This window comes from Tachypleus tridentatus, chromosome 13 (genome assembly GCF_004210375.1).
Source record: "Tachypleus tridentatus isolate NWPU-2018 chromosome 13, ASM421037v1, whole genome shotgun sequence".
NCBI classification, from domain to species: Eukaryota; Metazoa; Arthropoda; class Merostomata; order Xiphosura; family Limulidae; genus Tachypleus; species Tachypleus tridentatus.
In genome coordinates this window covers 116,101,561-116,222,988 of record NC_134837.1, presented here as the reverse complement: position 1 = coordinate 116,222,988, position 121,428 = coordinate 116,101,561, and the positions used below count along the sequence as shown (strand labels likewise).

The following is a 121,428-nucleotide window of genomic DNA, read 5'->3' as shown; positions in this document are numbered from 1 at the left end:
TTCGATGGTTGCCCCTGGTTTGGCTTAGGCGATCAACGTGGCGACTTGAAGCGGCGTGAGTTTCAGCGGTGGACCGTCGACAATTACCGTTGATACTGGCGGCCTGACTGGCGTAGATGAACGTTTCGTCTTTAAAAGCATGTTGGCAGAGATAACAGCACGCCTGACTTGCTCTGTGACTAGCGTGGAACCAAAAAACCCTCTAAAACGACTGGGAAGTAGGAAAAGGAAAATACTGGATAGGTATTTAGGTTAATTTATAATTTCGTTCCCCAAAGGTGAACGAAAAATAACCAGGGATGGTCAGAAACTATTGTTTCTCTTCACCCCACACGAGGCAAGAATAAATTAGTCACCTGATCACGAAAATAATTAATTGAATTGGAGTGGCATGTTGGTTGTTAATCACGAGCGATGGTCACTAATGACCTTGAAGTTGACAGATTTATGTATCTGAGTGAGGAGCGTCGGGAAACAGCTGAGAAGTGGCACGACGAGCCGGAGAGAAAACGGAGAATGAATGGAAAAGGTTCAGCACAACATCCACAAGCATCCGAAGAATTACGTGGGTTAAATGTTGTCGAAGTGAAGGGAGCAGAGAGATGCAAACACAGTACGCCCGACATAATTAAGACTCATGACTTGGATTGACTGGACTTTAAACACTTAAAATTTAGGAACTAAAGTGGCTGACCTCTTTTCAGGGCTGGGATCAATAGATCCTATGAAATGGAACTTTTGCTGTGGGAGGAAACGTGAGTACCCCGAGAAAACCTACTTTCACGGCCTGGGCACCAAATAAAGGACCTGACCATGTCTGAAGAAGAGCTATAAGGAAAGAAAAATACAAGGGTTAATTACAAGAGACATACAGTAGCACTTACAATAACAAAGAGATGTGCAAATGATAAACATAGATTGCAACTAGGGTGCGTTTAAAACAAAGAAGGCGAATGTTCTAAAGGACATGACGGATCATCTGTGCTACATAGGTCTGCTTTCAGCTTGGGCAAAGGAGAAAAGACAAAGAAGCTCTTTTTTTCTAGGCAGAAAGTGTATATTCTGGGTTTCTTCCTGTACTAACTTGCTGGATGCTCTCGTGAGTTGCATGTTTCCAGGAAATTGGGTTTCTTCATGAATCATGGTTATGTTTGTTTGAGAAACAGCGTCTGCTGTTTGGACATTATCAGTCGAAGCAGAGGCTTCACAAGTTTTAGTCTCTTCAGTGGTGGTTTGGGTGCTCTGACTTGTTTTCTTACCGAAATCTGTTTGGGTACACTTGTCGGATGATTGATTTATAACTTGTGGAGGGTCGATGGGTGGAGTAGATACTGCGTTAGGTAGCAAGACAGGTTCAGGTTGCTTAGGTGTCCTTGGTTTGGTTGGGTGGCGTCGGGAGCGTTCAGCACTAAAATGAAAGATGTGATAGTAGCAGCCATTCCGTAGAATGGTATCGGTAATATGTTTACTGGGTGTTACAATTTTCATGAAGTTGGTAGCTTGCTGGGAGGATTTCGAGTATATCAGGTGCATGGCGTATATCACGGACTTGGTTTGGTTTTCAATGGTGCATTTGATTTCACTTGGTTGAATGAAGTGGTGTACTCCTCTCAGGAACACACTGAACAGGTTAGTAGGGCTCTTGGTGGGTGAACATCTGAATTTAATAGGGGTATTCCATGGCTCACAAAAGTAAGATAAGTCTTCAGGCATTGACGGCTGGAGGAGAATTCCCCCTCTGCGAAGAATTCGCGTTCTGGAAGGGTCTAAGGAGGCGCCAGACTTAGCCTGCGCGATAAACGTGGCAATTTGAAGAGGCGAAAGGTGAGGCGGTAGGCCGTCGACAATTACCGGCGGGACCGTTGGCGAGATTGGCACAGCAGGACCAGATAATGAGAACGTCATTCTGGTATAGCAGGAGGAGAAAAACACGTCTGACTAGCTCGGTGTCAAAGCTCTCAGTCGAAAGCTGGGAAGTAGGAAAGAAAAAACTGGATAAGTATTTAGGTTAATTTATAATTTAACTTAACCAGGGGCAGTCAGAAACTACTGTTTCTCTTCACCCCACACGCGACAAGAGAAAATTTCTCAATGGAGTACGAGATTGGTGAACTGGACTTCAGTGGAAAGATATTTATTAATCTGGAGTGGTGGTTACAGATGGCCCCAAAATTAACATACTTATGTAACTCTTTGAGGAGTGTCGGAACCAGCTGCGGAGGCGGCCAACGAGTCGGAGAGAGATCAAAGACTGCGGCGAGAAGCTCAGCTTCTCATTCACACCCATTTGACGGTTTCTTTGACGCAAATGTGGTCAAAGAAAAGCGAGAGATGCAAACAGTACATCAGCCTCGTTAAAACTCATGATCTAAATTAACCACAACTATCCAATCCAGTATTTTTGATTACTCTACCACTAACTGGGACTCTTTTTGGGAATACGTCGATAACACTGTACCACAAGTTATTACTCAGGCCAACAACTCTAAATCTATAGATGATTATTTGTCAATCATCACCAATACGATAACTAATGCAATGAACACAATAAATCCAAAGCGCCGTATCAACAATCATCCAAATTCATGGAAACTTACTAGAGCAGTACATTCACTTATCACCAAAAGACGTAAACTCAGACGCCAATTCATAATCTCCTGCGACCCCGAGATCAAAACCCAAATCAACCGAGTAACTCACGTTATCAGGCGTCGAATTAACGAACAAAAAGATCAAAATTGATCCGAGTTATATGTGTCATTAGACAATTCATACAAAGATCCGGCTACATTCTGGAGGAAGTTCAAGAGCATATGTAATGATAACTCAACCAACAGCATTCCCAATTTAAAATTCGATAGCAGCTCAGCAACTAGCGACCTCGAAAAAGCCAACTTATTAGCCGGTTACTACAAACAGGTTTTCACCACTCCGAACTCGCCACATTTTGATCACAAACATTTTTGCACAATCCAGAATTTCATCAGATAATATAACACTATTTAGTACGAATTTCCCATGCTACTTATCTCACGACAGCAGTGTCCACCTCACCGACCTTCATAAACTCACTAGACCCATTACATAGGTCGAAATCAAACTAGCAACCAAAACACTTACAAATACTGCCCGAGGTGAGGATGGAATACGTAACATCATTTTTAAAAAAGCCTCCGCCTCATTCATAAACTATCTAGCAGCCTTATTTAACCCTTCTTTTTACTCAGGGTACTACCCGCCCCAATGCAAGTCCGCCATAATTAAAGTCAGACCTAAAACAACCCCTGCATCCAATAATCCAAAAGACTATAGACCCATTAGCCTAATTAATAGCATTGGTAAATTATTAGAAAAAATTTTAGCTTCTCGCATTACGTGGTACTTGGAAAATAATGTTACTTTCTGAAATACAAAATGCATCCCGAAGAAAAAGACAACTGTAGATCATTTAGTTCGATTAAGCGAATCCATTATTCAAGGTTTTAATAGAAGTCACATCCCAGTGAGCTTATTTTTAGATGTGAAACAAGCCTTTGATTCTGTCTGGCACCAGGGTCGTAAGTTTAAACTCCTTCAGTTTAACCTCCTGTCAACCCTAACAAGATGGATATCTAGCTTTCTGGACAACAGAACAGCTAAAGTAAGAATTAACAACGCTACATCCCACATTGTTCACCTCTCAGCAGGTGTTCCCCAAGGTTCAGTACTGAGCCCTCTGTTGTATGTACTATATGTTAATGACTTCCCCTTCCCCAAGCTCAAGTACACCTATGCGTCGCAATATGCTGACGACATGGCAGTATGGAGCATATCACGTAGACCCCTTCTGGCCGCCACTAAAATCCATCCACAGTAAACAGCATTACCACCTGGTGCAACACCTGGCGGGTCGCGCTTAATGCTACTAAAACACAAGCTGTAATTTTCAGACGCAAAATTTTGAGGAAAAACAAATATATACTGGTCTATGGGAAGTAGGACTGAACTGTACAATGTATTTAAGTCAAACGCGCGAAACTCACAGTGACTACCGAGCCGACTGACCGCCTGGGCATCGCTGAGACAATGATGTGTGCCAGTTACAATACAAGTAAATGCACGTTTCTCGAAAAATACTTAAACAATCACAAATATATTATATTCCTGTTAAAGCTCATCAAAAGGCAAACACGTTGTGATATAATGTCTATAAGTACGTCTATTAAATAAAAACACCTAAACAAAAACTACCAATACAATTCGAGTAGAGGCTTCAGACCGTGGAAATCGCCCATTTTGTGTTCTAATTATACAAGAAAATACAATATTTTTACTATCTATGATAAGAGAATATATTGTTCTTTTACCATAAAGCACCAGCACTTTATTAGAGGGCGGTGATAATCTGAAATTTCGTGGATTAATGAGGGCCACAAACACAAGTCTAATGAGCCCTGTTGTAAAATCGAGGCTGAGACTAAAGGGAGTGGAGGGAGGTGATGTAAGGCGCGTCTGGATCCGAGCGGCCCGAACCTGTCATTAACTGTACACTAAACGTACACTATGGTCAGCGGATTCGACAGCTAAGGAGAGTAAGGCGTTCGATAACAAAAACGGCTAGACATGCATAAGAACAAATGGCGTAGGAAAACTGCACAATGTACACATAAGATTGATGCAGTTACAAGCTACAAATGGCCTGCCAGATCTAGATCACAGGAGTTTACGCTTGGGAGTAATATTTTCGAATTTCATGCTCTGTTCAATCTGTTGCGATGAAAATTTTACTTAATCTTACACTACGTACAAGACGTGGGTAGATTCTGTGATAGTGCTTGCAAGCCTTGCATGTATACTTAGGCTTACTGACTGATACTGAGATCGAAAAGCTTAGAAACACGCCTATATTAAAGATGTACATTTTGGCTACTGAAAAAGCTTACATCTAGGCCTAATTATGTAATTCGATTGGTAAGAACACGAGAATGACAAGAACAAACACACAATTTGTAGGCCTGTAATGCAATAAAACAATTCAACAGACCAAACTGTAGGGGATGTATCCCACCCATCTCCCCCAGGATCTAGGCCCCCGCCTAAATAATTAAAAACAAATGAAATGTGTTACTTTTAATTACCGTTTCATTAGTCTAGCATTGTCTAATCTCCATACCATAATACCTATCTTCAGTATAAGTATTTGTGTACCTTACTTTACTATGTAAATAACAAAATTTTAATTACCATAATAGACACTCACTAATCCTTTTTCAACTTTTATAAGTTGTGCAATAATTTTAGCCTACCAGCATTTATAATAGCAAAGAAAATATTGAAGTATAAATCCAATTTTTTCTCAATACCTGACTTTACTCTCAAAAAACAGCTATTTGAATAGTGTATGCCACAGTGTAATTTCACGGATCTTAAAAACAAAAGTGGAGAAATACCAGTGATATAGGCCTGACTTTTCCAACTTGAGCAGTACACTACAGTGGATTAGTTTCAAAAACACTGCAGGAATATATTTGTGTACAGCATAATAAAAGAATTTTACCATTAAATGTACATTTCCAAATTATCTTATAGTCAAATTATGTTATTTCATGTGAGAATAATTTCTACAGTACTTTGTTTTCATACAAATATGCAAATACACAATTGGCATTGTGCAAAACATTTACACATCTGTTACACTTAACTGGTATTTTACACAATTACAATTAAATGTAACAAAACAGGCATGTACATACATACATGCATTCTGCAGTGCACAATTAGACTCTGTTACAAGTGTTCTTCTATATACCATACGTTAATTGTTATTGTTCAAGCCACACAAAATATTTTGGGTCAGTGTACTACATACAGATTATTTATCATTATGACACTGAAAGCTAAAGGATTTTAGACTGTGAGGGACAACCTGCAAAAAATTTAACGTCTCATGTAATTCTGAAATTAATAAAAATGAGTTTACTGACAGTGTTAGGTCTGTATTATAATATTTCCCAGGATAAGCCATGCATAATTTATGTGGCTATACTTATATTAAATGAAACCTTCTGATTATCAATTTTAAAAAGTCAACTTGCTGCAAATTTTGGCGCAGTAAAAGTTACTTTCACAAACAGTCAAAACAATGAAATTACGTTTGTTTTCCATATCAAACAAGAGATCAACTTTGAAGTTTTATAAAATTAAAACTTTATAGGACTGTTTTAAAAGAATTTAGGAAGATATAAAAATCTGCGATAAAAGTAGGTATTTTATTTTTTATTAATACGATAAAATGTTTTAATAATTTCAAAGCTCCAAATTCAGAAATATCGCCTATAGAAATAAGATGTTTCATTTTATTAAACCACATAATAGGTGGAAATTATAAAGTTTCAAAGTGTTTAATCCATTAATGTTGTTAGCAATGCAATAAAACAACGCACCTGGATTTTATAGAGTTAAGACACTGGGATATACTTTCAGCATTCTTTGGAGATGTGAACATCTCTGACGTTTGTTCTAGCTGAGGTGGGACCATTGTAGCTACTGTTTTGAGCAACTTCTTCTTGAAGTGACCATCCCATGCTAAATTTCCAGAGAAAAAAAGTCCGTTTTAAGGTTTGTGTAACCCAACTTCCTATACGATGAAGAATTTTCTTGACTGCTAGGCCCTTGATAAATTTAGCTACGATGGAATGTGTCACAGATCATCCAAAAATATGGCGAAGTTCGTTGGCCTAGTACCTTTTAATGAAGTCCGATAAGTATATTAATTCTTTATCAGGCAAAACATTGATACAATTCAGCCAAAATCACTTCCTAGTAACTGGGTTTCATCTTTTCTAAATTCTGGATAACACTAAATGTTGGACCGTCTAAAGTCAGCATTAAGCATTGCACTGCTTATTCCTCGATCCATCGATTTCAAATAGTATGAATTGCTTCAGAATGTAGTTCAAGGCTTTCTTAACTGCCTCCATGAATAACAGAAACATTTGCTACTTCACTTTTCTATCATTGACATGTGGTAGCATATGAGGTATCTTTCAGGTGAAACACCCGCAACACCATGTGGTGTTGTCTCAGTTATTGGTTGATATAGTGTTGTAGCTGGTGCAAATAAAGTATTAGATTGTTATTTGTGGCCTTGAGTTTCCTTGTGACCCCCAATGGTCCCATTTCTTCTTTCTATTAAGAGAAACTTTTGACTGCCCCATGAATAGCCATTTTCGTGGTGCTTCTTACCTTTTGCGGCAGCGAGTCATCTTTTCAGATGACTGATTTCATTCTTAATTACACTTATGGTCTTCTCTGGACCAAAATAAAAGATATGTAAGTAGGGAATTTTTGAAAACTCTTGGAGGAAGAAAATGTAAAAATATAGTTATTTCCCCTAGAATTACATATTCTGTTTCGTTGGATAGTCAGTTCAATTTCTTTACCACATTAGATCCATGAGCACAGCTATGAAATCATGGGAGAGGAGTTAAATTTCAAACATTTTAATACGTACTTAAAAATTATGTGTACTTTAAATTACTACAAACTCGGATAAATCTTTTATTCTTTGTTGGTGTTACTCTTTGTTGACAACTTGGGAGCTGTATAATCTTAGGACATAGAGAATGCAACTTAGCTGCCATAGTGATTCTCTGTCTGCGTTTTCTGCCTGACAAAGTTCAAGTTCAGTTGAACAACTTATTTAACAACTTGAAGAGTCTTTAGCTGCAATTCACCTCATCAAATTTGCATTTAGGTCAAGTTTAGAGTAATGTCTTTTTGAATGAGCAGCTAAAATCCAGCATCTACAAGAATACTTGTTTTTGATCATGCTCCATTCTCAGATCGTCGTATCTCTAACCAATCGACATCATCTGGAAAATAATATTTTTGAGTTTTTAAACATAAAAGTTAGTTTTATAAAGTATAAGGAAATGTATAAAATTACATTTGTCAAAAATCAGAAGCTTCATGAAATTAAATTCTTTAATCACAACACCAAGTTTCGACTTTACCATTTTGCATTGTGGTATTCTTTGATAACTTGCTTTCCTACAGTTATATATTAATGGTTCTAAGAAGAGACTTAGAAGAAAAGAGATTGTGGAAATACTTAGAAATTTCAACTCTGACCATATCAAATGAAGAAAATTTGAAACCAAAATTTTTATAGGGAACAAAAATATTTATTTTATTTATAAAATTAAAACACAGGACAGATTCAGCTTGCAGTAGACGCACACTTGCATTTACGTTTCTTTCTACTTTTGAGAATTGAGAAATATCACTATCATCAAATTCAGATAGGGTTAATTCTCCTAGAGTGTATTATCACCCTCTTCATCTTTACACTTTCACTGAGAAATGCTGTAAAGACAGAACCTTTCATATCTTTTCATCACCTTCAAGGGAATGATGTAGCCAGGAAAACCTATAAAGTCAAACACAAAAGAATTTCCTTCTCAGCAGTATAGAAGTGATGTAAGGCTGAGGTAAGTGCAAGTCAAAGTCTTTTTTTTTTGTTTGTTTGGGAATTTCTCACAAAGCTACTCGAGGGCTATCTGTGCTAGCCGTCCCTAATTTAGCACTGTAAGACTAGAGGGAAGGCAGCTAATCATCACCACCCACCGCCAACTCTTGGGCTACTCTTTTACCAACGAATAGTGGGATTGACCATAACATTATACACCCCCACGGCTGGGAGGGCGAGCATGTTTAGCGCGACGCGGGCGCGAACCCGCGACCCTCAGATTACGAAGCGCACGCCTTAACGCGCTAGGCCATAAGTCAAAGTCAATCATCTATTTAATGATATTAACTCGTGCCTCAAAGCATATAAGAAAGAAAATTTTTTATAAATTTTACAAACAAGAAATTATAACCTTAATAGACTAAATAGAAAGGAAAAAATATGGTATTTTACCCAAAACTGCATATGCAGTTTTATTACAAAGTTAGATTCATTGAAATAGTTATAAAAATTATACTTGAAATATTAAATCCTGCTTTAGATGGGTGTACGTTAAGAAGATGTATAAATTAAATAATTATAAAATCGAATAAATCTCACATTCTTAAAATTCAAGTACAGGTTATATGTATTTAAAATGTTAAAGATGTATTAGTTTAAATTCAATCTTTAAAAAAAAACATTATTTAATAAGTTTCTCCTAACCCCATATCTAGCCACGTTAATTAGATCTCTCCAATTAATTCAGTTATTCCAGTATTATTCAGTTTACTGCGTACATTTATCTAAGGCAACACTACAAAGTACGTTATGTTAAAATAATTTTGAACATGCATATTATCAAGTCACGTGACCTCTAAAGCGAATAAAAAGTTTTGATATTGTTTGGCCGACGAAAATTAGCGACTTTTGAGATGAATATGTAACAGGTCTTTCAGACACAAAATATTCGTGCCATAAAGATGTGTACAGATCAGGAGCTTAAAATTTCCAAGAAGGGGATATACTTATGCTTATTAGTATTGGGAACCAGGACCAACCTAAAAGAGACTTGCAGTACTGATTACCCTGGTTATAGTAAGCCAAATGTGGTGTCTTATAAAAGATGAGAACACATAAGGGTGGCAACAGCCATTTATGTATCCCAAACGACTGTACACTACATAATCAAAAATAATCTCCATCTCACAAAATGTGTCACAAGACACAGTTATAGAAGTTACTTCCATGATTAATTAGTTTAGTAGTTACATATTTAAAGCAGCCAAAGATGAAGTCGGTATTCAGTGCTATTCCATATGGGCCAAGTTACCAAATATTACCTTCAAAATTGTTTAAATTTAACCTACTCAGCCTCTATATTAATGTGGTCATATTACACCTTCAATACACCATAAATCACTAAACTTTTTATCTAGAGACAGGTTCCATGGATCTCCTATGGGATGTGCACTCAGGTAACTGTATGGTGGCTATGTTGTCTATGTATAAATGTTAAGAATGTCACATTCCGATTTCTTACTAAATCCCGTTTATTTTGTCTTTTGTGTTAACTTAAGATTATGGAAAAAATAAAGTATTTTAGAATTTCTATCATAACTTTTGAGCATATCATAAACTGTTTTTTCTTTAATTTATGCAAAGCTACACGATGGACTATATGCATGTTGTCCACTTCAGTGAATTCAAAACCGGATTTTGGTGTTTTAAGTCCATAACATTATCACTAACGCATGCGGGAAATGATGACGGTTTTATTGTATCAGTAATAGCTGGCGGGTGGAACAAGACCAATCAACTTAAGGTTAAAAAGTTTGTTTGTATGGAATTAAGTACAAAGCTACACAATGGGCTATATAGTGCTCTGCAGCGGGTTTTGTTTTTGAATTTCGCCTAGAGCTATACGGGGGTTGTCTGCGCTAGTCATCCCTAATTTAGCAGTGTAAGATTAGAGGAAAGGCAGCTAATCATCACCACCCACCGCTAACTCTTGGGCTACTCTTTTACCAACAAATAATGGGATTGACTGAACAATATAATGCCCCCGAGGCTGAAAGGGCGAGCGTGTTTGGTGCGATGCTCTGCGGTGGGAGTCCGCAATCATGCCGCTGTGCCACTGAGAGGAGGGGCGGTTAAAAAAAAAAAAAGAGTTTAAAAATATATACATAAATTTGAAGGAAACAAAACTAACTTCTTATTTGTTGAATCCATTTATATGACATTTCCCCTCTCTATGATTTCAAATATATACAATATCATTCAGCCAGGTTGATAGTCAGAAATATTCTTTTATCCTAAAAGTAATCAAGATTAATTAAATTTAAACCATCATTATCCACAAATGGACTTTCCACTTATTTTAACGGTTGGATATTTGTATATTCCACCACTCAGCAAATTTGTATTTAGGACCACGACTAATTCGTGAAATCAAGTTTTAGTAATTTTTTAAAAAGAAAGGACAATAAAATCTTTATAATTAGTCTGAGACTATAATTAGTCTCAAAGCTTCCTTTGAGTTTAAATAACTGAAGCTTGTGACAGCCATCCGCCTTCCCTTTCCCCGGAGACCCCATCGACAAACAAATAAGCTTCAATATAGGTACAGGTGGAAATGCGCCCTAGCTGCTTTCTCTATAAAACTGGCGAAACATATCCTAGCATGTGACTGAAACGTCTTGAGTATTAATCGTTGCTATACCTTAGCGAAGAATTCGTTGAACTTTCTTGTAACCATTGTCATATGATTAATCATGGCGGAGAATGAGAACGATGAAATAATTGCAATGGTAAAAATATTTCACTTTTGTTTACTTATAAAACTATAGATAGTAAAATACGAATTATAAAGGAAAAATGGATCGTTTAACTGAATTCAGTGGAAAAACTGGAGTAGTACGATATATTTTTGAGTAATTCACTTCTGTTTATATAAATTGTAATTTATAAGGTATATTGTTAGTGTGAATCGTTTGTTTTGTTGAGTATCGTTAATAGTAATAACGAATCTTCATGTTATTAATACCTAAAAGTTTGCAACCAAATTTCATCAGTTTGTAGTTGTAAAGAGAAGTGTGAAAGTGAAATACAATAACTTACTAATTAGAATAAATATTTTTGTTAACTAGGGCAGTGCGCTGTGTAAATATCGTAAGCTAACAAGTTGTGTATCAAAAAGTGTATTATTATAATGATATAATAATATAATATAATAATATTTACAATGAAAAAGTAATGGGACAGGATAACTGAGATCAAAACATTTTCCAATAATTGTTGATTAACCAGTATAGTTTCTACATATAATAATTAGATGTTCACATAACAGGAATTACTAAAAAAAACCTCTTTTGAGCCTCACAGACTTGGATAGCAACCTTTACTAATAAATTTGTTTAAGCAGAGGTGCAAGTTTTATGTAGCAAAATTTATGTAGCCAACAATTTGAGATTATACACAATACAGATTATGCAGAGAAACCTGTAATTCACAGTAATAAGAGTAATTCACTTCTGTTTATATAAATTGTAATTTATAAGGTATATTGTTAGTGTGAATCGTTTGTTTTGTTGAGTATCGTTAATAGTAATAACGAATCTTCATGTTATTAATACCTAAAAGTTTGCAACCAAATTTCATCAGTTTGTAGTTGTAAAGAGAAGTGTGAAAGTGAAATACAATAACTTACTAATTAGAATAAATATTTTTTGTTAACTAGGGCAGTGCTGTGTAAATATCGTAAGCTAACAAGTTGTGTATCAAAAAGTGTATTATTATAATGATATAATAATATAATATAATAATATTTACAATGAAAAGTAATGGGACAGGATAACTGAGATCAAAACATTTTCCAATAATTGTTGATTAACCAGTATAGTTTCTACATATAATAATTAGATGTTCACATAACAGGAATTACTAAAAAAAACCTCTTTTGAGCCTCACAGACTTGGATAGCAACCTTTACTAATAAATTTGTTTAAGCAGAGGTGCAAGTTTTATGTAGCAAAATTTATGTAGCCAACAATTTGAGATTATACACAATACAGATTATGCAGAGAAACCTGTAATTCACAGTAATAAGAGTAATTCACTTCTGTTTATATAAATTGTAATTTATAAGGTATATTGTTAGTGTGAATCGTTTGTTTTGTTGAGTATCGTTAATAGTAATAACGAATCTTCATGTTATTAATACCTAAAAGTTTGCAACCAAATTTCATCAGTTTGTAGTTGTAAAGAGAAGTGTGAAAGTGAAATACAATAACTTACTAATTAGAATAAATATTTTTGTTAACTAGGGCAGTGCGCTGTGTAAATATAAGTAAGCTAACAAGTTGTGTATCAAAAGTGTATTATTATAATGATATAATAATATAATATAATAATATTTACAATGAAAAGTAATGGGACAGGATAACTGAGATCAAAACATTTTCCAATAATTGTTGATTAACCAGTATAGTTTCTACATATAATAATTAGATGTTCACATAACAGGAATTACTAAAAAAAACCTCTTTTGAGCCTCACAGACTTGGATAGCAACCTTTACTAATAAATTTGTTTAAGCAGAGGTGCAAGTTTTATGTAGCAAAATTTATGTAGCCAACAATTTGAGATTATACACAATACAGATTATGCAGAGAAACCTGTAATTCACAGTAATAAGAGTAATTCACTTCTGTTTATATAAATTGTAATTTATAAGGTATATTGTTAGTGTGAATCGTTTGTTTTGTTGAGTATCGTTAATAGTAATAACGAATCTTCATGTTATTAATACCTAAAAGTTTGCAACCAAATTTCATCAGTTTGTAGTTGTAAAGAGAAGTGTGAAAGTGAAATACAATAACTTACTAATTAGAATAAATATTTTTGTTAACTAGGGCAGTGCGCTGTGTAAATATCGTAAGCTAACAAGTTGTGTATCAAAAAGTGTATTATTATAATGATATAATAATATAATATAATAATATTTACAATGAAAAAGTAATGGGACAGGATAACTGAGATCAAAACATTTTCCAATAATTGTTGATTAACCAGTATAGTTTCTACATATAATAATTAGATGTTCACATAACAGGAATTACTAAAAAAAACCTCTTTTGAGCCTCACAGACTTGGATAGCAACCTTTACTAATAAATTTGTTTAAGCAGAGGTGCAAGTTTTATGTAGCAAAATTTATGTAGCCAACAATTTGAGATTATACACAATACAGATTATGCAGAGAAACCTGTAATTCACAGTAATAAGAGTAATTCACTTCTGTTTATATAAATTGTAATTTATAAGGTATATTGTTAGTGTGAATCGTTTGTTTTGTTGAGTATCGTTAATAGTAATAACGAATCTTCATGTTATTAATACCTAAAAGTTTGCAACCAAATTTCATCAGTTTGTAGTTGTAAAGAGAAGTGTGAAAGTGAAATACAATAACTTACTAATTAGAATAAATATTTTTTGTTAACTAGGGCAGTCGCGCTGTGTAAATATCGTAAGCTAACAAGTTGTGTATCAAAAGTGTATTATTATAATGATATAATAATATAATATAATAATATTTACAATGAAAAGTAATGGGACAGGATAACTGAGATCAAAACATTTTCCAATAATTGTTGATTAACCAGTATAGTTTCTACATATAATAATTAGATGTTCACATAACAGGAATTACTAAAAAAAACCTCTTTTGAGCCTCACAGACTTGGATAGCAACCTTTACTAATAAATTTGTTTAAGCAGAGGTGCAAGTTTTATGTAGCAAAATTTATGTAGCCAACAATTTGAGATTATACACAATACAGATTATGCAGAGAAACCTGTAATTCACAGTAATAAGAGTAATTCACTTCTGTTTATATAAATTGTAATTTATAAGGTATATTGTTAGTGTGAATCGTTTGTTTTGTTGAGTATCGTTAATAGTAATAACGAATCTTCATGTTATTAATACCTAAAAGTTTGCAACCAAATTTCATCAGTTTGTAGTTGTAAAGAGAAGTGTGAAAGTGAAATACAATAACTTACTAATTAGAATAAATATTTTTTGTTAACTAGGGCAGTGCGCTGTGTAAATATCGTAAGCTAACAAGTTGTGTATCAAAAGTGTATTATTATAATGATATAATAATATAATATAATAATATTTACAATGAAAAGTAATGGGACAGGATAACTGAGATCAAAACATTTTCCAATAATTGTTGATTAACCAGTATAGTTTCTACATATAATAATTAGATGTTCACATAACAGGAATTACTAAAAAAAACCTCTTTTGAGCCTCACAGACTTGGATAGCAACCTTTACTAATAAATTTGTTTAAGCAGAGGTGCAAGTTTTATGTAGCAAAATTTATGTAGCCAACAATTTGAGATTATACACAATACAGATTATGCAGAGAAACCTGTAATTCACAGTAATAAGAGTAATTCACTTCTGTTTATATAAATTGTAATTTATAAGGTATATTGTTAGTGTGAATCGTTTGTTTTGTTGAGTATCGTTAATAGTAATAACGAATCTTCATGTTATTAATACCTAAAAGTTTGCAACCAAATTTCATCAGTTTGTAGTTGTAAAGAGAAGTGTGAAAGTGAAATACAATAACTTACTAATTAGAATAAATATTTTTGTTAACTAGGGCAGTGCGCTGTGTAAATATCGTAAGCTAACAAGTTGTGTATCAAAAAGTGTATTATTATAATGATATAATAATATAATATAATAATATTTACAATGAAAAGTAATGGGACAGGATAACTGAGATCAAAACATTTTCCAATAATTGTTGATTAACCAGTATAGTTTCTACATATAATAATTAGATGTTCACATAACAGGAATTACTAAAAAAAACCTCTTTTGAGCCTCACAGACTTGGATAGCAACCTTTACTAATAAATTTGTTTAAGCAGAGGTGCAAGTTTTATGTAGCAAAATTTATGTAGCCAACAATTTGAGATTATACACAATACAGATTATGCAGAGAAACCTAAAAAGTTGTTCATTGTTTATGTGGTAACATTTAGAGTTTGCAACCATTACTATATGTTTTAGATTTTTTGTTTGATTAATGCAATCTCACCATTAACAATAATTTAATTTGCATTTTGTGAAATAAGAACATCAAATGCACATTAGACTTTTTACAAGTATTTTAACAGACTATTAACCAAATGTGCATGGGATTGATCCAACTGATTGACTGTATTAAAAACGAAGTGTTGACAAAGTCAAAAGTCATAAATTGGTTAATATTCACCAAGACATGACATAAGTAAGTCTAGAAATTTAAACTCTGATTAGCTAGTGATTTTATAGTCAACCATTGATTATGCAATTTTATATAAAATTGTTAGAAATTATGTAATTATGTTAAGTTTGGTTGGACCATTTAAGCTATCATGTATCACAGTTGTTTTAAAGTCTCATACTTAATAGTAATTTACAATTAAGATATAAGCATTTCACTTGCTTATTTTCTCACTTAAAAGCAGTATATTCTGTAAATTGTTAATAATGATAGTAGAGTTTCTCAGCTGTGTTTGCCAGATAACTCCCATGTTTGAACTTTGGTCATCATGACCTCACCTCTCATTGCCTTTCATTTCTCAAGGATGAAAAACATGGCAATTTTATTTAAATGTTTCTGGAGAATCTGTACCCCCCCACTCTCCCTTTCTTCCTAGAAAGATGTTCAAGGGGTCACAAACCACCATTTGAAGAACACTGGTTGATAGTGGTAAAAAAAATTGTTACAAAGTTTTATATTATCCTTGTAAGAAATTGAATGTATCGGAAAACAAACAAACTGTATTCATCATTGAAGTAAAATGAATCTAATAAATGCAAGAAATAGATTGTAAAAGCAACTGTTGTGAAGGGGTGGTGCTATTATGTGTTTAATACATTAAAGAATATTTAAACCACAAACATGTGAATACAACATCCAGAGTTTTTCTTCTTAAAATGTATTGTATAATATGAACAGAATTGAATATGAATAACAACAATAGTTTTGAATACAAAGAATTTTAATTGGATGAAAATTGTGATTTCATTGAAAGAGTAATATACCTGATTTTTAATTTATTACTTTAATTTTCAAAATAAAACTAAAACAGAAAAAATAATTTTGAAAATTTAGAAGGACAAAATTTGTGATTAAAACAAAAGAAGGAAATAAAACTTTTTCTAACTCAGCATAAACTTTAGTAAATATAAACAATTAAACAAACTGTATGGATTAAATATGTCTAAGGTTTTTCCTGCCAGGGAAACTCTTGAAGGAATATTATGGACTACACTGATGGTACAGTATTTACTTCCACCAGGAAAAATATCTTTCAGTAAAGTTTCTGGGAGTTTATAGTTTTTGGCAGTTTGCAAAAATATTAGATTTTTACTGTAGTTATGTTTTTAACAGCTAATAATATGTACAATATTACTAGTTTATCTATTCAGAAGGCATTTATAATAAATATATATATATTATGATATATTTTCATTTAATCTCCATAATATTCATTGTATGTTTTCATTTCATTATTTAATGTTTAATACTCTTTATTCAGAGGTTTTAGATAATGTGTATTATTATTCAATGTTACTGATGTATTAGGAAAGATTTCACAATCCACTGATCATCTCTAAAATAATATTTAAACTTGGTAGTTATAACAAGATTATACTGTGTTTATTGTATAGTTATAAATTAAATTATCTATATACTGTATGTATGCAAGTGTTAATAAAGATGCTTATAGTGTACTTGGGAAAAACAGATAAATTATAGCATGGTGATTTGTGGTATTGTTACTCAATTAAACATTGAGCTCTTTAATAGAGCTGGGAGATTCACTCAATTGCCTATGTGTAGTGACTACATTTATTAGCATACCATAAATTACCCAATTATTGTCATGAAAAAATTAAGTACTCAAAATTTAATATTTACAATTACTACTGTTTTTGTTTTTTTTTCAACAAGTTATTAATCATAATTATGATTAAACCATTTGTCATGAATATAATCAATTAAGGTTTTTGATAATTTACTGTTTTTTAATTGTTCTGAATACCTAAATATTTGAAATATTATCATTATATTTGTTTAAGCACAAAACTACACAATGGGTGTTCCATTCGCCCCAGTGGCTCAGCTGCAAATCTAAAGGCTTCTAAGACTTGGTATTGGTACTTGGGGTAGGACAGTATTTCGGTCCAGCATGGCCAGATGGGTTAAGGTGTTTGACTCGTAATTTGAGGGTCGTGGGTTCAAATCCTGCTCGTGCCAAACGTACTTATCCTTTCAGCAATGGGGGCATTATAATGTGACAGTCAATCCTATTTGTTGGTAAAAGAGTAGCCCAAGAGTTGGCGGTGGGTGGTGATGACTAGCTGCCTTTCCATAGTCTTGCACTACTAAATTTGCAATACCAAATATGAGAAAATTTAGTGGAATTGAGAAAAACCCAATATTCTCAAATCGTGAAGCATCCACACAAAAATGACCATCACATTTGTTTGGTTTGTTTTTTGAATTTTCTGCAAAGCTACTCGAGGGCTATCTGCAACTGTCATTAATTTTAAATTGTTGACTTGGTAGCAGCCATTGTCAACTCTCTGACTACATGAGTATTAAATAATGAGTAAATTTACTATTTTTTAATGTAAGGTTATGTATCTAACATATAACTGTACGAATGTATTCTTTAAAATCCTATGAGTTGATATGGAGCTACTGATAAGATCCAAGAGCAAACCTTGAAATTTGATTTTAATTAATTATATTATTTAATATTGTATAAACAACGACAGATTTAGGAGAGGAATCCAATGATGTTGAAGCTACCATTCTATCCTTTCTATCTGTTGTTTTCAGAAATTAATAAAATAACCACTAATATCATGTTAGATGTCAGTGTTTTAATTGGTTTGTTTATTACCATAAGGTTTTTTGTTTTTACTGGAGCTTACAGCAATTTGTGTAAGTTTTCCACAGTAACTTGTTGTTTCTAAACAAATGTAACATGAACTTTAATTAAACTTTGCCATGATAAATGTTTGTGCCTTGACTTTCTTCAGGTACTAACTGTGTGTGCACACTCTAGACTTGATATTTATTTTCATCAAAGTTAGTACTACATAGGATACCTGTTGTGACATTTTCTTGTTATGAAATTGACTTTTCATTGTGTTCTTGTTGTTCTTTAAAATAAGAAAAAGTGTAAGTGTTGTGACAATTTAAGACAAAATTGAATACTGGTATCTTTTTAATGAATGCCAAAATATGTAGTTAGGTGTAAGCTTTTATAAGTTTTTTTTTTTTTTTTTTTTTTTAATGTAATTATATCTGAAATTTAATTATAAAATATAGAATATTCACCTTTTTAACTGTTTTCCTTTCCATGTCAAACACATTATGGGAAATAAAGACCACATGATTTTAAGTCACTGGATTTTGACCTAAAAGAACTACTGAATGATTTTATAAACTTTTGATATAAACATACTATTTTTTAATAGTATATACAGTAATGTACATTTGTGTGTTGGGCTAAGGATTTTTTTGCAGTATGTCTTTTTCACTTGTTGATGATACATTCAACAATAAACAAACACAGATTCCACTTGTTTTAAAATAATGTATATATTTTGAAGCAAGTTAAATGTGTATACAAAAGTCTTTGTATTATGGAGATTACAGTTGTATCTTAAACACTATACTGTTCTCTTTTTGTCAAAGTCCACTTAGGCCAGTTTTTATCACAGTAGTATCCAAATTCACTTATGTTGTTAGGTGGTTATTGCAGTTCTGTTCTGACCTTCTGGTAATGGTCTGACTTTTGTCAAAGTCCACACAGGTTGGTTCAGTAAACTTTAAAGCCCTTTAACAAGACAAATTATTCACCTTCTCTTTCAACCTGTAAAACTCTCTAATATATTAACTGTTAGGCTATTTGCTCTTGTCTGGTCTCAGCAATTTATACATCTTTCGCTTAGGTTTTCTAGAATTCCCCATAGCCTTGACACCAGTGTTCAATAGCCTAAAATGAATGAATTACAAACACAAAATGAATAAATAAACTAATTAACAACACTACCTACACTAAAGTCTTTTATATCTGAGAACTTTCATATTGATAAATTACTAGTAGTTTACAGTTATAAATCTTGTCAAAGTTGTTAGGTAAAAACTTGGAGAATGCTATTAATTTATAACCCAAATATGACAGAGATAAACATTTTGGAATTCAGCAGATTCTGTTTAATCAAAAAGTACTGTTGTTATAGCTATGTATTTAGTTACATACTTAAGAATGATGTAACTTTTTTGTTTTAGATAACAAAGATTGCATCTGTTGAATTCCAAAATGTTTGATTGTCCCTTGGTGTTATAAATAATATTCTTTAGCTTGGCTATTATTATCCTTTTATTGTGAAACTTCATTTTCCTCTGAACACATCAATTGCTAATGCTATTAATTGTATTAATTTCAAGTTATTATAGAGTTTGTACTACTTTAAATGTAAAATACACTTACAAACACAATAGTTTTGGATGAATAAAATAATACTTCTAAATTAGTGTATCTTTTGCTAGTTTTCCATGTTTTTGTCAAAAATGTTAAGTCAATTTTGTATATTAATTCTAAGAAATTAGAAAATTTTAGCTGAGAAATATTTTAAAATTGATATTCTAACTTCATGTAATGCATGAAGAAGCAAGTTAATACAGTAAAACCTGTACAAGCTGGAATTATCAAAATTTTGCAGCATTATCTTAAGATTTCTCTTATAAAAGGCCCTCTATATGACAGAACCTGTATAATGGGGACAGAAAACTATCTTTCACCTACCTCATCTATCAACAAGTGGGATTAGAACCTGAGTAAGGTGAAAAAATGTCTTTGATATATTAATTTCTTCTTTAATCAATCATTTCTTTAAATATTAATAATAACTTGTTTAAATGTTAATAAATCCTCACATATTTTGTTACAGTAAGTATTGGTTAAATATATTGTTTGTTTTTTCTGCTGTCATTATTTTTGCAGCTTAAATTAGATTCATGATTTGTAGAAATATATATTTTCTTTTAAGTGCAAAATTCTACTCTTTAAATAATTCTCAGGAAAAAAAAATAAATTCTTGTGTTCCCTAATTTTACAAGTTAAAGATCACGAGGAAACAAATTCTTACTTCATTGCAAGTGTTAAGTTATATTAATGCTGTCAAACTGTATGCAACATTGAAGGGAGAAAATGAACTTTATGAAAAAGCTGTAGAATTGGCACTCTATTAACTGCATGAGAAAGCCCATTAAAAAAACAACAGTTGAAACTGGAAAGTTTCTTCAAATAAATTTGATTAAGATTTTGTGTACTTGTGTTTTGAATGTCTATTTTTGTTCTTATTCTAATAAATATGGCATAAACAGTATAATAACTTTATTCACAAACGTCTTACTTTCCTTGAATCAAGCAAGTATAATGTTCCGCTCAAAAATTATATATAATTAAGGAAATCCACGTTCACTTTCTAAGCTTGAAAATTTACTATGTCCCGTGCGATTCTGCCTTAGACAGGTTTTACTGTATTTTCATTTCTGCATAGCTGTATGATTTACCTCTAAATACAATAATGTATTTGCTGCTTCATTTTCATTTTTTTTCTGCCCACCTCAAAGAATAAGTTGATTCTTATCAAAAACCTCTCGCCCGTTGAGAGTATGTTATCCATTTCTTGATTTTAAGCCTTTACTTTAGTTTTAGTATAGTCCTTGGACATCTTTCGTGTGATGCTACAACAAGTAGCTTGATCATTTGCTGATAAAAGAAAGCCTTAAAAGGAAACTATAACAAAATAGTTTATTTATGACTAGATAAAGCAAATAGATTATCATGTGCTGATATGTTAAAACAAAAACTAAGAGGTTTCTTTGTTATAGTTTCTATGAATGTGCCTATTTTGTGAATTGTGGAAGTGTTATTGTTGAATTATATCTGCTTGGAAGCTATGGAAACAATCTTCAATAATAAGGTGTTAGATAAATTTATATGAAGTAATCGTACAGTTTAGAGATGGGTTGAATGATTAATGAATAAAAAATTAAATACAGGTTTAGCATAGTGACAAATGTACAATGTTTGAAGAAGTTTCAGTCATCATTAGATTTAAGTAGCTCTCCTGTACAGTACCAAGCAAAATGTCTCGTGACTAGAGATTGATTGAAACTTTAAGGTATTTTGTGAATCATTGGTACTTTGTTTAAATATGGTGTTTTTATTTTTTAATAAATAGTGAACATAAAAAAGAAAAACTGTTTTATAAGTTCAATTGCCATCAACTCAAATCTGTATTGGAAATATATACAAGTAAATCTTTTAATTGCCTTCTTAATTAATCATTAAATTGTAACAGTTTAAGCAAAACACCACTACAATTAGTGAAAAACAATTTATTAAACATAACAAGAGAAATAATTAAAAAAAACAACAAACTTGAACAGCTGCAATAAAAGTTTATCATTTCCAAGAAACAATTGGTAAACCTGTGCCTGTCTAAAACTAGGTACAAACATTAACAAGTAATACAACATAAATCTCAATGTGGTTAATTTTCATTGATACAATAGGAATTGGGAAAAAAAAATAACAAAACCTAATTCACTAGAGAATAACAAATGATTTAAAAATTAAATTATTTTTACTAACCAGAACAATACTGTGTAATAATTAACAATAATTCTTTCAAACTGTATTTTATGAACTAACCCATTTACAAGATAAAGGAAGGCTTTTTATTTAATGGTTAGGTCACAAGGTTACACTTTAGTCATGTGACTTCTTTTTCATAATTTATGTATATTTCTGTGTAAAGTGCTGGTAACTGAAGACTATGAAAATTTCTTCATATAACCTGCATTCATCATTGTTAACTTGGTACTCGAAGTTTTGTATGTTGCCCATTAAATTACCTCTAAACTGTAAGTTTACTTTATATCAAGATATCTGAAGCCTTCTCATTGTAAAAACTCTAAGTTTCAGACAGCTATAATTTAACACACAACTAGTGTATCTCAAATATTGGGCAAGTGCAAATAAATAACAAGTTTGGTAATGTTATTTCTCTTCTTAGGGGAGGTGATTTTAAAAAAAGCATTGAGGTCACTAGTGGGTTACTTTAACCCTTTTGCTGTGGGCTTTGTACAATATACATGAGTTTGTCTACACATTTGCATGTGTTAAGTATTTGCACTATAATTTTACAGCATATATATCTTCACAAGATATGGTAGACATTTAGTAAAAATTACAAGTATTTTGTATAAAAACTGATTTTTTTTTAATGAAGTATTTTTACTAACGTTTTGTCTGTGAAACTAGTCTTTTTCGTTACTAGTCCGAGTGATTTCATGTTATGATTAAAAAATCAAATATTAGTTGCATAATCTATAGAACTTCATTAAATATGTTTCAAATGTTTGTTTTCAGTAATACGTCAGTTATGTGGGGGTTTGCCACTTAACCAACATCACAACTCAAAATAAAAATTAGGAAATGAATATAAATTATGCTTTTTTTTTGGGTTCTAGAATGACTACATATTATAATGCAAAAATACAGATGTTTAATCCTAGTAGCTTAAGTCTTATAATGCTATATCTTTACAAATATATATTATTATATTGACCTTCCAATCAAGCCTACCTATCATTGCATAACTTGCATTGGTGCTGTGCATGCGCACTTGTTATGTATCCTGTAATATAAAACTAACCTTTTATTCTTCCCTATGTTGGCTGTTTTTAATAGATTATTATTTTGTAATATACAGTTACATTTCAATTTTTTTGTTACATATGTATATATAGATTATTACTATTTAGAAATAAACTATTAAACTTGTTTCTCTTCAAATACAGAACAACAAATCAAGAAGTAAAGCAAACAATTACTTTTTGCCATAACCTTTGTATTTGGTTGTTGCTGGACATAGATTGCTAAGTATTTTAAAATTTTGCACATGAAGGATATGAATCAGTTTCGTTTTTTTAGGTTTTATATATATATCATAAGAAAAATCATAAATAACTATACTGATACCATAGCATTTGTCTATAATTTGCTAAGCTTGGTAACTAAGATGTATTGAGGTTTAAAAAAAATATGAAACTTTAAGCAGATTAGATTCAACCTGTCTCATTAAAATTTTGGATCAAAAGAATGCAGAAACCTTTTCAAAAATTAAAATGGTGGGTAAAATCACTCAGGGGATCATTCTAAGCAGCTAGTTTGTTATTCATATGTCACATTTTGAAGTAAGTGTATATAAGGAACAGTTTCCAAAAATGGAAAGAGGTGAATGGGGGGGGAGCCCACTGTGTTTGATTCAGTGCATCAAAAACATCTAATTTTAACAAGTGATCCAACATACAACATGACTCACTAAAAATCTATATTTAGGTGGGTTCTTTTAATATCTACTTTTAAATTGAGAAATTAACTCATTAAAGTTTGAATTATAATCTACAGTTTGATTCCAAACTTGTTGAAAAAATTTCATAAAATGGTAGTTCAATAAAATGCAAATCAACATGGCCTTTGACCCATTGCAAAAGGGTTAATGAGTTAATTAATAAATGATTTATGGCTTTTAATTATAATAATTGCAAGGTATTACATGGAAGATACCACAATTTGAAATATTAGTATAATTTTGACACAAGTAAACACAAGTGTTATGGAAGAATATTATCTTTATGTTCTGGTTAATTTTTCTTTTAAGCCATCCTAGTGATGTGCTGTTGTTAGTAGTAGGGCAAATAGGATTTTTAGTTGTGGAGAGGAATAATTAATACAAGTCTGAAGAGGTTATAATGTTATAGTATAGGTCATTGGTCAGGTTATATTTGGAGTATTTTGTTCAATATTGGGCTTCTTACCTCAAAGAGTACATAAGATTGCTGGGGAGAATTCAGAGAAGGGTTTCTAGAATATTTGGCATGGATAGGTTATCACATGAAGATGTGTTAAGATCTCTGAAATTTTCTCTTCAAAAACTAAGTAGAGGGTATCTGATTGAGGGACTTTAGTGTTGATGTATTATTGTTGTTCGTACTTAAGTGCAAGAATAAGACTACAAGGAAAAAAAGGTGTGTGTGTTTGTATGTATGTATGTATAAATTTTTAGTAAGGTAGGAGTCATCTTCAGCTACACCAGCCTTATATTTCTAACAAAGTGGTTAGCCTTTGGAATGGGTTGGCTTCAATTGTGGTGGATGCAGTTAATCTGAGACAGTGGTTCTTAACCATGTTGGAGGTTCTGAACCCCGGAAGTTTCATACTTGCATTCACTGAACCCTTCATAATTGGAAAAATAAAATATTATTTTTTCAAATTCAAAATATAAGTATATATTTTATTAGTGCATAAAATGAACCATGCATCAGTTGCACACAATTTCACTGTGTTCAAAGAACAAAACCAACAAAACATGAATTTCACACAAAAACAAAAACATAACTCAATGAATATTTACTGCAAATCAATGTGACTTTTGCCGTTGCCTTTCAGAGACAATTTGAGAAATGTGCAGCTTCACCTTGGCAAGTGCCACTCTCGTATCCTTTTTGCAACAAAGTCTGTTCCGTTTCTTCATTTTTTTTATATCTACCATCCTCAAAGGATTGCTTGCAAAGATACATTGTAACAAACGGTATGAGAACCTCAAGGGCTTTCTTAGCAATAAGAGGGTACGCTACGATTTGGTGACACCAAAACGTTGAGAGCGTTGCTGTTGAACCTGGCTCTGCTGAAGTTCAATGATTTTGTTGAGGTATTCATCACTGACATCTGCTCTCGCAACACTAAACATGAACGGCTGTCTCACCCATGCTGGATGTGACTCTCTGGTGGGGAAGTATCCATCGAGAGACTTTGTGAGCTCATCTAAGCACATGGCAATTGCTTACTTCAGTTCCCTGGGTACAGAAATGTTTCCGATTTCAGACACATCTTTGATCTTACTTACACAGTCGTCCAGCAAGGGAAAGTTTGCGAAGTTATCATTCTCTGTTGTCATTTCTATAACGGTAGCTTTTATTGAAAAACCTTCAGGCTTTCTTCTGCTTCGATGATGTTGACTCCACAGCCTTGCATCTGTTGAATGAGATGATTAAGAGCATTGAAGATATCGACCATATATGCCAAAATGTACTCAGATTTTTCGAAGCAATCTGCAAGACAATGTTGGTGCTCTCACAAAAACAGGGCTAAATCCACATGCAAGGCAAAAACATGATTCAGCACCTTTCCCTGGGATAACCACCGAACGTTAGAATGGTACAGAAGTACCTCCAAATCAGAGTCCATTTCATTACACAGTTCTTTGAGGATGCGGTGCTTCAGGGCATTATTTCGCACAAAGTTCACACATTCCACTACAATTTTTAATACTTCTGCCAGTTTTGAAAACAAGGTTTTTGTTGCCAACGCATGCCTGTGCAGAACACAGTGAGTTACAATGATGTGTGGTGCATCGGCTTTCACCAGCGCACCAAAACCAGAGTTTCGTCCCAGCATGACTGGAGCTTCGTCCGAACAAACTGCAAAAACCATATCCCACAAAAGATTATTGTCTCTGAAGAAGTCATCCACAGGTTTCTTCACGTCAGCTGCTTTAGTTGTTGTTGTAAGAGGTTTACAAAATAAAAATCTCGTTCTCCACGTAGAGCATGGATACAACAAGCTGGCTTTAATTGGAAATGTTGGTGGTCTCGTCAAATTGAAGGCTGAATTTTGCTGGGCTTGAAATCAGATTTGCAACTACTTGAGCCAAGATGTCATCGCTCATGTCATCTATTCTGCTGCTGATGGTGTCATTTGAAAGAAGAATTTGGGTTAACTTATTTTTAGCAGCTTTTCCCAGCATGATATTTGCCATTTTCAATGTAGCTTTTTTTTTTTTTTTTATGAGTGGTTCACCAATGGTGTGTGGTTTGCCCTGCTCTGCGATCAAGTACGCAACTTCGTACGATGCTGTGAGGATTGGTTTGTCAATGAGTTTAAAGCTGAGAACAGCAAAGTAGCCTTTTCATCAAACCTGGCTCTCTTTACTTTGAATTCAGCAAGTGTTGTGTTCTTGTATTTCCCATTTCCATGCAGTTTTAGGGAGTGTTCTCTCAGTTTTGCTGGTGCTAGACTAGAATTGCTCAATTTGGCATTGCAAATCATTCATTGAGAACGCTGACTCCCATCATACACCATTATACACGTGAATCCATATTGTGTATATTCGTCCACCACTTTCTGTTTTTGCTCGACATACTTAGTGTGAAGGGATTGAAAGATTAGGAAAAAATTGCAAATGACACAATTAGTACAGTTACAAGTCGACTGCTAAGCGCACAAAGTTCCCTGCAGCACAGATATTAGGGCCATGGGATGTGACGTGATCAGCCGCAGCCAATGATGGCCAAGTGTTGCATGACGTTGCAAATCATATGAGTGGGGAGAATGGAACAGACACATACACAATGTGTGTGTCTTGACCTCTGCCAAATCCCTGAGACTGACTCATCGAACCCCTGGAGTTCGATTGAACTCGGGTTAAGAACCACTGATCTGAGAGAATACTTTTAAATATTTGAATGATAAGAGCTGGATTTGAGTGTCTTATTTTTATGTTAAGCATTTAGTAAAGCAGATGGGATGTATGAGATGAATCAGTATGTCATAAATCATAAAGAGTATGATTGCACCATAACCACTCAGTGTTTGACAAACCTTACTAGTACCAGAGTAATGACTAAGGCCTTGGTCTCTGTGTTATCTTACTATTTGTATTTCTTTATCTTCCATAAAAAAAAAAAAAATTTATGAAGTGAAATAGCAGTGCTCTTAAAAGTACATACATGTATATATAATCTCATGACTGCAGTGGTGGTTTAAATATCACTTTAAATTTTTATCTTGATGTTTTATTTTGTCACAGTAGTTCTTTGACATCATTCTTTTATCAACAGTAACAAAACATTTTGTGTTATCAGTTTGTTCAAGTATGTATCATATTTTAGCAACATGAGTTTGAATGGTTACTTCAAGAAGAAGTCGGTGCGGTTTTGGAACAGTTGAAAGGAATTTTATTGGTAAGTAGAATTAATAAATATAAATTTTCTGTTCATTAAATGCTGGTTAAGAAAACTTGTATTCCTTTTCAGCTTTATAATAACGAGAAATATTTTCTAAATTATTGTTGGTGAGATATCTGTAGGACAAGGAATTGACAGAACATTTCAGTTATACAAGTTAAATTTATATAAGGCAGTTAGTTTTTTGTTTTTCAAAACAGTTTACACAGATTTATATTTTTGGTAGGTAGTAAATATTGATGAATATAAATGGTAATAAGAGTTCAAAACAAACACCTTCATTATGTTTTTATACTTTCTTTGGACATGAATATTTTATTAACTGGTTTTAGTAGGTGTGACAACATGCATTTCTTTTGAACTATTTATTTATATGTAAATGTATTTTTCTGTTGCATTTAATTTTATCATACCATGAATGTTATGGTATCATATTAAAATTAATTATACCATTACTTGTATCACAGCTAGATGTGATAGTCAGTGTTTGTGCATGTGGTCTTATTCACTGCTTAACTACAGAATATATTTTTAAGGTAAAATTCTAGAATTGTCATTTGGCCAAATAGTTTGCTTGTGCTTTCATAAAACATGTATTGTTGTTTCTCACACTCAAGAATCTTCTATAAATTTAGGGAATAGGTGGGAATTTTGCAATACACATTTAACATTATAAGTTGCATGCATTTCTAAATATAAATTTTAACTTACAGAAATGTAAATATTAAAATAAATATATAATGCAGTCATTACATGCCAACTCATGCAGAAAAAAAATAACTTTTCCTAGTTCATATTATAGATTTTCTAGAAAAAATTCAAACAAAAACTTAATTTTGATTTATTCAGCCACGCAAAATCCCAAAGCTGTACTGCATGGCTAAATAAGTCAAAAGTAAGTTTTTGCCTGAATTTTTTCTCCAGGAAATGTGACATGAGTTGGGAAGTTCTAGGTAAGTTAGCATGGAATGACCCAGTAGTAACTCTAATTACAAATTTCAGACATCTGTCCACTTGTAAATTTATCCAACTTTGATAAAGATCACATGCACATAAAGAGAACTAGTGCTTTAAAAGATATTTAGCTTTACCTGACTTCAGTTGACTTTTGACTTATAAACTGTATACAATTTTTATGCACCTCTACCCATTTATTACATCTAACTTTTGAGAATGAAAGACAAATTTCTTAGGAAGAAATGTTTAAGGGGCTAGTTTCTGCCAATAAAATTCTATCCAAATATGTCTCGCTACTTGACCAAGATTGACAAAAATCAATTACACAGTGTGCAAATGGCAACCTTTTGAAAATCTTGACAGACAGGCAGACAAACACATCAATAAAGAAATTCATTGCCTTTCCTTAAACATTCTTTTCTCAAACAATACTACTACAAGTATTTTGTTTTTCTTGTATAATTTCTAACATTGGCTTGTGCCAATTAATGGTAATCTAGGTCTGCACTACAGTATAGCACATGGTCATAACCTATAAATCATGTCATCACATATTGCATTGCACAAGTCACTACTTGTAATTCAGTACCATTAACTGTAGCTAGCTAGTATAATAGGCCTGAACCTTTGGTTGTTTGGCACATAAAATGTATTGAGCTGAATTATTGACGTATCCTATTTCCCTTTTATTTTCTAAAATATTCAAATGTAATCTGTATATTTATTGATGACAAAAATGTTTCAATTTATGGTACTTGGTTGTTTTAGCAAAATAGTTTATGGCATTCTCTCTTTTGCCTTTTTAGCATCTTTAATGCAAGAAATATTTGTAGTCATGCACTTCACCCTGACAATCATATGTAATTTTGATTGTTACATACTGCTGTTGCTGTGAATCTTTGTGTAAGCTCTGTGGGTTTGTTGTTCGAGTGTACTTTTAATTGCTTGCTACTAACAAGAACCTGCAGTAAGGTAAGACTGAACAAGCTACATGAATGCTTTACTGCCGATCAAAGCAAGCATTTACCCCTACTACATGCATCTTCTGTGGTATATTATTCTTAACAAGGAAATTTTTGTAAGTTGTAAGTCCAGTGTTTATGATCCACAGTGCTTTTTCCCTTTACTGAGGAACACAATACATGTTTAGATTGAGGACATGATTACCAAAGGAATATTGAAGTGTGGCTGTGTATGTTGGTGGTCTTCTGAAAGCATCGTGACCATTTTAATAAATAAATATGTAGGCAATTACCAGTGTGAATTTCCTGTCTTGATTCAGCATTTGATACCATAATATAACCTAGTTTTGTTTAATGTAAGTTCTTCATTGATACTTCTTGTCACTAGCTAATAATTGCTGGCATTCGTATAAAACATTACAATGCAATCGTGATATCTTGCATAATTAATACAAATGAGAAATGAAATTTCAGTTGAGGAGTTTCCCTAATGTAATTTTGTTTCTCCTGCCAGAAAGAGTTTTTGGTTTAAATAGATTGCAAGTGTTACCTTTTGCATTTCGTTATTATAATCTGCTCATTATTGATGATCAAAATATAAAGTGTTTTGTTGAGGCCAGAGAATAGCTAACTTTAGATATAATTGTTTGCTGTACTCATGGGGAAATTTTTTTTTTCTAAGATATCTTTTCTTTTATGTAGAATAGCTCAATATTGGCCTATAGTGTTTGTATGCCACTAGGCTTGAGCTTACTCTTACTTTAAAATTATGCATTTAAATGTAAATTGTGGTAGTGTTTGATTTTATTACATGATGACAACTGCCCATCCATACAAGAGAAATACAACTACCTTGTACAGAAACTCCTCTTAAACATTTGCACTTAAATTAATTCCATTTTTTTCTCAGCATTGTCTCAAATCATTTTTTTTTTTTTATATATATTGTTCAGTTATGTTGGATTTATTATTGTGAATTTGGGCTCTGTTTCATTCAGGTTAATTGGTTTGTTTGTTTTTCTCATTAATCAAGAGGAAAATATTTTTTTTCTTATCCATTATGAATTCTCAAGTGAAAATAACCCTTACTTTGCCCTGTAAATGGACTTGTCTACAGTGGCATCTGGATCATTTTTTGTGGAAGATGTGACAGCCACTATTCAACAGGGGGTGGTGCATTTTTTTTTTTTTTCACCTTCACAAGATCTCCATATTTTCATAAATGCTTACCTTCTAGACTAGGGCACATGTTGGACGTGCAGCATGACTTTGGGTGTTCCAGCTCTGAAGGAGTGTTCATTCTATGTCGGTATTCTCAAATGTCATAGAATTTGTTGAGCATGTTCCAATTTTATCTCTTCTCATGGATTGATTGGTTACAGTTTACTGTGACAATTCCTTCAGTTTTTCCAATTCAAGCTGTCAGCCAGGACTAGTTGGACCTTTTTTGTCTATACCTGCCCTACTCTGTGTTCTTCCTCATGTTTTTGCCTTTGTTTTGCTTTTGGTGGCATTTCTTTGACCTGCTCAATCCTAGTTTCCTCCTCTTCATCAACTGGCATTAAAACCCCCTTTTTCTCTGCCCAGTTCTTTCTCTCGCATGTTCACGTTTCTTTTTCACCCATGAGTCTCATCTCTTTATCTCCTGTTGCTCTTCTTCTTTGTCTATCAATGGAAATGGTGAATTTTTGACATTGGTCTATCCTACTGTGGCCTACCTTTCAGTTTTGGTATTTGACCATGAATCTTCAGTCTTCATTACAGCTGATTATCAGGTGTTACCACCAGGTGTTCTCTTCTCCCTTTCCACTTTGTTCTGATTCGTTCTTTTTCACCAACCCCATTGTCCAGTTTGTGTTCCTGATTGAAACCTTAAGGTGGTTTACTTGCTCACACATTTGACCCATGTAAGCTTCTAGCTCATTGTACCATCTTTATCTTAAAACATATTTCCTTTTCTTTCTTGCTTACATTTGTTATCGTTCAGATGTATTCTATTGATGCTTCTTGCACACTCTTTCAGCATACTTGTTCATTCTTCTACCTGAACAGGGTCTTTCTTACTTGGCTTCAGCTTCTCAGGAATTTTTTTTTTCTCCCATCTTACTCCTTTCAATTTTTTTGTATCTATGCTCATTTAGACAAGTTCATCGTCTGTGTCCTGTTCAGGTTGTCCAGTTTTACTTGGCTATTACATCGCTCACTTGTGCCTCATTTTTGCCAATCCTTGGACAAGATCTTCAGGTTTTCACATTGGACTACTCCCTACACCAGTGGTTCTCAACCTTTTCTGGCTTGAGGCACACTGCGACAATCTGAAAAGTTTCACGGCACACCTGGAAAGTTTTGTAATGTTTTTTTTTTTTTTTTTTTAGGTACACGTTATATGGAAAGCATTAAAAGCCTTAGAACAAAAATCACGGCAAAAGCAAGCGATATTAATGCCATTGTGCATCACGTTTAGATACACGTAACACAGAAGAGTTAATTTTAAAAAACTTGAAACGAAAATCACGGCCAGAGCAAGAGGTATTAATGTCATCTGCACATTGATAATACTATTGCTTGCTTTGGCTGTGAGTGTTGTTCTAAGGCTTTTTAATGATTTTGTGGTATAGCAGAAAAATCAAAACTTTTTAATTTTACATAGGTTTTAATGTGATGCTTGTGCCTGCTTCCAAGAGCAAATCAAATTGAAGCGAGGCTCTAATGTAGACAAACGAGCTCTCATTTCATCATTGACTGTGAGAAGTCTCTCTCTCTTTTTGGCTTTAATTTCAGTCAGTGCTGAAAATCCAATTTTGCAAAACCATGACGATGCAAGTGAAAGCAGAACGTCAACTGCCTTTGAACTGATTGCAGGATATGAATTTTTAATGTAGATCCAAAACTCATCCAAGCTCTTTTTGGGAAACAATGATAAAATTTGTCGTATTGTAAATCAATGAGCTGTTCTTCCTCCTCAGTTGTAAGATTTGTTGTCTCGTTGATTCCAAATGGATAGGTCACCCAGTTATATTCGTCAGCAGTAAGTGATGGGAAGTAATGTTTTAGTGCAGACTGTAGATCTCTTAATGTGTTCAAAATTTGAGGGACAATTTTCTTCTTTGACAGACATTGTTAACAGAAGGAAAACAATCAAAGACTCCTTTCGAGATCTTATTCTGCCACAGCGTCACCTTTTCATCAAAGGCCTTCAGTTTGGACGTTGCAGTAATAATGTTTTCAGATGGCCCTTAGAGACTTAAGTTCAAAAAATTTAATTTATGAAACAAGTCGGAGAAAAATTAAACCTTCAGCCACCAGATCTCATCATGAAAAGAAAATTCAAAACCTGCTTCCTCAACCTCCAAGAAAGAAATTACTTCAGTTTTTAGTTGGACAAGACGCTTTAACACCTTTTTCTTTGAAATCTATCATACTTCAGTGTGATACATTGGCTTTTTGTAGTCTGAATCCATCACCTCACAGAGAAGAGAGAAAAGTTGAGATTGAAGTGGCTGAGACTTGATGAAATTCACCACTTGAATAACTTGATTAATAACAGATTGCAAAGATATGGAGGTGAGCATCTCTCTGTGAATTATGCAGTGAACAATCCTAATGTTTGGATTTTGTTGGTGCACCAGAGTGATGAATCCTTTCTTTTTTCCTTGCAGTCAAGGACAGGCATTGGTGCAAATGCTGACAGTTATTCCAATGTAATTTGAAGAGCAAAATATTTTCATCACCAACTCGAAAAAGGCCTTGGCCTTTTGCTGTACTTTTTAAATCTTTGCAAAATAAGTATTCGTTTACGATTTTTCCATCTTTCTTTTATGAATCGAACAAAAGCCAGAACTTGATCTTTTCCACTAACGTCTGTAGATTCATCAACTTGAAGACACCATAACAGAGACTATTCATCTTCAGGCGCTACGAAGTGTTCGCAAACTTGATCCTTCAAATCTGACGACAAGTCTACAATACTGCATGAAATTGTGTCATTGGACAGTGGAACTTGCTTAACCTTTTTGGCAGCATCTGTTCCAAGCATAGTTTCAACAATGATTGCTAACACTGCACAATGACTGATTCAACCTCTGTATGCACTTTCTTGCGTTTTGCCAACAATTGAGCAACCTTATAACTTGCAATCAATCCTTTTTGGGCAGCTTCATGTAGTTCACAAGCTTCCTTCATTTTTTATGTTGTTGAGCCGCAAGATTCTCAAAGTATTCTTTTGGTTTATCCTTCACAGTTTAATGTTTTGTTTCCAAGTCTCTTCAGATTGATAGGATCAAGTGCCTCTTTCCATAAAGCTGCATTGCAGAGTAGGCAAAATGGTAGTTGAGAATGTTCCAATTCCAAAGCAATAAAACCGTATTCAATGTAGTTGTTTTTGTGCTTTCATTTGATTCCTTGCTTTTGATTCAACACATTCTCCTTTGCAACACCAGACTTAAATATTTTTCCATGTATAAATGATAAAGCTAATTCATACACAATAAGCACGAAGTTCTGCAGTTGATATAAAATTCCTACCTACAGCATAGTAGCTGTAGCTTACTGCAGAATGAGAACGTGTCCCAGAAAGCAATTTGATTGTTTGATGCATAATTTATGACGTACGAAGCTCTTGTTGTGCCACAATTAAACTAACAGTTGAACCATTAAAGTTGAGAATGAAATTTAAGTATGAACTTCTCAGAGCTCGAGTTCAATGAAAACCATCAAATGTTTTGGAAGGTTTCTGAGTGTCTCTATAGTAGCTTTTATTAACTGATGTCTTTGACTTGCTTGTACAATCCCAAGAAAGTTGTATGTTGTTCAAAAACACCATGGGACAACTGCCAGTGTCTCGTGGCACATCAGTGTGCCACAGCACACAGGTTGAGAATCACTGCCCTACACACTTGTCTTGTATTTTCCTCACATAGCTGTTTTGTACCCCCTTTCTATTTATATGCTATTTCAAGATGGTTGGTACTGCCTCACAAGGTATGTTTTTATTTTCCAAAATCTGCAATGAAAGTGCTCAACCCATTTTCCCTGGCTCTACTAGAGGAATCCTCATGGTATACAATTTACTTTTATTGTATGATCCAGATCATACTATTCTCATTGCACTTTCTTTAGTAACATTTTTTTGCATACACCTGTTGGAGATCTGGGCACTTCTGGATCTTCCTCTCTTTTAAAGGAGAAAGGGAAACCCTTGCCACTTACTGGTTCCTAGCTGATATGACAGTAAACTTTGAACTTCTCGCTTATTGTGTATGTTACCAGTGGAGAGTAGAGCAGTAGTGACTGTTTTAAGATAACTTTCATTGCACAACACAGTGTGAACTTTTGTAGCTGTAGTTTGACCATTTTAGTAAAGATGTGATGCTTGTGTGCAGGTGCTTGTTGGGCAAGATTCAATTTCTATCTATTCCTGTAACAATTAATGCTCTTTTTAGTTTTCCTGTTTCCTTTCCCATAAGAAGTATACCTAGGTTGAGATGAGATGCAATTTTCCATATGCATGTCTGTGGAATTCTGCTATTGGGCATCCCGTTTCATGGTATTCTCTTTGGGCACTCTTTGAAGGGAGTTCTAGTTAGTGTAATGTTTCAACTGGTCCAGTGTGCATAGTTGAGGTGATGTATCAGAAGTTAATATTTCATCTCAAAATGTATTTCAAACAGATGGTAACGTCTGTACACCTTCCATTTTGTCTTCCATACTTCAAGTGCTTATTTTTCTTCATATAAGAATGAAGTTATTTTGAGTGCAAGCATAGGAGAGATACCATGCTGTCATATTGGTAGAGGGTTGTTATTGTGTTATGATGTCATCATTTAGTACTGCAGTTTGTGTTAGATGCATGAGTTTAAAGTGCAAATCAGCTCAAGACTAGTGGTATGCAGGTTTTTTAGGCAGTTGTTTGAGATATCAAATTGTTTTGACATTGATATTATACTTTTGTGTACTGATAGAGGTCAAAGTGCACAAGTCATGACTTTGTAGTGTGTAATTTCTAATCAGTTATTAATTGTTCATTTTTCTGTACAGTTCTGATTTATTGACAGTTCCATGTAGAGAAGAGTAAATTCTAGATACAATATGGAGAAATGTTGAAGGAACTGTAAAGCACCTTGGAGACTTTAGAGGCTATTACAAGTTGATATCCAAACTGTGTAATTGACAGAAGTATTTTCCTTCTTCACATGAACATTAACTTGCACTTGGAGTTGTTTGAGTCAGACTGATATCTGCATCTTGCAGATTCATCTGGAATACAAATACATTTGTAAGATGTCTGATGTTTAGTGTACAGTAGACTTTTACATATGAGTAATAGCTTGCCACATTTCTGTTAGATACACTGAGTAAATCTGAAATGATAGTCATCATTCTTTTTCAAGTATGGGACTGTGTGTGTGTACTTGTATAAGATTAAAGGGTAAACATAAGACAGTTTATGCATAAAAGAAGGCATTTCCATGCTAGAACTACATGTTATGTGTGCTACCTATTGTCACAGTTTTTCTTCAAACATAAGACAACCTTGTGGCTGAAAAGCATATTTGATGTTATTTAAGTGTTACGAGCCATATCTATCAGGACACAAGTTGGTCCCAGGAACTGGATATCAACATTCTTCACAAAGTTGTTAATGTTTCATAAAGTTTGAGAAGACCCAGCTTTTTTGCAGTTAATTTATTAAACAAGTTCTCCAAAAGCTATTTTAGTTGATGTTGATAATTATAGGTTATTATCAATAACAGGTAAGAAATAAGCTACATTTTAGTAATATAATGTGGGAACAAGATTTGAACAATTATACAGGGGTAAGAGAGAGGAATGGATAAAGTTGATAACATGCAAACTGGGAAGTTTGATTTATAACTAGTTCATTTCATGTTTGGGAGAACTGGTTTTAAATTTAATCAGATTTTTCTAATAGATCAATTTCATTTATTATTAACATTATAAAGGATATTAACATTTTTGTTGTGGCTGAATCTTGTTACCATTGTAAGTATAAATTACAATAGAAATACAAAATTTAACTTGGAATAAATACATAATTTTTGTTCTACCACAATTATATTTACACATTCAGTGAAATGGATATAAAAACAATTAGTTATTCATTTTTTACATTCATCATCTATTCAATCTCTGAAAGTTTGTTTAGTATAATCTTATGGTGAAAATGTTGTCCACCCCCACCCCTCTCTTTAAGTGTATGATGTAATTTGGCTAGTCTTCTCTACATAAATATAACTTTTAAATTTTATAGGAATGTTGTCATAGATTGCCTGTAGGTATGCCTGGAGTGGACATAATACCTAAAACAGAAAAGTACTTCATGAGTAATTCCAGGTAAAGATATTGAATTATCATAACATGTTCATTGTAGCTTATTGAACTGTTGAATGTATTGTGAGCTGGGTATAATGTGATGTAATGTTGTGTGTGTGTGTGTGTGTGTGTGTGTGTGTGTGTGTACATCTGGTGAGGTGGTGCTGTTGTGAGTTTTGCCTTGACATTGGATTGAGTGATCACTTTTAATGTGCAAGTGTAAATAATTCAGGAATACATAGTTTTTAATGTATTTAACATATGATTCCATGTGGAAATGTGTTCATGAAATTAACATAAAAACATTAACCTCTACATTGTACAGTGTCATGGATATTATATAGATTTAAAATTGTTATTTAGCTCTTAAAAAAATTAAAACAGGTTTCTTTTAAGAGTAATATAATTTGAAGATTCAAAATCATAACTATTACATAGTTTTAAAATGAAAAATTGTATTGTTAGTTTAGTTTTGTGAAAGAAGCTTGAAATAACTGACCTTTTCATTGTACTCTTCAGTTCATCAACACAAGATCAAGTGAAAGTTGTTGTAACCTTATCAGGAGACAACATTAGTCATGCCGTATGTAAATGTTTTTACTTTTTACTTATCGTTCAAAAAGTTTTTGTAGAATATAGTAATGTGTACTTACAATGTAATTATTGTTTATCTAAGTGTAGAGGATTCTTCTTTGTGTGTTTAGAAATTGAGTGTAATTATTACTATTACATTTTTAAAATTCTCTTTACACATGTAAAAAACATTTTTTAAATGCTGATGAAGAAAAATAACTTGTGTAAAATTATAGCCTGAAATTCACTATTTTGGGTTTTCAGTTCAATTCACATCAAAAGGAATTTAAACAAGGAAAAAATATTTTTTCCTACTCCTGTTACTGTAAATTCAGTAGCCATCTTTTGACATTACATGAGACTAAGGCCTGGCATGGCCAGATGGGTTAAGGTGTTCAACTCGTAATCCGAGGGTTGTGGGTTCGAATCCCCATCGCACCAAACACTCTTGCCCTTTCAGCTGTGGGGTCATTATGTGATGGTTAATCCCACTATTCGTTGGTAAAAAAAAAAAAAAATCCAAGAGTTGGTGGTGGGTGGTGATGACTAGCTGCCTTCCCTCTTGTCTTACACTGCAAAATTAGGGATGGCTAGTGCAGATAGCCCTAGTTTAGCTTTGAGCAAAATTCAAAAACAAATGAACATGAGACTAATTATTTATTGAGTTTTAAATTTGCAATTGAACTTTTCATACTGCAGCTTTTTTTATTTTTTAATCATATCCAAAAGCTATAGAATAAAATTCTCATCCTTGTGTATGAGTATCTTAAAACTTTTCTTTTGTTACTTTATTATAGTGACTTTATTCTAGCTGGTGGTTCTATAAAGAAAGTGTTTAGTGTGCTTGTATATTTAAGAACAAAAACTAACAATATGCATTGTAACTAGGTAGACAATTTTGAAATTTAAAAAGATTTTACTTACAGATTGTTAATGATTTTTTTTCTCTTTGTTACTTGCATATTTGAAAGGCTGTGACCAGCCTTGCATATAAAAGTTTGAAACTTGTAAGATCCAGCATTTGATTTATTTGTTGTAGTCTGTAAATATTGGAAATAACTTCCAGATTTAGTTTAATTTAGTAGTTTACTTTTGAACTTAATCTACTTATTGTAAACGTTATTTCTTTTATGATGTTATTGTATATTATGCCATTTTATGCAGGTTTAAAACTGCATTAAAGTCAATTGTTCTCTTGCAATTTTTGTTACTAATTAGGAATTTTCTACATGTGCTGCCTGTTGTCAGTTTTTCAGGTATGGTACTATAATTTATGTAATAGTGTGTTTTTATAAATATTTATTTACAGAATGTTTTTTTATTCAATATCATTTCAAATTGAACAATGTCCATTTGGTAAAAAGTTAAAACTTCATTTTATTATCTTTTGTGCTAATGTCATGATATTATGTTAATAACACTTAATTTTCCTAATTTGCTTAGGATATCAATTTGCGTATTCACAAGCACCAAGTTCCATCACACAGAACAATTGTACAAAATGACTGCCAGTGGAAACTTCAACAGGTGAAATACGAGTCCATCTTGCAAGAAATTAAATAACAAGCTCATGTTTTAAAATAACACTTGTTTGCATATATGTATATAAATATATTTTTTAAAGAGTATGCATGTTTTTATTTGTTGTATCTGCTAAATTTTTTAAACAATTGAATCAATTTTCAATGTTCAAATTTGAGTTTTGTAATCAAGTCCCTGGGATAGACAACTAAATTGCTATTAAAATGTGCTTTAGTTAAATCTATGCAACTTGCCACCTAAAATTTAAAACCTTAGCTACTCTTTATGGTGTTTGTTACAATGTAAAGCTTAATTTCCAAGTTTATAATCTATTACTTTGATTTCATTTACAGGCTGAAAATTGTTATACTAATATTTGTAGAGAAAAAAAAATTGAAGTCCATATGAAAAAGAAACCTTTACTGAACAATATTATTGTAAAACATTGTGCTAGTGTCAACAGTAATTATAGTAATTTCAAAGAGTACATTGCTTAATATCTTTTGTTAGATGAAATGGAGACCAAGACTACTATTAGGTGTATTTGAAGTTTGGCACTAAACATGTCTAAAACTTCAAACAAAGCAGTGATGCTTGTTTAGATGGCATTTCTATTGTTTACAGTTTAATAACTGCACACATGACACTAACTTTTCCTCCAGCAAGTAAATCACACACTTTTATAATTGAGGTAGTAAGTATGATGTGGACATGTAGTTTTTGTGAAAACATAAGGACTTTTAATTAAATTTTCAAGTCGTGAGCTTAACACCCCAGATAAATAACTTGTTTTAAAATATCCTTGATTAAACTTAAGTTGGTTTCATTTTTCCACTGCTGTATTTTTTGTTTTTTAATATTTGGATGTGTGTGTGTGTATTTATATATACATGCTTTAAAAATAATATTCTTATATTTTGTTTTAGAATCTTATCTTTTAAAAAACTATGAATAGTGAAATAACCTGACACAGAATACAACTGACTAAAACTAAAATTTAGTTTTTCAAGTCTGTTTTACTTAAGGGTATTAGAAATATTTTTTATGTATTTTTATAACTGTTGTAAATTAGGTTTGTCAAAACTTGCTGTTCTATAAGACCATAGTTGTATAATATGTGTATTATGGTTTTTGTGTTTATTTAATTGTGAGATTTCTGTGAAATGCAATTTATGAATGAGTGTAACAGGTCTACACTGTCTTAGTCAGAGAGAGAGATTTGTAATTTTACTACCTAATAGAATGCTGTGGACCAATGAAATTAATATTTTGTTGAAGATGTTATTGAATGATTATTTGATAGAAAGTTCAGTGAAACCTCAAACTTTTGAACTGTAAAATTACTTATTGTTTAATAAAGTTTCAACTTCTTTGGTATAAGAAGACGACATCAATGAATAAAGGGTTTATAGGAGGAGAAATGTGTTACTTTTTCCACAGATCCAGGATGCCGGAAACCACTTGATGTTAGCCTTGCATCTGCTACCTTCTCATACTGCTACAACTCAACATAATAAATACAATTTTAGATCAGCAGAAGAAGTTACAGAGGTTGGTTTAACTGTAGTTCACTAGGCCTAACTGATGGTTACAAAAATAGTATATAATTTTAAGACAACAAATGACCTTTTGGTGTATCTAGACCATCTTATCCACTAAATTAAACTAACCACTAAAATAATTCAAGGTTACTAGGTTTAACTTAAAAATTGGAGAATTATGGTTATTGTTAATTAAGCCTAACTAGAAGTTGCACAAGTTGGTGTAATTAGGTACAATTTTGTTTCTAAAAAATTTAGATGTACAAACTGTTATAGTTGTGATACATTGCAGTTAACCATGTAATTACTAATGGGGTCCATATGGACCCATTGTATTCTGGAACATTTTTATAAATTATGTTTTTATGCCACAAATATTGTAATTAATTCTACTAGTGAGTGCCAAAATCCTCCATGTACCTTAGAAAAAAGTGATTTCATCCACTTTTTTTGTCTGTCCTTTACACTAAATGTTGTAAAAGACAAGAATATACAATTATTGTTTATTTTGCACCATGTGAACATTACCAGTAGCGAATGACATGGGAATAGTGTTTATATTTGAGATCTGAGTAATGTCTAGAGGAAGTATTGAATGCAAAATTTAATTTTATGTCAGATTTTAAGGACTTTACTCTATAATCACCACTGTTTTCCTGATATTAATAACAGTGAAAATAAACTTTTATACATACTTTCAGAGAATATTATTAATTCTAAACATTTGTGATTAGATTTATAGCTGGTATTTTAATGTTAATTTTGTGTAATGTTCTTTGCTTGAAAGTGTTATCGATGTGCATCATTGTTTTTGGTTTTATAAAGTGAAATCCACTCTCTATTAGCCAAATTGTATCAATTATCACTTACATTTTGTTAGATAAGTTTCAGAAATTTGATTATTTTTAAGACTTCTGAGTTACATTTATATCCATATGTTTAGTATCTTATAATAAGGAGCACTAAACTGGAACATTCTGTAAAAGAAAGCATATTTTTATCTCTGTATAGAACAAAAAATATCAACTAAGCAATTTTAATAAAATATATTTAATGGTACATAAAGTAAGAAATTGATTTGTACATTCAGTTCTGATAATTTGTAGATGGTCAACAAGCTCATGAGTTGTCTCCAGCGAGGTAGAGCCTGTTTGATAATACCAAAGAGGAGGACAATAGATGAACTACAGAAAAGCCGAAATATGGTAATATGGATCTCTGTCTGTCTTTCATCTTCATTTTTGGAAGAGAATTTTGTTCTGAAAAGACATTAAAGTTGACTTCAGTTATATTAAGTTAACTGACCTTTTTACATAATCTGTTAGTATTGCTTGAATTGAGAATAATTTTGTTACCCATTTTCAAAACTTGCAGAATAAGAATTACACACCATCAGTTTGATTAGAACAAATTCAGTGTATTAAAATAAAATGAAAGATAGAGGAAGTTAATCTTAGATAAATTGATTTATATTGGGAATGATCTGTTTCACAAAGTTCAAATGAAAACTGGTAATCATTTACAAATTAAGAAAAAAGCACTTAAATCAGTTATGATTATGTTCTTAATATAGAGAGGATTAAATATATTATATCAAAACAATTTTGAATATACTAATTATCAAATGACATGAGAATTGCAGCTGATATAAAGTTGTGGTTAAATGGAACTTATCATAACTACAATTTTTTTTTACATTGTTTGAAGTTTTGTAGGTAGTATGATGCTACCAAAGATTGGTCACTTTTATTAAGGTCATGTAATAGCCTTTTCTGATGTAAAACAAACATGTATTAAGATATTAAGATGGGTTCAAGTTAAAGATTTAGTAATACCAAACTGGATATATTCCTTATACTCGGTGAAATTGTTAAAACTAAGAAATATGCATCAACTTGAGGCACCAGGATGATCCAGGAAGAGAAATGCAATAAGTCATATACCTCAGAAATAAAATATTGTAACATCTGATAATTCAGTTAACAGTATGAATATAATCAAGAAGGGTCTTAATCTAGTAAATCAATAAAAGCCATGTATACAAGTTGCTTTCGTGACTTACTCATTCGACTGTAACGTACCTCAAGCAGCTGGAGAATGAAATGGGCACTTGTTCTATTCAGTATGACTACATACCAGTCAAGTCATTGGGTGTAGCACTTTTGTATTTATTTTGAGATCAAACTTGAAACAAGTACTAGGAAACTGTAATCTTTGTGTACTAGATGGATTGTGGAAACATAAGAGTGGCATGCTTTGGAGAACAATGCATTATGATCAAACTTTTTGTAATCGAACTATGCTGCAAGACTTTTGTCAAGGTGCACATGGTAAAACTTGAATACTTTTAATGTAATGTACTCAACTTCTTTAAATGTGCTTTATTTCTGAACCACATGTACATACGTACATACATGTATGCATACATCATACATGCATGTTGGAGTCTGTTGTAGCAGTGATGTAAACCCTGTGGGATGGAGGTCCAGGTATCATTAACCAGAAGTTGTATAACTATGTCTGGTTTGCCTATTCATGCACAGTTACTCCACATTCTTAGGGATATGTCTCTTTGTATATCATATTCTGGGTGCTTTCAACCTCATGGCAGATGGTCTTTTCAGACCAGATGTAGTGTTATTTCCAGTGGTTATGCAGTCAGTGGGTTACTCCTCATCTGGATACATATACTACTTTCCTTAATACTAGGTTACCTCTTTTGGTCTTCAGCTCCTCATCCTCAGGCTCTAGCTGTGGATGCTCTCAGCCAGAATTTTGTTTATTTTCTTGTATTTCTTCCCATGGTGGTTTCAATCTTTCATGTCACTCTGTGTCAAGTCCTGGCTATTCCTCCTTACTAGCTGGCATAAATTTGCTTGAAACTGAATAAGATGAGGAAACCAAACCCTTCCATTTTATGTCCTCTCACTCTGTTTTACTATGTCACTTGATTACTAGTCCTTTATCCTGCCCTTCTTACCCTCCATCTTCATATCTGGCATTTATCAGGTTGTTGGCAAGGAGATCTGAATTTGATATGGATGTCTCCTTCGTTTTTAGTATGGTCCATTCCTTCTTCTGTGGAGGTTTATCATTGTAAATGAACCATCTTCCATTATTGATTTTTGAGTCGGGGTTTTCCCCTTCTCAACACACTGTTCCTCTTATTACAGATTTCCCTACATGGTTGTTTATTCATGGGACTTTTTTCTCTTTTATAGCTAATTATTGAGCAGCCTTATCCTATATTTTCCATTTTTCCTGATACTGTTTGGTGTTTTCCTTTCCTGTTTTCTCCCTTTTGTTGTTCCCTTTGTACTTGTAAACCTCTCTGTTGGGCTGTCTTTCTTGATTGGAATGTCAGTATTGTTCTTCATTCCTTTACTGTACTTATGTTTGAATTGTTATTCTTGTGCTTCTTGTTTCACTTATCCCTTAAGACTTCTTCTCTACATTTCTTAGTCTGTGAGCATTGTTAATCTGTTATATTTGCTATCAAAGTTTCATGCACACTGTACCATTCCAAGTACATTCTCCTTTATCCAAATTGATTTTCCCAAAATTGTGATGGCTCGTGAGGGTACCTCTTCCTTCTTGCCATTTTCATTTCAGTCCATATTCCCCCTTCCCCTTTATTCCTGGTCAGTTCTGGGTAGTCTCGTATGTGCTCTTTGTTGTTACATTACCCACTTTGCTTCCCTCTGTGGTTCCCATTCCTGCCATTTCATCCACTGGCAAAACTCCTCTGTTCCTGTCCTTTCTTTCTCTTCCCTTACTAATCGATTTGCTTGGCATATGTCTTCATGTATTCTTCTTCCTGAAATTTGTTCCAGATGTCATTGACTCAGATCTAGCACCTTACCTTTTCCTTGGCATATCACCTCTGTAGTCCATTGGAGGACATTCTTCAATCAGATATGTGGATTACACCTCGTACATTAATTTCCCATTATCTTCATTGGATGGTGCTTTCTTCCTTGTTGTTGTACTATCTTCCTCCTATCTCTGTCCTTGAAACTTCAGTGAGACTTTGTCTGGGTAAGTTATTTATATATTTTTTTTCACTTCAGTGTCATATTCCTTTTCATTTAGGATCCCTGTCGGTGGCAAGCATTGCCTGTCCAGGTATACTTCTATTTCACAAATCCCCACTGTACGGCTGAATTTATACAAATGGCCTGTAATGCATACTGTTGATGTATTCCACAAGATTACTTGTAAGTTGCCTCGTAATATGTTTGTTCCATAATATGCTCTTTCTGGACCATACTTGCCCATGAAATTACATGGGTAAAGCAAAAGGTGACATTTGCTCATCCCTGCTGTCCCTTTGAACAAATCAGAGGTGATCTGCTTTCTAAAATAGGGTTACTTGTGGTCAGCTGTTGCACTGTCTTTGGTGTTGGTGTTCCTCTTGACTCTCAGCTGCATTTTGTCCCTTCTTGTTCTTCAAGTGAAGTATGGCAGTCCTTGCCACTTTCCATTTCTGAACTGCTGGAGTGGTGGACCATGGTGGAGTACTTCTGAATATGATTGCTTCTATTTTGTTGGGGGAGAGTGGTGATGTTCTGCTGGTGTAGATAGCATTCGATGCTCCAAGAATTTTGCATTGAACTATTCTTTCTTTCTTGAGCCTTACTGAGTCACAAATATGGGTTTCCAAAAATGTAATTAACATAGCTTTTGAGTATTTTCCTTAAAATACAACATATACTTGACACTAGAATAGATCCCTCAAAATAACTAATTTATCTGGCTTTATATGCAAGTTAAAAATAGATTAGAAAAATTGCATTATATGTTCAGAAAGGTCACATAATAATTATGCAGGTAAATACTTCAGTTCAAGTGACTAATACAGATGCCACAACTAAGCAGTTGGTAACCAGTTTTTTACTGAAGAGATTGTTTTTTTTTTTTTAATTTGTTTTATAAACATTCCAATTAGCTATGTAAAATTGATTAGGAATCAACATTTAGAGTGAGAAAGGTGGCTTCTCTGGCAGCAGAGAAGAGATTTAACAAACATGTTAACATCTTGGTAAATTAAGAAAAATGCAGATGCAAATTTTAGGTTTTGATTGTAATTATGCATAGTTTGTACTTCTAATTGGTTGGAAACTGTAGAAGCCTGTTATTGAAAATTGTGATGTTAAATACTTGCAGCTTGGATGTGCTGTGTTACACAGAATAAAAATTGAGGAGTTTTTAGGTATTTCTTTTTGAAATTGAGATATTAAAACCCAGACAATATAAAAATGTAAATTAAAGATATATATTCATATCAAGTTTAATTACCTTTTTAATGTAAGTGAGAGTGATGTGACTGTGATAAGCTTTTGATTTATTTCTTCATGTGATGGTATTGCACCCTTCTACTGTATTACTTGAAGTGTTTTTTTTTCTTGACTTGTATCGTACTATTATTCATATTTTATTAATACATAAGTTTGTGTGACCAGAAATGTTGCAAAGTACTGATTAACTTCAAGCATTGTCATCTCTCTGCAGTTGATAATATCCGAAAACAGTGTTTGTTATTTATGGTGACACACTGTATTTTGAAGAAGAACTTCACAAAGAAATGATATTTTAAATTCCTTATTTTCTTCTTGCCTGTTTTTGCCATGTAATGAAAAACTTGTATACTTGTTTATTTTTCTCTCCTTGCATCCTGACTTTGTACTTTTATTTAAACATATTATTTTTTTATTAGTTCATCAATTATTTGAAACTCATTTCTGTTGTTTTTTTTTCTCTTAGAAATCACTCCAACCTCCATTGCCTAATGATTTGGCTGTTAGTTTCTATGTTCAGGCTCATAAACTAGTTTTTGCTGTTTACCATCTGCAAAAAGACCAACAAGGCTCAATGAAGTTTGATGTTTACCAGGTAGATAGAGTACTTGGGTCTTTTGAATTATTATAATATTTGTTAAGGGTATCAGCTCATTATAGAAGATACATGGTAGTATATTTAGAAATATTATTCTCTAATTTTTACCAAACATTTTGTAGATGTAATAAAATATTGTTTGTCATTTTTCTCAGGTTTAGTCCCAACATACATTTACTCCTGAAGTGTAACATCTGATCAAAATAATGCTGTCTAGTTTTGATCTATTCATTCAATTTCCAAAAAGCAAGCTTTCAACTCCTTTATTTAGCTGTAACACACTTCCAATAGCTTCTTCAGTAAATAATACATCTAAAATCTGTTTTGTGTAAGTTAAGTTTTGTCATTTTATGAATTTAATACTGATATTTAGAAATTTTTAAGCATTATATAATATTGTTAAATCTTCAATGTTTGATGAGCAAAATTAACAAACTTCTACTTTCTACAGGCAGAGTCCTCAGTACCGTGGCTAAGTGAAGTGTTGGTACTTTTTACAGTTTCCCTCCAGTTATGTCAGCAGTTAAAAGATAAGGTTGGTGTTACCCTTGTTTTGCATGCCAAATTGAAGAGGAGTAAAGATAATTAAAATTAACAGAAATACAAATGTCCTAAAAACCTTTTACTTGTTAAAATAAACATATATTCCCATAATGTACTGTTTTTGTTCTCAATTAAAAGTTAACTATTATAATTTGTTTTAACTCTTACTAGGGTTGATCAAATCAACCGAATTTGTGGTTTCAAATTCACTTTTATAGTTCCTATGCTATAACTTCCAATATGTTTTGTGTATTTTTCAACACTCCATAAGTCTTTTGTAGACAAAAAAAGAATTTTTTTTAATGCAGTATTCAACTAAAAATTTCTTCTTGAATAATTAGAGTCAAAGTTATTGTCATGTTACTATCAAATTTCATTTGCATAATCTCTAAACCCTAACTCTACTGAACTGTATCTGAGGTTTGACAGTAAAATGACTTTAGATTGTAACATGTAACCATATTTATTTATCTTTTGATAGCTTTAATCCTATTATGGTAGGTTATATATTGTTGACTTGTATTCAAATTTTGATTGAATTACTACTTTTTAATTTCTCCCTAAGTTTGGTATGAAACTGTGGCTTTATAATTCTAATTTTCATATTGTACATTTAATTTCTGAATTTAAAAGTAGATAGTAAATGACCACACCTGAACAGAGATTTTTGTTTTTGTGCATATAAAGTGATTTTTGCAACACTGGTTCAAATTAGATAGTTGTGATGTCAAAATAGAAAATCTATGTTTTTGTACAAATTAGGAACTCAAATTACCAATCTTGATAAGCTAGGGTGTAACCTTATCTTTTTTACTTTGCTGAATTTATCACTGTATTTTGTGAATCAAACACAATTGGCCCCTCTGCTCACCTCTTTCTATTTTTGGAAATGGTCCATTGTATACACTTGCTTCCATATGACATGGATAACAAGTCAGAAACTCAGTATTGCCCCCTTAGTGGTTTTCTTAACCATTTTCAAATATAATTGCATTCTTTCTTTCTTTCAAGGCCAAACAGTCGTGCTGGTAAATTGAATCTTTATCCTGTTTGATATTTCATATTTTTAGATACAAAAACATTTTTGTTTTTAAACTTTAACTCGTAATAGAATTCTGTGGTATCAGTGAGGTAACTTAACTTTGGTTATTCAAACATGTTATATAAAACTAAAAAAAATTTAATTTTATATTTTCCACTTGAAAATTCTTCGTTTAGCAAGCTATAATGAGCAAAAACTGAGTACAAAAGTTGTAACTGGAAGAGATAATTTTTGCTTTTATTTCTTTAACTGTTCTATGTTGTTGTTTTTTTAAAAGTAACTTGTTTATAAATGATAATAATCTGTATATATACACAATTTATAGTAATTGAAATGTGACTATTTGATACAATACTAGGCACTAAAACATAGGTAAGATAGATTACTTTGTAAAAACTAAAGGTCAGTTTTATATTATGGGATATGGTAACATGAAAGCACATGCACTTCATCATTCTAACTTTATTGTTAACTAGGCACAGCTGAAAGGTCAATATAATAGAAATAATAAATCTGTATAAATGTATGTTATGAAATTTAAGTTGTTATTTAATCTAAACATTTGTTTTCATATTACAATCTGTAGTCATTCCAGAAGGAAAAAAAGCAGAAGTTACATTTATTTCGATTTATATAGTTGTTACGAGATTGAACAAATAGACTGAACCCATACAGAAACTCCTTGGTGAAAGTAACTAAAGATGTAAAGCTTTTTCTTAAGAAACATTTGGTGAAACTATCTGAACATTCTAAGGATTTCCCATGGTATTTCAGAATTTTATGATGCATAAAAGTGTTTTTAATCTTAAAATGAAAGTTACTTTTAGTGTTGGATTGATAGGCAACATGCAAAAATACAAAAGGTGTAATAAAAATATTGCTCAACAAACCTGAAGACTTGTTTAAAAAAAAACTGATTTTTGCATATCAAAGCATTGTAATGTTTATTAATAATCTGCCTATTTTTGTGAATGTACTCTTACTAATTTAAAAGTAATAGCATGAAAACTAATAATGAGCACATAATGGTTAAGAGGTTTGTTCCAGGAACCAAGCCCATGCTGAAATGGTTAAATTTGCAACAGTTTACATCTGTTTATATTTTTGTTTTAGTTGGACATGGTTCAAAGAACAATAATCTTTGTGCCATACAAGTTGTAAAACATTTGACAAATGTGTATCTTGTATTATTATAGTGAATTGCATGAGTACATGCTACTTGTGAGCTATTAATGAAATTTTATTTTTACCTGATCTAACCTAAACATCTGAGTTACATTTGTGCCAAACCTTTGATACAGCAGGTGTATATTCACAAAATTTGGGATTTAAAAGTATTTTGTACTAAAAAAAAATTGCATTTATAAATAAATCTTTTTACTAAAGGATTTGTTGGTGAAAATAGTCTTTTTTTTTTCATTATTAGTCTGAGTAAAGTGATTTCATGTTATGATAAAAAATATTTTTCATTCCAAAAATCTCAACTATTATAAGATATTGTAAATACATTTCAAATGTGCATTTTCAGTAAGACTTTATTTTGTTTTCTATACTTCAACTGTGTGGGGTCTATCATTTGACCCAACCTTGTAACCATTATAAAGAAATAAACATAAATTATGGTTTGTTTGTTTTTTGTGCTAGAATGACTAAGTAGCTTAAGTCTCGTAATGCTATGTGTTTACGTCTTTTTTGTTTTACTACTATTATACTGGCCTTCCAGTTATGACTAGCTAACATTACATAGCTTGCATCAACATGGTGCACGTGCACTCATCACGTATCTAAATATAAAACTGACCTTTAGTCTTCCCTATGTTGGCCATGTTTTAATGGACTATATTATTTTGCATATGAAGGATATCGGAGAATTTAGAATTTTATAAATAACTCTACTGATACAACATACCTTCTTGAAATCTTGAAAGAACATGGTAGCCTTTACACATTAAAATGATTGAAAACCCCACTAGGGGGACATTCTAAACTGTTGTTTGGTTATTCATGTCATATTTTGAAGTAAGTGTGTATAAGGTACAATTTCCAAAAGTGGAAAGAGGTAAACAGAGGTCACTGTGTTTGTTTCAGTACATAAGCTGTATCTCAGCAAAATAAAAATATGGGGTTCTTAACTTTATATTCTGCCTTGTAAATATTTGTAATTTGAGTTCCTAATGTATATGAAACTACAGACTTTGTATTTTGACATTGCAAACATCTAATTTTAAATGATACTACATTCAACATACCATGTGACTCACTAAAAATTTATATTTAAATATTCTTTTGATATTTAATTTTAAATTAAGAAACTAACTCATGTTAAAGCTTGAATTTTAATCAATTTGATTCCAAACTTATTTAATGAATTTGTAAAATAGTAGTTCAATTAAATTTTGAATGCAAGTCAACAAATGTGATGATATGGCCTTTGACCCTTGATCACTGTAGTGAAAAAGCTAAAGAACTTAAACTTGACTATTTTAACTACCCAATTTATTTCATGTATTTTGTCTTTGATTCTAGGTGTCTGTGTTCTGTTAATATGAAGAGGTGAACATGGTGTGATGTGGGGCCTTCAGTTACAGCTGGTGTTCACTCCTTTTGAGGCATTAATCTGTTATTTAAAAACAACAACAACAAAAAACAAACTACTGTAGTGTGGTAGCATTTTAGTTTCTCCATAAAAGTTGTTGGTACCCAGTCTAGTAGGCAACTAGTAAGGCTCTTCACTAAAATGTGTTAGGTTGTAATGAGCATAGAATTGTGCTTACTTGTTTCTAATCGGAAACATTTTTTAACGTTTGGAAGAGATGTCACAGTAGAAAAACTGGAAAAATTAAGCACATCATCAGTATGCTTGATCTAAGTGTAATTGTATTTTTTTATTAGTATATAATGGTATTTATAAAGTAATACTTTAGTAGTTTTAAAATAAGCTAACTAACTTGAGTGTATGTATACATGTTTTTTTTTGTTGTTTTTTGTACAAAGGCGTAGTGATGTACCTTAACTATTTGTAAAGGTTAACACTTGTTATACTTAATGTTTCAATTAGTACCTGTTCTACACTGTTATTTGAAATGCTTAGATTATTTACAGCTTTTACTAATACAAGTAATACATTTGATGGATTATACTCTGATTACTAGCTAGTTTTACATTACTCACTTGAAGAATACTCAGTCAGACAACATGAAATGGTCTTGCAGTAAATGGTACTCTCTGTGTTTACAGTATATTTACGTTATTAGTGTAATGTTCTTTTAATTCATACATGGTCCATACTGTTAAAACACGTATTTGGATCTTAAAATCTAAATTGTTACAATAATATTTTTATTAGAGGGTATAAATGATTTTTCTGTCCAAAATTACATTATACGAGATACAAAAACAGTGACTGCAGTTTTTTAAAAAATGGCAGACTAGTAATCAACTGTTTTTATGGGATTGCTTCAGAAAATAATGCATTTATCAACATTTATTCTAAAAAACTATTTGTCTTTAATTTGAGGAGGAAGAACTAAAATTCCATATGAACAGTACATACCTACTTGAATGTGCTTGAGAACCAATTCACGTTTTTTTTTACATAGCTTTAAAGTACAATTCTTATGATTTTATAATATCTTGATTAGTTTCACATTGTAATTTATTCGTATTTTAAAATAATGTTAATGCATGATAAAGAAAAGTCAAAGTGAACTGTGGAATGAGAGTATACAGCCAGTGTTATTATTTAGTGTTGAAGTGTAATGTTTTTCACTTTTTGACTGACTTTTCTCCAGTTTGATGTAATCATATTATATATAAAATTTGTACATATCTGCAAAAAATGCAGTGAAAAGAAGTGTGACACCTTGTATTAACAAATTTTGAAGAGATTGTATAAACTGAGGTAAACCACAAGTTGTAAAATAATTCTAAGTTCTTGGTTAAAGGTTATAGTACTTCATTACTGGCTTTATTTGTAAATATTTGTTTTTGATTTGTGATACTGTGAAACTTCTGGAATATTCTCTGGAGGTTTCAGAATTATGGAAAAGTGTAAAAAAAAAAAAAAAAGTATATTGTGTTTCTCACAATAGTATGTTGAGAAAGGAAACTACAAAATATAATTATTTAATAGCAAGAGAATATTTTCACAATGTGAAAAGCTATACAGTTAAATTAAACTTTTAAACAGTAAATCTACTACACAATCATCTTCCAATAACCACTTGACCCTTTTGTGGTGAGCTTGTGCAATTTGTAGTAATTGAGTCTCTTGGGTATCTTCTCAAAAACTGAGATCTTGTTAAAGATCATAAATGTATTTTACACAATGATGATTTTATAATTGGTCTTTTACTAAAAATCTATTTTTCTACTGTAGTAACTTGCATTCAAACTTGTAACCAATCAAGTGCAAGTTGATTTTTATTTTAAGTATAAGAACACTTTTTTTTTTTTTTTTATCGTATAGATTTTTTATATTTCATTTGAGAAATCTAGAACGTCTAAAGGGATATCAAATGTTTTTTAAGGTAAATGTATTTTAATTTTCCATACCACTTCACTAACTCTAGGTATTATCATCAGTGTATAATACAATGAAATAATTAAAATTAGTAAATAGGTGTGTAACTTTCTAATTTTTTGTAGAATATCTTTTTAAAGATTTTTTTTTAATTATTAGTTTCATCTTTTTTCTCCTTTTCATGTATAGTTAATTTTTGTTTTGTTTTTCTTGTCCTTTACCTCTTATTACTCACCTGGACAAAAGTCAGTGATGCTCTTGAGGCATATTAGTTTCTTTGGGAGACATGTAACTATTTGTCAAATTTTTTTGTTCAACATGTAATATTCCACTCATTGAGAATATAAGCAAAGTATGATGCATACTTAAAACATGTCTAAACCTCATAATTATGCATTTTAAAACATAACTGATAATAACTAATATGTAATAGTAAGACCTAATTACAGTTTAAATTGTATCTATCTGTAACATGTTTAGGTAAGAAATGATCAAGCATTTAACCATACTTTGGTCAATGTTGTGTGATCCATTATGAAAACTGCATGCCAGTTTCAAAATAACTGTTGATGGTATAAAGAGGTCATTTTATACTATAAACTGACTATACACATTACCTACACCTATATTTAGGCAATAAAGCTCAAACAAATCTGTTGACGGTGGGTATGGCAGCTTGCTGATAAAATTTATTATTTATTTTAACTGATCATTCAGGGTAGTTTGAAATGAGCAAGTCAAAAGGTTACATAAATAACTTGCACACATGTATCTCTACCATTGTACTGTTGAAGATTAGAGAACCAAAGCAGAGAATTTTCATAGCTTGTTGGTCATGTGACAGTACATTCTGTAGTTTTAAAGGTTATTTTGAAATAAAACACTTAAAACTTGGATAAAATAAAACTGATTGATAACATACACTATAATATTAATTTCATTTACAGACGTTGATATTAAAGTTGTTTAAATAAATGTTGAATGTAACAGTGATTTGCACATAAAAGCATTTGAAGGAGTTTCTATTGCAAAAGGGTTAAACCTTGCAGTCCTATTGTACAAGTAAACCAAATTTTAACATAGTTATTGAAGCACACAGTCTAGCTATACATTTATTTTCTACTACATGAATTTGACAAGCTAATTACTTTATCCACTTACACCATTGAGTGAATAAGACATTCAAACATTTATTTTGTTCTTGTGCTGCTCTGTGAAGGTATCAAAGTAATAATACTTCATGTAAATGAATGGCTCCAACTTCTCTTTTTGTTCCAATTAATGTTTCTCTAAGTTGTCCTATCTTTCTGTTCCTGGTGATATCTATATTATTACAACAAAAAGGCTAATACTTTGTCTCGCGTATCTCCTTGATTTGATAGGAATAAGCAACTATCATTTTATATATTGCATCTGGTACCTTTTAAAAAAATGACATACACAAAATTCTTGCCTAAGGTAGAGAATATGGTGTAATTGTGAGAAAAGATTTGAGGTCATAATGTTGTCTTAATGCATGTATGTTGCCATAACATTTTAATTAGCCTAAAACTAATTTTTCAGTGTGATAGTTTGATTTTAACAATTATATATCAGAAGACAGGGAAAATATGGTACGTATATTCTTAGTGTAAAATATGGTACGTATATTCTTAGAGGGTAGAATACGAGTATTTTTCCTCCCCCAGCATTAACCTTATAAATGAGCTATAAATGTTTTTGTTTGACAGAGCAAAGTCAAGTTACAAAGTTTTTAATTATTGTCCAACACAGTAAATTAACTTTTAAAAGTCTAATTTTATATTTAAAGTATTCTTTAACACAGTAACTTAACATCACTGTCTGACCATACATTAACTTTCTCAAACATTCAATTAACATCATGCTTGAGTCTTCAATCATACAATATATTTAAACAATTACATTTGGAACTTTTTTAATTTTATGTACCATTAAATTCTTCACATATTCACCCAGTTATCAGTTAAATTGTGTATTTATATTAAAAATATTCCTTCAGTATATAAAATCTTTTCAGTCTTGCACAGTACAAAATGGCACTGTGAACTTTAATGATTAATAGAGATAGGCTCCACTGACATGTTTTACAATGTGTTATTGAGGAAGAAGTTTTACATGGGAAAATTGCATTTGGCCTTTATAGTGTGAATGTGTAATAGGTAGCTGGTAGGCACAGTTGTTGGATTCTGTTTCACATAAATTACATATGAATTCATTCAAATCCAAGTTATGTAGTTGTGGTTTTAAGCACACATGCCACCAACTCAAGGAACTTGTGTGTGGAATAATGTAGCTTGCTCAGAGAAGATTGTAACATGAACACAATCTAATGTTTAGTATAGGATATTGAAAAGTTCCTCTCCATCATTCTTCAAAGTTATCTTGAAATAATCCAAAACTGAAGCTATCAAACTATTTGTTTTTGATACTAATATGTTCATTAGTTAGACCTTCTATTATGTTAATTAACATGGGCATTATATTGAACAGGTTATCTGCTCAAGTAGAATGAGAAATTCCTGCAGTCATAGCTTATGTTATACAACTGTAGTAGTAACTCCTCCAATATAACTCAATAATTCAGTTATCTTTTATTAATCATGCTAAATCTTCAATGCAGTTAATATTTTCCTTTTTTCAGTCATTATACATCGCTACAGAGGTATGTTTGCTAGACTAGCTAAGACGTAGTATTATTACACTTAGTTTGTGTGATAAATATCATCAGTAGTAAAACAGCCATAATGACTTCTGGATGGTACCAGGCCCACTAATTTTATACAAATTTTTCCATGTTGCCATTACTGTTCTTCTGTGACTGCAGTAGATCTACTTTTGCAAGTAGTTCCTTCAATTGACAGAAGTAGAATATTCCACCAAATCAAAACTGGGACTACTTGTTAAATTGGCTTATAGGAAACTATCTCTTGGTAATTATTCATTGGCATTGGTGTAAACACCCAAATAGTTTATCTTCAGTCTTTTAATGGATACCCTTCCACTTGTTGATTCTCTTCAAAGTTCTGTTGTTTATTATGAAGTTGCTTTCTGGAATTATTTTTAATATAAACATTCATTGTTTTCTATACTGAAATTGTCTGGTTTATTTGTAGTTTGTATACTTCATGGATCAAGACCTGGAATAAATGTATCCACTTAACTTGTAACATGTTTGTCTTATCCTTATTGAGTAATGTGGTTTGTTAGTTAATGTTCATATTTGTTAACTTCCTTTGGTTTGCTGTATTTCTATTGTATATTTGGAGTAATAATTTCTTCATCTTCATGTATAATGCTTTATGTTATCCAAAGCCGTTTCTTGAAATCTTTTGTATTTGCGTTTTAGCAAGTACTTCACATATGTATAAGTAGAGTTGTGACAACTGGTAAAGCAATAATTGCTTGTGTAGTGTAGAAATAATAACATAGAATAAATTTATTTAGTATATGTCAAAACCTGGTTTACTATGGTAGTGTGTAATTTTTCTAGAATGTGGAACTTCCTTTTGTACTGTAGAAAATGTTTAATACTTTTTCATTTAAGTTATTTTTAATATAGCAAACAATGAAGTAAAAGTGCTGTAATTAATAATATTACTTAATGAAAAGTAAAAGTTTAATTTTTGTATTAAAAGAGGGTTTTTATATCCAGTAACTTGAGGGAACTTTGGTGTAAAGATAATGCTAATTCAGTTCAGGAAATTTGGTAAGAATAAAAATGACATGAAAAGGTTGTATTGTTGGAGGCTTCCCAACAGTCTTGGTACATTAATATTTCTGTAGGTCTCAGTAGAAAAACAACTTCATGTCAACATTATAAAGATAGGTACAGGCTTTTGTTGCTGCTGGGTTCCATGAGATGTGACTGTTTCTTCTATATGGATTATTCTAGAAACCACTTCATGCCTATTAACTGTATGTGAATCAAATGTTTTCAGTTTGAAGTTTGTAGTAGTGCTTCAATATATTTTTTTTAAAGTTCATCCAGTATTATTGAAATGAATAAACATTTTATCAAAACAAACTAAAACATTAGTACCATTTATAAAGGCTTCTTAACCCATGAACACAGACAATACTTTTTATAAAAGGTTGATAAATTGTAAATTAACTGTTTATTGAAAAATTCTTATTGCTAATTAAAACATTTTCATTATTTCCATAAAATGTGTTTTTAAATAGTATATTAATAATTTTGGATTCTGCATTTTCTTTGATTTCTTGAGAAGTTAATTTTTTTATTTTTGGTACCAAGCAGTAACTCTTCATCCTTTCCACATAAACTGATCTATTTATGGCTTAAAATTTAACAAATTCTGAAACGAATTTCATAACTTTAGATTGAAAAGTGCAATCAGTCCTTCCAAAGAATGAGAATCCCTTTAAAATATATGTATGTAAATCAGTTGTTTGGTGTCACAAGCTATAGTACTTGTACTTCACATGGTGCTTATTTTGTGGTTTCATGAAACCCATTTGGGTGTCATTTAAAAAATAGTGTAATAAATCTTGTGAAGAGGGAGGAAGCAAATACCATATTTATTCCATTACTTTTTAAGGCTGACATGTCTGGGTACCTTTTGCTAATATATTTGTAAAGAAGCTAAGTTTTCTGTATCTAAATATATATTTAGTTTATAAAAAGTATTTAGAAAGTTATGATAATGTAATGAAATAAGGAGGTTTGTGGAAATGTACAGAAAAAGAAGAAAAACGCTATTAGAAATTTCATTTATATCATTAGGATTTAAAGTTCTTGTTTGTTTTTTTTCTATTAATTGTGTATTTAAGTATGATATTCAGGTACAAAGGTGCCTGACAGGTAAATTTACAAGTTTTATATAAAAGTTAGATTCAGAAAATTCACTGTAAAGAATAACTTCAAACTTGGACAATAAAGGAAAAAAAAAAAAAGCCCATAGAGATAAGAGAGGAAATAAAATCTTCATCAACAGTTTTATGTATAGTGACTATTACCAGCTGGCCTGCTTGTTCTGTAGTGTCTACTGCATGCTGGGATAGAAGATTGTTTCATTAATCCCATACATACAGGACAAAGACATTCTGTTTCAAGCCTGCACAAGACAAAGATGAAGAATTCTAATTTACCACAAGAATGCAGATAAAGAAATAATTTTCAAATAATTATTCCAGGATTTTCAGGGAATGTCATTTGCATTTACCCCTTGAAGGCTAATCAATAGGGAGATGGGTAACAATGTGTTGGTAGCAAGTTTGTATGACTTCATGGAAGAATTGAGAATAAAATTGATTCAGGAGCTGCTGCATACGTCAGAGGAACATTTAAAACTTGTTACTTGAAAGTAAATTATAGATGGCCTATTTCAAAGTCACATTTCTATGTATATTTGATTATATTGGCTTATGATATAATTTTTTATGTTTTGCATCTTATAGTGTTGTATGGTGAAATGTATTTGATCCAAGCTACAAGGTAGAGGAAGTTTGTAGATTTTTTTTTAATAGCTTGTTTGAAGTATTTGCCTTTGTTAATGTGTCAGTCATGGTCATTTGGTGGAGTGTTGATATGGGGAGGGTAGTTATTTTTGTAACTTGGTTTTGCAGTAAAACAAAATTGCCTATTTATTATCTTTAAAACTTGTATGTCAAGAGAGTTCAATTACATGGTTGATTTGGCATTTTTTACACAAGTCATCTTGAATTTCTGAAAAAGCATGGTGGGTTTCTAAGAACAATAATATACTATTTTGAAGAGACTGCAGAGGTTCATTTGTCCATAGCTGGTGATTTAATTTGCTGGTTTCTTTTTTAAATATTAGTATAGTAGAGGTTTTCCAGTTGAGTGGTACATGTTCTGACATGTAGGACAGAGTATAGAGATAGAACAATGTTGTGTGAGTAATTGGTGTAGTATGCTTCAATTGTAGATTTTACATATTGTTATCACTTGAAGTGTTTAGTATTTCATAGAGTAATTTTCATTTCTGCAAGTAAGTTGTGTTTGTTTAGTTGGTTAATTTTGAGTTCGAAGGCTCGGATGTGTGTAGGATATAAGAGGGAAAACTGTTTACTCAGATGAACACAGGAGGTAATTAGGTTCAGCTGTTATCACTACAGGTATGGTCAGAGAGTTATGTATAATACATTGGTCAAAGCAAAAAGTATCGATTTATTGTGGCTTTAGGGATAAGCGCGTGGGTTTTGATGTTGTATTACTGCCTCTTTTAATTATCCAGTGTAGTGCACTCAGAATCAATTTACCCTCACACCTACCAATATACTGATACACCCGAACATTAAATTCACCCGTAAACATGAGAAAAACTAACCAAATAACATTTTTCAAACTGCTGAAGATCACTAGAACCGATACACAATTCAAAACGGAAATCCACAGAAAACTCATCCATACTGGACTTACGTTCCCTGGGGCACTCAGTACATGAACCTAAACAAAAACTTAAACATATTAAGAAAATAAACAACCACAAAACTTTGCTCACCAAGTCAAACAACACCTTATCACCTTCAATAAATTTCCTTTTAAAAACCGTTGAAAAAATTATACTTAGTCTAACAAACAAACTAATAAATTCGACGAAACAACTAACTATAAAAGTTTGCACTGTTGCATTCCATGTATTCCCGATGATAGTGATAAAATAATCAAGTTTGGAAAAACTTGCAACAAAAAATAACATTCCAGTAAAACACCAAATTCATTAAAAAAAAGGGTACAAAACTAAAATTACATAATGTAAAAATTACACTGACAAACATAACACTAACATTATTTATAAAATACAATGCAACAACTGCTACGCCTTCTATATAGAAGAAACAATTAGAAAAATGTAAACCAGATTAAAAAAACACCTTCGCACATTTTTGACCACTGCAAATAAAATAAGCACAACATAACCATAGAAAACACCAGTTCACACACTCGTCACTTTGACGTGCTGTGCCTAGCAAAGGCTTGTAGTAAACTCTAAGCAGGACAAAACGTTGTTCTGTACTTTATTTTAATACACATACCAGGCATCTTTAGAACACATGGATAAACTTTGGGTCTTGTTACACAAGAAAACTATGGTAGGTACATCAAAGTATCAATTGTTGATAAGACAGAATCTGGAATAAGCATGAATTCATAACATTTTGGACTATTAATAGCTGAGAATTTGAATCTTGTGATGGATGCATAAAGTGAAACGTTAAAATAAAATAATGCCATAACACGGCATTTTTTAGGAAATAGGTATCTGGATACAAATATGGTATACATACCATGTATTTCTCACATCAGTTACATTCACAGGGAACAGTGCACGTGCAGCTACATCGGTCAGACCTCGGAGTGTGCCGTCCTCTGACAAGTTACAGGTCAGTAGGTTCTACTGCCTTACACATGCATGAGTTCGTCTGGTTATCGAGACGGGCGGTGGAGCATAATACTAGAAAACCCCGCCTTCCAATCGTAACTGAAATTAAGTCGTACTCTACCCTACAAACATTGACCGAAGCTTTTAATTTTTTTACAACTTGTTCAAAATCCAGCTTGTTTTAGATAAACATAATATGAATAAATTTTATATAACACTACAACTGAATGTAGTAAAGAGTGTATAAAGTATGACTATCTTGTTCAGAAACAATGAGAGGTTTGGTTTGGTTTTTGGAATTTCGCACAAAGCTACTCGAGGGCTATCTGTGCTAGCCGTCCCTAATTTAGCAGTGTAAAACTAGAGGGAAGGCAGCTAGTCATCACCACCCACCGCCAACTCTTGGGCTACTCTTTTACCAACGAATAGTGAGATTGACCGTCACATTATAACGCCCCCACGGCTGGGAGGGCGAGCATGTTTAGCGCGACTCGGGCGCGAATCCGCGACCCTCAGATTACGAAGCGCACGCCTTAACGCGCTAGGCCATGCCAGGCCCCAACAATGAGAGAAAAGCGTACAGTGACAACTTCCAAAGTTCGAAAATTTCTTATTTATACAAATCAAGTACACTTAGTCAAGATTACTCAAACAAAAACGTTAGAAAAAATAATTTTGATGATGATGTGGATTTTTCAGTGTTTGGTTTGTAATTAAGCACAAATACTACATAATGCAAAGATGCCAACTATTTCAAATGACTGAGTGTAATGCTTGTAGACAGAGCTCGTACAGATATCGTACAACCACTGGATACAGTTTTGAGTCATCCATGTCTGTGAATCCATCTGTGGCTAAACTGTAAACACAATTAGTAAGTATGCTTGAAATCATTTTGCCATCTTCACAACTCAACATTTGTACAATGGATGTTTTTTCGCTATATCAAAGTCTGGGAACATTTTTCTGAATATATGTCCTGCATGATCGGCTACAGCTAAGGGTAAATTATGAGCAATGACGAATCGCGTGAACATCACTTCTGCATTTATGGTTTCATCTTCTGAATTCTTACTCATAAATGTCGTTATTTGCATCGCTTTTGTCTTCGCCTCAGCCTTTTGTTGGTGAGATGCCGATTTTGTATGTCTGGAACAATCGTTTATCCCGCCATGCACCAGAGAAAAATCGATTGACAAACTGTACAAAACGCATGACTGTCACTGACTTTTGATGCAATGACCGGATATTTTGCACTATACTCTTTCCTAAACTTTGATTCACAGTTTTAGTCATTCTAGATTTGCCAGAAACAAGACAATCTGGTGAACGATCCCATTGGTGTTTCTATGCCGCTTAGATTTGTTTGTTTGTTTGGAATTTCGCACAAAGCTACTCGAGGGCTATCTGTGCTAGCCGTCCCTAATTTAGCAGTGTAAGACTAGAGGGAAGGCAGCTAGTCATCACCACCCACCGCCAACTCTTGGGCTACTCTTTTACCAACTAAAAGTGGGATTGACCGTCACATTATACGCCACCACGGCTGGGAGGGCGAGCATGTTTAGCGCGACGCGGGCGCGAACCCGCGACCCTCGGATTACAAGTCGCACGCCTTACGCGCTTGGCCATGCCGGGCCAATATATGCCGCTTAGAAAACGAGAAATACCCATCTACGCGACCGCTGATTGGCTGACAAGCACTGATGACGTAACTATGGGTTCCCCAAGTACCCAGTATGGAGAAGCACCGCACTCAAACTATTGGTAGACGTCGGAGATACAAATATTTTTTTATTATTTCGAGCACAAACATGATTATCGCAAGTAGCCATTTGGACTATGCCTTTTATTTATTATCAAAATTTATTTGTATCTCGCTAGAAACTTCCTTTTCACCCCTTTCAAGCCCTGGGGGAACAATTTATCACTTTATTGTATAGACCTATATAATATATATAAATTTGGGAGTTGCAACAAGTCGTAATATTTGTCTGTATGAGCGTATAGTCGTAATGTATACACCAAAGTCGTTATGATTACGTTAAAATCGTAATGGTTGGCATCTCTGCATAATGGGCTATCTGTGCGCTGCCCACCATGGGTATCAAAACCTGGTTTCTAGCATTGTAAGTGTGTAGGCGTACTACTGTGCCACTTGGGGTTTATCTTTAGAAATTTGAGTTGCATAACAAAATCTAATTAGATTTAGTAAGATTTGGGACTAAAGTAGTACATATAAGCTTTTAATTTAGAGAGTAGTGTATCTTGTGATATAGTATTATATTAATCTTAGTTTGTGTAATGGTTCTTTAGACTTAGTTATAATTCAACTTGCAGTGAGATTGTAAGACAAATATTGTATTTCATTTAACAAATGCAGCCTAAAAACAACAATGCGAAGTTCCCCATACTTAAAAAAAAATGCAGTCAAGACAAATTCGTTTGGAACTTCATGAGGAAAATCGCTTCAGTGTTGCGTACTCACTATTACTTCCGGCTGGAGGAAACAATCACATTTTGTCCCTTTTACCTGATATTGATAACACGAGGTCTCGAGACCGTATTATTAAAATTAGTGGAGATAATAGTACAGCACAGTTTACTCTCACTTAGTGGTTGTAGACAATGAACCATTTACGCATTTGTACGTGAACAGTGTTATCAGGAAGAGAGCCAAGATTAATCGTTAAAATATTGAATAGTTTACTAACCAGTAAATTACACTATCGGTTATTTCAAACTATAAATTTAATTTTCGATGTCATCTACTATTAGTGACTCAAACATATTAACCAATAAATACAAAAGTACATAAGCATAACTCGGATAGGTTTGATGGTATTTATGTAAACATTTCAGAAATGTCATTTTTATTTAAAACATTACTGTACTATAAAAGATGTATGCTACTTACCATCAGTGGTGTAACTAGAAAATATACCCCTTCCGCATAAAAAGTAATTAGGTTCCTTACATTTGTTCCCCTTATCGCCAAATATTAAGTTCGTCAGGCCCTTTCGACTTTCTTTTGACTTTGAGCCCCCGCAGTTTTGGGAGCATATTTATGCCGCTGCTTATAACGCACGTGTCTAAGTGCCCGACAAATTTTCTATTATTTCAACCATTTCCATTCGATAACAGAAATATTACCCCACACTCTTGAAATATGACTGCCTGTTTTACATGAAAATATAATTTAAAAATATCAAAAGACTTCTTGGTCAACAGTCAAAGCCAGCTCTTATCATTTAAATATTCATTGAACATTCTTTTACACTTCCTTCAATTAGGTACATCTATCACATCCGAAGGCAATCCATTTCAAAGGCCAACCACCCTGTTGGAAAACGAAAAATAACTTCATAACTCTTACCATTTCTACCCTTCAGTATGAAAAAGAGTAATACTCCTACACTGCGAATTCCCTTACTAAACTTAAACATCTCATTCAGATCCCCACAACTAACTTTCATTTGTTTTCTCAAGAAAAAAAAAAACTTTCAGAAATCTTAATCGGAATCAAATGTCCTGAGTCTGACGTTAAACTGTATGTATCGGCAGAACAATCAAGTGTCAGGGTATCAGTGAGACAAGTTCTCTCTAACTTCTGTAATCTCTGAGCCGCTCGGAAGCAAGGCATAGCACCCATTTACTACTATTATCAGAGTTACAGTTGAAGCTGTTGAAAACGTAGAATGATGATCATCTCGTTTGGTGGATGTCTGATACAAATGGGACAATTCTAAACGAGACAAAGTATTTAGAATATTTATTCCACGATAGTCGTAAAAACAAACAAACCATATATGTAGAAGAATAGGGATGGATTGAAAAGTGTTTGTTTGTTTTTGGAATTTCGCACAAAGCTACACGAGGGCTATCTGCGCTAGCCGTCCCTAATTTAGAAGTGTAAGACTAGAGAGAAGGCAGCTAGTCATCACCACCAACACTTGAGCTACTCTTTTACCAACGAATAGTGGGATTGACCATAACATTATAATGCCCATACGACTGGAAAAGTGACCCTGTTTGACATGATGGCAATTCGAACCCGTGAACCTCAAATTACGAGGCGAGTGCCTTAACCACTTGGCCATGCCGGGCCTAGATTGAAAAGACTTAGTTAGATGTACGAACAGTTATCAACAGAATGAGAATCAATGAAGGTACAGAACCAGGTGAAATGGCAGTGGAACAAATGTAAAGCTTTTAAGCTTTTCGATCTAAGCGATAGTTCGTAAGTATCAGTCAGTAAGCCTAAGTGTACATGCAAGGCTTGCAAGCACTATCACAAAATCTACCTACGTCTTGTGCGTAGTGTAAGATTAAGTAAAATTTTCATCACAACAGATTGAACAGAGCATGAAATTCGAAAATATTACTCCCAAGCGTAAACTCCTGTGATCTAGATCTGGCAGGCCATTTGTAGCTTGTAACTGCATCAATATTATGTGTATATTGTGCGGTTTTCCTACGCCATTTGTTCTTATGCATGTCTAGCCGTTTTTATTATCGAACGCCTTACTCTCCTTAGCTGCCGAATCCGCTGACCATAGTGTACGTTTAGTGTACAGTTAATGACAGGTTCGGGCCGCTCGGATCCAGACGCGCCCTACATCACCCCCCTCCACTCCTTTTAGTCTCAGCCTCGATTTTACAACAGGTCTCATTAGACTTGTGTTTGTGGTCCTCATTAATCCATGAAATTTCAAATTATCACCGCCCTCTAATAAAGTGCTGGTGCTTTATGGTAAAAGAACAATATATTCTCTTATCATAAATAGTAAAAATATTGTATTTTCCTATATAATTAGAACACAAAATGAGCGATTTCAACGGCCTGAAGCCTCTACTCGAATTGTATTGCTAGGTTTTATTTAGGTGTTTTTATTTAATAGACGTACTTATAGACATTATATCACAACGTGTTTACCTTTTGATGAGCTTTAACAGGAATATAATATATTTGTGATTGTTTAAGTATTTTTCGAGAAACTTGCAATTATTGTGTTGTAAGTAGCACACATTATTGTCCAAGCGATGCCCAGGCGGTCAGTCAGCTCGGTAGTCACTGTGAGGTTCGCGCGTTCGACTTAAATACATCGTATAGTTCAGTCCTACTTCCATTCTGTTCTATCTTCGTTCGTTGTACGTTAGAGTTTTTCAATAAAGACTGTATTTTAACCTTTTGAGTCATCTGGGAAACAGGTTCCAATTATGACAAGCAAGCGTCTGAAACTTTCCCATATTAGACAGTTCTGCAAGCCCGTTACTAGTACTACAAGTGACAATGCAGATGCAGGTAATCCAACAACCTCAAGCAAAGGAATAGAAACTTGCCACACAGAGGAAATACCATGTTCATCAGAGGACGAGTCTGAAAATGCTTTGTGCAACTATTGCACATCATGAACCACAAGATAGTTGTGAAACAAGTTTGTGCAGTAATGAAAAATTTGACGCTCCACAGATACAGTGTGGAAAGCCATATCATCCAGACGCACAACTAATACTATGACAGAAAGCAAAATCTCGAAATATCAACTTCCAGGGCAAGTGGTTTGACGAGTTCCCATGGCTGCACTTCGACAATCAGACTCAAAAAGTCATATGCTTTCATTGTGCCAAAGCAGAAAATAGAGGCCTTTTTATAGGGAAATATGAGAGGCCAGTGGAGTATACCTTCATATCCACCGATTTTTGCAACTGGAAAAAGGCAAAACAGAAATTCAACGAACACCAATCCTCCTCTCAGCACAGATTTGCTATATCTCCAGAAGGTTCACTTGATGTAACTCCAGTGACTGTCCAACTACATGATGGAAAAATGAAGCAGCAGGAAGAATGCAAAAGTATAGCCAAAATATTCAGAAGTTTACGTTTCTTACTGCGTCAAGGTTTAGCATTACATGGACATACTGATACGGAGAGAAACTTCCTGCAGTTAATGAAGCTCCTGGAAGAGGAAGATCCTGAGTTGACGGCCTACTTGTCAAAGAAAACCACATTCACATCACCCCAGGCTCAGAATGAAATAATGGAGATGTTCAGCCACCAAATACTGAGGAACATAGCACACAAAGTGCAGCAAAGTAAAATATTTGCATTAATTGTTGATGGCACTCAAGATGTTATATGTGCCGAACAGGAAGCAATATGTGTACGATGCGTAGATGAGAACCTTGACGTCCATGAGACATTTCTTGGTTTGTACAGTGTTTCCAATACAACTGGTGAAACAATATCCTCGACTATACTTGATGTACTGACTAGACTCAATTTACCACTGTCAGGATTAAGAGCACAAACTTATAATGGAGCCGCTAAAATGAGTGGTGCGTACAGTGGATGCCAGACAAAAATAAAAGAGAAGCAACCGTCAACTTTATTTTTTCACTGCAGAGCACACAAGGCTAATTTAATAATTCAACATGCACTTGAAACTTGTGAATGTGTTCGTGATTCTATCCAGTGGGTACATGAACTTGGTGTCTTGCTTCAGAGGTCAGGCAAATACAAGACAATCTTTTAAAATATTGTATCGTCAGACAGCCACAATGGTCCAGTTAAATACATCCGCTCACTGTGTCCAACACGCTGGTTGTGCCGCCTATCTGCAATTACATGTGCTAATGATCACTACAGTGACATTGTTGATTCTTTGTCTGAATTAGCAAATGAAATATCAGATGTAGCAGTGAAAGCACGAGGTCTGCTGGACAGATTTGACAAAGGAAAGACAGCTTTAGGATTGTTGATGCCTCAGCATCCATTAGCTGCATTAGAGGAACTAAACCTTGCATTCCAAGCAAAATCAGCGACAGTATTGGCATTATTAAAGTATCTGCAATGACAGTTGAGCAATAGCGGGTATTGCGAACAGAGAAAAATTACAACAAGATATTTGATGAAGCTGATAAAAAGGTAACTTACCTAGATCTGGTGCCTATTGAACTACCACGCATTCGCAGACTCCCCAGAAGGATCACAGGTGATGGCTCAGTACACCATTCTGCAACAGCTAGAGATTACTACAGAAGCCAATATCTTGAATTTGTGGACACAGTCATAGAACATCTGACCACTATATTCAATGTATACAACAATGAATTGAGGCAATATCTGGCACTTGAGAACATGATCACATCTGGCAAGATTGACAACTCGGTTATAACCTTCTATCCAGAAATCTCTGCACAACGGCTCGAGTTTCAGTTGCCCATGTTCAAAGGAACAACAAAAGCAGTATCTCTGAAAGGTGCGAAGGATGCTTACTGTCAAATGCATGAAACAAGCCAGCACATGTTTAACGAAGTGTTTCTTCTCATGAAAATTATGCTTGTATGTCCAGTATCCAGCTGCAAATGTGAATGCAGCTTTTCTTCATTAAGACGGTTGAAGACGTGGTTAAGGTCAACTATATCTCAGTGTCGCCTCAACCATGTGACAGTTTGTCACACTCACAAAGATGAGGTCGACAAGATAAATATAGAAGAGCTTATGATGGAATTCATAAACAGATCATCACAAAGGTCTACGTTTGGGAACATGTAGACTAGAGGACTAAATGAATCTTACTTCAATGAAAAGTATGAATAATTATGTGCTATATTGTACTGATGTGTAATTTTCAAGAGTTCGCAAATACATTTTAATTTTATCTAACAACATGAACAGTTTTTCAGTATATATAAACTTATCAAGGGTAATTACTAATTTTATTAATATTTGAAAACGTAATTCATGCAATGAAAGGTATTAGAAACTCTGTCAAGTATTATGGCCATCTTTTATACTGTCCAGTGTGCAGGAATAAATTCATGTGGCAGTTAATTTGTGACACATTTATCTTTATTCTATTAACATTTTGAAAACTGTTCACAACACCTCACTTATACAAACTTACATGGAAACCTTGAAGTATCGTGGCAACAAGATTACTCTGTGACTGCATGTTTACAGCTTTCAGGTTTTCGTAATCAGAGATTACCAATTTGCAAATTGAACAGTCTACATAAGTGGTTGCAAAAATCATTCCCTTCCATCGGGTGTAAAAAATCTACGCCCCTGATAGAAAGAGAAGAGGTGATCAATTGTGATTCACTTATCTAGATAATAGTTTAGAACTTCAGTAAAGAAGCACATTATGCCAATGTAATAACAGTTAACCAAGTGATGATTTATAAGCATAAGAAAAAGTTTTATTGATGGTGGTGGAACAATCCAAAGGTATGTAAGATCTTTAAATCAGTAATATGATAAAACAATCTAAGTAACGTGAAATAACTTTAGTAGGCCAGTTATAAGCAGATATGATAAGTCTACTGGATTATTCGACTTATGGATAGTAAGTTGGAGGCAAATACATATTGCTAAGGATCATATACTATTAACGTGTTTCCTTGTATGTGGGGTTCACTGTTGTTGATAAATTATCTACATGATTTCTGTTCAATTGATGTAGGATGACCAGTTTTGACAATCGACGGTACCTCCCTGATGATATAAGTATTTCCTGCTTATAGACAGTGGCTCCTTTCTTACTGATGGATTTTGTTACGACATCACGTCGTAGGTAGTACTTATGCACAGTGGCTACTTTGTTATTAATTAGATTCTTTACAATTCCCACTTTCACATTTTGACAGAATATACAAATGGTCCAGTAAACTGGCTCCATTTTTTTTCTTGTTGTGTTGCTGTTTTTATCCTGAATTTACTGCTAATATTTACCTTAGTATCTCTTGATTTATTGTTTTTGTTTGTTTTTGAATTTCGCGCAAAGCTAACGAGGGCTATCTGCGCTCACCGTCCCTAATTTAACAGTGAAAGACTAGAGGGAAGGCAGCTAGTCATCACCACCCACCGTCAACTCTTGGACTACTCTTTTACCAAGGAATAGTGGGATTGACCATCACATTATAACGCCCCTTGCCTGAAAGGGTGAGCATGTTTGGTGGGATTCGAACCCGCGACCCTCAGATTACGAGTCGAACGCCTTAACTCACCTGACCATCTCTTGATTGTAATTATATTTTTATGTAAGTATTGGATTTTATTTTTACCCGTATACTGGCATAGTAGATCCTGTGCCATACCAGTTATTTAGCATCTTCTGCGTTTAGAAGTTTTTAAGGTATTCAGTCACTTTAATACCGCTTGTGTTCCCTAATTTTTTTACGCTCTTGTAACAACCTTGACTGTTATTAGTCCTAGCTGTCCTGCTTCTGGCAAATCATCATAAGCCCTGCTGTTTTGGAAAAATATGCAGAAATTATAATAAACAAGTGTTGATTTTTATTACAGTACACAGTTAAAAACATGTCGCTGTGCCACTGGAGTACAACAATTAAATAAAATACTGTGATATGAAATAAACCTAGGGTGACCATGTAAAATAATATTATATGCAGCATGTTATACATTTTTTACCTGATTTATCGATATCGATTTATTTTAAACATTTTCAGTTGTTTAGTTTCTGCGGTAACAGGTAGTCCAAAAAGTCGTTAATATTACCGTATTCTAGTAATTTAATTGCTTTATTTTCTTATTTTCTACAGTTCTTGTTCCCTCTTCTGTCAGAGAGGATATTAGAGAAACATACAGCCTTATGGTTATAACGATTGGCACTGTAATATCTTTTGCTGGACAATTATGAGACTGACTGATTATAACAACTGACCAATACTATGAAGGAATATAAATCACAAAGTGACGATGTCGACTGGATAAGGACAGTAAGCTTACCTGTTGCCTTAGTCTTGCTTTTTTCAGCCAGTTTCTACAGAACTGAAAATTTATGTCAAAAACAATTGTTTAGTTATACAGAGATTAATACTGAGGAAAAAAAGCTTTATAGCTAACCGCGTTTTAGCAGAAAGGGCTTCATTTCATCTGCGTAGGTACACACATTATGTTCTCCGATTATTTGTTATAATAAAGATTTTATTCAACTATTCACATTTGTCCATGTCTATTATTTTACACCTAAAGACATTCAACTGAGTGATTTACTGCAGTCCACTCTCGTTATTTTTGTTCGAATTTGCTGTTTTTGTGAGTTTAATTTTCTATTACTTGTTGGGAAGTTTGTTTTGTCTGAAAATACAACAATTGAATATGACAAACACACGCTATTTTCGTCAATATTTAACTTGCTTAGTGAAGGAGGAGGAAAATCTAATGTCAATCATGAATTCTCGACACATTCTTTCCAGTTGCAACAATTTGTCAACAATGCTGATCCAGATCAAGTTTGATGAATTCCAACAAAAAATGATGTGTATACTGTAACTTGTACCCAACATCAATGTTACTGTGGATACCTATAGTAGTAGACAATTCAACAGCTTTCTTGGAGTCGTTGGTTATTTTATACTTGATCGGAAAACGCAAATAGTCGTGTGGGTGTGTCGACGTTTCAAGGTACGTCACACATCTCAAAATGATGAAGTAATACATCTCTAACACCAACAACAAGTGCTTCCATTTTCCACACGTTAATCTTGTGGTAAGGAATAGCAGAAAAATAAACTGGAACATTGTTGACAGTAATTTCTAAAACATCAACCATCATGTCCTACGTTCGAAATTCAATGCAAGCGACTGACTTACTTCAAGGAGAGACCAAAATTCAGTCGATAACGCCAACATGATGAAACTTGGAAATTAAGATGATTAAGTCTTTATTACAGATTATTCAGGACAAGTTGAGTAACATAGATACTGGCACATCGCAACTTGCTTTTCATGGTCGAACTGTGCTTGCTGATGTTGTGACAATCTTGACACCTTTTGAAGAGGTAATAGAGCTCACCCACGGTCGAAACACTGTTACTTCCAGTTATGTAGTGCTATGTGTTTATGGACTGAAGACTGATATTGACAACATGTAGTCCGAACATAATTTAAATCTTGTCTCTGCACTGAATACATCTGTTCATGCCCGATTGACTCAGTATGAGCCACAAAGTGTCTTCTGCTTGGTTGCGATATTGGACCCCAGATATAAACATGGCTGGTATTTCACTGGACCTATAGTCTACGAATCCAATCGAATGCTTTTGCAACAAGAAGCCAAGAAAGTTTCCTCAACAACTAATCCTACAATCATGGAACTAAAAAAAGGACTGTAAATCCCTTATCAACAAAAACTTTACCCTATAGTTTCTTTGTTGCCCCCAAGAAACCAGACAGTCTTTAGAAGCTACAGAGATCAACACCTACCTCGATGGCCCTTACATTCCTGAAGAAATCAACCCTCTAATTTATTGGAAGATCCATGGAAAACTTGCCTATTATACTTCTACTAGTCAAATGTTACATGAGTATTCTAACATAATCTGACAAGACATTTGAGAAACTGACATTCATAAAATAACAATAATCGTTATAATACTACGAGTCTCCTTTTAAAATATATTTTTGTTATAAAACTTTGCTATTCGATTTTGAAAAATACAAGTAGTGAAATGTTATATTTTGTTCAGTTTTTTTCAGTTTCTAAAAACGTTCTGTTTCATAAAATAACAGTATTGACATCTTATCGTCGGCTGCTTTATCATTACTACACATTACCTGAAAAAGTATCATTTCTGTCTATTTGTATTCGAAGACTTGGCATTTTCATGAAAGTATGAAGTATTTGTATTTATATTCGATTATTTACCCCAGTATTCACACCATCCCTCGTTGGCACTATGGTCTTCTTTGAAGAATGATGAAATATAATGAACATCAAGTTTGTCCTGGAAATGTACCATATCTACAAGAGTTTGTTTCTTGTAAAGCAATGAGTTTTCTGTGCTCTGCGTACCGTGGATATCGAAACCCGATTTTTAGCTTTGTAAACTAAATGGCTTACTGGTGAGCCACCAGGAGCACCTGTAAGAGAAAAAATATGCAAAGACATCGACTTCTAAGGTACTTCAGTGAACTAGATGGGTCTCACATTATTTTCCAAAAGTTCACATTCATTACCAAGTTACCGCCTGGCATGGCCAGGTGGGTTAAGGTGTTCGATTCGTAATCTGAGGGTCGCGAGTTCGAATCCCCGTCGCACCAAACATGCTCGCCCTTTCAGTCGTGGGGGCGTTATAATGTGACGGTCAATCCGACTATTCGTTGGGAAAAGAGTAGCCCAAGAGCTGGCGGTGGGTGGTGATGACTAGCTGCCTTCCCTCTAGTCCTACACTGCTAAATTAGGGACGGCTAGCACAATAGCCCTTGTGTAGCTTTGCGCGAAATTCCAAAAAACAAACATTACCAAGTTATATTTACATGTCAGTTTTGTGTAAAGTGTAAATAAACTGTTGTAAAGAGAATATTGTAAGAACAAAACATTTTAAATAATTAAATATTATACTTCCATTAGTTAATTTTCATATCAGACTAAGTATGTTTGTGTCTACAAGACCACAGGTTCGTTTATTTATTGAAACAACTACATATAAATAATATAATGTTAAAGTTAACATAATGAAATACAGAGAGAATATGTTTGAGCTTGACTAAAATACATGTAATATATTCAGTGAGAATATTTCAACACAGGTTTTAGTAATATTTTTTTATTATTTTCATGATTTTAAAATTAGTTTAACAACCACATATTAATAAAAACATTATTAATAGCTGAACCTCATCATCACTGTTATAAAAGCCTAAAGTTTGGAGTGAATGAGCCATGGACTTTTAAATTTACAGTCCAGCACTCTAGCAAATATATTATGTTCCGTCAGTTTCTGTCAGAAATTCGTCCTCTAGTGGCACAGCGTTGCGTCTGCAGACTCACAACGCTAACAACTGGGTTTCAACGCCCGTTGCGGGCAGAGCACAGCCAGGCCATTGTGTAGTTCTGTGCTCAAACCAAAAGAAGAACAGTATCTAAAAAATTCAGCTTATTTGAAATTAAGTTGACTGACATGTGCTTAATTACTTTTAATGTAAGTTTTACAAATAAAGTAAGTGTATCTAACTCTAAAGCATCCTAATATGATAAGCACTTACATTTAGTTTCGACTGACTTTAAACTTAGTATGTGTTGCCATGTGTGAAATACTCTTAACATTATGTCTAATTTTGTGTTTTGATTGAAACAGTCTAAGCGACTGATGGCAAACCTATGGTACGTGTACCCAAGGTGGCACGCTAAAATATTTTGCTGGCACGCAGCATGCAGTGTGGCCTCTTGATTATTTAAACCCTAACGCTAACCCATAATAAATAAATAAATATATAATAATTATCATTATTGCCAAATGCAGCAGCGAATGATTTATTTCCAACCCGGGAGCAGTGAGAAATGTTCACAGAAGACGTCTCACGCCCTCTTGGCACCAGTTTTGAGGTTGCAGGAACATGTGGCATCCGATGACACGTTTTGAATTCTTCGCAGACCCAATGTACACATCAGCATTTGAGTAAAATAGAAATAAACTGTTGGTATTGGCTTCGCTCTGCTTATGTTTTTATTGTGTTGTTTGTGCGTGGATACTGGATATTTAGTGATAATAACGGTAAATATGCATTAATTTTTTCACGATAAATATACGTATGAACTATATTGTTAAAATCATGTTACTTGACGTGACATGCGTATATTTTTTATCAGTTAGTTAATTATGGATTTATTTTTATATCAATGACATAAATTTTCATCTTCTGTTATGTTACGGTAAGTTAAATTATCGTATTTAAGTTAATTGGCGAGATACTTTTAAAGCGAATTTACCTTTTTCAACTTGTTAGAATGTCAGCTCAACCAGTAAAGAAACAAAAAGGTTCAAATTGAAGGAGCAGCAGCAGAGTTTTTCAAAAATCATGGACTGAAAGGCTTCACATGATCAAAGAGGGTGATAAAGTATTATGTATCTTATGTTCTGAAACAGTGGTATGCAGGACTTCCTCTGTAACGCGGCATTATAAAACTGTTCATAAATAAGTGAGCAAGAACAAAAATAATACATTTCTCGAGAAGTTAGCAACAACAACATGCAGTCAAATGTTTTGATGAAATTTGTTTCAGGTAGTTCCAACTTAGTTGCTGCTAGTTTTGAGATTTCAAAGATTATTGCTCAACATGGAAAACCACTAAGTGCTGTGGAGTGTATTAAAGAATCATGGATAGAATGTGCTCCTTTCCTTTTTGCTAGTTTCAAAAAAGAAAAAAAAATATTCAGCGCATTAAGAAATTGTCAGTGAGTAGAAACGCAAAAAAGCATAGAATATTAAAGATGGAAACAAACATATCAGAACAGCTAATAAAGATTTTGGTTCATGTAAATTCTTCTCTATTTGTCTTGAAGAGACCACTGATGTTACATCATCAGCTAGGCTAGCTATTATTGCTCGATTTTGTACGGGTGATGAAATCTGCGAAGAACTGGTTATTTTGGCAACGTTACACATACCACAGGGGCTGAAATATGTAAACGAATTATCCAATCGACAGGTTGACCTTTCAAAAATAGTTTCCGTGACAACTGATGGTGCACCCAGCATGATTGGTGAAGCAGGTTTTGTAGATCTGTTGGATATCCACTAGTAGGCTTTCATACACGAGGAGGCTTTATGTGCTTTAAGGAGCTTGAAAAAGTGATGGAAATTTTATTTCTGCGCATGCTTTGAAAAAAACACAATTTAAGAAATTATTGAGAGAGGCGAATTCGGTGTACACATGATTACATATGTACAACAAGGTTCCTTAGCTAAGTAGAAGTTCTGTAATGAAACGATTTGTTGAGTGTTTGGATGAAATTCTTCTGTTTTTGATAAATGAAAATTTTTCTTGTCAAAAATTATCTGATGTTAAGATTTGTAGATTGATGTTTTTTACAGATTTCTCCCCACATTTAAATGACATGAACACCAATTTCCAGGCAAAACACTTGATGTTATGTTTGATAACATAAAAACTTTTGAAATCAAACTGACTATTTACGTGATGTTTCAAGTAACACTTTTAAATATTTTCCAAACCTACAAACACATGTTAGATCTCGAAATTCGTGAGAAAATATACATTTGTAGCTTGTAAATGCAATTTTCAAGCATTATTAATTCAACTTTTGAACATTTTTAAGATTTAATACATTCAGGTTATTTGAAGAAACTGCAAAATTCATAAAGTATGTACAGTTAGGCAAACTGAATTTGGAAATGTTACATGGGATTGACTTGGGTAATTTAGAGATGCAACTGACCGATTTACAAAGCAGGTCAATTTGGAGGCAACAAATTGTTAAATGAAGAGCTGAACTAGATAATATTGAAAGAAATCGGTTAGTGACTGGAATAACACAGAAAATAAGGTTCTGAAACTCTGGAATTTTATTCCTGAAACTTCTGACTGTCCGAAAAATGTCGTAATGGCAGGGTTAACAGTGTTAACAGTATTTTCATCAACATATTTGTTCGAGTCATTATTTTCAGTGATTAACTTTGTTAAGTGTAATTATACAAATAGACTTGCTGATGAAACTAATGCCTCATGCATAGCTCTCAAAACAATCAAACGCAAGCCTGATATAAAATATATGTCATTGTTGGTGCAGAAGCAAAAGTCTCACTAAGATTTAAATATGATTATTTTCCTTCCCTTGTTTTATTATTTTTTATGTTACATAACAAGAACGAAAGTTTATTATTTCACAAAATAGTTTCTATTATTTTTATGTTACATAATATGAACCAAAACTTATCATTTCAAAAAATGCTTTGTGTTAATAGTAAAATAATAATAAACATAAATAAACAAGAGGACATTTTTTTTTTTTACCTGAAGGCCTGGCATGGCCTAGCGCGTAAGGCGTGCGACTCGTAATCCGAGGGTCGCGGGTTCGAGCCCGCGTCGCGCTAAATATGCTCGCCCTCCTAGCTGTGGGGGTGTATAATGTGACGGTCAATCCCACTATTCGTTGGTAAAAGAGTAGCCCAAGAGTTGGCGGTGGGTGGTGATAACTAGCTGCCTTCCCTCTAGTCTTACACTGCTAAATTAGGGACGGCTAGCACAGATAGCCCTCGAGTAGCTTTGTACGAAATTCCCAAACAAACAAATAAAAACTTTTTACCTGAAAAAAGTCCATTATTATTGTGACTAATTCATTAATTTTACTTCTTATGAATTATTATAGTTATTAATAACATGTAACTCCTGAAGATGTTTCATTTAAAATAATTCAGTATAATAATAAATGATAATCTGCTGCCAAAAATTACAATGGACACGTGAGATACCTTTTTGGAAGATTATCCACAATTTCGGTACACTCTCTGAAAACGGTTCGCCATTCCTAGTCTATACACACCTGATTAAGGCGGAATCGTACGGGACCGAATAAAATTTCCGGCTTAGACAGTGAACATACATATCCTTAATTATATATAATTTTGAAGCTGAACGTTATACTTGCTTGATTCAAGGGAAGTAAGGTGTTTGTGAATAAAGTTATTATACTGTTCATGCTATATTTATTAGAATAAGAACTAAAATATACATTCAAAATATACATAAGTATACAAAATCTTGATCAAATTTATTTGAAGAAGGTGTCCAGTTTCAACTGTTTCGTTATTTTAATGGGCTTTCTCATGCGGTTAAAACAGAACACCAATTCTACGGCCTTTTCATGAAGTTCATTTTCACCCTTCATTTTTGCATACAATTTGATAGCGTTAATATAACTTAACACTTGCGATGAAGTAAGAATTTCTATTTCTTCACTATCTTTTCCATTTTGTTCATCTTCTGAATCTCTCACACTGTTACCATCTTGCGATTCTATTGTAGATTTTAAATCAATTTCATCAGTTTTTGTTAAAACATTCTTGTCAACATTCACAAAACTTTCCGCGTTCACAGAATCATCTGCATCAATCTTCTCAATCAGAGGTTGGATTTCACTAGAATCATCATAACAAACAACTTCTACACAATCTCCGCCATTATCATGAAAAAATCAACAGTTTCGAAAGCACTTTATTACGCATTCATCTTTTACGCATTCGATACAATGACTTGAAAATGCAATTGCATCTGACACGTTAATTTTCGTGATCATTTCAGATGTTCTCTTACAGTTGTCCATTTTTGCAATAACATGCTAAAACATGTTATCTGTATTTCAATTTTATACACTGTATAATTCCATTATCTAGTGGCTGTAGAACTGATGTTGTACATGGAGGTAGAAAGACTAAACGAACATTTGAAATTTGATCTTTTGGGTGACAAGATGAATTATCTAAGATAAGTAGATTATTCCTATTTTCTTGTTCCATTCTTTTGTTTAATTTGTTAAAAAATTCCTCGAATATAACACTTGTCATCCATGCTTTATTATTCGCTTTCCATTCCACAGAAAGTTGATTCTTCCTTAAATTTTTGAAACAGCGCGGATTTTTACTTTTACCTATTACCCTTGATTTCTCTAGTTTTCCATCAGCAAATGCGACGAAAAGTACAATCAATCGTTCTTTCTAATAGCGACCTCCGGAATAATGACGGCAGAAAAAAGAACAGAATATATTTAACCAATACTTACTGTTACAAAATGTCCGAGAATTTATTAATATTTAAATAAATTATTAATTAAACAAGAAATTAATATTTAATCAAAAACATTTTTTCCGCCTTACTCAGGTTCTAATCTTACTTGTTGATAGACGAGGTAGGTGAAAGATAGTTTTCCGTCCGCGTTACGCAGGTTCCTCCATATAGAGGGCCTATTATAAGAGAAATCTTAAGATAATGCTGCAAATGTTTGATATTTCCTACTTATACAGGTTTCCGCCTTATACAGTTTCTGGATTAGACAAGTTTTACTGTATATACAGACAGATTATCTAAATTCAGATTTTTTTTTTTTTTTACATTTCCTTTTAACTAAACATTTTCCAGTTAATCTATAAATAATATCTTGCTACGTCTTTGCACTTAGCCTTTGGACACTAACGTTTTGCAAATTTGCTCTTAATGAGCACTGTAAAAAACACTAATCTGAATGTAAAGAACTATCAATCATTACATAAGTATAATGTTAGATCAAAAACAAAATAAACTACATACATATAAGTGTGTGGTCTACAATGCATGTAATAAAAAGTTTAATTAGTGTTCAGTTTATAACAAATGTACTTCTCGGTCAAGTAATGTAAGATAAGATTTTTTCTTCTGTTTGTTTCTTTCGAACACTGAAAATATCATTAGTTTCAATGTTTTTTTACATTTTGATGTGGTATAGCATTGCAAGGTGATTAAGACATTCGACTCGTAATCTGAGAGTCGCGGGTTCGATTCCTCGTCACACCAAACATGATAGCCCTTTCAGCCGTAGGGGCGTTATAATGTGACAGTCAATCATATTATTCATCGGTAGAAGAGTAGCTCAAGAGTTGGCGGTGGGTGGTGATGACTAGCCGCCTTTCCTCTACACTTACACTGCTGAATTAGTGACGGCCAGCGCAGATAGTCCTCGTCTAGCTTTGCGGGAAATTCAAAACAAACAAACATTTTAATACAAGGTTGTTTACCGGCTTTTTCTCCGATATTATTTAGTCTCGTATTAAATTTTAAATAATAACAAAAAATTTAAATATATTGTATGTAATCCACAACATTATCATAAATGATGAGAATTTCATACAGATACACAGTAAACTAATATCTCAAAAACTCAACACTTTCTGCCATGAACCTTAGCAATATTATTAACAAAAAAAGAAGATAAATTGTTTTTGCTTAATAATATCCATTTAAAGCACAGGCTCGTGTGGATAGGTTAGAATATCAATAATAACGTGTGATGAAAACAAGGTGCCTAGATCAAACTAAAGTTACATACAGCTACTTACATATACTGTTCGAATGATTTTACTAACAATGACAGGAAATTATAAAACGTATTGTTCTTCCAATTTGCTACCTTTGCTATTGACGATATTTTACGCCCTAAAACTACTAGATACCCATGTTTCACGTTTTTATGGGTACCGCTTGATAAGAAACTATCTATAATTAGTTTTAATAGATATTAAATACTATACTGGTATTTTACTGTTTTTGTACATCTATTACTATTATTATTTCAAAAGGCGAAGAACAAGGTAAACAATGGATAAAACAAAGTACATGCCTTTATCGTGGAAGAAAGTTTTAAATATGGATTTATTTGAAATCGCATAGGTTAAATGTTTCGTAGTTCTGTTTTTAATGCACAGCTTCATAATAGACTCTCATCACTCTGTCCATTATTGGGACTCGAACAGCGTATTCTATCGTTACAAATTCTTAAAACTTACCTCTGAAATATCAAGGGACAACTCGTAGGTAATGGATAACTTTGTAAATATAACTTAAATTATGTGACCATATTTCAATAGATACAATATTCTAACTTACTTTACAAAAGCTAGTTTATTAATGAAGAACTGACACAAGATTTATACTAACTAACTACAATTTAGCCAGTATAATTACTAGTAACAAACTTACATAAATTAAAAGGAAGACATAAAAATATGTATAATTATTATTAAAATATAAACAACTGTTGCTGTTTTTCTTTTGTATATTTAAATGTTCATGTTGTTTGGTTTATTTTTAAAAAATTATATTGTCACTAAGAATATCAATTATACTGGCATTTCTATAATTATATTTTATTCTATTCAATGGCACTCGTATTCTACAATTGGTTCGTATACTTTCATAATCACTTTGAAGTAATTTACATTATTGTGTCACTTCATAATTGCCATACAAATAGAGATAAATACGCATCTTCAGTTTTTACACTGCAGATAAACCCTAAAATATGTTAAATTTTCGCCCCCAGTGACACAGTGGTGTGTCTAAGGACTTACAACGCTACAAACCGGGTTTCATTACCAGTGATGGGCAGAGCACAGACATCCTATTGTATAACTTTGTGCTTGTTTATGAACAAACAAACTTTAAACCTTTTTTCAAACAATATTTGAATCACAGTTACTAATTCCCTGGAATAGTAGTTACCCAGGAATTCAGAGTAACGTGTTTTGGTTACCATACATTTATTACTCCCTAAGTTAATATATATATATATATATTTATTTAAACATATGTATATTTTGAAGCTTTTTGTTGTTAATATAAATATTCGGTCAAGGAAACCATTACCTTTCTCTTGCCCTTTTTACTCACGAAACTGAGTGGGTCGAAAAGGGTTTGTTTGTTTGTTTTTAAATTTCGCGCAAAGCTATTCGAGGGCTATCTGTGCTTGCCGTCCCTAATTTAGCAGTGTAAAACTAGAGGGAAGGCAGCTAGTCATCACCACCCACCGTCAACTCTTGAGCTACTCTTTTACCAACGAATAGTGGGATTGACCGTCACATTATAACGTCCCTACGGCTGAAAGGGCGAGCATGTTTGGTGCGACCGGGATTCGAAACCGCGACCCTCGGATTACGAGTCGAACGCCTTAACCCACCTGGCCATGCCGGACCCTTTGAGTCGAAAAGGGTATCACATACGTTATCTATTAAAAAGGATTGCTACACCCCGTTTATGAAGCAACAGTGATATATTTTTTAACGACAACTCAGATGGTACCCAAGGGATATAACATGATCATAGTCATTTGGATTGTGCCTGAAACCTACTAGAACCAGCAGTTTGTTTTGCTATACGTCCCCCGCTAGTACAGCAGTAAGTCTACGGATTTACAATGCTAAAATCAGGGGTTCAATTCTCTTCGGTGGGCTGAGCAGATAACCCGCTGTGGCTTTGCTATAAGAAAAATAAACAAACAAATGTTTTTCTATATAACATAATGCCATGTTTTCTCGGTCTGAAATAATATTCGAAATTTAAACAACCAACTTACTTCTGAGAGCTGAACCACTATATAGATAGTTTAAACTAAATTAAACTAAACTGCAATAGCTTACAATACCCCCCTCCCGCTAGTACAGCGGTATGTCTTCGGATTTACGATGCTAAAATCAGGGGTTCGATTCTCGTTGGTGGGCCTAACAGATGGCTCGCTGTGGTTTTGCTATAAGAAAAAACACGAACTCTTACGATAGATATAACTTAATTTTGAGACCTTAGCTTAACGTAACATCATATACACTGGTGGCCAAAATCTTGAGTCCAACGAACATAAAGAAAAAATATGCATTTTGCGTCGTTAGACTCAATCACTTATTTGAGTAGAGCTTCGAAAGATGAAAATAACAAAAAATTTTAGCATTTAATAGGGAAAATGTGAACACTATGAAATTAGCCTAAATACTAGCTGGTCAAAAGTTTAAGACCATACTGAAACGATGCGTTAATCGGTAAACACGTAACGAAATATAGTCATTTGTGTTCAAGCATTATCGTTGTCAATATCTCCCATTGACATCGTCTGTGTTACATTGGGTAAAAACATGGCAAAGGCTAAAAAGTTGACAGAGTTTGAACGTTGCAGAATTGTCGAGCTGCAAAAGCAAGGTCTCTCTCAACGTGCCATTGCTGGTGAGATCGGGCGAAGTAAAACTGCTGTTGCAAATTCCTTAAAAGACCCTGAGGGATACGAAACGATAATTTCAAGTGGTCGGCCCGAGAAAATTTCGCCGGCGTTGAGCAGGAGAATTCGACGGGTTGTCCGACAAGACACCAGCCGATTGTCGAATCAGATTAAGGCCCTTACGGACGCAGAATGTAGCCCAAGAACAATAAGACGGCATCTACAAGAGAAATGCTTTAAGAACCGTAAACGTCTTCAAAGGGCACGCCTCCTTACACATCTCGGTTAAACTTTGCTGAGAAGCATCAAACACGGAATGTAGAAAAGTGGAAGAAGGTTTTGTTTTCTGATGAGAAAAAATTTAACTTGGATGGTCCAGATGGCTTCTAATGCCACTGGCACGATAAGGATATTCCACTGAAGACATTTTCTACACGACACAGTGAAGGAGGTTCCATCATGATCTGCGGTTCTTTCTCCTTCCATGGAACAATGGAGCTTCAGGTTATACAGGGGCATCAAACAGAAGCTGGCTACATTGGCATGTTGGAGAGAGCATCCTGATTGACCGAAGGCCCTCGCTTATGTGAAAATGACTGGATCTTTCAGCAGAACAACGCTGTAATCCACAATGCCCGCAGGACAAAGGACTTTTTCATGGCGAATAACGTGATTCTTTTGGAGCATCCAGCGAGTTCACCCGAACTGAACCCAACTGAAAATGTTTGGGGGTGGATGGCAAGGGAAGTCTATAGAAATGGACGTCAATTCCAAATAGTGCATGATCATCGTGAAGCCATCTTCACCACTTGAAATAACATTCCAGCCAGCCTTCTGCAAACGCTTATATCAACCATGCCAAAGCAAATGTTTGCAGTTATTCGTAATGACGGCCGTGCAACTCACTACTGAGACTTCTTGTTGGCATGTCCTATCCTGTTTAGGACTTCTTTTTGGTATGGTCTTAAACTTTTGACCAGCTAGTATTTAGGCTAATTTCATAGTGTTCACATTTTCCCTATTAAATGCTAAAAAAGTTTTTTATTTTTATTTTCATCTTTCGAAGCTCTACTCAAATAAGTGGTTGAGTCTAACAACGCAAAATGCATATTTTTTCTTTATGTTCATTGTCCTTAGGATTTTGGCCAGCAGTGTATATCTCTCTCCAGTAAAGCAACAATATAGCATCTTGCTTTTTTACATTGACTCTTGTTTGTTATAAATAAAAACTGTGCACGTTTATGTATAATCGATTTCTTCGTGTCATTTGTTTTTTAACTGAATCACAGACAGTTCTTGCTTCACAACATGTTTTCTGACGAAACTTCACTTACCCTGTAGTTCCTATTTAATTACTATAAAGGAAAATAAGCAAGTCCTCCGGTAGAACAGCGACAAATCTACAGACTTATAACGCTAAAATCTAGGTTCGATTCTTCGCGGCAGACACATGATAGTCCAATGTGGCTTTGCTCTAAAACCAACCAAACAAAATCAGCAAAGCTGAGAATGTCGCAAATTGATAGTCTTATCATTTACTAATTAATTGTTATCATGCAGATGTTTTGTGTAATTGAGTGGATTTGTTTCAATTGATTTTTATTCTTGCTGACAGTTCAAATATGATTGCATTAACAGATATTACAACTTTTCCCATTAATACCAGAGTTATTAATTTTTCAGTTACGCTTAATAACTTTACAAAGAACAGAACTTTACTCAGTATTAATTCATGACAGCATACTCAAAACCAAATAAAACAAACAACTGCATAAACAATACTAATAAATATAATAATAAAAAATATATCAATAAGTCTCCTACGAATCATTTCACCTGTTACAGGCTGACTTACAAAATACATGTCAATATCCAGGGTGAAATTGCTTCCAAGAAACACGAGATTGAAGATATAATAAAAAGCATTGAACCAGATATATTTCTAATTAGTGAAATCTGTCTATATGTCACACACAGATTTAAAATAAAAGGCTATTCAATTATTAGAAAAGATCAAACAAATGATAATAACTTCAACAGAGATATACTATAAAAATCTAAAGTGATTGTATAAGAGGTAAAAAAAACGTTTCAAAATAAATGAGCTATTATAGATGCACAAACCAAAAATACAGAGTGTTCGGAAAGTCACTGTACACTTAAATATTTATTAACAGACATGTTTCAATATAGAACAGAGGAGGTAAATATGAATGACAATTATAAACAATATTGAAAGTGACCCCCGTTGGCATCAATACAGCCTTGGATCCTTCTTATTTTGTTTCTAAACATCGCTAGCAGTTGCTGGCTTAAAATAGACTGAATGAACGCTGTTATAAAACTGCACAGTGACTTCCCGAACACCCTGTATAACCAATGTAACGGTAGCAGAAATATACTACTCACCAAATAAAAAGTTAGACGCAAACCTTTTAAGTTATATAAATAACCATAACTATAATAACTGTTGATCTTAACTGTAAATATTTTATTTTGAACTGTAAATCAACCTACTAGATACGAACATTGTATTATTCAACGATGCTACTTTGACACATATTTCATACACTCATGGCATCAGTGATATACTGGATCTATGGTTGTATTCGTATACGAAGTCTGTTCAAAAAATACGCGGACTGTTTGAATTGCGCAGCTCCAGTTGGTTCCAGGGAATTCCGCTTGGTGTCGCTAGGTTTGCACATATAAGCTGATTACGACGCCATTTCCCGATTGCAGATATCTTCATTTGTGTATTAGCTACGCGGTTTTAAGTGAAGTGCGATTTTTTCGTTTGGCGGATTTCAGAATGAATGACCTGAAGGAGCAACGACTTTCTGTGAAATTTTGTGTTAAACTTGGAAAATCTGCGACTGAAACTTTTGCTATGCTTAACACGGCTTATGGAGCATGAACGTTTTAAGGATGGTCGACAGTCCATTGAAGATGATGAGCGTCCTGGACGTCCTTCCATGTCAACTGACGACCCACACGTCGACAAAATCAACACCCTGGTGCGGGCAAATCGACGTCTGACTGTCAGGGGAGCTTGCTGAAGAGTGTGGGATATCAGTTGGATCTTGTTACCAGATTTTGACCGAAAAGTTAATGATGCACCGCGTTGCTGCGAAATTTGTGCCTCAGAACTCGTGAGTTTTTGGCCAAACACTCGATCACTGTTCTTCCCCACCCACCCACCCTACTCACCTGACCTTGCTCCTTGCGATTTTTTTCTTGTTCCCCAAACTCAAAAGACCCTTGAAAGGAAGAAGATTTGAGACGATTCCCGAGATTAAGGCAAATGTGACGAAGGAGCTGGAGGGCATTACAAAAGAAGCGTACCATGACTGTTTCAACAAGTGGAAACACCGTTGGGATAAGTGTGTGCGTTGGGGAGGAGAGTACTTTGAAGGGGTCCCAGACCTGTAACTTCTAAATAAAGTACATTTTGTTTTATGACGTCAGTCCGCGTATGTTTTGAACAGACCTCGTAATATGAGTTGAAATTTTGTAAATTTTCAAGTAGGTCAAGATATTGACAGCGATCATTTACCTGTCTAGTATATCTTCGGTCTCATTCTCCATACAACTTAATGAGTAGACAAACAAAAATTTAACTAAAAGAAAACAAATTGGACTGGATCAAATAATTCTAGACAAAATTCTACATAAAGAAACAGTAAATAATGCCGCAAACTAATCCGAAACGATGCCTATTGTCACAAAATCACTGAGTGCCTAAAAATGCAGCAAATTATACCATACCCAAACTTAAACAACCAATAACATCACAAACATTGCAACCTCACGCAGAAATAATAGAAATGATAAAAGACAGAAAGAAACTATGAAGACAATTCATACAAAGCAGATATTTCGGGCTAAAAACACAGAGAAACAAAATAAGAAATGAAGGCCGACAACTAACATAAGACAGCTGGGACGAATTTTGTTCAGAAATAAATAATAAAACCGACTCAAAATAATTTTGGACACACCTAAAACGATTCACCAACAGAAGAAATCTAAATAGTAATAGCTCACCTCTAGGAACACAGAATAAAATGGCATACACTAACACTGAAAAGACAAAAGTATTTAAATAACGCCTACAGAACATGTTTAAAACTCATTAGGAACCAGATATGAATACAAATTTATACAATAGAGTTAAGAACTTCATAACACGTAATAAAACTATGAACACATCAAAATTTCCTGTTAACACACATAACATAAGAACAAACATAGATGAAACAGAAAACTCTTATCACTCATCAACTTATTAAAACAACCACAGAAAAGGAAGTAAACCTAGCTATGAAAGCTACAAAAACAAAGCACCAGAAGAAAATGGCATACAAACTATCCTCCCCCAAAAAGACACTCAGAGACTGTATGAATATCTAACAGCACTCTTTAACTTATCACTAAGTTCTGGATACATTCAGGTTTCGTGGATGCAAACAATTGCTCTTATGTTCCATAAAGAAGGAAAGCCAGCAAATAAACCAAACAGTTATCGCCTAATCAGCTGTATAGAAAAAAATCTCGAAAAAGCAATTAGCTTTATGGAAAATAGAAGCTGTAAAATAAATGTCAGGGAAACCTACTCTGAGTCATTTACCACAGAGGCAGGCGTATCCCAAAGAGGGGTAATTATTCGTATTTTATTCATCGTGTATACGTGTTCTTAAAAGAACCAAACTTTGGGTATGCAACCCAATTCGCGGACGATGCTGCGGTCCGGAAAAGTGTTCCTGTCTCATCCATAGCAGTAACAAATCTATAACCATTATTAAATAACATAGAAATGCTGCTAGCAATATCTCATAAAAATAAACGTTTCAAAAAAATGAATTATTAACATTCACAATACAAACAAAATATTTTAAAAAATTCACCACAATTATATATATGAATAGAACACTTCTCCAGATCACAACCTCAGCAAAATTCCCAGTTTTAACTATCGACACGAATCACAGGTAGGTGAGACACAAATACTATATTAACAAAAATTTTGAAACGCACAAATTATGCAAAAAGTCTAACCGGCAAAACTCAAAGGAGGTCAACATACAATATAATAAAAAGATATATACAAAACATATATACGACCCATCATCGAATATGCACGCCCAGTGTGGATAAACATAGTACCAAAACGCTTTAATATATTATAATTAACACAAAACCTCGTCAATAACTGCTTCATAAAAGGTCCCTTGCAGCACATCATCAAAATATATACACAATTTTGCAAATATGTAAGTCATAACTGATAGACTTTTGCATAATTCTCTAAATTACTTTGAGAAAAATTGACAAAACAAAAAAAAAAAAAAAAACGATTTGCTTTGTGTACTTGATCGCTACTACACACATGATCGAAGTAGGCTTAAGTACCCCTTTCCGGTTAATATGTTTTGGAAATATACATTTAATAAGGCCATCAGTTACTAGATTATAAAACTCACTTGAGGTTTGGGCTAACATAATGACATTTAAAAAAGGGTTTTACATGTAAAATGTTCTTTGGTTAGTTGAGAATTAGTGAAATTCTTTTTTTTAACTATTCCTTCAAATGTAAGATCTTACAGTACCGTACATTAGCGACGTTATACACAATATAAGAATATTAATACGGATACATACCTACACGGACATTTGCCCCGCATGACGTCGGAGAAATTACAGCGTTAGTCCGACCATAATGTTGTATCATCATAAACATTCACCTGTAAGAAAAACCACTGTTCAGACAGAAGGAAGAGGTCTCAGTAAACCTAACCCTCCCTGGTCTACAAAGACCAAATTTCCGATAATGAAAAAAGTTTTGTTTTGAATTTCGCGCAAAGCTACACGAGAGCTATCTGCTCTAGCCGTACCTAATTTAGTTGTGTAATACTAGAGGGAAGGCAGCTAGTCATTACCACCCACCGCCTAGTCTTGGACTACTCTTTTACCAACGAATAGCAGGATTGACCGTAACATTATAATGCCTCCACGACTGAAAGGGCAAGCATGTTTGGAGCGATCGGAATTTGCACCCGCGACCCTCGGATTACGAGTCGAACGCCTTAACTCACCTGGCCATGCCGGGCCCCAAAAATAATAATATAGTGCATGTACTCGCTTCTGATAGTCACCTTTCATTATATTTGCGAATTGTTTAGACCGACTTTCTTCTTTTAATCCTAATAAATTCACTCTCTAGATCAGGAACAAGAAAATACATTCCAACATGCTTAAATCTAATCTTTATTACTTAACAGAAAACATTGAATTTAACCAAAAGTAGTTATCGCTACTCATACGATTGATCATTCTCGTTTAAAAATTTGGGAGACCATAATCTCGAGATGTTATCTGGTCTATTATCAGAGGACTGACTTTTTCTATATTCTTGCGCAACTGGCAGGACAAATCTTTTCGCTGAAGAATAACAAAGGAAGCTTGAACAAAATGATGTTAAAAACGTTTTGGACCACGCGTTTTGGGGAAACTGCAAAGATGCAGAAAAAAAAAGAATTTTGAAAACTTCCACATCAAAAATAAAAAGTAGAAAATGCATAGTATGTCTGCATACCACATTTTGCCGATGTATTTCAAGTTTGTTTTCAAGCTGACAATTAAATTTAACTTTAAAACTATCTAATCTTATACTATCGCCCTCGGAAAGCAGTTTCTTAACTTTTTCTTGTTCCTGTAAACACTTAAAAGCGAAACGAATGACATAGCCCTCAAACAAAGGACTATGACATATATAAATCAAAACCCTTTAACTAAATAAAAGAGAATATATAGTGGTAAAACACTAATACAAAAAAAAACTTTGGCAATTCAGTTTTGTACGGTTATATTACAATATCCTTAAACAATGAAATACCACATAATCAAAAATAAAGCCACCAACAGAGATTCAAGTGCACACATACACACTCGCACACTTTATCAATAATAATCAGTACATGAAATCCTTTAATATCGATTACAAACATGAAACAAAAAATAAAATCATTTGATGGTGATTAAACAAAATCAAAACTCAAGACAAAATAAGTTTTTAACCTCAATATGAATCGATCAAAATATTTATTAAATTAGAGCATAAAAAATCTTTAATAATAGTTTTATTTCATGAAAAACTGCTCAAACACAGCATAAAATTTCAGTAACATAAAACATACAGCGTTATCAAATAAAAATATTTTATTTTTATTAAAACGCAAATACACGTGAAAGGAATTCTTATTGATGAAATATGCTAAAAATCAAAATATACAGTAAACCCTTTCAAATAAGAAAGGAAATGTTCTTAAAATACAATATGCTTTTCATTTATTTAAACAAAAACAAAGTATATTTGCATTTACATGTAACAGACAAAAAGAACCACAACTAAACATAAGTTAAATAAATAATTAACAAAAAAATAAAAGAAGATCCATATAGGTGTATAATTTAGAGCACTACTAAATTAAATCGTAATATATGAAATCTACACTAATCCAGAGCTGGTAAAAGGCATTGCTCCCCTTCACCTTAACTCCACCATCAGATCATTAAGAGTTGTCATGTTTTCCTTTTCAGTTGGCAGCTATGATGGTCTGCTCCACATCCCGAGCTTTCATAAAGACTTTTTGAGTGTTGGTGAGTTTAACTTCTAAGTGGCTTACTTCCTTCTTGGACTACTGTATAGGCATAGCTTTCCAACACAGCTGATCCTCCTCTCCGATGCAGAAGGACATGTTTCAGTACATGCAGTAACTATTTCCTTCTAATGCTGCTTTTAGATGAAGATCTTCTTTACGTGAGCCATTTGTAAGTTACCACAGGTTGATTTTTTTGGAAGTTTTACTTTAACTCTCTCTAGGACTGGTTCCATGATGTCTTAGCTGGAGATGTCTATCATCTGGAAGGTTGATTTTTATGCTGCACGCTCAGTAGCTGGCTCATCCAATGGAAGCTTGATATCTGCACGATCTTTCACTGCCAATGTGAGTTGTTCCGTCAAAGAGTGTGTGTGTTTGTGTTTTTGTATAGCAAAGCCACAAAGGGCTATCTGCTCAGCCCACCGAGGGGAATCGAACCCCTGATTTTAGCGTTGTAAATCCGGAGACATACCGCTGTACTAGCGGGGGGCAAAATGATACTCATAAACCTCCTTAATCATCCCTGCCGGGGGTCGAACCCGGGACCTTTGGATTAGAAGTCCAACGCGCTATCCACTGCGCTACAGGGACACGTTCCGTCAAACAAGACTTTAGAACCAACCTGTAGTGAATTACTCTAATTTCAATATATCGACCAGCAATGTATTTTTACCCAACAACATGCACTTTCACAGAAGATCACAGTCGATTATATGCTAGGTAGTGTTTAGTCCTACAGCCTTAACTCTTTCAGGATTGATCACTGCTGAAGTAAAAACACGCTGGCCTCAAAATAAGTTTTTAGTCCAAGATCGCCTAATAGAGTTGAACTAAGAAATCATGCTTAAATTCAACAAGTAATTTTAGTTTATTTATCCGCAAAACAGTCTCACCTTGTGATTTCTTTCTGTCACAGCTTTGGTTAGCTGTTCCATTTAAACAATATCCTCTTAGCCAGATTAGATACTGAATGTATTTCCGCAGGGTCCCCGAAAGTGTTCTGTTTGAAAAATAAATAAAATCAAAATTAACGGAAACAAGTATTTTTGATTTTCTGCTTTTGAAACTCATACGCCATATTGTCAACTACCCTACATATTATATATTTTTCTCATGATTCAGTTTGTACTGTGGTGACGTCAGTAAAACTGCAACGTTAAGCGTTCCTTATATGATGTCATTTTAGTGCTACTGACTGATAGACAAACAACACAATGTTATATAGTGATGCGAATTGTTAAAACAGGATAATCTCTTCAGACAGTCTTCCGTCCTCTTTCGAGTAAAGGAGCTATTATAGAGAGCATAAAACAAAGCAACTAGAATAAAACGATCTCAGAGGCTTTCTGCATCATGTGATATATTAAAACTGCATAAAAAACAGATACACGAAAATTTTGAAAAATCCTATATCACTAAAACAAATAGAAAATATATTATATGTTTACATATCAAAATAATACTTGAATAATATTAGATTGTCCAAATATAAAAGTCAGAATTTTCACGATGACATTTAGGAGCTTAATATTGAGTAACGTATCGTTGGTTGGTTGGTTTAATAAAACGTTTGTCGCTTACAAGGTGTTGTAATTGTCTGCTGTTTCAACTCTACTCAGAGTAAGTTTCTCATCCCCCAAGGCAGCATGGATAAGAAGGACTTTCTTCTGATTTTCCTCTAAGACTTCAAACTTGGACAAAAAGCTATCGAAACTACACGGAACATCAACCAGGCACTTGGCCGTATATGTGTTACTGAGTGTAGAGTTCAACGTTGGTTCCAAAGGTTTCGACAGGGAGATGAAAGTCTTGAAGACCATGAAGGTCGTAGAAGGACGTCATCCTTAGATAAAAACACATTAAGAGAAGCAGTTGAGACAGATACTCGCACAACAGTATGTGAGCTTGCAGAAAAGCTAGAGACAAGCAAATCAAACATTGCTAATCACCTGAGTACGATTGAAAAGATGAAAAAGTTGGATAAGTGAGTTCCACATGAACTGATTGAAGATCAACGAAATCAGCGTTATGAGATCTGCCAAGGATGACGCTCCAAAAATTGAACGAATTGGGAATCGAGGTTCTGCCACATCCACCTTATTCCCAAAACCTTTCCCCGACAGATTTTCATTTTTTTCAAGCACTTTAACAACTTGTTGAACAATAAACGCTTTCAAAATTAGCCAACTGCAGAAGAAACTTTCAGGAAGCTCAATGATCATAGAAACTCTGATTTCTACACTAGGGGCATGAATAACATTGTTCCACGTTGGCAAAAGTGTGTTGAAGCAAATAGTGCTTACCCTGATTAAAGCACATTTTACAACACTGATTTATACTTTTCCAAACTTCGCAGTTCAAGAACGAATATTTATTTCTGGACAATCTAATATTTGTTAGACTCACGGTTTTCTCTTGGAACTGGGCTTCTTGGAAAAGATAGCAGCAGGTAGCTCTACTTTTTCATCTATTTTTAATAGGTATTGCGGATTTGGGGATTATATTTAATTTATTTTAATAAATGGTTATTAAAGTTAAAAAATTATTTAAATTGAACTAATTACCCGTGGCTGCAACTTTCACAGCCTACTCTTTTGCTACAGATAAATTTTAGAGTGAAACTTTTGATACAAGGAAATGAAGGATTTTGTCTCTTGAACTGATTCCTCGTTACGATTTTGGATTGTCTTACTTCATTGTTACTAACTGTAGGGCCCGGCATGGCCAAGCGTGTTAAGACGTGCGACTCGTAATTTGAGGGTCACGGGTTCGCATTCCCGTCGCGCCAAACATGCTCGCTCTTTCAGCCGTGGGGGCGTTATAATGTCACGGTCAATCCCCCTATTCATTGGTGAAAGAGTAGCCCAAGAGTTGGCGGTGGGTGGCGATGACTAGCTGGCTTCCCTCCAGTCTTACACTACTAAATTAGGGACGGCTAGCACAGATAGCCCTCGAGTAGCTTTTTGAGAAATTCAAAAAACAAACAAACAAACATAATAACTGTTGTAGGATACACCAGTATCCGAACTGTAGTAAAGATGGCATGTTATAATATCTTTGCTGGTACGAAATTATTATGAAATTGGTTGTGCCTACAGGATTCTCTAATAAGTATTGTTTCACATAATGATCGATGTGTGGATGAAATGATTCTGAGCTTTCTCTAATATTTTTTTTCAAGTACAGTATACTCTAAGTGCCTTTTCTTATGAGAGCTTTTAACTTTTTAAAATATTAAACTTGGTTTTAGTTAAGTTTTATGACCAGTTTGGGTTATAGACACTGTATAAACCTACCATTACTGGCTTAAATAGTGATTCTGATGTTGGTTTTTGGTCTGATTCTTCCAATCCTTTATTGCTTTTATTTGCTCAAACGTTAAATTTAACATATATTTTAACCTGTATGGCGATGCTACCTCGCTTCTAACCTCAATAATGATGAAACAAATCATCTAAAATATTTTATAATTTCTGTATATAACATTACTCTTATAAATTTTAGTTTGTATTTGAATAAGTTAGTGGACGTACTACAAATTTTCGAGGGCGCTTTACGAAAAGGTTGCAGATTTGATGTTCTGATAAAGTGTTCGTTATTTACAAAGTAATGTAAACTTGTTCATGAAAAATTAAGCTTTTTCATGGTTTATGAGTGAGAAAAAACATCATAAACATAACAAGTAAATTTGGCTTTTCACCTTGGGTACTATCCAACTGTTACTTCCCTAATAAAAGAGCAAGTCATAGGTCGTACAACGCAAGATGGCTTTCGTGCAGACAAATGATAGAGTTTTTAATTTTAGAATTAAATGCCCCACCCCTTACTTTCTACAAAAAGAAATAGAAAAGGAATTATGAGAATTGTGTAACGTGAAAATGTGATTGAAGCAAGATAACACTGATGAAGGTCTCAGGTCAGAAATTGTTTCACGATGAGGTTACCATCTAGATTTTAACTAAATTAGTGTAATTTTTGTTTTGAATTTGATATCGATTATGTAGCTAATATCTTGTAGCAGTTTAATCCTAATATTTAGTCGTTTTTGTTTTTATTAGTTATAGCACTTTAAATTTTATTTTTAATACTTGAATTGGAAGCAAATGTTAATGATGAATGTGATGCACTAATGTTGATGCAGGCTCGCTAATGATATATATCACCAACCGATATACTGGGTATAGTCGCAATAGACTCGATGTCTAGGTAGAATACAATTCTTGACAAGTGTTTTTGATTCGAAACTTCAATAATACTGTACATGGTTGGAGAATGGAAATTTGAATTTTGAGATTACAGTTGTACACACTGTCTATCAATAGAAATTATACATTTTTATGTCAGGAAAGAAAATTCTCTGGGTGAAACCAGATTTTAAATTGTATTTTAGAAAAATATTCATAAATACCTAGACACAGTGATGTTTTTATAAAATTAAAATAATAAATAATATTGCCATTTGGCTAAGTTTTGTTTATAAATATGTATCTAAATATAATCTAAACTTTATTAATTAATTAATTAATCATAAGTATGAAACCCTATCTGTCATTTCTCTTATTATTTATCACTGAAATACCAATTTTGGTAAAATTCTGTCTCTCATTTGGGATTTTGAAAAAAACAAACCTTCTGTTTGTAATCCTCTCTTGACATTCTAATGAGAAGACTAGGAACACTATCAGCTTGAACCCTAAAAAGGCAAAACTCTGTTCTAGACCATTCTGCTCAAATATAACATCTGAGCTTATCTGTAACTCTGCATAAACAATGAAAAGTCAGATGAAAAAGACTGTGCTTCTTAGTGATTATGTGTAAAAGACAAGACACTATACATGTAAACTTCTGTTACTTGTGTTACTAGAAAAAGAGTATTTCTCCAATGAGTTTTTTAAGCACTTCTGTATGTAAATCTTTTTCGTTAGTTGTGCTGTTGAGTGGGTTAAATGTATGACTCTAATTATAATAACCTGAGTGAATTACCTTGCATATATACAGTTATTGTGTGTAATGTCATTTGTTAAATATTTGTACAACTGACCCAATTGATCCACTCATTCTATAATACCTAAGCATTCTCAGTACATCTAGTAATACACTAAAGTTTAATGTAATTAGTACACATTACTGATTTAGTATCATTAATGTAAATAAGGAAAAGCAAAGACCCTGAGCATTAGCCCCAGAGGCATTCCAATGGTGACAAGGGCCCAGTTTAAATGGCCTCTTGTAATAAAACCTGCTTTCTCCCATCCAAACATCAAAATAATGTAGTTAACTAGTCTTTATGCAACCTGTACCACTGTAGTCTTCTTAGCTGATCTTTGTGAGGCAACTTGTCAAAACCTTTTTAAAAATCTTGGTATTTGAAGTTTGTGCCTGATGTCCAGCTATGTAACATTTCCTTAAAAAACAGAAGAAAACAGACTAACAAGCTAAAATATCACTTTGGTGAATTCATGCTGTTTTTTAATTTTTATGATACTTTATTTTGCTAACTTATACTGTAAAACTTCATTTTTATAAGACTAGAAATTTTCCACTACAAAAGCAAGATTAACTTATCTATAATTTTTTGGTCAACTATTATAATCCCTTTTTAAAAATAGGAATAACATTGATTTACCAAAGGTGAAGGGGAGAGGCTTTTAACTCATAGTCTGGAAACTCTTGGGAAAACCTTTATTTATTTTGATGCCTTATTTATCCTTCAACTCTTACAACTTTTTATTTACAAACAAAGTATTAATATTTACATGTTTAGATCAGTTACAAACTGTGCAATATGCATTGACAAGTTCAAGACAATTAGTACCTTAGATTTGATATCTTGTTACTGACAAATCTTGGTAAGTGATGAAACAGATAAAAACAAAAAATGCATTTATTACAAATGACATCCTCTATCTGTTTAAAGTTGTGCCTTTTGGGATTAACAAATTCTCCAGCTACTCTTCAAATTCTCAGCAATAGGGTACCAGAATTAAGAAATAGTGTTTGTTGTGAGGTGTACCTACATGGTATAATGATATCTTTAGCAACTTTAGAACAGCATTTAAGAGACCTTAAACTTGTATCTTATAGATTTCATAAATCAAAATTAACAATCAAAAGTTCACAAAAATGAATTTTGTAAATCCAAAGTGTGTTACCTGGATTTTAAGGTAACATCTGAAGGTATATCTATGCAACGTCTAAAAAAATTAAAGCTGTGGAGAATTTCCCAATACCAAAGAAGTTTAAAAAACCAAGTTCTTTCTTGGAAATGTTTATTTGGTACAGTAAATTTATATGAAGATTTTTCACAATTGCTGAGCCTTTATCAATTATAAGATAAAAGAAATCAGTGCAGTTGGACTCCAGATTGCAAAGATACTTTCCTAAAATAAAAGCAACATTTAATATCAGCTTCAGTGTAATGTCCAGCTTTTTCAGAGAGATGAATATAATTATTTCCTACAGGTGCTTCAGCAGTTAAACTAGGTTTTGTCATATGTCAAAAATATGATTGCATATCCAAAAAAAAACTCTCATTTCAGCTGAAATGAATTATGTGATATGTCTAGCTGTTGTTTGGGCTGTAGACAAATTTTAAATATACTTGGATGGCAAAGAATTCATAGTGGTCATGCACAAGTTTTACCATTTTAATGTAATTGCAGAGTGATTTATAATTAACTGGTCCATAGAAAAGAACATGACTCATTATCCAGTGTTTTATTACATTTTCTTGACCAATCAGATGAAACTCCTGACCTAGACTTTAAGTTGCCCAATAAACTTCAAGCCACTCTTAGCATTAAGGAGGGGCCATAATTGGCTATAGAGCAGTCACTAGATAATGAATAAACACATATATCCTAATCTGATATGTGAAGACTTGCCTATGGATCCTACACAAGTTCCAGAAAAAAATGGCAAATCAGAGCATTATGTTTTAAGTTATGGTGTTTTATACAAATTATTCAAAATGATTAACTTAGATCAGCTAATCCTAAAACACTAAGACTTGTAGTATTAGCTGAAGTTCAGGACCATCCAGCTGTTGGTCATTTATAAATAAGGAAAATAACATAAAATAGCAAAACAGTTACTTTGTTTCCTAACTCCTGGAGTCATTGAGGTACCACTAATGATTTGTACCTTTCCCAGTTTTCCACTGCCCTCTGGGAGTTGATGAACTGCAGACCTGTCCACTCTTTGATGTTATTTTTGCACCTCTTCTTGTGTCTGCTTCCCCTTATTTTCCTTCACAGGGTGCCTTGCAAGATGGTCATTGCCAAGCCAGATGACCATGAGATGTGACTGTCTCACTTCATTTTGTGTTTTTTGATGGTGGTCAAGAGATCTTTGTATTGTCTGATAGTTTGTTGGATCATGTTGCATACCTCTTTGTTGGTGATATGACTTTTATATGAGATGCACAAGATCTTTATTTAATAATTCATTTTTATGAACTCTATTCTTTTTAGATCTGCTTGGAGGATCCACATTTCACAAGCATACAGAAATATGGACATGACTAGGGAGAGTGACAGTCTAATTTTAGAACTAAAAGTGATGTTGCTATAGTTCCATATTGGTTTCAGCCTTGCCATAACTGTTGTTATTTGCACAGTCCTGAAATTATCTCAGGTTTTGAAACCTCATCTGTGACAATTGATTCTAAGTATTTGAAAATTTTTACTGTTTCAAGACTGGTCATGAACATTGATTTTAATGCTGATGCTGGTGGTCATCAGATGTTTTGGTATTGATCTCCATACTGTAAGCTATAGATGGTTTGTCAAGGAATTCTACCAATTTGACTAGTTCTTGCACTTTTCCTGCTAAGCCATCAATGTTGTCTGCACAGCAAAGGTTAGTGATTGGCCTGCTGCCACTACTGATGGTGCTGCTTGATCTTCCAAAGCATCTGTGATAACCCTTTCTAGAAAGATATTAAAGAAAATGGGTGAGAGTGGGCATCCTTGTCAAACTCCAACTGTTGTTTTAAACCAGTCCTCTATGCTGTCGTTTATGAGAATTGCACTTATTGTCTTGTCATAAAGGTTTTTAATGACTCGAACGAGATTGACATTGATGTTTTACTTCCTAATGGTTGGCCATAAGGCTGCATTCCATACCCCATCAAAGGCTTTCTTGAAATCTTTGAAGTCATGATTAAGGTCTTGTTGATGTTAGAAATATTTCTCACAAATGATCCTGATATTGAAGCTCTCTTATTTGGTGCTTTGTTCTGCTCAAAACCCTGGTTGTTCTTCAGCAATGATCTTTTCTGCTTGGGCTTGAGTATGTTTAATATGATTTTTAACATGACTTTACTTGGATGGCTGATTAAGCTGATTGTTTGGTAGTTTCAGTACAGCTGTAGGCTGCCTTTCTTGAGAAGCATGATGACCATAGACTGGGTCGAAGGGGTGGGTCATTCTACTGTCTACCAGATTTTATTGCAGATTGTTGTGATGGTGGTGATCAAGGCTTCTCCCCTAGCCTGAACTAGTTCTGCTGGTACATTGTCAACTCCATCTTGTTTCCCATTCTTCAGTGATCTTACTGCATTTTCTGTTTCTTCCTGAAGTATAGGATAATTGTCCTCTTCAGTTGTCTGAGGGCAGTGTACCATTCAGTTTCCATTGGTCTTGTGGTTGTATAGTTCTGAGCAATATTTTGTCCACTGATGGAGATCTTTTGTTCTTCTATGAGGGATTTTCCTGATTTGTGTTGGATGGAAGTGGTTCACTCTTATTTTATAGTTGTTCATTTTTTTTTTTACAAGTTAGTATGTTGTTCTTGTTATTAAAGGTCTCCCTTGCCTTCTTCATACCGTTTTTTAATTTTGTTGTTGACTTCTATACTTTTGCACTCCTTCAGTATTGCCTTTTCTTTTTTTTTCAATGCAGCTCACAGAGTCCAAGAAGGTTCTAGTAGTACCTGCCCATCTCGTAAGCTCTTTCAATTTTCCTGCAGCTCTCAGTTTCCTTACATTCATTGTACCAGTGGTGGTGATGTTTCTTCCATGGAACTTGGTGGTAGGAGCACCAGTAGCATACGTGTCACCTCTGTCCTGCTGTGAGGTGAAAGAAATGGATATTGATATGGGTTGAGTATTAGTTGTCATTATGTGGTGTATCTTAGACATTTGCAACCTGGTGGCATTAATCTCCTCTCCCAGTTGGTTGACCACAGCTGAAATCCATCATAACAATATGGCACACCCTGGTCCTAAACATGTGGCTGTTGAGATCATCCAGAAGCTCTTCTACTCTGGCCATTGACTTCAATGAGAAAGATGGATGCCCAGTGATGTCATGTTACCATCACATCATTCCACAGCTGGTTGAAAGACTTGTTGAGGGGGGTAACTTTTTATTCTATCCAAAACAGGGCTACCAGACCTGCCCACTGCCCGCTAGAATGACCTTGTATGACAAAATACATTAAAGTTATGTTTTCCCTTGTCAAGTATGCCAGATTATGAAGTTCAATCAAAAACTAGATCCAGAACTAATGGAAAATGCTATAGTAACTGAACAAGTATAAGAAAAAATAAATAAAAAGAGGTACTATACAGGGTAAGCAGAGTAAGTAGGTATACTGATGAAGAAACTTTGGATGCTATAAGTGTTGCTGTCAATACTCAACCAAATGTGATTCAAAGAGAGCTACTACAAAGCTGTTGCATCTTTTGGGACTACCTCTGCCAAAGAGAGATGTATCTAAGGTTTTTTTTTGCTTCTGTATTGTTTTGATAAACTAAAGTAGGGCTATAACTTTGAATAAACCAAACTTGATTATTGTAAGGTTATCATAATAGGAATATATCTTGTGTCTAGTGTCAGTTTGGGTGATAAAGTAGAATATACAGGAAATCTTGGACTTGTGAGATTAAATTCATCATATCTTTAGACAAGGTGTAGGAGTAAGCTGCTGGTATTCTTTTTTTTTAAGGTTATCATTATGTTTATATATTTTATTTATCATTTCCTCTACTATTAGGTTGAACTGTCTTTTAGGTTTATTCATCTAAGATACCAACTAATACCATTTTAGATTTAATTATAATCCTACTCGGGCTGTATGCGGAATATTAGAAAAGGGGGTTCTAATTTGTGAATCAAAAGCCAACAGATTGTATGAACCACAATCAACATGCAAAGAATGTGTGACTCTTTCAGGTCAAAAAATTCCAGTGCTTTATCAGAAGAATGTAGACTATGTAAAAAGTTAAATACAATAAGCAACTGTTGTATACTTCTCCCCAAATCCTTCCTACATGTGTATATGCTTTTTAGGTGGGGGGGATCTATAGTCGTGTTAGTTGGCTCTCATATACCGATATGCTAATAAGGGTTGCTATGATCTTATGCAAATCATTCTGTCACACTTAATAAATAAGGTGATAATATATTTGTCCAAAGCCAATAACTGTTCTATAATATCATCATCTTTTAAAAAGTAAAAGTACAGAGACTGCATAATCCAAGTGCTCAAGAATGAATAGTTTTAGACTGGATGTGTTTGAAACCTGGTTAGAGCTCATGACGTGTGAGTTTTAATTAATCAGAGAATATGGAAGTGTTGTATTATCAGGTCATCCCATAAGTAATGTTCAAAAATTTAATACAGAAGGTGCATCGTCATTTCTGTCTTTGCAGAAGGCTTTAATGACTAAAATATGTAGTAGGACATGTATAAAAATGTTCAGACAAATAAAAGAAACTAATCCAACTCCGCTTTTTCAGAGCATTAATCAAATAAACCCTTATGAAGATGAATGTGTCTGAGGAGCACATTTAGCAAGTGATGCTTTATGAATTTAAAAAAGGCAATAGTGCAGCCGAAACTACATGAAACATTCAAGGTGTTTATGGTGTGGAGTCTCTCAATGAAAGAAAATGTTGAAGTAGGTTTCAGAAGTTCAGATCAGGTGACTACAGCTTAAGTGATGCGTCTCATTCAGGTAATGCTGTTGAGTTTAATGATGACTTGCTGCTGAATGCTCTTGATGAAGATTGTGCTGTAACAGTTGAAGAACTAGCACAGAAACTTAATTCAACCCATTCAACAGTTCACCGTCATCTGCAACAGCTAGGAAAGGTGTTAAAACATGGAATATGGGTCCCCCATGATTTGACAGAAGCCAATCTTAGAACAAAAGTGGACATTTGCACTTCTCTGCACTCTTGTGAATGTAAATCAACTTTTTTGAACAGGTTAGTGATTGGATATGAAAAATGGATACATTATAAAATGTTAAGCACCACAGACAATGGCTCAGTGCAGGTAAACTGGCTAAAGCACAGCCCAAAATGGAAAGTCTTCTTAAGGATTTGGTGGAATATTGTTGGTATGATCCACTTTTGAGTTGCTGCCACTCAATGTAATGATTACATTAGACTTCTGTTGTTAACAATTAGAGGGCTTGAATGTTGCACTGAAAGAAAAGAAGCCTGCTTTGATCATTCCTAAAGGTGTTGTGTTACACCAGGATAATGCACGGCCCCATACAGCAAGGATCACATCTGCAAATATTGAAGAGCGAGATTGAGAAAAACTTCCACATCCTCCTTGTTCTTCAGATCTTGCCCCATCTGATTATCATCCATTCGGAAGTTTGCAGAATTATCTAGATGGAAAAGAGCTTGGAACACATGAAGATGTCAAAACTACCCTCAACCACCCAGTGTTGGTTCTGATGACAGCACTCCACCATGGACCTCTAGATTCAACTTGAAATGTCAGTCAGAGAAGCCTTTTTCAAATTATAACATCTTGTATCAATATTCTTTAATATTGAGAAAGCTTATGATACAAATAGGAGGTATGGCATTTTGCATATGGGTTACATGGACATTTGCCGATTTTTATTGAAATATTTTAATGGATAGGAGATTTCAAGTTTGTGTGGGTTTCAACACTTTCCAGTTCTTTTCTACAGGAACTTGGAGTCCTTCAGGACTATATTTTGAGTGTCACAATTTTCAGTATAAAGGTTAATATCATCACTGAACAAATGGGCTGTTGCAAACGGCCTCTATGTTGAAAATTTTCACGTCGCATTCCAGTCATCGAACATGAGGTATATTGAGTGGCAGCTTCAGACTGCCCTTAATCATTTACTGAAGTGGATTACAGCAAACGGTTTCAACTTCTCTCTCACTAAAACTGTTTGCATGCACTTTTGCTGCCAACAGAGTATTCATCCTGATCCTGAACTCTCATATCAGTGAAGTTGTGCTACCTGTGGTCCCTGAGACAAAGTTCTTGGGGCTTATCTTTGACTGTAATCTGACCTTTATACCACACATCAAGCAGCTGTGGTTCAAATGTAAAAGAGCACTGAACATCCTCGGTGCCCCCTCTTCCATCACTTGGGGAGTGAATCGATGTTCTAGACTATGGATCACTGGTCTATGGCTCTGCCAGGACCTCGGCCTTGAAGACTGGACCCCATTCATCATCAGGGACTTTGGCTCTGCATCGGGGCTTTCCATACTTCTCCAGTTCAGAGTTTATAAACAGAGTCTCATGAACCTCCTCTGCACCTCTGCTGTTTGCAACTGTCTTTACTGTATGCTTTGAAACTTTGTTCCTTACCAAAGCATCCCACCTGGGGTTGTGTTTTTTCTCAGGAGACCATGCTTTTTTCAGAACAGATGATTTGCCATTGCTCCTTTTGGCCCTTCATATCCATTGCTGTATCCACTTGTCAGTCCACCCCGCCATGGCTTATTACAGTCCTCAAATGTGACCTATCTTTGAGTAATCTGAGAAAAGCAGACACTTTTGATTGGAAATACTGTTTGTTATTTGCTGAACATCTTTGGAACCATCCTTCTATTCCTATTTGTACAGATGGTTCAAAATCAGGTGACTCTGTAGGCTCTGTCATGGTTTGTTGTGGTTTGGCGGTTGCATTCAGAATCCCGTCTACATCTTCTATGCTTACTGCTGAACTGGACACCATTTCCTTTGCCCTGGATCACATAGAAGCTTAGCAGTACTCAAATTGCACTATTTATACTGACTTGCTTAATTCTCTACTGGCCCTGGAATAGCTTCACTTTAGTTCTCACTCTGTTCTCTCCAATATTCAACATCTACTTCTATCCAGCTTTTCTGGTTGCCAGGCCATGTTGGCATCGGCAAGAACAGGCTCACCAACACTGCAGCTGAATCTGTCTGTTCTGGCACTATCACTGCTGTGCCTGTTCCATACATGGACTATGGTTCTGTATTCAAGGCTCGGCTCTGTGCCAGTTGGCAGTCAACTAGGAGTGAGCAACGTGAAAAAAAAGCTTTTCCAAATAAAACCCTCTGTTGGACTTTGGCTGTTTTGCTTTCATAAGGATCAGAAAGAGGAAGTTGTTCTAACTAGATTACAAGTTTGAGACAGTTTTATAAGTCATCATTTTCTTTTAGCTGAGACTGATGCACTAATGTATTTTCTGTGTAACACTCATGTCAAAATATGCCACATATTACTTTCTTGCTGTTATTATGACTCTCAATGATGGCACCATTTTAAACATGTTCTGTCCCAAGGTTTATCCATAATATTAGACAGTGTTATTGGTGATGGTTACACTGTCTACCTTAGAAATGTTTTTAGTTTTTTAAAGGCCATTAATCTTTTTAATGATACTTGAGTTGTTTTTGATTTATACATTAGACATTTTTCAATGTGATTCCCTTTTAAGAACCAAAGTACATCAAGTTCAATTTAAAATTAGAAAATGGCTGTTATGTCAAATAACTCGAAACCAGGACTGGAAAGGCCAACTTCAGGTGACTAATGCTGCTGTTTGAACTGTCTGTTAGTGATCCTGGCAAGTTATAATAACTAATATTTTGCTACAAGTCATTTGAAACTTGTATAACTTTACTTTCTGAAAACAGCCATGACATCAAATAATTCAAAACCAGTACTGTAAAGGCCAACTTCAGGTGACTAATGCTGTTTTTTCTAACTTACCCATTAGTTATCCTGGTGTGTTATGATAATCACAATTATGCTCCAGAAAGTCTTTTACAACTTGTATTACTGTAGTTTTTCTTTTACCACTGCAGACTAGATGTAAAAATTGGATTTAATACTATTTATGTTTTTAATTCAAATATTAAACTTTGTTTTACCTTAATTTCCTTTTAATAAGTTTACTTTAATTTTAACTTTTTACTGGATGTTTGGTGCAGATAGCCTAGTTGCTTTACACAATAAAACACCAAACCAACCAACCAAAACTACCCTCTCTACATTCTTTTCCTCCAAACCCAAAGAATTTTATAGAAGTGGCATTCAGAAGCTTGTGAATTGTTGGCAAAAAGTAATTAATAATCATGGAACATACATTATTGATTGAATAACATTAAAGCATTTGAAATCCTTTTTTCTTTTTCTGAACCTAAAATTGAACATTACTTTATGGATGACCTGATAATTAAGCATATTTATATTATATGGATGACCTGATATTAATCACAGTTGGTGATTTTCTTTTCTGGTTCTTTTCCCTAATTTCTTGTGTTGAGTCAGATGCTTAGAGTTCAGAACTATCAGTTATGAAAGTTTAGGCCTATCATTTTCAGATTGCAATTCTAATTCTGTTCATCTTGTGAAATTTCTAATAAATCCTTTTTTAAAAACATTCTGATATTAATTTGTTGCTTATTCTTAGTGTAAAATAAAATATTTTACAGTTAGAATAATAAAACTATGCCTGATTTTTGATGTACTGTATTTATCTTTCTGAAATTCTTATTTTTAAAATTAATTTCAGTTATTAGATAAAATGGCTCTTATACAACTTAAGAATAGTAGTAGTCCTGTTTTTAAACCAATAAATAAAATTAATAATATAATCACATCGGTCAAAGACAAAGTAACAAATTTAGATAAATCTAGTATTTATGAAGCATACTGTGATTGTAATATGAAATACACTGAACAACTGAAAAGAAACAAAGTATTTAGAATAAATGAATATATGGCTTATATAAGTTTAATGAAATATCTCCTTATGCCTTGCCCGAACATGTCAATGAAACAGGTTATAATGTGATGAACACTGGTATTGCATGAAAGGCCTCATTACACTGGATATGGAATAGTATTAAACAGGCAAAAATGAATGTTTTTTTAAAACTAGAAACAATTACCCAGGAAATCAATATCTACATGATTGATTAAATATTTTAATTTCCCACGGTTTCATATTTCTTGAATCCTGAAGTCTTTAACCTATATCATAATGGTATGACAACATGAGTATTTTGCACTTAATGTTACTTCACTTTGAAGGATGGTACTGTAAGAACACTAAAACATGTAGTCAGTTTTAAAATTCTAATAAGATTTGTTCTTATACATTAAGTTTTCTTATATTTTATGATTTTATCTTATGCTGTAAATCTCCTATTTTCAATTTCATCATTGTCTTAGCTATCCTATCCTTTGGTTTAATCCCATATTCCCTAGCTACATCACCACTATGTAGGTTTAGGTTTAATGAGGTTAACAGTGAGGGTACACAATTGAAGAAATAATACATTCTAACATTAAAATTAAGAACATAAGAAACTTGTATTTAATTAGCTATACTCATTACCAAACTGATTTTTAGTTTTCAATAAGTAGTTTAATTTGATAAGAAGTTAATATTAATTAATATATTTAATGAAGATTTTTGTATTCATCTCAAACATCATTAAGTGCTTAACTGGAGCCAATCTTTATTATATAATTCATATTTCCCTTAAAGCATTTCCATAGGTCCAACCAGCACACATGTTGCTCTTAAGTATATTCCTGATAATCTTTTATTTAAGCCTCAGATCCTGTTATGTAATCCATTCCTGCATCTGGACCAAAGGGTACACTTTTCAAAAGGACCAAACATCTGTTTCTATGCCTTTTAATTACTCTTTTGATATACAATTTTCAGTATCAGGCATGTGGTAATGAATAGAGCAAGACTTGGTATTTTGTATTGTATTAATTACTGGATTCACAAGCTAGGTATTTATTTTAAAAGGTTTAAAAGAAATTTATGTACTATTCTACCGTGGAAATGGAAATAATTAATATTTCATTCACCACAAACCCAATTGTAGAAAACTGGTTTATAATCAAAGGTTTTCATTATTTGGCTTCTACACTTGAGTTATTGTAAATGGAAGACACATTGAGTGTAATGTTTATGAAATGAGTATAAGCTAATACCATAATTGATATTAAAGAAAAATTTGCATTTTTTCATTAAATTAACTTTGTATTGTTGGTTTTATTGTTTTAGTTGGTTTTTTTATTTCTTTGTAAGATACAAAGTCTGTTTAATAAATGTTAGTTCATTACTATAATGCCCCATGTGCTGGATCATCATATGATCCTTGCAAAATATTTCATATAATTATTTTAATAAATTAGAAAGTCATTATAGAAGTATTAGAACCTTTATGTATTTCAAAATATAAATGTACAGAAGTTATACTTTGTTTTGTAATAAGGGGAAAAGATTTATTTTTGTAAAATAGAGTATTTATTCAGTAATGTTGTGCATTTTCTTTCTTTTATGATTCTTGCACATTGCTCAAAATGCTGTGTTATATGATTCACTTTTATTTAAAATTTGCATTGTTTCTTAGAATCTTGGTACCATTGGTTTCTAGAATTTGTTTATGGTTGAAAACTAGAAGTTGGGTTATGTAAGATGCATATTACCATAGTGAAATTAATCTTGGTTGTTTAAGGTGAGTTTCACTGTAGTGAAATGAATCTGGGTTTTAAAAATGCATTTTGTTTTTGTGAAATTTAAGCTTGACTGTATAAGCTGTATTTTATGGTAATGAAGTTAATCTGGGTTTTACTGTTATAAACTATAATTTGGACTGTATAAAATGTGTTTTACTGTTGTAAAATTACTCTGGGCTGCATAAAATATATTTCACTGTTGTGAAGTTAATCTGTGCTGTAAGAGATGAATTTTACTGTAGTGAAATTTAATCTTGCCTGCATAAGATGTGTTTACTGTCTTGAAATTAATCTGGGTTTATAACATGTTTTACTCTACTGAACTTAACTAGGGTTGTGTAAGACATGTTTTACTCTAGTGAGGTAAATCTAGGTTGAATGAGGTAAGTATTATAGTAAAATTAATCTGGGTTCTGTAAAATGTGTGTTACTGAGTCACTGTAACAAAAGTATTCTGGGTTGCATAAAATGTGCCATACTATAATTAATTTTCATATTAATCACTATACATGTGACTTCCCTCTGTTCAATTCTACCTAACTTCTCATTTGGCAATACCTGCATTCAGATGTTTTTTTTTGTTTTTGGTAATTTTTGTAGGCTTCATACTCATAAATTTAATAGTTTGTGAACCTGTTGGGGCCAGTGAAGGTTTTGATAGTCTTTTTCCACCATTGGATTTTGGTGTGTCTTCCCATGTCCAATCTTTAGAATCAGTTAGGCCTAACATGGCCTTTTTAGACATGATTTCCCAGGTTTGTGATGTTTTATCCATTTCTTCAATTTCCTGTGATATCCATCCTTCTTTGTTGCATGATAGTTCTTCTTCTCCATATACAGTTTTTTTTCATCCTTTCCAGATGTTAGAGTTCATGCTGAGCACTTTGCTTCACAATTGGGTGAAGGTACCAGCATGTCTTGCCTTCCATTGGCTGTGGATTAGCTTGCTTTGGTTTAACATCAAAGTCAAAGTAACAAATTTAGTTAAATCTAGTACTTATGAAGCAAATAAACCCAATTATAATAATATTATAAACATTTGTAACTATAAGTTACACTCTTTAGTATTGTCTTGCACAATGGTTCAAGTATAGTGTTTTGTACCTCTTCTACACAATGGCATAAACTAAATTTGATACGGAAATAAGTAATTCATTCTTTACTATAAATTAGTCTTCTACAATAGTGTAAATATGGTGTTTCATATCTCCTTTAAACAGTTGCATAAACCAAATTTTAACATTTTTGATACTGAAATATGTAGTTTCTCTTCTATGATTTTGGTTTACAGTATAGAATATAATAACTTTAAACCCGACATGCCTTTTTCCCTGTGTTAAATGAATACAGCTCTTTTAATTATTGTCTTTGCAAGGAAATTTCTTAGTTTATGATTTATTTATCAATTTTATGTTTTAAAATTGTTTTTTTAAAGTATGTTTAACATGAATATTTTCTCTGCTTTATTAGTGATACTTTCTGACATCTTTTTTTTTAACTTTGAGTTATAGCTCATAGGAATTTTCAGTTATGATAGTTGAATGAGTACAAGTAATAATTTTATTAAGCTGTTTTAATGAAGTTTTTAAACTAATTATTATGCTTGATCATTACAAATATTAAGGTACAAAAAAATAGATCAACTACCATGTGCAATGAACATATTAAAATTAAATCTTTGTGAAAATTGAATGAGTGCAAGTAGGAATTTTAAGCTGTTTTAATGAAGTTTTCAAACTGATGATGCTTCATGATTGAAAATATTAAAGTGTAAAAATGGATCAATTATCGTGTGTAATGAACATATTAAAATCAAAACCTGATGAATGTTGATTTAATACTATGAATAGTCACGATGAAAAATCGCTTATTATGAAAATTGATAATACAAACACTAAACATAATGATCATTAAAATCTTTACTTGTGAAAGTGAATCTAACATTACATCTAATGACTAAAAAGTGAATTAATGACTTAAGAAGTCTATACTTCTGATAGGTAAAATTTACTTCAGTCACATAAATAACTATTCTCCTTCAGTGCTGCTCTCTATATGCAAAAATGTTTTTGCATGCCACAAGACGTGAGCTTTTATGTACCCTACTTTCAATGTGGTTCAACTGTCTGACATATAAATTATCATGCAGAAATCTTCTACCAGTAGGAGTGCAAATCCAACCAATGATATTCCCTCTTATTTGATTATACTAAACTCTCACTCTCATTTGGCATTGCTCATATCAAGACTCTTTTACTGTGCTCTTTAGTTCTCTCTCTTTTTCTTTAAACTTAGTGCATTTTTTCCATTATTTCATTTTCATTTTTAAAACATTTTGTGAACTTCACTTATTTTTTCTCAATTTCATTTCTTTGCTGTAACTCTGTTGTCTTTGATTCATTCAGTGTTAACAATGAATTCCAAAGTCCATGTTACCACTTTGGAGGTAATACCATCTGCCAGCACATTTATACAGGCTGCAGGTGGGGGTAACTTGGCTATGGAATTATTGACTCATCTGTTGTGAGATTGATTATTATATGAGTCAACCTGCTTATGATGTTGACCATATTCATCTTGGATGTGCCAAACTTGTTGGGACTGAAAAGGAATTTGACAGCCTCTCCACTGATTTTGCCATATCTTCCTAAACCCCTACCATGCAATCAATTTGGTCTAATATGGCTTTTTTAAAGCATGATTTCTCAGGTATGTTCTGTTTTTTTCATTTTCCCCAGTTTCTTCTAATCCCCTTCCTTCTTTGTTACATGGTATCATCTCTCAATATTTTGTATTACCCTTAAGGTGCATGCAGAGTTTTTTTGTCTGTCAGTTGATTGAAGATGTTAGCACACCTCATCTTCCATGGGCTTCAGATAAGTTTGCTTTTGGAGGCCCTTATCCTTTTGTATTTGGTGCATATGTGGTCTCTTCAGTGAGCCCTGCATGACCAATGGAACCTTGTGTGGAATCTGTTAGGGCTCCTTTTTCTCTTCCTTCTTACCTTTTCAACAATCTGTATTGGTAGTTGGACAGGGCTCGCACACTGGCAGGTGTTCCACTTTTACCATATACTTGGATTTGCAAATTTTCATGGACTCTTCCCTCCAGGGCTGGGGTGTTTGTGTTGATGAGCATGACGCTTCAGGTCTATGGTTTCTGGCTGAACAATCTTACAGTATTAACTTCCTGGAGCTTCTGACCATACATTGTGCTTTGGGTCATTTTCTTCATCTTGCCACATCATCTGTTTATAATTCATTCTGACAATTTTATGGTGGTGGCTCATACCACTCAACAAGATAGCACTTGTTCTCATTCACATTATGGTTGAACCTTGGATCTTTTTTCTGTTACAGCTGTCTTCTTATCATAATAGATACCTTATATTTTCCCTAAAATCTCATCTCAATCACTTCTTGGAGGAAATTTTTCAGTTTGGTATGTGGACCACAACACATACATTCATCTCTCACTATCTGCATGAGATTGCTTTTTTACATCATTATGTTATTGTTTTTCACTTATGGTTATTTTTCAGACTTTGGTGAGAATGTGACTGAATAAGTTATCTTTTGTATACCTCTTAGTTTTCAGGGATATTTCCTTTTTCCTGTATGGATCCCACACTGTAGTAATGGTGCCTGGCCAGGTATACTTCATACAGTCAAATCCACACTGTCAGGTCATGTTGACTTCATATTTGTAACTCCCATGGCCACTCAGCTCATCTTTGAGAGGGAGGGCTCCACAAGATTACTTGTAGGTTTTCCTTGCAATATTGATTTGCATCATTAATGTACCCATCCTTGCCATTTCTTTGATTAAGTAAATCAAGTTTAGTTTGCTTTTCAAAATAGAATTTTTATCGTGACTTGTTGCACTGTCCCTAGTGTTGACATTCCTTCAGATTCTTCACCATATATTCCCATCCTTTTTCTTCCAGTGGAGTATGAGTGTCCTTACCATTTCCCAATTCCAAGCCACTGGAATGTGAAATCATTCAGTTTAAAAGTATGGTGGTAGTGTTCTGCTGGTGGAGATGATATCCACCAACCTGATGCTTCATCTCTGTACTGATTTGTCCAAGGAGATGTCTTCTCTCCTTTACTTAATTATACTCTTGTTCACTCCACCCATATTGTGGGCCATGGTGATGGTAATTGCAGACTACTTCGGTTCTTCCACTTTTGCTGTCTCTTGATGATTTTTATATACTGAGGAGGTTTTTGTGCTGGGATGGTTACTCTCATTATTGGTTTTGAGTAGGAGTGTTTACAGGGACATCTTTCATATGCTGATCATTAAGATGTATGTCCTCTAATTAATCAAACTATTTACCATATTTCTATCATATGTCCCATTCACAGATCAGTGTGTACGAGATTTCACTCTGATCTACTGAACTTAAGGTGAACATGGTGCAATCCTCTTTCCTACTCCCAGATGCTGCACATGGTCCATCTTCCCCTACACATTCTGCACTTAAGGGCACATCCTTTTTACTCTCACTCATATTTATGTAATCTGTGGAATTGGGATTCAGATATTGTGGTCTGGATCACTATACATCATTGTTCTCTTCCTTTTGGATGTACTCCTCCTATTTTATACCCATATCTGCATCATCTCTATCCACAATGAGTAAAGAGTATACCTGGTACAGAAGTGGTGCAGTCTCCCACATATGATCTAATGTGAGGATCTTCTCTTTTAGAGTGTTCTTTGGATGCTTTCAAAGGATGCTCTCCTGCAATATTGGTTCCTCCACCTATTCAGTTTGGAATTCTAGCTATTTATGTGGGAGGAGGTAATGTACTGTTATTACTCTAGACTAAATATGTATTTCTAATAGATACTTACGTCACCTCACACCTCCCATTCTTCCTCCTCATTGAAAACCAGTGATTCCATTTTCTCTCAAAACTCAAAGTGATAGTTTAGTAGAACTGAATAGAAGGAGTCACATGTGTAGAAGAGCAGTGTTGCACTCCTATTGGTAGAGGGTTATTGCAAGATGCAGTGGAATTATATTGAATGTAGGTTATGTGGGAGCTCAAGGCTTGTGGCATGTGAAAATATTTCTGCATGTAGAGGGCATAACTAAATGAGAATATAACTATTTGTGTTAGAGGAGGTAAGTACCTATCTGGAATAAATTTTTAGTGCAGTAAAAGTATTAACATATGAAAGTGTACTTAATACTACATTAACTGACCATTGAAAAACTTTTTTTATGAAACTTAGTTGTACTGCTCTATAATAACTTTTGAAAGGTTCATTCATGAAAGCACATTGGGTTCAAGAGTAAGAATTTTGTTCTTTTAATAATTTTGAATTGTTAGTTTTCATTAAAAATCATAAGTTATAAAAGCAGATTTTGTGATAGTTTGAGAAAATATTAGAAATGAAGTTTCAAAATTATTGATCTGCAAATTTTGCTTCTGTGGTACTTCCTAGATGTGGGTTTTAGTATGCAGTATTGTAAATATATAATTATTAGAATGTACAGGCAATGTACTTCCAGGATGCTGGGTCATGAACAAGGAGAAATTGCAACTAAATGACCAATTTACTGTTAGTGCATGTATTATTAGATAAATTACAAAATAAAAGCAAATCTATTTGCCATTTGACCTTTATAGTTTCCATATATATAACCCAACCTTAATAATATTCATATTAGGACTTTGTGTTATGGTTATAAATGCCTCACCAATGATTTTTTTTTTTTTTGCAGGTATAAATTCAACACATTTACTGTATTATTGGGATCATTTTCTTACCTGAACGTAAATCCCTGCCCAGTAGATCTCTTTCTTGAGGGTATTGATAGGATGGATAAGATTTTAATTGTACATGTCAACAGTCAGGGTGCCATCAGTATTGTGCAGATTTCCAAAAGTTACAGGTGAGATATAGCCAGCACTTTTATTGATTTCCTCGAGTGCTTTGCTAAATGTTGACTGTGATACCATCATTCTCTCTGTCTTTAAATTACCATTGCTTGCTGCCAACAGTTTAAACTTGAATTCACCTGTAAAAGTAATAATCCATCAGATTTGTTCATCCCATTATTTAAAGTCTGATGTCCATTTCAATCTATTGGTTATCTCCCCTGAGTAGTGTTTTGTTAAGCAGCTACACAACTTATTTAGCCACTTTGTTTTTGATGTGTATTTTACTATTCTGGAGGTACCATACACACAGTTACTACTATAGGGATTATGCTACTATGACACTGTTTTGGGAAATAGTAGGACTTTTTATACCACTGTAGGAACTAATAATGTATTGCTGTCTGGTTGTTGATGCAGCGTAATTAATAAAATATGGTTGTATTCTGGTGCATCTCATTTCATGATAAAATTATATAAACAGTCTCAAAGTTATTATCTTCACCGTTTAGCTTTTATGAGATTTAGTTTCAGAAGTGGTATTTATACCACTTTACTAGAAAATTACTGAGGAAATGAGAAACATAAGTCTTTATTTATTCATTAAGTATACGTATGTGAATTTTTTTATTCACTACACAATTTCACACTACTCACCCTAATTCTCACCCCACCAGAAATATTTTTGCCGATATCAGTGGTTGCCACCAGTACATGGTAACTTCTGTACGCTCGCTTACGATTTTAGCATCAAAATTAACTATTTAGAACAGAAGAAAAAGTTAGTTTTTTATAATGATTTCAGCAAAAGGCAAGAATAACCCAAAGAGGTTTCCGAAGATTGTTTTTATGCAGTGTTTTGCAAAATGTAGCATATACAGTGTCTGAAACTTTCAAGAAGCAATTTTGTCTCAATTGGAAATTATGCTTATGTACCGTTTTAGTTTTCAAATTTTTTGTTGATTAAAATGTGAAAAATATGTTCAGTAATGATAGTTTTTCTCCACTTAAGTTGTAGAATTTTTCTTATCTTCCCTGTCACAGTTTTCTTTCATTTAATCGATTTTAGCTAATAGTACGTAGTGAAAGCTGTAGGCAGTAGTAGTGAGAGTTCCTTAACAAACGCAAAAATCAGCTAATGTTAGATTCAGCAGTATTATTAAAACTATATTTCATCACAGCCTCGACCGAACGTGATCTGGTGGTTTACGTGACGAACTGCGAATCAAGTGGTTTGCACCTTATTGTCGTAAAATCACGCTTCGCACTTAGGGTTCGTATACGAGTGACTAACAAATTAAACTATTTGATTAGTTGTCAAAAAGTTGGCTGTTGAATAGTTGCGTTCTCTGTAGTTTATCAGTTCAAAATTAGGAACGATAAACACGTTGGTTTCGGTGGACATGGTTTTAAAGTATAGTAAAAGGACATTGTTAAAAAAATGTTGTTATAGTTTGTCGACTTACAAGATTGTGCTTAAATACAATTTGTCTTCAGTTGTGACAGTTTGACACTTTCTTGTAAAAAGAATGTCAGACGAACGTCGAGTCAAAATGAATACGCACATGTAACCACTGGCAATAATAATACAATAGAAATTAGATATAATGACTTGCGTGTTTTCAAGTTTATTGATAAAAATCATAGTTCAATAGAAACAAACCGGAGATTCACCTTATACACAGGTTTTTAAGACTGTCAGCTGTTAATTATATAACTGAATTATGTTCCTGATCGTATTTTAGCAGGCAACTAGGCGTGTTCAGTTTCCTCGACTAGTGGTTTGTTTCAGCTTTGGTCCGATTGTGATAAGAAGACTTCCGTTACCAGACTGCTCTTATCACAGAACTAGCGGACGCAGCTACGGAAATGTATGATGAGGTTTGGGAGTGTGGCGCCGCTTCCCGTTGAGGGTTACACCACCTGCACGTGTTTCTTGCCTTAGTCGGGGTATCCTTGGACTACGTGTAGTGGTGAGATTCTGTGAAACTGTTAAGTTTAGTAAACACCCGTTTTTCTTTAGCACGGAAAGAGTATATAAAATGAGTCAACTCAACAGATAAACGGATCATTGCCAGTGTTATGTAGAGTCTACAGAGAAAAATAGTAATACATGCTTTGCAGAAATTACGTTTGTCTTTATGTTAAAAGATTGCACTAAGAATACTTTTATGTTAATGACTTCAGCGTACTTTATATTAGTGAGTACCCACCCTCTGAAGCCATGGTTGTGGAGAGGTAGGTTTCTTTTATGTGATATCATTGTATACTTTTTACACACTCACACACAATTATTTGTTTATTAGGATTGTTTTGAGCTACCTTTGTAGCAGGTGTAGTGCTATGTTTTCAATAAGTTATGGAACTTCCCCCTTCCCCCATTTTACTTTTATTTTTGTATCAGGACTAAGATTATAGATCAAATTTACTTATTTGTTTAAAATCTTTGAAAGTGGGTGGAGACACACACTATTAACACTGCTAGAGGTGGTTTTTAGCTTTAAAATGTGTGTTAGATAAAATGAGAATTGAGTGAAATAGTACAACTTTATTTTGTTGATTTTTGACACTATTTAAAAATACTATAGTTATTTAATTATTGGCCTTTTTTAAATGTTATGATAGTCTATTAAGCCAAGTTCATGAATAACATTAACTCTAGTTGGACAGTAAAGTTTAACTGTTCAGGCTTGATGAACTTGAGTGCAATACACAAATACTCGAGGAAACAGTGTTTAAGATTGTTCTTTTTTATATGTTAATTTTACCCCATTTTACATAACTAAAACACGTGTAACGTATTAAATGTTACTAGTTGAGAAATTAAATGTACTGTGTACATTACAGTTACCCAAGTAATAATGGAAAGCAGGTCTAAGATATTAGAAAATGAAGTATTTAAGGTTTCAAATAAAATTTTAGTAGTATAATGTCTTCTGATACACGTTCGTAGATTTACTTTTAGCCTCTGGTTTTCAGTTAGCATTGTTGTACTTTACAGATACAATGTATTTTTATGGCCTGCCTAGTCATTAGGATATTCGGCTGTAATCTGAGGATCGCGAGTTAGAATCCCGCTTTCGAACACACTCGCCATTTTTAGCCGTGTGGATGCTACATTGTGACCGGCTATCACGATTCGTTCGTAAAAAGTAGCTTATTGGCTGCTTTTCCACTTGTCTGTCACAAAACCTTCGAGTAGCTTTGCGAGAAATTCATCAAACAAATGGCCAATACATTTAGAAAAATATACATGTATAATGTTTGTGATTAAGATGCGTATATAGGTGTTGTTTTGTTTTTTTCAAATACAAGTTCAGCTTACGCACTGATAGACTAACAGTACTTCAGTAGAAGTGAGACACAACCACTGGCATGTGTGGAAAAGGTAATTTGTTTAGATCACAACCCCCCGACCCATTTAGAGTTCGTACAAGGGACGGAAAGCTGACTTCTGTTTCTTGTGTGTGAAACGAGAAACAAAGTATACTTCAATATATTGTTGATAGCTAAAATTGGTTGTTAAAAAACAGAGAAAACCGGTTAAAATGTAATGCTAGCAAGAACGTTGTTCCATTTCTCTCGATAAGCTATACTTTTGCACGTGCGTTAATGTATATATATTTGTTTAACACTTTTTTAAACTATGGTTTTTAAGAATGGGGAGAGCGAAGCCTACTTGTACAACGTGTACTATCCAATACGGCATATAGGTTTGTGACCGTACGCTTTCTTCAGAGATTTATTACTATTGATAGAGAATAAATCTGCAGTGTATCACAGCGATATTGACAATAAGTTATCTAAGTGTAACTATTTGAACATATTTGCGTAACAATACGTTAGGTTACAGTTGAATGCTATAATTTGTCACTTGAAGAGACTTGAGACTATATATTAATAAAACACGTATCACCACATGTTGTAAACGAATTTTATTTTACATTGAAAATAAAAACACTGAAACTTCCGCATATACTTAGCTAATAGTATTTCCGAGTCTAATACCATTGTAACATGGTCTTGACCTCCTGACAAAAAGGCGTTTTCTCGAAACGTTGCGTGAGATAAAGTAGAAAAGGGTTTCATTTATATGTGCAAATTTATTCTTTATTATCATTTAACAATATTACAATAGGCATTTCTTCAATGTATAAATTTAGTGAACATTATAGTTGCTTGTTTATTTATTTTACATATATGTGTTTCATATTGTGCTAAGTGGGTTTGTTTCTAGAATGATAATTATACAATTTATTCAATTATCTGGTACCAAGAAGAATTATTATCGTTCCTATAACATCCGCGGACTATTAATAATAATAATACCAGAAATCTCCGCCCTTCGGGCAGGTAAACTTCTAGTTTCTGTGGAAGGCCGGCCTGCTTTAGAGCAGTCCTTAGCGAAACCAGGGTGAAAATTACTTGTTAAACTTGAAAGTGCTGAACTGCAGCATGATAAAAGAATTGTAAAAAGAAATAGGAATCACAGAGCAATAGTGACACATTGCTTATTAGATTTAACTTTTATTCGAGAGTGTCGTGTTTTAAAAATAATGCGCAGAGGGCTGAAGGAAATTTTTCAGACAGTGTTATATGTGTAGCTGTTTAATGTCAGACACACATTTTGTTATTTTTATATTATTATGTATTATCACTTTGATTTGTTTTAGTTAATGTGTTGGTGTTTCTCTTCATATTTCGCATTAAGTTTCCAGCATGGTATACTCTAAAATGTGTTTTGATTACGAACAGTGATGCAAATTTGAGAAACAAAAATTTCCTGTTGACTTGGTAGCTGAGGCAAAGTTGAAGGAGATGATTGTCATAGAATCTTCATTAAGGTAACATGCATATCAAGGTCATTTGTCAAGTATGCTAGAAAGTAACTTCTTAAAAAAAAAAACATTTCAAATCATTTAGAGACAAATATATTTTTTTCTCAAATGATAATTTTTATTACCTTCTTGGTTTTAGAATTTTATGAATATACATGTGTGTATCATCAGTAGCGCATGCCCCCGCAATTGCGGGAGGAGGGTCGAGACAAAAGGTAGCTCAGTTGGGCTTTACAAACTTAAGAATTGCTTACAAGGGTAGATACATTAAATATGATTTGTTTGAACTAACGGGTGGTTGCATAATTCTGTTTAGTTAATGATATCAGTCAGCTAGTTGTAACTATGATTATAGGAAAATAACTCTATGGGGTTCAGTTACTTTCTATGGATAGGGGGAGTGATCTTTTGTGGTTACGCTACTGTGGATTGTACATTTTATATATATTAGCATTAAGTTATTTTGTAGAGATATATGTAAAGCACAGTTGTTGATTTTAGATGGATAAGCAATAAGACAAATGGTTCGAGTTTGGCAGTATACCACTTCAACTATTCGGCTTTAATGCTACGAATGAGAATTAAAGTGAACGAGGAAGTGGTCAGCAAGATATATGAAGTCGGCAGGAAATAAAAGTAACGTTTATGCCTCGCATAGTATAGTTATCTTTGTATTGGATGAACAGTTAGTGTTCAATGAAAGGAGCGGTTTACACTTTTATTTATAACATTATTATTTGTAAGGAAATTTGGTATCTTTGCTAGACTTGCAGTATTTTGATGAGCCCTATGTAAACTAAGTATTTTACTCGATTATTTAACATCTATGTTTAATCTATTCAGACAGTGTTGTAAAGACTGTAATTATAGATAGGCTTAAAAAGTCTCATTTTCAATTCATTATTATATCCATTCATGATAATATTAGATTAACTATATGTATTGTAAAATTCTCGTTTGTCAGTTAAAAATTAGAATATAACAGAGTCTTGTAATATATGTTGTATGAACATTTCGATGGTCAGAATTGTTTCCAATCTACTGTTTGATTAAGTTGTAGAGTTGTAATTTAGAAAAAATAAAAGTAATTCATCTTATATAATCGTTTATTTCTACTTAGAGAATAATAAGTATTGCTTTAGAATAATGAAACGTAAAGACTACATGAGAAAAAATGTAGTTACAGAAATGGTTATTTCTCTATATCCTGTAAATTTCAATTATTACTGATTTGTTACATATACTGTAAAAAAACAAAAAAAAAACACACTCCAACAATATTTGATAAACTTGAAAACAATTACATTGAATAGCTTTGGTATAAATGTTTTGAATGTTAACTTTCACTGCCACATTTGTCAACAATTCTACCAATACCAGGTTTGTTTTTAGATACATAATATAAACTAAAAGAAATGTTTTAGTGTTCAGTTATTTAATGACAAATTTGAAACTGGTGCACTTTGAGAAGTTTAAAATGGAACACTTTGAACTCTGTATAAGTTAATATATATGTATCATTGGCAGAATAAATTTAGGTTTAAAGGTCATTGTTGTAGTCCTTGACAAACTATAGTATGCTCAGTAGGATCTGTGACTTTTCCAGGTTTTACCAGTAGCGATTCTACAAGTGGTATTTATAGCGGTAGTTTGAATAATCTCATGGCCATTGTGATGGACCATCTACAAGATCTGTGATACTTCCAGGCTTCAACATTTGCACATTATAGGGTTATCCACAACATATGCATACTTATGTTTCACTAGTGACTTTGCTCTCACCTTGTGGAAGGAGATATGTGATACTTTATCTTATTCTATGAAATGTGGACCCTTCCAGAATAGTCCTTCATTGGGGGTGCTTGCTGCCTTTGTTAGGCGAGCTGCCCAGTGAAGGGCTGTTCTGTCAGGGAATAGTCAACAATATATTCTTTGGATGTTTCTCAGGATGATTCTTTTCAAAGTTTCATTAAGTTCTGTGTTTCATCAGGTAAATACATTTGTTAAAGTGGCTTCATTGTTGGTTAGTAATTAATGTATTTTCTATATATGTTTAGAAGTTACATTGTTGTAATTATTTTTATCTACAAGTTGTGTCATAACCAGCTTTTTTTTTTTATTGATACTTTGTGAGCTTTATTTGAGATTTGTTCTATAATTCAGTGCTCAAAGGAATTACTTTTAGTGATAATTTGTCATTATATGATTTGTGTTTGCTTTTCATTGTACTCTGTTATTACATATGTAGCTTGTTTTCAGTGAGTGATAAAAATTTAAATGATTTAAAGTAAAATTTCAGTCACTTTATTACAGAGATTTTGTATTTGTTCATGAATAAATACAATTTTATTTTACTGGTTTTAGTTCTTTCTTCAATAGTGACATACCAGGGTCTGGAAAGTTTTGGGGCAAGGTTTTCTAAAGATCCAGCCTCACCATCTTATTTATTATCCACTAACTCTTTCTACAATTGCATTGTAATTACTCTTGTATACCTTCTCAAAAGTAAGAAGCAGTGAGGATTGTTAGAGTGGGGTAAACACTTTGTTTTCCTTTTTTTTTTTTATTGTTTGTAGTATCATTGGGGTATTTTCTAAATCCTAACATGACATTCCTAAACCTATGTTTTAGTTACTGATAAAAAGATAATAATTCAGTTTTTATTTCTACATTCCATATTCCATTAAAAAGTTTCAACTCTTATTTTCAAAACTGCCCTGTCTGTGTAAATAAACACAATTGTTTGAAAAAATGTTTCTAATATCTTGTTGTTTTGTATATTACATTGTATCCCACTAGTGTTTTAATGACTAATGATGTGTTAATACTTTCAGTAATATGTATCTCACAGTGCATTTGCTACAGTTTTTTTTTTATAATTTTGACATTTCATTTATTTAATGTCAATATGTTTCCTCTTGTATAGAAATGTCACTTTTGGTGGGAATTTTGTAATTGCCTAAATAATTCCTTAAGCCACTGTAATTCAAAATGGTATTCAAAGATAAGCAATCCAAGTTTATAAAATATTTAATTTTAAACAATCATTATTTGATTTTGATCATGATTTATTTGACAAACAGAATTCCAGAATTTAAGGTCAATATATAAAATGTCATACTAAATAAAATTATTTGTTAGCTGTAATATAATCTGATTTGAGCATGATTGTTGAAGACAGAAAACCAGTAGTTAACATTTGAACTAACTGCAATATTAGTGCAAGGTAGTTTTTTTCAATTTTATGTTGGGCTCATTAAAATTTAAAACTAACTTCATCTCTTTGTAGTATGTTCAGTTAGATTAAAATTACAGCTTTTTATGGAAAAACACATAATTGCCACATATATATATATCAGTTATGTCTGAATTTTATCTTAAACATCAAATTTTGATTAAACAAGTTAACAGAAAAAATTGACTGAAGGTAGCAGAATAAATGAGAATATCACCTATGTGAATAATTCATAGTAGAATATGCAAGAGTAGTTCATAACAGAATGAGCATAAGGATCTCAATTATGTGAGTGGTTCATGGTCATGTTTGTTGCTAAAAGCCAACAACTGTTGGGTACTACATGGTTATTTACATATCTTCTGACAAGTATTAACTTCTGATGAGAGCAAGTTACAAGTCAGGAAGCTTAGAGCCATATATTTGAAATATGACTATTTTTGCTAAGATCCAACCAATCAATGCCTGTTTAGGCCCTTATAAATCATTTTATGGTGTTTTACATATTCTTCAAATTATTTTTAATAACATGTGGAAAATCATGTTTTCTTGACTAATATAAATATGTGACTATGACAAAAAAATAAACTTTCATTTTTTGTATAAAAAATAATTTGTTATTGAATTTTTTTTTCTTCTGGTGGAAAAAATTACATTCAAAATTATATATTTCAACATGGCCAACATTAATTTGAAAATGTTAATATTCATGAAGTGTCTTATCTTCAAAACTCCAGTAAAGGTGCAAAATGCAAGTTTCCCCAATTTTCCATCATATTTGTACATCTTTTACTTTTCATTTCTGCTAGTTCCTTCCTGTTTTGTTATGACATTTGATCAGTGTACAACAGACCAAACTTCACTTTAAAATTTATCATATCTTGAGCCATTATTAGCAATAACAAATGAGAAAAAAATGTACATATGGAATCAGTTAGTATAATAGAGAACATGCTCATGCATAAAAAATATTTGAAGTGCTTGCTTTAGGAATGTTTTAAGGTTTTGAAAAAACGTGTTACAATTCAACACAGGTGTATTATGCAATTCCACTTAAAAATGTAAAATCAAGTTATTGGAGTGAAGATATTCTGCCACAGAAAATATTCCACCCATCCAGGATGCTCTGTTTCAGCATTCAAAGTGTGTTTGTTTCTAAGCTCGAACCTGTGCAAGCAGTACATAATTCACCCTAAAGGGCTGGCGTTGGAAATGGGCTAAAGACAATAAATCTTGACTTCATCTCTACACCACTATTGATGGACTCCCAAAAAAACTTTCCAAGTTTGGATGCCAAATGAAGAATGATTTTGATGCTAGTTAGAATTTGTTTGTTTTTTGGAATTTCGCACAAAGCTACTCGAGGGCTATCTGTGCTATCCGTCCCTAATTTAGCAGTGTAAGACTAGAGGGAAGGCAGCTAGTCATCACCACCCACCGCCAACTCTTGGGCTACTCTTTTACCAACGAATAGTGGGATTGACCGTAACTATATACACCCCTACGGCTGGGAGGGCGAGCATGTTTAGCGCGACGCAGGCGCGAACACGCGACCCTCGGATTACGAGTCGCACGCCTTACGCGCTCGGCCATGCCAGGCCTACTTGTTAGAAATGTACCAATTTTAGCAGTTGTAACTCTGAAAAGA

At 33.4% G+C, this 121,428-nt stretch overlaps 1 protein-coding gene, 3 long non-coding RNA genes and 1 other non-coding gene across 7 annotated transcripts; 2 read left to right on the top strand and 3 right to left on the bottom strand.

The window, feature by feature from the left end:
* The first annotated feature begins 10,781 nt into the window (after positions 1–10,781).
* rogdi (rogdi atypical leucine zipper) lies at positions 10,782–56,562 on the top strand. The gene is made up of 10 exons (XM_076484584.1): positions 10,782–11,238; positions 27,549–27,620; positions 36,813–36,895; positions 37,394–37,457; positions 38,891–38,974; positions 40,409–40,519; positions 41,616–41,714; positions 46,273–46,401; positions 46,856–46,939; positions 50,516–56,562. Exons 1-10 carry the CDS (start codon positions 11,203–11,205, stop codon positions 50,531–50,533), a joined length of 780 nt encoding a protein of 259 aa, XP_076340699.1. The 5' UTR covers positions 10,782–11,202; the 3' UTR covers positions 50,534–56,562.
* Positions 41,541–59,938, bottom strand: LOC143241076 (uncharacterized). The gene is made up of 2 exons (XR_013022171.1): positions 59,805–59,938; positions 41,541–41,768 (listed from the first exon to the last, which is right to left on the bottom strand). It is a non-coding gene; the product is annotated as an uncharacterized LOC143241076 (long non-coding RNA).
* A 14,929-nt stretch (positions 59,939–74,867) lies between these two features.
* Positions 74,868–113,474, bottom strand: LOC143238358 (uncharacterized). Of its 2 annotated transcripts, XR_013020545.1 has the most exons (6): positions 113,174–113,474; positions 111,597–111,847; positions 94,352–94,461; positions 89,951–90,057; positions 87,058–87,140; positions 74,868–78,383 (listed from the first exon to the last, which is right to left on the bottom strand). It is a non-coding gene; the product is annotated as an uncharacterized LOC143238358 (long non-coding RNA). The 2 variants fall into 2 exon arrangements; XR_013020546.1 differs by lacking the exon at positions 94,352–94,461.
* Positions 89,576–89,648, bottom strand: TRNAR-UCU (transfer RNA arginine (anticodon UCU)). Its single transcript has one exon. It is a non-coding gene; the product is annotated as a tRNA-Arg (tRNA).
* A 117-nt stretch (positions 113,475–113,591) lies between the features above and the next one.
* On the top strand, positions 113,592–118,899 carry LOC143238357 (uncharacterized). Of its 2 annotated transcripts, XR_013020544.1 has the most exons (3): positions 113,643–113,945; positions 116,463–116,551; positions 118,152–118,899. It is a non-coding gene; the product is annotated as an uncharacterized LOC143238357 (long non-coding RNA). The 2 variants fall into 2 exon arrangements; XR_013020543.1 differs by lacking the exon at positions 116,463–116,551 and having other exon boundaries at positions 113,592–113,945.
* The last annotated feature ends 2,529 nt before the right edge of the window (positions 118,900–121,428 follow it).

Coding starts and splice junctions, on each gene's coding strand:
- rogdi (XM_076484584.1), top strand. CDS start 11,203: ATGGCGGAGAATGAGAACGATGAAATAATTGCAATG. Junction 37,458..38,890: donor GAGACAACATTAGTCATGCC/GTATGTAAATGT, acceptor TAATTTGCTTAG/GATATCAATTTGCGTATTCA. Junction 46,402..46,855: donor TGAAGTTTGATGTTTACCAG/GTAGATAGAGTA, acceptor TACTTTCTACAG/GCAGAGTCCTCAGTACCGTG.